Raw genomic sequence first — 144,179 nt, 5'->3', positions numbered from 1 at the left:
TTTTAATTATAATTGATTTTAAAAAATTTATTATAAATATATCTTAAGTTAATACATTGAATAAGCCGTTAAAACAGACAAATAATGAAAACAAACTTGTATATTTTAAAAATCGCAACCCAATAATTATGATTAATAAATAGGGATGGCAACTGTTTAAAATAATTTTGGTTTAAAAAATATCATTTAAATAATCATATATAAATATAAACTATTAATTTACTATATACATTTCAAAAATTAAATTATATGCAGTAATAATTATATAACGCTACATTATTCCATAAATATTCTTGTAAATTATATGAATAAATAATAAAGAAATATCGAAAAATTTTGAAAGTTGAACAAGAAAAATGTGAATAATTGAGATATAAATTAATTACCCCATAATTTACAAGTGTGATAGAATAATTTCAAGGAATATAATTATATCTCATAAAGAATAATTTAAATATTCCAACTTTCATATGTGTAAATCCTATTTCTGATTTAGTAATATCAAAAACTATTTATTTCCAAAAATCTTTATCGTGTTTCTGTTTTTATAATATTGTTTTGCATATTTTTAATAGATTTAAAAAAAATTTTTTTTATCATGTTAGAAGAAACAATCTGTCTTAAGAATAAATTTTATTAGTATTTTTATTAATGTAAGGCATGTATCGAGGCAAAAATTAAATTAAATGGAAACTAAATTACATTAAATTTATTTAGTTATGTAGAATTAAATTAAAATTTGAAAGATCGATTGCTAATTATTTTATTAGCTTTAATAAGGATCTTGTTAAATTTACGACATTTTTTTTTTAAATCTAAAATCTGTTAATTCGAGATTAAAAAATGTAATCAGGTTAAGATAATTAGAAACAAAGAAAATACCCTGCATATTTATTTATTCTAAATCGATATATATATCGAAAATAAAGTTAGTTATCATGACAACGTTCAAGATCAAGACTGTAATGTAATCAAATACACACATTAATTCCATAATTGCCGCTGTCAATGCTGTTAATTTTATCATTTAATAAAATAATTCAATGTTTTATTTGTGCAAAATCATTTTGTTGCAGATTTCAGAACAAAGATAAATATACTTAATTAAAATATTATTTATTAAGTAGTTCATATAATACTCATCATCATTAAAATAATCATCATTAAAAATAAGTACTTAATTGTAAAAATCAATGTGTTTGGCCATCTCTGAGTATGTTGACAGGAAAGGAAAAATCAATTTGAACGTATTCTTAGATATAAATATTATATTCTATTCATTTGTTTAATGAGACTGTTACACTGTGAGTCATGCTTCCTACAACAGAGGAGGAGAGGGCACGTGTCAGGAAAGGAAAGAAATCCACAATTCTCATGTACAGCTCTACTATGAGTAATAATATTTTATAAAATTATAATATAAATCTCTCTAATTTTTAAATTTGCATTATTGTTTAAAGAGCTTAATATTTATTATCATCACGTTGCTATTACTGTATTCAATCATTCGACAGATGATGAGAATATATTCAAATAAGTTGTTATAGTCGAAAATAATAATAATAACAATAATAATATAAATAACGTTAATTAAATATCATTCTGATTAAAATGTAATACCACTTTATCATAATTAATATACTGAATCATGCCTTATGGAAAGAATATTAGAATTAAGTACAAAAAAACAAACACATAAATTGTGCTTTATTACTAAGTTCTTTCTAGTGTTTTAATTATAACATTAAAATATGTTTTCGTTATAAAAATAATAACAGAATCCAATAAAAATATTACGAGAAAATAATATTGTATACTTATTTCCTTTTGAAATAAGCGACATTTGAGAAGTAAGAAAGTCATTCTAACAATAAAGCAGTGTTTAATTTCTAATAGTTACACAAAGATAAACAAAAGCAATTCAATAATCGCAAACAAAAATTACTTTTTGTTATGATTTTTCGACATTAATTTTAAATCTTTAAACAAAATTGATACATTACTACTATTTTCGGCGAGGATAATATTTTCACGAGAAGTTATGCGATACAGCAACTGTTGTGTCTACAACATATCTCCTAATAAAATTAGTGGCGTGTTATCCTATGGTCAAAAAGGAAAATTTCCTGGGGCCCCACCATCAGGTGCCCCTGCTGGTGAAAATTTCTACATATATCCGAATAAAATAAATTATTATGAATTAAGTATGTACAATACATGTGTGCGTGTAAGCGTGTCTGTGTGTGGTGCATATATACTTATTAAAATTAATTATACATACATAATTACTGAAGTTTCACTTTTATATTCATTTGATTTAATACATACTACACTGAGATTTAACATATATAGTATGAACTCGTCACAGAATATTATTATAACTAAACACATTTTTTTTATTTAAGTACAAAATATATAGAGTAGAAATTATATATATATATATACAGAACGTAGAAGTATAACATTGATCTTAACGCTACGAGCAATCTTTTTTAGATTTGTTTGGATAACAAATAAGGGCAAGAACCAATTCTTAATGTAGTAAAATAATTATATAGAAAAAAGGAAACTATTATAAATACCATATGCACCGGTAAGTTTAATATAATAGTAAAAAGTAAACAATTTTTCCATTTAATTCAATTTTTATGTCTATAGAAATGAAGAAAGATTTAATATTTTATTATACAAGCCAAAAAAAAAAAAAACATGACTTTATAGTAAAACACTATTTATTTATACATTCAAATCGGAATTTGTTTACGAAATGAAAGTTCATATATTAAATTATTTAATTAAATTTGCATTTTGTAACAATTTGAAAATTTATTTACGAGTTAACGTGACGATCGTAAAATAAATAATAATACATATAAATATAAATAAATAATGTATATGTATATTAGACCTTGAAAAACACTTTCAAGGTCAAAAAAGGTTCCATCCGATTCTTAAAGCATGAATTCCTGTGTAACTGCATTAAAATAATTAAAGATATCTTCAATACTTTTGGAATGGAAAGGGTGAAGGGACTTTTGACTCACCCTATATACGTATATAGCGTTAATTAAATAAAAAATAACTTTAAAAAAACCAAAATATTTTCCTTGATGAAATCTTTTCTCTGTTTTGTTTGTCTCAGAAAGGTTCAATAACATTTAAGTAACAAGAAAATTCAATAGTGTGTTCGAATGAACGAGAATAAAAGGAAATTGCATTATCTGATCTATTACAAATTGTTTTTATTTAAAATTAAATAAAATTTTGTTTTATTTGCATTTGTTTATATAAATCTATATTTATAATACTATGTAACAAATACTAAAAAATGCAAATTATTTAAATATTTGTTATATAACCAGTTACATTTTATAAAATCTTATTTTTAATTTTGAAAGTTACTATTAATTTGATTTAATATATTAACTTATATATATTATTAGGCTTCAATTTTTAAATTGAAGCTCTATAGATTTCCACTGTTGTTCTACTGTCTGTAGGTCCATTTATCCTTCGTTAATTTCGAGAATGAAGTTAGATAGAAAAAAATCGAGATTAAAAAGAATTATATATTCTTTAAGATAAAAGAGAATAATTAATGTTATAATTTTAATTAATATTGTGATGCATCTCTGAATTAAAATTAAACAGTTTATACAATATTTTCACATCTCAAACTGAAAATAATATTAATAAAAGAATGTAAGTAACTGTTTATGTAATTCTATTTCTCATATCAAAAAATCTATTCAACTTAATCGAATTTTCTTACTTTCCTCCAAGTTTGATAAACAAAGCCGCATACATATTACATTCTCAAAAGTGGATCCATTATGGGCTTGTCATACATTTATTAATATTCTGTTAGGTTCAATAAGAAATTTCTTTGATTTTTATTTATTTATAGTTTTGTTTTTCCTTTCTGAATATGATGAAGCTGTACTTTATTTATTTTTAGTAGTAGCATGCACTAAAAAAACTTTAAAGTTATTAATACTTCAGTTGAGAAAATAAAATTTTTATTGACCCAAGACGACGATAATTTAGTGAAATCAGAGTGTAATTTGCACATAATACTATAAACCAACAGTGCTCAACCAGTGCTCAATCACATGTACCACTAGGGGTACGCAAGAAGGATCAAAACAGAAGGTGACACGCGAGTGGAAAAAAGGTTGAGAACCGCTGCTATAAACAGTAAATCATAAACGCTGTTCATAAATCATTACAGATATTTCGACACATATTTTATGCGTATTACAGAAGAATAATACTTTTTGTAGTCATATATTATATATATTTTATATATATATATATATCTATATGACTACAATATATATGATTGTATGTATGATTGATATAATATGACTACATTACATTGTAGTCATATATTATATATGATTGTAATCATTATATATGACTACAAAAAGTATTATGTAATATATTTATATATATTACATAATTTTTTTATATACACTGGACGACAAAAAAAATAACGCACCAGGAAGGACTTGTTGGATTTGAATAAAAATTGGTATGTGACATTGTCATAGCTAGACAGGTATATGATTGCAATTATAAAGCAAAAACATACTTTATTGTGCAGTAATGTTCAATACAGTGCAGGCACTAATATCCTGTTGGGCCGCCTCTAGTGCGGATATAAACTGTGATACGCCTCGGCATAGAGGCATAAAGGTTCCATATAATGTTCTGTGGCATATCTGTCCACGCGTGATGCAACTGGGACTCAAGATGCGTCAGATCCCGCGGCTGTCACAGCTGGCGTCCCAGGTAGTCCCACACATGTTCAATTAATGATAAATCTGGAGATCGTGCAGGCCAAGGAAGTGTGGCAATGTTACGTAGGCATGCTTGGGAGACCGCTGCAGTGTGTGGCTGGGCATTATTCTGCTGGAATATGCCTGTCGAAAGCCCTGCCATGTGGCCGGAGGATGTATTGCACATATCATTAGGCTGTGAGGGTAGTACGCATGACAACTAGAGGTGTCCTACTGTCGTATGTTACGGCTCCCCACACCATAACACCAGGGGTTGGGCCCGTGTGCTGCCCCACAGTATAGGCTGAGTTGACGCCTTGATCAGCGGGCCACCATACCCTCACACAGCCATCGTGAGCTCCGAAACAAAAGCGGGATTCGTCGCTGAAGACAATATGCTGCCAGTCGGTAGCTGTCCATGATCTTGCAAAGCAAGATGCGAAGCAAGGTCATGAATAAAGTTGGAGTACCAACCTCCTGACGAACTGTCAGGAAGGATGGACTGCTCCATTTAAGAAGTCAAGAAGCTGTCCATGATTGTCGTGCAAGACATCACTGCAGATGGAGGCGTTGGTGGGTGGCTGTTAATTAATGGTAGAACACATACTGGCCGTCGGGAGACCAATCCGCCTTCTACTAAGCGTCTGGAAATGGTGCGGCTGGATACACGGTTTTGTAATGCAGGTACCATTGCCGCATGAATGGTAGACGACGAAGCTGTAGGCGCTATCCGTGCTTGACGTACAATGAGATAATCCTCCCGCCTGATGGTCTGTCGATAGCGTCCGGAGCTTGTTTGCCGTTCATGCGTTTCCCTACATACCCACTGCTCATAACACATCCTAACAGTTCCATCAGAATGGTTCAGATGGCAGCCAATCCGGCGATATGACCATTCTCCTTCTCTCAATCCAACGATGCTATCTCTCTCAAACTTACTTAACTGAGTGTAAGGCCATCGAATGTGTCATAGACGCATGTCTGTCACTCAACGAAGTCACAACCATCAACACAAGCGCAGGACATATGCACAAGTCGTCACAGCGTAAACCTTTATACCAGACAGAGGAAGCACTTTTCTACCCGCTGGTGGCGATACAACACAAGAACCTGATCCCAAAAGCTAATCATTTACATATCTAGCTATGATGATGCAACATACCAATTTTTATTCAAATTCAACAAGTCCTTCATGGTGCGTTACTTTTTTTTTGTCGTCCAGTGTATTTACTTACACGGACAATCTGTACACTAGAGCAGAGTAGTTGAAAGATATGGTATACGCCATTTTATCTGTCATGTATAAAAATAATATACAAGCATATTGGACTTCAATTTTCAAATTACCAACCTACTGTCGTCTGCCTGTCTGTCCGTTTGTGTCAAGAACGGGGTTAGATAGATGGAAATCGAGACCAGATATGAAAAGCTTGGCACCCGGAGCCCCGATTAACTATATACGAAGTTTCGGGCTGAACCGGAAGTCAGGTAATTTTTATTAAAATTAAAAGATGATTAAAAATTGTAACCAGGCATTGTAACGATGTCACAATAAATAATTGCTCGTTTCAATTATTCTTTCATTTAATTTTCAGTATATTCAATGAGCGATTTTTAAATGCAAATTTAGATTTAATGATTGATTAATTCCAGTTTATAGACTGAAATTAAGAAATTTAGTAATTCAGTTTCCAATTTATATTTATTTTTTAAAGAGGAAAACGTATTTAGGTATAACATTTATAATTAAATTCGTAAACTTTAATAAAAAAAAACAATAAATATACCGGTAATTTCGGTAAAAATAAATAAAAATGTAATAATTTTTTAAAGCCAAATATTTATTTATATACACTTTCGCGTATATTTATATTTTTATATTTTAAAGATAGAAGTGTCGAACGTTTTTATTTAAACACTAAAAGTAGTTTACATAATTTATTTTTTAAATAATTATTTTGCATCTCTTTACAATTTTTTAAGTTTCGTATTATAGCCGGACAGTTTGGCAATTTGTTTCTTTACTCACCTAGAACTCAATAGCGATTTTGTAGATATTGTTTAGTTGCTGACTCACCGATAATATGGTAACTACACAATTAATAGTGCACAAATTTTTACATTTGGAATCAAAAATTAAATTTATAACTTTTAAAAATTCATTGTAATAAAAAATTCGGTAAATTTACAACCCCTAGAAATAAAAAAACATAACAATTTTTAGTAAGAAATTGTCTTTAATATTTGTTTTTCAATATATATTCGAAAAAATTAGGAAAAGTTTTATTTATAGAGTATAATAAATACTTTTATTGTATTCAGATTTTTTTTTTATAATTCTTAATTTAAATTACTTCTTATAAATTTCTTATTATTTATTTATTATTCGATAAAGGCTTTTTCATAACCAATAAAAATAATAAGGATATAAACTCAAAGAAAATGCTCAAATTTAAGTGTCTGTTTTAAATCCAAGAGCTATTCATAGTACTTTGGCATTAAGATATTTACATAGTTTACATGTTAATTAAGTGCTTACAGTTAATTTATAACGTCGATTTATTTATTTAAATTAATATTTCCTATTATAAATTCGTTCTGTAAACAGAAATTACAGAATGAATTTCTGTATTTAGACTCCAATTCCTTGTATCTTGATGAAACTTCTGAACAAAATTAATCCATTCACTTCTACAATAAGGATAAAATTTTATTATATTTTACGTAAATTGATAGATTATTTATAACTCTATATAAATGAATGATGTAAGATAGATTCTCCATCTCTACTTATATAAAATACCAAGTTCAACTTTATTTTTCTCGTCAGAGGAAGAAAGTTGAATATGTGATGAAAGAGCTTCTGAGAAAATAACAATTGATTATAGATCATGTTTACATTATAAATTATATGCAATAAGATTCCAGAAATATATGAAGGATGTTTAGATTGTGGATATTGCTTAAAGAGATAATGTCATAGAAAGAAACATGAATTACGAAGACAATCGATATTAATTCTTTAGGAATATTAGTAATTTCTATAATATAAATGAGTAAAATCATAAAATAAAATAAATTATTAATTAAACTCTAATTTAAATTTGCAGAAGTTACGTTAAAAACAACAGAAAGTAATATGTAAAAATGTATCCAATTAATAAAGGATTTAAGAGGAATTCTACAGGCTAATTACAAATTACAATCAATTTCGTTGTAATTTAAATATGTACAGTACATCAACTATTATAATTCAAAGTAAAATATATACATAAAAAGATAGTTTATTTACTTTTGGATATTCAAATTAATGAATATTTAATTTTTCAGCAAACCCCTAAAGCTGTTTACCTCTTATCTTGAAATTAAATTATACTATTCTACTTTTACATACAAACAGAAAATGAGAGGATTTATTAAAAAATCGGTAAAATATATTTACTAATTTAGAAATAGATAATATGCTATATAATTTGAATTCACAAATATGATTATAATTTTTTTATCTCTAATTTTAGTTATAAAATCTAAATTTTCATGTCTAGAAAGACCTGAGTTAGGTGTATAAAAATTAATATGCAAAAAAGATATATAGAAGTAATATTTCTGTATATTTTTAGTAGGACAGATTTATTTCATCCTATTTTAAAATTATTAATATCATTACAAACCATATTTTATTGAACTTGGAGTAAAAACATTACCATGTTAGTATCTACTGCATCTTAAGAAACCGAAAATATTGAATTAATGAACATGATTGAATAGTTCTTCTGAAAATGTAAATTAATTATCTTTAAATTATACATTAAAGATATTATTTTTATAACGAAAGTTAACATTAATTGCATTAATGTTGACTTGACTGAATACTGTAAAATTTACATAAATGCTGCGAGTATTTTGAGTTTGATATAAAATATTATTTAAGTATTAAAATTTTAATACAAAATTATTTTAATTTATTCAATTTATGATATAAAAAAGCATAAAATATTTAAGAAATCTGATAAAACAGTGGACAATTTTATACAAGAATTTAAAAAAATTACCTTATTTGAGTATTATTCATAATAAATTATTATGTATAAATCCCGTTATAAATTTATAAATAATTTACATAAACAATCAAAATTTTAAATTTATCACATAACATTTATTTTAAAAACCAATTCTAAATATTCAAATTAATGGGAATTAATTATATATTTATAAATTTTATTCAACAGGATAATATACGAAGTGAAATTATTATGATTAAATATAAACATGTTTCAAATGTCTAAGATTTTTGAAGATTGTCATTCTCTGAAATTATTGAATTAACTAATTGATGGTTAAATATATTATTTAAATTCCTGTATGCTATAATCTTTATAAATTACGCTTATATTTTATAAGTTAAATATTGAATTCGTTACACTTTATTAAGTATAGCGTACTTAATAAATTATAATGAAGTGAGAATTTAATAAATTTATTAATAAAATATTTAACATGCACTTCAGTAACTATTTTCTTCAGTAAAACCTCTCTAAGACGGACACTCGTAAATCTACAAAAAATGTATCCGATTTAAACAAATGTTCCAGAGGAAGAGGGAAAGGAAAACTATAAATAAAACATTAAATCGACTTCTAAAGATCATTTTAATTCTGTATTAATGACAAATATACTTTTAAAATACTTTATGATGGTTTAGTTACTGCACGAAAATCTAAATGTCTCTCCAAATTGGGCTTCAACTATTCAAGTTAGTAGTGCTACTGTATGTAAATAGTATACGTCTGACACACTTCGTACTATATTTTTACGTATAAGAAATATTAATTTAAATAAGAAAAATGACTATAAACGTGGAGAAAGAGTATAATTTCTATGCATTTCATAAGTAATACATTAAGAAAAAAATCCATGATACAGTACCAGATCTATGTACAGTACATCTCCTTGATTGAAGTTAAATAAAATAAATTCTGTTTAAAATCTGAATATATATTAAACAATAATGCAAATTAAAATATTATTAATTTGTGATGTTAATTAAAAAATATATACTTATCAATAAGAAATATAATATAATCATATTCGGTTGTATTCTTAACATGGCAGCTTAGAAAAATGTTTGATTAATAAATAGTTTTGCTGGTTTAATTTAATATCGAATACCAGCATATTAATTAACTAATTAATAAATTTACATTTGCAACTGTACTTTGATACTTTTATTACATGCTAATTTCTTCTCTGTTGATAAACAACAGTAATTTAAACTGTTTATCATGTTTCTATTCAATATCCCATATAAATATGGGGTATAAAATTGATAAAACAAGCCAAAAATGCATATTACTTATTGTGACGGGCTGAAATATTTAATCGCAATTTAATTTAAATAAAAAGTTTGAATTGAAATCACATAACTTCAGGTCCAGATTGGAAGTTCATATATAGTTAATCGGAACTTCCTCACCTAAGCTTTACACATCTGGTCTCGATTTTCATCTATCTAACTCTGTTTTCGAGATTAGGGAAGGAAAGCTGGATAGACGGTCTATAAATTTGGAAATTGCAACTCAATTATTTTATAGAAAATCGTTTTTGAATATTACAAAATAATTTTGGGTTTACTTCACTCTCATACTTTCAGATAACATCTAAACACAGCTTAAATTCATATAAACACAAGAAAATGATTTAATATTAAGTAATTAGCGAAACATTTTAATTTATGGAAATACTTTAAAAGATTTAATGTTTTAATTAAATTAATGACGAAAAAACTTCAAACTATGATTACGAAAAATTCAATAAACATTGCAATGTTTTGGCGACAAAATATATAATTCTACTCATTTGGTTGTGAAGGAACACTTAAGAGCAAGTTATACTTTAACATGTAGTGATTATCAAATATAACTAAGCATTAATTATCTTAATAAAGGATGCGATGCATTTTAATTGGAAGTGTTTAACCATTAAATGGAACAGTTGATAATCTCACATTTCTCATCTTGATGAACAGAAATGATTAGATATTACATAAAATGAATAGGTAAAACATCAAATGTTAGAAAACAAAAGTTCTACTATTTCATTAAAAGTGAATAAATTTACTTTCTGAAACAATTAGCGAGTTTGCACTTTCGCCATCTCTTAAAATAAATACGTACAGTACGTATATTTTATTTCATGTTAAAAGTTAGTGAATTTATGAAATATAATAACATTTTCTACTTGTTTTTATTTAAAACTAGATAAAAACTTATTAAAAGAAACGAGCAAAAATTATTCTGACATCACCACAATGCTGCAATTTTTAATCATATTCTTAATTTATTTAATCTAAAATATATGCTCTCGATCTCAAATTTGTAATATCTTGCCCCTGTACATCATACTTTTCCTCACAACAACAGAGTTATGCCGGTCAGCTATGTAATTCCATTCTGGGGAAAAGTTTTGAATTGAAATAACATGAAATAATATATAGTTAATCGGGTCTCCTCCTCCTAATCTTTCCATATCTGGTTTCGACATTAATCTAACCCCGTTCTTCGAGATTAACGAAGGACAGACAGACGGACGCCACTGGGTATTTATAAATCTAGAATTTTTCAAATTGCAGCTCAATAAATTTCTATCCTAGAAAATAAAAATAAAGTCTATATTAGCTAATCTAAGAATAGATTGTGTAAACAAAATCTATGTAATTAATAATTAATTATTTATTGATTTCTTGCAGATATTTCTGAAAAGAATAGTAGAAATTGTTTATGTATTTTTTTGAATTATTAATTGGGAATTTATTTTTAATACTTTGCCCTAATTTTATATTTTTAAGATTAAATAATTTTAGTTATTATAGAAAACAATATATATTTTTCTTTAAAAATCAGCACGATTCTGTCAAGTAATTATAAAATAAAGTCAGTTTGATATTCATTGGGCTGAAATTTGAAAAAAAAAACTGTAGATCTATAAATTCCCACTGTCTGTCTGTTCTTCCTCAATCTCGAGAACAGTCGCAGATAGATGAAAGTCAAGACGAGGAGTGGAAAGTTCACGGGCAACAGGCCCGAATATATGAACTTCCGGTATAAATCAGAAGTCATGTGATTTCAATTCAAAAAGTTCTCCTGAATAGATAGATACATAGAATACATAGATAACAGGCACGACTCTGATGTTATTATGAAAAGTATGATGTACAGGAGCACGATATTACAAATTTGAGATTGAGAGCATATATTTTAGATTAAATAAATTAAGAATCTGATAAAAAAATTGCAGCATTGTGATGATGTCAGAATAATTTTTGCTGGTTTTTCTTATATTCTTTGAAGTTAAAAATATGAAATATTAGTTACTTCTTTTGATTTATATATGCAGGAGGAATATCTCAACTTTTATTTAATTTATTCATATTAAGTTGATTTTTAATAATTATTAATAACTATAACTGTTAAGTGTTGCTGTTACTCAAATATAGATACAAAAAATTTACATTTATTTTTATGCTGTCATTTAATAATGCATATTTACCTCCTAATTTGTACAGTTGTAACTTATACTTAATTTTTTCAATAATGATAACTAACGACTGAATAAACTCTTTTTAAAATATAAAAATAATTTTTATTTTAACTTAAAGAATATAAATGAATAATGATTTCGATAATTTATATATTTAATATAAATTAAATCAGATAAAATCTTTATATTTGATTTATATTATTTAACTGCTTAAATTCAGTGTTTTAAAATTCGTTTTAATAAGTAAATTTCATTACTAATTTACAGCATGAATGAGTTAGTTAAATCGTTATCTTAAGCTATAAATAATTAATACATAACATACACGATAATTGCTAAATCTTTATTATATTAACAATTGATTAGCAATGTGCGATTAAATGTTAATTATGACTAGAGGAAGGACAATTATGCACTAAAATCATACCAATTATATAATTTTGTAACTATTTATATGATTTTTAATGCCTGACATCAGCGAAGAAGCTTAATCTTAAAAATAGTTTTTTAATTGCAATTTTTAGGTAAGAAAATAATAATGCTTTTTATAATCATTATATTTTACATCCAAATTAAAAATTTACATCTTTAATTAAATAATTATTGTAAAAAAAATAATTTTAATCGAATTTTACTTGTTAAGTTATTACATACTTTATACAAAAATTTCTATAAGCAAGGATTAAACAATAAATTAGTTCTGTTTATATTTTTATTCTAATATTTAATAAATTAAATTATGTAAAGAATTTTATAAGAAATATTCAATTATGTTGTTTAATATATATGTTATGGACAAAGTGATTAATCGGGCATTATTCATAATGCCCATATTAATCACTTTGTCCATAACATATATATTGAATTAAAATTTTCTACATGCTCCTTCTCTGAAATTAAAATATTATAGTATAAATCATGGATTTGTTACCTATGATACATTTGATCTCTGATTTTAAAGTTAGTCATTTTCAACAAATTTATGTATCCTGTGGGTACCAAGTTGTCTTCGATGAATTGAAAATTTCCAGGCCCATCAGTTAAAATCACAGTGGAAACAGCTAGTTCTATATATTTGCTCAATCTCAATGAAAACTTACATTCGAATCCAGGTCTTCTAAAGTGGCAGACAGGTTATCTTGCCATTATAAGAATGTAATTGATTTCAATAATATTGTCGAATGTACAAAAGGAGAAAAAGACAGATGTAATTCGACCTAAAAGTTCTACAGTACACCTTACAAGAAATGCGTTCTGGTTTCTAATCTAAAGGAAATTAATTTAGAAGCAACAGTTCTCTAAAAGAAAGCTGGCAGACATCAACAAAGCTGGAAAAAAAAACCTTAAAAGGAAAAGTTTGCCCTAGCAAAGATCTTTACATCCATAAATGAGATGCAGAGAAGTCTTTTTAAGCAGAGTCTGGACTTTTCTAGTACAGTATTTAACAGCTCTATAAAAGTATGAAAAGAAATACTAAGAGTTGGTTCGGGTCCAATAAAATGGAAACCCATCTTGCTCGACCATTTTGGAAGTTTTTGCACCAATCCAAAAACTTCCACAAACAGCCACAGTTCTGTAGAAAAGTGTCCATGACATCCACTGCGGTCCCAGCCGTAGCGGACCTTCCACAGAACTGTGGCCTTTTCTAACTACGTTAAGAACGGTGGCCGTTTTTGCAACCTTAGAACTTTACTCGTGTCCTTGTGTGCAACTCACGTAGTCGTCTCCTTGCTGTACCTGTATGTGCCAATGGATGTCGATTGGTTTTTGTCAAAAATCGAACAACACTACACCTCTCTTGTTTCGTGCACAGCTGGAAAGGCGCATTCATTTTATGGGTCTTGTATTATCGAGCATCAACAGTGTTGCCAGTCGCAGTTACTGTCTCTAACGTGGAAGCTTTTTCTTTTGAAAAATTATTATGCTATGCTCATCCTGCCAACTATTAGTGGCACTTTTCCGATTTTCTATTGAACGTGCCTTGTACATTTTACTCAGAAGAGGAATTCAAAAAAGCTTCTCCAAGCTCTTCTGTAAGTAAATAACAGTTTTATAGGACTGAAGTCTAACCTATTACACCTAAATCAGCTCTAAATACAGGAAGCTTTTTTGAAGAAGATCTAACAAAGTGCTGAGAAATTTTCCAACACAGATAAAAACAATATTTCGCATAATTATGAGCATACAATTCAGAACCATTGCCATCTTAATGCCTACAGGGCAGAAAAAGCAGTACCATTGAGATCCCTCAGAAGCCCATTCACACAATACATGTTCTCAAAAATTCCACTATAACTACAACATAATGGAGAAGAATTATAGCCCAGTAAACAAAAACAGATTAATTAAATAATCTATACTTGAGCGTAGTGTTAATGTCTTCTAAAGGAATACTAATAAAAGAAACTTACAAAAGATTTTTATTTGTTAATTCGTTAATTCTTTTCCAGTGTGTAGCCAAAAAATCACTTATACCAGTTTAAGAAATTATTAATTTTTGAATAATTTGTAATAATATTATAACGTTGTACTCCGATACAAACTTTTGGGTTGCTGGTAAAACACTCGTATTAAGTTAATAATTAAGATCTTCCTTTGATACTTCAAGCATTTTATTAATTTGAATTAACAAAATTGCATTATTCTAGCATTTAAGAAAGTCTTTCAGCAATCAGAAAGTAATTTAATATGTTTCTTAATGAAAAAGCAAATATTGAGTTAATTTCGTTGTTAACATTATTTTCTTCGAATGAAATGTGTCAGTTCTTGTAAAATAATTTCATTAAAACAAAAAACAGGAACTTTATGACAAATTTTTAACGTTTAAATTTCTTAATAAATTGTGTTCTGCAGCAATTAAAAAAATCATAATTAAATTAAGAAATTTAAAAATTTTATTGCTATATTTATTTGCAAAATTTAAATTCCACATTAACGCTTAAACATTTATGAAAATTATATTGGTATAATTTACCACTGAATATGTTGTTTAATATATTTAATGCTTAAATATATAATAAATTATTTATTATTTATTTTTAATTTCATGTAATTAGATAAAAATATGATTTTTAGTTAAATTACTTTTTATAATAAATTAAATTACATTAAATATAATTAGAGATGAATATGCTATGAAATGAAATCATTAGTATTAAATAAGTAATTTGTAATAATAATTTATTATAAAAGAATAAAAAGGAAGAATGAGTATACTTCTCCATGAGTACCTCTAGTCAATTTTGAGCAACACCAAAGTTAAATTTTTACAAATATAGTTATTGCATTGTTGGCCAAACAATAAATTAAATTAAAATTTACATTTTTTTTAAATTAGAAGAAGAATATAACGTTTATTCTTAAAATTAGCGTTTAGTTTTGTAAACTCCACAAAGTATCTACAGTTTTTTTAGGCCAAGTAGTAAATAATGTTAACCTGATAAATAAATACTCAATTTTTATGTAAATTCATGCAAATTATTGTGCTACAATTTGAAAAAATTGAACACCTATAAATTCTCACTTTCTCTTTTTCCTTATTCTCGAGAACGGTGTTAGATAAACGAAATTCAAAGCCAGATATAGAAAGCTTAGAGGCCCGATTAACTATATATGAACTTCTGTTGCTAACCGGAAGTCACGTTATTTCAATTGAAAAATTTTTCCCTGAAAGGTGTTAGATAGATGATCGGCACGGCTCTGTTGCTAACTGGAAACAATGATGTACTGTACAGGGGCAAACACTATTAATTTGAGATGGAGAGCATATATTAAAAATTAAATAAATTAAAAACATGATTAAAAATAGCAGCCCGATTTTTTCGATTTTATTATTTAAATTTAAATAATTTTAATAAATCTCGACGAATTAAAATGTTGGGAAATAATGAATAATCGCTAACTTTATTACATTTTATATATTAATTTTAAATCGTTATTTAAATTACCAAATGTATTTTCAATTTTTTATATTATTTTGATGAGATTCTTAATAGCACTTTTCTAATTTATTGAAAACTACTAACTGCATTCTGTTAATTATAGGCTTTTTAACATTCAAAGCGCAATTCTTGGCTAAACGTTACGCAAGAAGAGAGATCATTATTCCTTATTTTTGTTTATACTCGAATAATTACTATTTTCATTAGGAATTTAATGAAAATGGTAAATTGTTCTCCTATAAAATACTACATTTTCAACTTTCACAACACTAAACTGTCATGAAATTGGACGTTTCTGTTTTAATAATTTAACTCGTGTTTAATCCCTTAAATCTTAGGGACTCATGAAGGTTAAAAAATACATAAAGTGAGTTTTTTCAAAGCTGCAATTTTCAAACTGTAGACCTATGCTTGTCCACTGTCTTCTTTCTATCTGTCTATCTTCTGTTAATCTCAAGAACGAAGTTAGATACATGAAAATCGAGATCATATATGAGGATTAGATCTTATATGAACATATATAGGAGCTTAGGAACTGGAGGCTCCAATCAACTATATACGAACTTCTGGTCTGCACGGAAAGTCAAATAATTTTTTAAATTAAAAGATGGTTAAAAATTTCAGCCCAGCATTGTGAAGATGTCACAAAAATAATTGCTCGCTTTTTTCACTTTTTGTAAATCGAACTCGAAATTAATATTGGTTGTGTAGGTGTGTTACTAACAATGCTTACGTACACAGTATAAACGTTGTTAGTAACTTGTTTATTTATTTATTATATAAAAGCTAGGTACTATATTTTAATTTCTTTTGCCGATAAAGATGGTAATGATCTATATATATATATATAATATGACCTTAAACAATTTTATTTGCTTGACAAATTTTGACAAACAATTAGGACCTATAGATGACGCAAGAAAAAGTTTCATCTTTACAAGTAACTTTCTCGATGTTTTTGAAAAAATTAATATTTTCGTTTTTCATCTCAATCTACAGGGAATACAACAGATCTTTACTTTACGATTCTTGTTTTTTAATGGATATAAAGTTTCGTTAATTATATACAGTATTAAAAGGCTTTTTTGTGTCATTTCTTTCATTTGTGTCAAGGCCATGCGCAGAATTTTTAAATAGGTTGAGGTTTAAAAATGTACAGTATATATATAACAAATACATTAATTTTTTATAACTATTTTATGAATTTTCACAATAATCAATACAAAGTAACATAATACAATAAAACTAAGGAGGAAGTGAAGAAGTACAAAATAAATACCGTATTTTACGGACTATAAGACGCACTTTTTTCTTCGGGTGCGTCTTATAGTCCGTAGCGTCTTATAGTCCGTAAAATACGGTAAGTACTGTACAATATACAATTTAATTTTAAATATGTACATTTTTTCAAATTAACCCTCCAAAACCGATGTGCGGCCTTGCATAGTATCATGTACAGTAGTTAAAACATTTCCACTATTGTAATAATTTTAATGTATGATATTGAACTGACAGAAAAAAACAATGACTTTTTCCAAGAACTAGTTATAATCGTAAAAACAGAGCTAGGTCCACTGTATATTTGAAATATTGAAGTACACGGTGATTATAATTAAAATACCACTATTAAACTCTGTTTAGAGGTACTGTATTTGCACGGTCCAAACGCAACTGAATTTTGTATTCTGACTGCTTTACAAAAACAATGCAAATTCTGCGAGTTATGATCGTAACTAACTTTTCATATGCCCATGCAAAATTTTATTTTTGCCTTCTTCTTTTTTGGAAAAAAGAAGGGCATTCAATAAAAATAAACCCTATAAAAATGGTCGGTTACTTTTTTAACTTTAAAAGTGTTATGGATTGGACTGGATTGATGGTATAAAGCAATGCATGGGCGATATGTCAAGGGAAAGTGTTTTCTGGGAGGACTTTTATGGAAAACTAACCTCTATTTAGGTGTTAGACATGTGAAAATTTCACATATCCATGCAAACCCACAACAATGTTCAATGATAATATAATGCTGATCAATTTTGATACTCCATTTTAGAGTTTTTCTTTGTCCTAGGCTCTGCGCTTGTGCACCCATTGCTTCTGTCTAGTAACGACACTGGTTATGACACTTGAGGAAATTGCATCTAGACTTTTTGTTATAAGCCCAGTCTAACAATTGTCCTCAAAGGAAGAATACAACATTTCAGGGAGGTTACAGAAAAAATGTGAAAGAAGAAGCCACAAGAACTGACAGGCGGGCCATCGGATCAATACTAATTTACAAATAAAATAAAATAAAAATAAATTTTCTATTTTGTACAAATTAATTGCTACATTACAGAATTCCTAACTGAAAATCCAATAACAAGAAAATTATATTACATATTCTGAAACCGTGTCTTCTTTTCTTTGAATAATTTGTTATCACTACTAGGTGCTTATACAGAATTGCCAAGCACCTAGTAGTGATAACAAATTATTCAAGGAAAATATAGTTGGAAATAGGAAATTTATATGATGAAATGAAACTAAAGTTCAGAGATTTACTAAAATTGGAAGTCTCAGAATAGGAGGTAGATCAATATGCAATATACTTTGGCTAATGTACAAATTTATCCAAAAGTAACAGAAACTGAAAAATCAATCACTCGCTAAATATTTATAGTAGCATTGTACGGTTTTCACAGGAATGCACAGAATGAAATGGGATTTTTGTCTATAACAAGAAAAATTTGATACTACATTAGTTACATTTTCGAAAATTTTCAGATTGCTGTTTGTGTAACATCAAAGAAATTAGTGCAAATTTTTAATGTTGTGCCTTCATTCATAATCACTGCGTTTACACAAACACCTCCGCATATTGCTTCTTCTGTTATCTCCTAAAGTCAGCATTTGGAGAGAACCGTGTCGCTCCTACTCTCATGGATAGCCTGCAAGGTCTTCGGACCTTTTACTTTGCGACTTTTGGCTATGGGGTTACTTGAAGTCAAAGGTATATATAGAGTTCATTCAACTTCATTGGCAGAGTTGAAGAACTCTATCCACCATCTTAATAAGAACATCTACCCACCTGCTTAATAAAATCAAATAATAGAAGCTATTGAACCTGTAACATTGAGCTCTTATTTATTTTTTATTTCAATTTTAATGCTTGAAAACTATTTATCAATGTAAAAAAATTATAATTTTGTGAAATTTAATTTAATTTTTATATTAAAAATATTGAATTTTGTGATACGGACTTTACAATTATACATTAATATTTAATATAACTTGAATTGTTAAGAATCGCAGGTTGAAAACATAAGTTTTACGATATTAAATTATAAGAATTAGATTAATGGAGTTGACTCAAGTGAATTATTTGCTATAATCGTACCCGAGATGAAGACATTATTTCGTGTTGTTTATTTTAGGATGAGATGTGTAGAAAAGTTATAAGTGCAATTGATAATTTTTATCTTTCTCCACTTGTCTTTAATACAAATTCGATAGAAAAGATTACTTGGTCTTACCAATTTACCAATTAAACTTTTCATTTTTAGTAATAATAGCAGTATCAGTAAACAAACACTTCAGAAAGTGTAGATGGGAAAGTTCACTTATGTGCTATTAATTGTTTTGTACTTCTTACTAAATGAAAACTTTAACAGTTGAACGAAAATAGAGACACGTGTACATTGTTCCACTTTGAAAATAGTAGAAAACTTCATATTAGAAGATTTTTAAAAGAAAAATATGTTTGAAAAATACATTAAACTGTAAGAAATGAATAGGACAGATTTGTTTTCCAACACCGTAATTAATTTCTGTATAAAGAAACATACATTCGTTTTATTCTCATAATTTGTTCTTTATTTTTCTTAGTTACTATTATTGGACTGTAATTATAATATTCATCCTTCGTTAATCGCAAGAACGGAGTATGAAAGATGAAAATCGAAACTAGATGTAGAAAGCTCAGAAATCGATGGTCCCGATTAACTATATACGAACTCCTAGTAATGACCGGAAATTTCAATGTAAATCCTTCTCAAGAACGGAATTACACAGGTGACTGGCATGACTAGATTGTTATCAGGAGAAGTATGATGTACAGGGACACGATAGTACTAAAATCGAGATCCGATATGAAAAGGTTAGTTTTAATTATAAAATATAATTAAAAATTGCAGTCTGCCATTGTTATAGTGTCACAATAATTTTGTTGATTTTTAAATTTTCATTTTACATATTCTTTCTTTACCGTCCTTCAAATCTATTAATTCCTATAAACATTATAATTAATTATAAATTATATATTCGTTTACATTGTATAGATTTTTGACGCCTATCTCAATTGTAATATTTTTAAAATGAAGATTTTAGCATTAAAAATGCACATTTTTGTTTTTGAGAATTTTTTAAAATATATTTTTTCTATAGATTTTTTTTATAAATCAAATTTAATATGGTATTTATAATAAAATTTTTTAAAAATATTATTGTATTAAAAGTTATTAACAACTCAACCCCAGTGATAATATGTGAATGTTCACAATGATAAAATCTCAAATTTTATGAATTTGATATTTATGTTCTTAATAAAACAAGAATAATTAAAAATAAAATTAAAGAAATTATAATCATGTAAAAATATATTAAAATCTTAGAATATATTTATTGAATTGAATTTCTGTGTTAGTTTTGCTAATTCGTAACTACATCAGTATAATAAGTCCTATTTATAAACAAAGTCAACTTGGATAATATATAAACAAAAATTAAATTGGTTAAAGACAAAAGTATTAATTCTTTGTGTCTCTATAAGTTTCTTTTATTAAATTTTATTTCTAAAGTCATCTCATTTTTTATTCAGAAATATAGTAAAAATAAGGAAACAAATGTTTACAGTCGACAAGCAGACAATAGAAACAAGTATATTAAATTAATAAAAATGCTCGAAACGCGTAAATATTCAATACATGGTTTCTATCTACTGAAAATAAATAATGATAATTAAATATACATCTATTACTTCTGGCAATCATGACTTCATTAATGAATTACATGGATTGCATACGTATAAGTTTTGTTTTGTTTTTTTTTTGAAATATATACGCTATGCCGAATTTACGTCAAAGCTAGTTTATTATCAAATATTCTACTATAAAAGGAAAAAAATAGAAAAAAATATATATACTGTATATATACATTGAAATAAAAAAAAATCCAGAATAAAATTATTTCATTCAATTTACATATTTGTAAGCAGAGAAGAGCCCCAAAGGAAAAGTTGACTCTTCTCATGTTAATTGTGTTTCTGTGGTTGTGAAGGATGTGTGAAGACATTAAAATTTTTATTTATATGTAGTTTTCAATGTAAAAAATACGTACATAAGTCAAAATACGTATGTATGTTTATTAGGTATAGTGTTGTACTGTACATTGTTAAACCCATCCGCACCAAATTTGGAACAAAGGATTGTCCTCAACCATCCTCAGAACTTATGCACGAGCAAGCGTTAACATGACATTGCAGTTTTAGGTTAATAAATGTATATTTTAGTTACTACCATTGCTTTTTATCACCATCTCACAACCCAACCTCATCAATTCTGCACCCATTTAAATCTGGAACCAGAATTGTCAACACCAGGCACATGCAACTATTCTTCAATTCCTTAAAAAGTACTGTACAAAGTACAACCGATTCTTACTCACCTAAACCCACCCTCTCAAAAGCTCGAGGAACACCGTGCACACACTGCCAGATTAACTGACTTTTGGTCCAGTCAGCATCTTTCTAATACCACACTTTAATAATTTTTTTTGCTATTTTTATTGAACATTACATTATTTTTATTGAACATTAGAAACGAAATCTGACATGGTGGTTTGTGTATGAGGGGCATTAATGCCATTATATTTTGGTAGTTAAAGGTCGAGGAAGGTGAGGAGATAGAAGGGTGTCATGTCTCATATCTGGAGAAGGGTAGGATTTGATAAAGATTTTATTCGTTATTAACATTTATATTTTTTCTTTATATAAAACTCACCCCTTATCCTCAAAATTTAGCCTTTTGCCATTGTATAGTAACTAAAAACATTAAAAATTTTATAAGAAAAACACATAACAGATGGCGTCATACACAATTGTGTTTATTTTGTTTAATAATATATGTTATTTTTTTAAATTATAAGCTCATAACAGCCAGAAAAATTACGCAACTCGTTGCTAGATTTTTTAAATATATTAAAAAGTTTTATTGAAAAAAATGCTATCTTAATTTTATATTTATTTAATTTTCACACTAATATTAGATGTTTGTTTAAAGATAAATTAATAACAAGCAAAGTTGATATAAGTTTATTGTCATTTAATATTTTAATAATGAAGATGCGGTTGATTATACTGTGTATTTCTTTATTTATGTATCGAATACGTTGTAAGAGAAGAGCTAATTAGTATCGTTTACTCAAACAATTAATTACATTTATAAAAGTTATTTAGACAGAAACACTCGTTAATTAAATATATAATTTTGAATGTATTAATTAATAAATCAATAATCCTCATAAATGGAAATAATACAAAACTAATTATTTTCTGAAGTATAAACTATAAACTTGATTAAACTTTTTAGACATTAAAAGAGTACCTGAACCATGGACATCCTAAGTGAAAGATCAGGTAATAAATTTTTGTTTTCTTTATAATGTAAATCTACACATTATGTATGGATTTTTGTATTGATGCAATAATGAACTGATCGTGAAATAAAAATAGATAAGTTCTGTGTAGGTTTAAGAGATTGCCTTCTCCTTTCTAATGTCGTTTTTATGCACAGTAACATCTCTCTATGTCGAACTACATTAACACAAAGCTGTCTAGCGGTTCCTGGCACAGAATAGGATTTTCATATAATGTGGTCTCATTAGGTTAAATCTGTGAGATAAGCAGAGGGTCAGGGGTTTATCCTCTCTGACCACTTACACTGCACGGGTTGGCAAAACCCGATCTCGTTGTCGTTTCGGATGACTAGGAGGGCAAAAAAGTAAGTGGGGAGGTGCGTGGGTATGTCGACAGGAAACAGGTTAACAAATAAAACATTTATTGATTAACTAGATTACTACAATATTGATTACAAGGCTATTCTACTATATAATATGAGAGTAAATGCGGTTAACCTGAATGCCTGAATGCAACTATATGCAAGTTTACAGATTCTATCCAAGACGGCTATGCGTTAGTTCTAACCAAACAGGTAGCTATCAGCTAAGCCTATTGCCGTTGCGGGAGAGAGAGTTTACAAAGGTCCTAACAAAATATCTCTTGGTGTGAGATTGGACGATATAATTCGATGTATGGAGGTCGCGGGCGATATGGAAGAGTTACTCGTAGGTCCTCTCCGACGGGACTTCGTTCCTGGGCATGGAGACAGACACAAGTACAATAATAACTTCCCATACGAGCGCGCAAAGTTCCGGTTGCGCGAGCTTTTATAGAGTTAGTGTGGGAAGCTGTCGGTTGTTGACGATGACTTGCGAATTCTTGACAGCCAAGTGTCAACTTTCCCACCTAACTGTTGATAGTTACAGGAGACCTCTGCTCCATTTCCCTGCGAGGAATTGTTTCTCTCGGGGATTGGTTACACTAATTTGTGAGAAAAAAATGAGTTTTCTTTCATTTATTTTCCCGCTAAAATCCGCGGTCTCACAAATCTATAGCTTTGTGATCTTCACTTTCCCTTATATTCGTGTCAATACAGACGACTAAGATAAACAAAAGCTACAGCCTTATATCTAACACAATACTACACCGTTACAACCTTGCATCGCCGTTTCTTTCTGAATAAACTACTCATACAACCTTCTAAACCGCAGCTGTTTTTATTACTATTTAAATGTTTTCGGTCATCTTTAATGACCTTTTTCAAGAAAAAACAAAAATCGAACGCTGACAGATTTGTATTAACGATAAAATTTGCTTTTGGGACGCTTTTAAAAATTTTTTCCAGTGCACATACTCATAAAAATGTATATACAATATAAGTGATAATTGATGGAAAAACATAATAAAAATGATTATATAAATACAAACATAAATAAATAAAATATAAAGATAACTAAAATACGTATGTAAATTAAGAAACCAAATGCACCCGTAACTGGCTGCCATATCGCCTTTCTGTAAGAGCGCGCACACACTGCAGCACAATACAGGATAGAAATGAAGAGATACAGTATATTAAAAAGTGAGCAAGGCAATTTGGGGTCAACATTGGGGCGTTTACCGACAAAAGAAAAACAGGCAGTAACGAGTGTAATGAAAGAAGAAAAATAGAAGATTACACAGTGATGGAATATAGGGCCCAGTTAAGCAATATCTACAAACGAATAGGAACAGCAACTAGCAAAAGAATAGTTTTCAAAAGAAACCCCTGAACCCTCCTTTTCCTTTTTGAATAATATCGTTCTTTTTATTAACTTTTTAACTTTATGGAAGAATTTGAAGTAGGAATTTTAAAGAGGCCTTCCAAGGTTAACGAAGGCAACGATCTTTACGAAATAGTTGTTAAAAAATATATATATCAACAAAAAGGAGAAAATCGTTTGTATTACAGTAACTCGATAGACGATAGATTCAACAAGACGGGATTAAGCGATGTTTTCATCCCCCCTTTGTTGCACGTGATACGTGGCCGCAGCAATAAATCACATAGATCGTCGTCGAACCTGACATTGGACATAAACAATATCGAAATTGTAGACAAAATTGAAATAGTTATTGTCAGCTACACGCTAATTGATGGATGAGAACTGTCATGTCTATAGAAATTTATATTTTAAGTTTACCTCTGCGAAGCACTTAAGTCTGTAATTTAAACAAACATCTCAATTCCCGGCGTCCGTACTAGCCAGATCCAGTCATGAACACAACAGGTGTGCGTATAAATCCAGACTATATGACAATTCACATCCCTTGAATTTGGTATAAAAAGGGCTCACACCCCTTTAAAAAGAGTGACGTCAAGGATACTAGAATAGGACTAATCAACAGCCTTCCTTCGTGCCTTCGACTCTAATTGATGCCGTCGACAACAGATAGCGAGGTAATTTTTGACTTATTATATGGAAATCGCTCTCTTCCCTCAGTTGGTCGAGGTTTAGTTAAGAATAGATAGAGAAAAGAGTTTAAAAGCCTCTCTCCAAACGCGAGTACGAGCGCCAAACCCCTACTAACCGCCTCATTAACGATTCCGTGAAGGATTATTGTCATGTCTAATACTATCATCATTATTATTACCATTATTGTCATTATTATTAATATATGTATCTTTTATATAATATCCTTATTAAATATGTTTAGAATCTTAAATATGTGTGATTACTCGAACATGGCCAACACCTTATCGACTTATCCGCGACCTCCCACTCGATTTTTGCCCTCCTAAACTGCCATCCACTGACCACGTGAATGGGACTCACCTCCTCGTTGTCGGATAACGGGTTAAGCCTCGTCGCTTAACCCCCAATTCTCACAATAGTTTTCAAAAGGAACCCTACAGTTTATCAAATGTTAAGAATAGGCAAAGACGCGTTGGACCGGAGATGTATTCTTGGAGTCTATAGAATCCTAGTAACAGAAAGAAGGCGGCAGAAGGAGCTTCATTACATTGGAGCCACAGGAAAATCGCTTTGAAAAAGGTTGACGGAGCATAAAAGAAACATAAGGAATGAACAGCCAAGCACAGCACTAGCGACATATATTTTAGCAGACCCTACGGAAGTTAAAGCGAAATGGGAAAAGCAAATATGGTACAAAAATTCATGATAGAAAACACTTCAAATATGCAGAGGCTTGGCATATATTCAAAACCAGCCATAAAGGTCAGGCGATCAAGTTCAGAGAGGCAAGTAAGATATCAGCAGCATGGAGAGCCAGAGTTATGTAAAGTTGTTTCAAGAAAGAAGTTAGCTGTATACTAAAGAAAAGATGTGGCAGTAAATAATGAGACGATTTACAGAAAGGCAGCCAGTTACGGGTGCACTCTTGTGTTAATTTACATACGTATTTTAGTTATCTTTATATAAATACAAACATAAATAAATAAAATATAATCATTTTTTTATTATGTTTTTCCATTTATTATCACTTATATTGTAATATATTTTTATGAGTATGCGCATTGGAAAAAATTTTTAAAAGCGTTCCAAAAGCAAATTTTATCATTAATACAAATCTGTCAGCGTTCGATTTTTGTTTCTTCTTGAAAAAGGTCATTAAAGATGACCAAAAACGTTTGAATAGTAATAAAAACGGCTGCAGTTTAAAAGCTTGTATGAGTAGTTTATTTTTATATAATGCAGTCAACGAATAGTTTCTTTCTGATACAGTATGTTACTTGCAGTCTGATTGGAACAAACAGTGAGACCTTTACAATTCTCTCCTATATATTCAGATTATAAATCGTAATTAATAATATATAAACTATTAATTACGATTTATACTCATTTATACCTTCCAGGTTGTTACATAACAGAGGGAAAATATGGCAATCAATCAAAAATGGTTGTAAAATTTTTGGATTCAATGAACCTTGAAACCTCGAGAAATGCAAACCTGTTGGGTTTGTTTATTCTGTATGTAGGGATGTTAGTGTGAGTAGGATACGAGTTTTTTTTTTATCCAGTTTGAAGCTTAACTCCTGTTCCTTTGTCCACATATCCTGAAATTTTGCAGGGATATTTTAACATGAAACTCGAACCCTTAGTGACAGAAGGCCCAAATTAACTATATAAAAACTTCCGAAAATCACGTTATGTTAATTCAAAAATTTTCTTTTTAAAGCTGTTAGATAGATGACTGGCACGACTATATTGTTAATAGAAGACTATGATGTACAAGGGCAAGCCACTACTAATTTGAGGAGGAGATTACATTAAATAATTAAAAATTGCAACCCGGCATTGTGGCGATGTCACAATAAATAATTGCTCATTAAATTTTAAGTATTTAGATTGATTGTTAATTTACGGCAACGCAACACTTGGGCGAACTACCTAGGGGATGCCTTTCTGGAGGTCCTTTTATGGATAACTGGCCTCTATTTAGGCGTTACAGACGTGGAGGAAACCCGGAAAGTTCCACGTGGCCAGTCCGTCCTGGCGAAGCGTGAACCCACGACCAAACTCCCAGTGTTCAGGGAACGAACCGCTTAGCCACTGGTGGACCCAAGTATTTAGAAGTAATTATAATCTTTTTTTGTTAGTTGGGACGAATTAAACTTGACAAGTGATGTTATTTACGTATGGAGTTGAACTGTTTCTACTTCTCTGTGGAACTCTGTTGCAATTACGGATACGTGGTGAGTTCTTGGTTGTTATTCGTCTCCAAATGGAGAAGGGCAAGAGAAGTGTAACGCGTTTTCGTTCAATTTATTATATAAGAAAAGACGAAAAACAAGTCAACACAAGTTAGAAATAAAAAAAACCTAATAAAACAAATTAAAGCTAAAACAAGTAAATATTGTAACTTTTTAAAGAACCGTTATTTTCTTTTTTTTGGCTCTTTTTGTGATATGGACGGTAATAGAGTCTTCTAATACTACGCAGAGTTTTGCTCTGTTCTGGAGAATAATGTCCCAACTCGCGATTCAATTCGGCTGACTCCACTAATATGGCATGAGTCATAATGCGAGAAATTATGATCGACTTTACATTTATAATATACTGATGACTCAAGTTATTAGTTTCATATTTCACATACTGCAACGTTTCTCAATCTGGGAGTCGCGATGATATTAAAGGGGGTCGCGAAACAATAATGAAATCATTTTGAGAAAAAATCATTTATTATAAACTTATAAACATTTTACTTAAAATAAGTACACATGTAAAGAAAAGAAATTAATGTAATGGTTGCACTTGTTTTTCATTTAAAATTTTCTCCATACGTGGATCTACGTTAGAAACACACAAAAGCAAATTGTTTTCGAGTGATAAAAGACGATTCCTGTATTCACACTTTAGCGCAACCATAGACGAAAAACCCTTTTCACAGAGATAAGACGTGGCGAAAGGGATTAATATTTCAATGCTTCTGTGACTAAATTTCCATATTCGTGTCGACCTGCAAGCCAAAACGTATTTAAATCTTCAGATGTAAATTACAGTTGTAGCGTTTTGTTGGCAGACATTTCGATGAGCCGGTCGTGAATCTTAACTGGTAACTTAGCAGCAGAAAGAACATTTTCACTAAACGGATTCAGTACTCATCTCTTCGAGAAATCATTTTATCTTCCGGGAAATACTCTGTCAACTGAGTTCTTAGCACGAAAATGCATCTTCACGCAATCCAAACTGTGGTGAATAATAGTGTCTTGTTCATTCAAATTTTTCTCAATATAATCCGGAGTGAGAACATATCCACATTTTTGCTTTGAAGGCGAATAATCCAGATATCAAGCTTCTTAATGAACGCATAAACTTTGTCATTAATAAAATGTTTTTATCACGTTCTTGTACATTCACATTCGAGTCGTTTAAATGCGAAAATACATCAGCTAAGTAAGCCAACAACATCATACACTCATTGTTCTGTAAAAACAATGACAATGGCGTTTGTTTATCCTGGAAAAACATTATTAATTCATCTCGGAATTCCAATACCCGGGTTAACACTTTCCCTCGCAATAACTTCTGTATGGAAAAGAAGAAATTTTTTTATTTTCGCCCATTTCATCGCATAGTTTAGCAAACAGCCTGTTCTGTAACGGTCGGCTTTTAATAAAATTAACGAACTTTACAGCTTCACAAAGAATTTGATTGAGATTTTCCGGCATATTTTTTGTGACAAGAGCGTGTCTGTGAAGGAAACAGTGTGTCCATTCTGCCCTTGGTATAAGACATCTCTTAATATTTTCATTAATCCACTGTTCTTTCTTGTTATTGCCTTTGCATCATCACTACATACTGCAATACATTTTGTCCAATCTATGTTAGTATAGTTAATCGTAGCTTCATAAAAAACATCAAAAAGACATTGTCCTGTTGCATGACCCGGTACTGTTTTGCAAAACAACATATTTTATTTGATTGATGTGTCCCTATCGCATTCATACCTCACAAAACATAAGAACTGAAACATGTTTACTATATCTGTTGATTATATCAAATTGAACACTAAAAAATTCACTTGAACTCGCTGAATTATCTGATTGCAAACATCGGCAGCCATGTCATCGATTCGCCTTGATATTGTGTCGTTAGAAAGCGGAATGTTTTTCTTTTTTTTTTTTGCTTCTTCCACACCTATTAAAACACTGACTATATCAATTGCAGCAGGCAATATGAGGTTTTCGGCGATTGTATGGGATTTCGACATCTTAGCTACTCTTAATGCTACGAGATAAAAGCGTACTTGAAGCATCTTATCAGTATGGCTTAACTTACAAATAGAAGTTTGTTGATTTCTCAAGGTATGTAATTTTCTTTCAAAAAATTCCAAGGGTTTGTTTTTATGAGCCAGATATTTAGTTTCCAAGTGTCGAACTAATTTTGATGGCTTCGTGCTTTCATTGGAAAGAACTTGAGAGCAAACAACGCACTGTGGCTTTCCATCCAATGACGTGAAATCATAATTTAATTAAATAACTGTCATTGTACAACCTTGTCTTTTTACCAGCCGATTCACTGGATGTAGATGGCTCACTTCGTTTTTTTCACAAATTTATCCATTTCGCATTAGAAATTTAAAAAAAAATTCAGTTTCAGGGTTGACCGCGCACTAACATAAAAGCACAGGACGCACGCTTCGCATTCGAAACTTAGCTGAAGTGGTGCAATCGCCAGCGCCTCTTTTATACAGTACTAGTGACAGCACGACTTGTTCAAACGCATCCATATGCATGTTCAAACATGTTATCACAGCGAGTATTATAGAAGGAGATCAAATTACAAAGAGCACGTACACATCAAGTTGGAACTTGTAAATTGCTCATGTATGTACTGTACACGTCATACATGCATGTTCATATCCGTCGCTATAAACGCAGCGACATAAAATAATAGGAATAGTTATATTACATTTTTTTATACTGTCGGTATTTTCTTAATACTGTATATAAAATTAGTGCAATGTGATTATACAATATTTAAAAAAAATTACATTTATAATTACAGTCAAAATTCAATTAGTAATAGTAAGGCTTATTGTTTTTATTCTTTGGGTGAGGGGTCGCGAAATATTAATTTATTTATATTTACTATTTGGGGGGTCGCGGAGCTACGAAGGTTGAGAATCGCTGACATACTGTATTACTTTGTGGTTTGGGCTAGGCCCACAATGGGGTGACCAGGTGGTGAGCGATGGACCCAACGTATTCGAGACAGACCATCCATGGAAAATTCTTGAGGAGTTGTCAGGATTAGGGTACGTCCTACGTGGCAGCGTTCAGCGACCGCCGGCGCAAACGCGCTTCCAAGCGGAGCGGACAAACCGGTTCAAGTAAATATGTGCGTGCTGAGTAACTGCGTTTAGCGTGTAGCGACCACCAGATGACGCTTCTACACGCGCGTCCGGGGAGCAGCTACCAAGCTAGTTTGATCGTCACTTCCATTGCCCGCGCTTCCAAACAAGAAAATGGCCGACTTTTTGACTCGTTAATATCGGAGATATTCCAAAGACAAATTTTATGGAATTCAAAACTTAAGGAGTATCACAATAGAGACTTCGTTGATAAGGAGTGGGATAATGTTGCGACAAGACTTAATATAAGCAGCAAGTAATTTTTTTTATTACTTTTTCATACGAATCATGTACAAACCACGTGGTCGGATTTAATGGGGTTGACATGTAGAACATTATATGTATAAAATACTGAAATAATATACTTAAAAGGTAGAAATTTCAATATACATAAACTGTTACAATAAAATAATTTGTGATAACTAGATCATAATTACATAGAAAGAGAACATGTAGCCAATGTCATACACAAACTAAAAATGCAATTTATTCTGTATAAATATGAAATTACATTATATCATAACTGAACAATGTCCAGATTTTTTGATGCTTAATGTAATATATATACTGTATATTTTAGTAATATATGGTATGTAATATCAATGGCACATCCAAAATTCAAAGAACTCTGTTTAAATTACATTACAACATGTTAACAGCTTGCTCTTGCCATGGAACAAAACCATTTGGGCTGTTAAAATATTGGCAAAACTTATCTCTTATAACTTTTGCTGAAAAAGATGCTGCATTATTTGCTTTTGTCAAACTGTTCCATTTATTTTTGCTAAAATCTGTCTCTATGGCATGAGATTCCCTACAACGTTCAATATCTATTATCACATTGTGCAGCAGAGTTAGCCTTTACAATATTTATAGCATTTTCTACGCTAGTTTCAATAGATTTATTTAAAATTCTCCATTTTCCAGTGCAGATGCCAAAAGCACATTCATCTACTCTTCTTGCTCTTGATAGTCTGTAATTAAATATTCTTTTACTTTTATCCAGGGATCTTCTACTGTAGGGCTTCAATAAGTATGGAGTAAGAGGATAAGCCTCATCACCAATTAAAACATATGGGGCTTTTATGTTAGAATGGGGCAATGTTGTATCTGATGGCAGTTCCATTTTACTTGATTCTAAATTTTGATAGAGAGCAGAATACTTAAATACTCCACCATCACTCTGCTTTCCATATGCTCCTACATCAATTGTTAAAAATTTCACATCAGCATCAACCACAGCCTGGAGTACTATAGAAAAAAATTGTTTGTGATTATAATATTGACTTCCAGAATTTGGTAGATATTTAATCCTTATGTGCTTTCCATCTATGGAACCCACACAGTTAGGAAAGTTCCATTTTTTGTAAAATTGTTCAGCCTTTTCTGTCATATGTTCCTTTGTCGGTGTTGGCATGTGCTTTGATTGAAGACTTGACCAAAGAGCTTCACACATTTCCTTGACAATACTTGCTGTTAAGTTCGATATTCAATTTAACAAAATTGTAACACGTGTGTTTATGTTACGTAGTGTTGATGTACTGTACAGTCCACAGCTCTGTCACACGTGTCAGGTGTGTTGTGTAACTATAGACTTGGGAATGCGGGGAGAGATCTTCCTGCTTAGAGTGTGAAAAATTGTGCTTTTCCCTTTGGTATGGCCGGGCAGTGCTGACCGGAGTCTGTAGCTGTGCGTACCAGAGTGTATGGCTGTGTGGCTGGCAAAGAACCAGTGTTGTGCCTTTATTAATTAATTGTCGGGTGCCTGAGTGTTACTCGCTTGTGGAGTGCCAGAGTGTTACTCACTAGTGTTGAAAATAAATTGTAAATAGTGTTGTTGTGTTATAAATAATTTGAGTACTGTGTTTAGAACATGTAAACAGCAACATGTTAAAACATTTTACACTTGCAATACTTGATTTACCAATTCTCGTGGAAAATGCCAGCTGTCTAAAAGAAATTCCTGTTGAAAGACAATCTGGAAAAAGAAAGAAGAGTAATTATGTAAAATAGTGTTCTAGAGTTTAGTATGTGTATTTTTATTTAGTATTCTTTCATTTATTTACATACACATACACAGAGATATATAAATTGTCAGTTAGTAAACAAAGTTTAACAACAAGTCTTACACTGCACGTGTAATCACATCAATCAGCTTTTAATCATCAATTTCATTATTTTCCTGTGCAGTTAATGTAATGTTTTCTAAATATATACATTTTACTGTTTGAAGTGCGGTAATTATTACTATAGTAAAGTTCTTATAATTTAATAATAATTTCATGTTCCCTTTCAATTTCAGAGGAGCTGGCAAAATCAAAATGGAAAAGCCTTCCCGACAATTTCCGAAAGGAGTTAAGAAAAATTCAAAACACGAGATCAGGAGATGCAGCTCCAGCAAAACGAACAAAGTGGATACATTTTAGTTCGCTTGAATTTTTGAAAGACGTCATGGAACCCAGATCTACTAGCACTAATCTGCTAGTTGATCTGGCTCCCTCAACAAGTGATCCAGAAACAGTAGTTTCTGGATCACTTGTTGTTGATAATGAAATTACAAATTATATTGAAGAACCTACAATTTGGCACATAGAAAATGATGAGACAGACAGATGTATTATAGATATAAATGACAAACCGACTTTGTCATCTGGATCCTGCCCACCTATAACAAACGAAAAAGAAAGATGGATAACTTAGATTTACAAAAACAAATGCTGGAGATAGAAAATCAGAAAATTGAATGGTTGAGAAAAGCAGACGATGATGATGATGATGATGATTTGAACTTTTAAAAATCTTTAATACCTTATGTAAAGTTATTACCACCAATTAAAAAACTTACTGTCAGATCAAAAATTCAAAATTTTGTACTTGACCAATTAAGAGACATTGATAAAATTATTAATTAACTTGTGTATATATATTGTATAAAATTTATCTTGCTTTAATCATTTATATTTAATTCAATATGACATTTTGAAAATAAAAAAATTTTTAAAACTTATTCTATGAAGATTCTTTTTCTTTACTGTGTATCTAGTTAGTAATATCATTACCTTCAAATGAAACAATTGCAACACTATATTTTCAATAACAGTCTTTTTATAGCATTTTTTAAAAAACTGTACTAGCAAAATGGTCGTGAAACTGCCAATTGAAGGAAAATCAGCAGTTTTTGTGTCACATTACAGTACCTTCAATTTGATAACTTTTTCTAGGGCTCAAGTGATACTCGAAATCACGAAAACGAGACCAAAGACAAAGAGGTTAATTAAATTAAGAGAAATTCAGTACTTTATCTTAGCGTAACAAAAAGCCTTTCTTCAAATGATATAGGTTTCTGGAAATTCGTAGTAGTCTTCACAAAGTAGGGACGAATACTTTGTAGGACGTAATCGAAAGTTGCAGCCTAGCATTCTGCAATATTCAAAAAACTTCGCTCGATCGTCTTTTATTTCACGATACAAACGATGAAATTTACCGAATTCGCGACGTTTCTTATAAATATCGTCTGTATTTTGCCTACAAGACATTTCGGAAAAGATGTACAATAAGAAAGTGTAGAAGAGTATCGTAGCAAACTGTTTTCCATGGCAATTATTCGACGAAATCGTCTCGCCGCCATCTTGTAAACAACACGCGCCTAGCTGGACAGAGGTTGCTCGCTAGTTGAAAGCGCGTACAAAGGTTCTTTCCTCCCGCAGTCGCTGGACGCTGCCACGTAGGACGTAGCCTTAGATAGGCTCGGAAGCGATAAGCCAGAGGTATACATTAGGGTTTCTCATTTCTCGGTCTTTTGCTTGTCCCGGGATTCCGGGATAAAAGTGAACTGTTTCCGAGAACCCCGGGAAATCCCGGGACAAAATTAATTATTTTTAAGATATACAAATTATCATGAAATCAAATGATATAATTATTTTTTGTCTTTTAAAGTAATTTAATACGTTCCGCAACCTCCAAAATCATACTAATAACGCTGTGTAAGATATATATTAAAAATTTCCTTTGAATTACGTAGAAATTTTCACAAATGAAAAAATTTATTAGTTTGCTGGAAACTGCATACAACAACAACAAAATGCTTTGAATTCAGTTTTAAAAAATGAACTTAGATCAAACTTCTAACATAGAAGGTAATTTTCGTTTTTTTAAAATAAAATATAATACAAAATATTGTAAATTTTTATAAGATTTTAAAAAGCAAAGATGGTCAATACTCCGATCACTCAAACTAATTCTTATTTTAGTAATGAAAAGTCTTGCTACCGAAAATGCCTTTTCCGATTTAATTGATGTGATTGGAATCGTGTTTAATGCATTTAAGAGAAGACAAATATTATGTTTCTCACCTGTGTCCTGAAAGATTTCTAGTTCGTTTTCGAGATTGTTGTACTTCTTTTGTTCTGTAGTATTTTTGATTTGTTTACCTCTACTGCTTTAATAGAAACATCATAGCCCAATAATTCGGCAGTTCGTTTGTCTTTAATAATCAGGTTATGAAGAAAAACTTCATACTTGCAGACTTCGTACTCGTTTGTATCCTGGCCCAATTTGCACAACTTGGCGTTATTAAAGCTACTAGGCATGGTTAAAAATTAAGACAACATAAGCACAATTATTACAGATATTACAGGTAAAGAATTTTGAGAGTCCTGCTACAAATAAGCTACGTATTGATTATTGACCATTTGTGACGTGCCATAACAAGTAAAAATTTAAAAAAAACTAATAAGTAGGTTTAAAATTAATAAATACAAATGTATTCTGACAGTTTATGAGTTAACTATACTTTCTATTTGCAAAATTTCCTCAACCTGAACACAAAATAAGAAAAATGTGAATTTTTAAGAAATTTTCGGGAATTCCCGGGATAAGAAAAATTTCCCGGGTTATAAAACAACCGGGATCCCGTTTGAGAAACCCTAGTAGACATGTACCAGCTTTTAGCGGCAATTGCCGAAAATTAAGCCACGCCTATTTTATTGCCAGCGGGCAATGTAGCGGCCTCCTAAATACAAAATGCATATTCTGTTATTATTTATAATAGAGGCCATATTTTTTTTTCTTCTGGGCAAGGAGCAGTTAGGGTTAAAACTCTCTTTATTTCAATTTTATAACACGACAGTGCTGGAAAACACTCGAAAATTCAAGTATCAATTTCCCAATAATTAAAATTAAGTTTTAAAATATGTTTCAGAGTGTACATAAAAAAAAATAATGGCCAGATGGTCGAGCGACTCAGGTAGCAGCCGACCGCTTTCTGAGACCAGAAATAAATCCGATATAGGAATTTTTTTTTATAAAAATTGGACCTTTCCATATAGGAATAGTAAAGGACCAGCGCTCAGTATTGAGATCTTTCTTCACTAATTTTCAATCTTTGGCATGTCTGTATCACTTCTCGACAAGATATCTAAAGTACTACTTCATAAGATGTATCTTTTCCTCAGCAAGTTACGTCATTTACCTTATAGTGAATCAAGTGAAGTGGCACGAATAAGGTTCGAATTCCCTAAATTCTCTGCAAAGCATTAATTAATTTAATATGTTATCATTTATTCTCTCCATTTAAAACTTTTATTCGTGTTCCTCCTCCTAGATAAATTTGAGATTTACCTTGTTTGCTACTTTTTAAGTTTTGTCTTTCTTTACTTAGACGGTCGTTTTGTTATCACGCTGTTACAGCAATCTAAACTTAAATTACAGCCTGCAATTTTTAATCATATTTTTAATTTAAAAACTCACGTGATTTCCGGTCCATCCTGTAAGTTCTTATATAGTTAATTGGAGTCTTCAGCTCTAAACTTTCCATATCTGGTTTCGATTTTAGTAGTGTCTTGCCCCTGTACATCGTACTTCTCCTGTACATCGCAGACCACAGTTTGAGTTGCCTGGGTTTAGAGTGTAATAAAACTTCTTTCGATTTATTAACATCTGAAGTGTGATTCTTCTGACTCTACTTTTAATCTCCTTTAAAAAATGACATACGTTAAAACTGGCCTGCAGTAGTAATGAAATTCTTATAACAACCAAGTCCTGCCAGTCATCTATTTTACTCCGTTCCAGAGAAAATTTGGAACTGAAATTACGTCACTTCCGATGCAAACAAAGTTCGTATATAGTTAATCGGTGTCTCCTACTCCTTAGCATTCTACATCAGTCTGCAGTTTTAGAAATTGAATCCCATAAATAAGCACAAATTTCCATTCATCTGGGGTGATATTCTGGTAGAGTGACGCAAACAGAAATCTTCTAATTTAAAAATTCATAAAAAATTAACGAATTCGATTTTCAAAATTCCGAACCGTAAGTTAATAGAAGAATGAAACAGGATTCTAAAGCAAAAAACTGTTTGGTTCTATCTACTTCCGTTTTCGAGAATTCTTAGAAATGGTTTTTCCCATAGGAAAAGCATTAATTTTTTTTACGCCATCTGCTGGAAATTGCGTGCATAACCAAAGAATTTAAAATTAGCCTGAATTTATTTTTAAAAACGAACTAGTTTATCAGTAATTCATTTTTGTTGAATTACAATAAGTATTAAATTTTGAAATTTAATACTTATTGTATAACCTCTTCCTTTTTTTTATATAACTTTAAAAATATATATTTAAATTGAATATTGAATTTACTTTTCTATTTAATTTAGTCAATTGTGAGTAATTGAAATATAATTCTACAACAATAATTTTATTATAAATATAACTTCTCAATTATATTTAAGAGTTAACTTTTTAATAAAAATTTTCATCGGCAGATGGCGGCACAATTTGTGTGTGTAATTTTGTTCCATTTATTATATTTTGTATACTTTACATGTTATTTCAGTACATTAATTATTATTAATATTTTTTTTTTTGGATAAAATATTCTAAAATTTTTAAAATAAAAATTTAATACAGGTACTGTAATGACAAAATTACGAGAGCATTGTTTAAATATTCACCTTTCAGCTTCACAAAATTAAATGCAATTAATAATTGGTTGCCGTTAAAAAACTGGAAGAAAATAAACTGAATATATTTATTACTATAGAAGGAAAGTAAATAAGTCTTTACATTGGAAGCTTTTGTTTTGAACAGCGCTTCTCAAAATTCTGTGTTCAAGGACAGTTTTCATTCATTCCAGTTTCTGGTAAACCATTAATTTTGTGAAATTAAATAAAAAGAACGGAAAAAATAGAGTTCAAACGATTTTTGTACGTGAATTTTTAGACTGAATTAGTCAGAAAAATGCAAAAACGAAATTTGGCTTCATTCATTTTGAAAGAATGGGTTTGTGGGTTAATGTTACCCTAGGTAGCCAAGATGGCGGACCTTCCGGTAATCTCGATCCAGGTTACTTAGTGACGTCAAGATGGCGGCCATCTTGACTGCGATTTACGATGGAGCAGATGTGATCACGTGATATGCTCCGCGATTTATTAAATACTAAATCCCGATTTTAGAATTTAAGGATTTTGTTAAAATAATTACTATTTCGAAATATTAAAAAATAAATAAAAATAAACGATAATTATATAATGTTATTACTTACGTCATTGTGCATGCTGCTGTTTTTTTTCCGACGCTTGGTTTGGACAGGAATTGATACCGTTTGACTACTTGTCTTTCTGCTGTTCTTTTTTCCGCCCTCGTTCCTACTTTTATCGTTATCATCATCAGTAATATTGCATTCCTCTCTTTTCTTCACCTTTTCTTCGACCACATTTTTTACTTTTTTCTTAATATTAGAAACTGGGGCTGCAGGGACTGTCTCGGGTTCTTTCCACAAAGGAATTCGACCTGAACCGGGATATATCTTACTTAAATGGTTCACAAATGTGTAGAACTTTTTCCCGGGTTTTTTGAAGGCCAACCACAAAACTTTTTATACATAAAGGAATACATGTACGAGTCTGACAGATCCTCGGTGTAATGCTTTGGTAGATTTTTTTTGTTTTTTAAATACCCCCATAGCCTTTCTATATTTTGCGTATGGTCTCCTGTTCTGGGGTTAACGAAATTCTCGGAGTGATTGACTGTCCTGTGCTCTATTTCGACGCCTTCTAAATCGTCTATGTTGTTGTAACCTTTCCATTCGTCAGTTAAGACCAAGCTTCCTGAATTGACAAATTTTGATATAATCCAATTTAGCGTGATTTCGGAACGATCGTTTACTTGACAGCTCGTCTTCTCGACATATTCCCCCTACAACCCATTTCGTACTTTTTAGTTTGCGGCCTTTTTCATATTTTCGTTTACATATGACAGTCTCGTCGATTTCGACGGTTTTCTTCGGACCTCCAATTTTAAACGACGTCATATTGTGCAGAGCAACTAGCTTAATAAAACGTATATGGTTGGACCAGTCGACAGCAGCCTTATTCGAAATGCCTACAGCAATACCCGAGGTGGTCGAAGATCATTCCAATGCAATATAATGCCATGTAAAAGAAAAGATTCTACTCCATGATATTTTTCCACATTTACCTTTAAAGGTTCCTTCGAATGCAGAACTATTTCTTCGACATTTTTTGCATCTCATCACACACGAATCTCGGTCATGTCGATAAAAAATTTTGCACGAATTCGAACAATTCTTACACACTTCCTCAATATGCTGTAATCCTAGACTCACCGCAAATTAAAAATCTTTATCCATTCTGGGGTCCATAGCTAATTCGGAAAATTCCGATTCGAGCACTTGATAGAAATTATGAATGGTGCACGCTGCCCAAAACTCTTGGGAAGAAATATCGAAAGAACTCATAACTAACCAATTAATATTAAACGAAAAACTTCGAAAAGAAAAGAAAAGAAAAAATAAATAAATTACTTCTAAAGTCAAAAATCACTCAAATCAACACAATTATCACACCTGTTACTACTTTCCGCCGATAACTCTACACGAAATGCGTCGTTACTATTAATTTGCATAACACAACGCGATAGTTCGCAGCTCCCTCCATCTTGACGTCACTAAGTAACCTGGATTGAGATTACCGGAAGGTCCGCCATCTTGGCTACCTAAGGTAACATTAACCGTGGATTGATTTCGATCGCCAGTCCACCCTTGACACTAAGTATTTAAATAATAAAGAAATACGAAAATAATAATAAAATGAGTTTGTTATTCGTTTTATTAAAATTATATATATGTATATATATAATTTAAAGTGAAATCGCTTCGCAGTAATAACTGTTGGAGAACAGCACTGTCCTGCAAACCACAGTTTCGGTTGCACGGGTTTAGAGCGTAATAAAATCTCTTTCGATTTATTAACATCTGAAGTGTGATTCCTCGACTCTACTCTTAATCTCCTTTAAAAAATGACATACGTTAAAGCTGGCCTGCAGTAGTAATGAAATTCTGCACGTAGAAGGAATGAAAAATAAAAAAGCCGCATTACAGTATCACAGCACAAGGATACATTACTAATAAAAAGTTTCGTGACAGATGAAACTGTTTTTAGTGATGTATCCTTGTGCTAATTGCCAGAGCTAAAGAATATGTAGGTAAATAGAGAAATTAACGCAATTAAAAATTGATTTAGCTTAAGATATAGTAACTTTTCGAATTATGCAATGTAAATCAACTTATTCTTTTTAAAGACATAGTACAGGAAAATTTCTTCGGACAGAAAATTATAGAATATACTAAATTGTACAAAAAGTGCCATATATACTCTTATAGTTATAGTATACTTGTAAATTACAATTGTTTATTGAATAACAGATAATGATAAATAGCTTATTTCATTTTCAGTCTTGAAGCTATAACACGATAAACTATATTTGTGGGGTCCAAACAATAGTTCAGCAAAATAATCACAGTCGACGGGTAAATTCAGGTATTCAAATGAAACATGTTTCACGGAAGTTTATAGTTTATTTTAATTTTTAAGCAATAACATTGCATAGTTTTACATGATTAGCATTTGAAAATTTTATTTTCAAAATCTATTTATTAAATACTGTACTTATAATTCCAGCGTTTACAACATGGAAACACTGACATCTTTTGGGAGGGAATAACACGTTACACAAGCATATTTGCAAATCTTGGATAATAATTACTTCATAAACATTAATAAAATGCAATAATAAAATATTAATTTTACTGAATTCAAATTGGTTAGCCATCTGATATTTAAAAATCGGTTAACCGATTTCGAAAATTTCCTGTTTTTGCCAACACTAATCAGGACATACCAATTATTAGTAATAACTTATTGTTAATACTGTATGCGATTTGTAGCCTCATTAACTCAGTAACAATGGCAATACCAACGAGCTTGAATATACTACATAGAGTGGTTGTGACCGGTTACAGCGCGCTCTTGGTGGCAATGACGGGTACTAGCGACGAGTTAGAATATTTTAGCTCGTTGCCAATACATAACACAAATGCCACGTCCCTTTCACTAAAAGGAAAATGGCAGACTGTATTCAATTTTCCTCAAACATGACTTCGCTTCAATCACTCTATGTAGTATATTCTAGTTCATTAGGCAATACGAAAACGTATAACTTGACGCCATTTTGAATTAAACTGACTTGCTTCAACTTGGCGGAAACTTTTGAACAAACTGATTTCGATGAAACTATAGATCTGATTGCAGAATAAACAGTATTTATTTTTCTTAGAAGGCTCCAGGCGGTAATAATTGAATAGTATAATTACAGTATTTACTAATTTTACAAGAAAATGTAAAAATACACCTAATAGTACATAAATTGTTTGTCAATGGGTGTAATAGCACCTATAAAATTATTATAATTAATTTATAAATATCTATATTTATTTATTAAATTTCGTTGCATTTGCTTGATATTATTTTTAAAAAATATTTCACTTTCTCACTGACTTAGTGTTTTTTTTTATTTTTTAATTTTAACTCTTTCCGCACAATAAGAGGGCCCTTTTTCCATACCCATCGTGGGTTCGGCCAGGCTTATAATAGGGGCAAGGAGTGGTGAAGGATGGGGCCCGGATTAGATTCTGAGCTCCACAGAACGGAAACTTCATGTCACTGCCATTTAGTGGTCTTTACATTTAGTATTAATTACGATAGGTTATACTGTATATTAATAAATTTTAACGAATTATTTGGTATGAATATTTAAACACGTGAGAAGAATAAGTATAAGAATTACAAGAGTTTTAGAATAGATTTTAATCGAAATTTGCATACAGAGAACATTATACATTATAGAATTCTTTATATGGAAAATATTTTTGTAGAAATTTATAATTTTGACAAAATATTAATCAGTATTAACAGCTGCTGAAATTCTCAACAAATCTAAAATAAAATAATTAAATATTTGATTAATTAACAGGAGGCATCTATTAAATTGAAACACGATATTTGTTTAATCTTTCAATATTAATAAACTACTTGTGAATATACTAGTTACATCTAATACACCTTATTGCTGAGAATATACATTTATTACGTATAACTAACGTTTTCGGCCCACTTTATGGGCCATCCTCAGGTTACAGTTCGACTCTAATACAAAATCGAACACGTTCAAAATTAAATTAAATTAGAACATACATTTTAAATTTAAACAAATAGAACAAGTATAACACCAAATAATAAATAAGAAAATCCAAATAAAACACAAATGTAAATGAAAATAAAATACGGTGACTGGCCGTAAACATTAAGGAAAATTCTTTATCCTTTAACGCATATATCTATTGAGCCTCTGTATAAGCATTATTATGTGTGTTACTTTTTACCATGTACTTCCATGATGACGGTAACCCCGTCGCATCTTTATAATTTAAACATCTGCCAGACAAACCCGCTCTGTAAATTTCGCATTTCTCCGTAATGGATGATAACGTTGGCGAGTGTACTTTTGCAAGAATTTTGGCATCCTCCCATTGCACAACAGAACCATCGGCTTGCGCAATCCTGGATAACGCTGTTGAACACTTGTTTTTTGCGACATCATACTGGTGCTCTTTAATCCTCACTCTAAGATTTCTATTGGTGACCCCTACGTAGTCCTTATCAATTCCCAATTGCTCATTTTTGTATGGAATCGCATAAACTCCTGCCTGCTCTCTATCGCCAATTCTTTCTTTGTCATTTCTAATCAACTTATATACTGTGGGGGCCCTTTTACATAATATACTGGCGTTTTTGTGTCTCGATATTTGCTTCATAATAGGGAAGAGACATTTATTATAGGTAAACTTTGTGAAGTTACCCCCAGCTTGAGGTTTCTTCTTAGAGTTGCTCTTAGGCTTTACGTATGCTGTTATTAAACGCTCTATAGACCTTGTTTCAAACCCTAACTCCTTTGCCACCATTTTTATTCTACCTAGCTCATCCATCGTGTCCATTATATTCGAGCAATACAAAAATGCTCTTCTGATTAGGGCCCTAAATGCGGATAATTTATAAACGGTTGGGTCATTAGAATTTGCCGGAATATACATCGGATCATGTGTGGGTTTGATGTACACCTTCGTGTACAAAGTTCCATTCCTAAACTCAATGCCAACATCCAAGAAGTGTAGTTGCTTGCTACTAATTTGCTCAAGGTTAAGTTTTAAGCCATGCTGGTTAGAGTTCATTTGGTCTAAGAATCGTTGAATCATTGCATCATTATTCCAAATAATTAGAACGTCGTCTACATATCTTTTGTACATGATTATGTATTCATTATAGTTGAAAATCGTCATGCGTTCCATTCTTCTTACTACCAACTCACAGAGCAGGCCAGACATCGGGCTGCCCATAGGGACCCCTCTTAACTGCTTGTAAACTTTACCTTGGAAACTGAAAAATGACTGAAAGCATATCAGATCGACCATTGTCTCTAAATCTTTTTTGTGTTCGTATGCTTTTGGGTGCAACTCACATAACAGGTTCATTAACTCTTCAAAACATGAGGTAAGATTTATTGATGGAAACATACTCTCGAAATCCATAACAGTCCCAATTTCTTTGTCCATTAACGATATATCATGCAGGTTTTTAACTAAACTAAAAGCGTCTTTTGTGACGAATTGGTAGTCTTCAATTAATGGTGTTAAATGCCTATGCATACGTTTCTCCAGAATGTAGGTTGGTCCTTTACATTTCTCTACTACCGGTCTGACCTCTTTACCGCTTTTATGTATCTTTGCGAACCCAAACAACCTAGGTACGCCTGGGCAGGTGATGTGGGCCCCTTTTAGGAAAGGGAACAACGATGCGATGGGCGATTTTTCTAATCTTCTTAATTTTCTGTCAATTCTTTCAACAACAGTTCGGTCCACCTCTTCACACTCAGTTTTCCTTATATATTCATCTAGGGCTTCATTGTACCTTTGTTTCTTCATTAAGACTAAATGTTTACTCTTATCAGCCCTAGTGACCCATGTCTGGCCTGCTCTGTGAGTTGGTAGTAAGAAGAATGGAACGCATGACGATTTTCAACTATAATGAATACATAATCATGTACAAAAGATATGTAGACGACGTTCTAATTATTTGGAATAATGATGCAATGATTCAACGATTCTTAGACCAAATGAACTCTAACCAGCATGGCTTAAAACTTAACCTTGAGCAAATTAGTAGCAAGCAACTACACTTCTTGGATGTTGGCATTGAGTTTAGGAATGGAACTTTGTACACGAAGGTGTACATCAAACCCACACATGATCCGATGTATATTCCGGCAAATTCTAATGACCCAACCGTTTATAAATTATCCGCATTTAGGGCCCTAATCAGAAGAGCATTTTTGTATTGCTCGAATATAATGGACACGATGGATGAGCTAGGTAGAATAAAAATGGTGGCAAAGGAGTTAGGGTTTGAAACAAGGTCTATAGAGCGTTTAATAACAGCATACGTAAAGCCTAAGAGCAACTCTAAGAAGAAACCTCAAGCTGGGGGTAACTTCACAAAGTTTACCTATAATAAATGTCTCTTCCCTATTATGAAGCAAATATCGAGACACAAAAACGCCAGTATATTATGTAAAAGGGCCCCCACAGTATATAAGTTGATTAGAAATGACAAAGAAAGAATTGGCGATAGAGAGCAGGCAGGAGTTTATGCGATTCCATACAAAAATGAGCAATTGGGAATTGATAAGGACTACGTAGGGGTCACCAATAGAAATCTTAGAGTGAGGATTAAAGAGCACCAGTATGATGTCGCAAAAAACAAGTGTTCAACAGCGTTATCCAGGATTGCGCAAGCCGATGGTTCTGTTGTGCAATGGGAGGATGCCAAAATTCTTGCAAAAGTACACTCGCCAACGTTATCATCCATTACGGAGAAATGCGAAATTTACAGAGCGGGTTTGTCTGGCAGATGTTTAAATTATAAAGATGCGACGGGGTTACCGTCATCATGGAAGTACATGGTAAAAAGTAACACACATAATAATGCTTATACAGAGGCTCAATAGATATATGCGTTAAAGGATAAAGAATTTTCCTTAATGTTTACGGCCAGTCACCGTATTTTATTTTCATTTACATTTGTGTTTTATTTGGATTTTCTTATTTATTATTTGGTGTTATACTTGTTCTATTTGTTTAAATTTAAAATGTATGTTCTAATTTAATTTAATTTTGAACGTGTTCGATTTTGTATTAGAGTCGAACTGTAACCTGAGGATGGCCCATAAAGTGGGCCGAAAACGTTAGTTATACGTAATAAATGTATATTCTCAGCAATAAGGTGTATTAGATGTAACTAGTATATTTAGTAAGAAGGCTGAGTTTGAGTTAGTGATTAATAAACTACTTGTGTATTGATGAAATTAAATATTAAAATTTTCATTGCTTAGACGGTTAGAGGCGTAGGAGGGAGAGGCAAAGAGAATCTTATGCATTAGGCCCTGAATAAGAAACAGTGCTATGAATTCTCATAGATTGTAAGTACTGTAATTGCAAAAATAAAAAAAAAATTGTCAACGAAAGTTAAATTTGATCTCCTAAGGCACTAAGACATTCGCTATTCTCAAAAAGTAGTATGGATTTCAATTTAAAGGATTAAATCTGTAGTGTATTGTAACTTCAAACGAAAAGAGGTATAGTTAATCGTTTCTCTGTATTGATTATAATGATCGTAATGCAATGATTTCCAGTTGTCTACATGATACGCAGGAAGCTATCAGTTCATAACTGTGAGTATTTGATTCGGATCCAATTCAGATTCTGTATAATTCTAAATGGAGAGTTTTGCTCTGTTCTGGAGAATAATGTCCCAACTCGCGATTCAATCCGGCTGACTCCACTAACGATCAGACATGTCATAATGCAAGAAATTATAGTTGACCTTACATTTATAAATATACTGATGACTCAAGTTATTAGTTTCATTTTTCACATACTGTATTACATCTCTTCCAAATAAATAATTTTATGGTTAAAAATACTTGTGTTATTTCTAACATTATTAATGACTGTTTTAAGTGATAAGTGATAAAGTGAATTGTTTTAATTCAACTATACACATATATTGATACGATTGGAATTGACATTCTCCAGAACAAAAATGTGATGTCTAATTGTGTTACCATTTGAATAATTTTAGTTACGATGACGCGAATATTCTGCATTACTAAGCGTGCAGACTCGAATGACATTTAATTTTTAAAACACAACGTTATGAAACTACAGTGAAACCTCGCTTTACGAGCATAATTCGTTCCAGACTTTTACTCGTAACGCGAACATTCGTTAAACGAAACTATTTTCTCATAAATTAATGTAAAATACGATAATGTGTTCCATGCCGAAAAATACTCAAATATTTTATGTATAACGTTTATTCAAAGAAAATTATACAATATACACTGTTAAGGAGCGTGAATCATCATCATCATCTTTTCTTCTAGCGCGGAATGAACCAACCTGAAATGCGAATTCGATTTGCAAAAAACAAAAAAAAAAGAAAAAAAAGATAGAAATAATTAGTTTATTATTTATGATACAGTACATACCTACTTTTCTTTACTAGAAAGCTGTCTAGAGACATTTGTTTTTGCCGACACTTCAAAATTTGGTGAAAATGCGACACAGCATTATCATTAAATAACATTGTATCGTCATAACCACTGCCTTATTAGGGTGATGCTTCTTAATGCACGGTGCAATAGTTTCTCATGCTTTCAGCATTTCTCTTACTGCGTCAGAAGATTGTTGCTTTGCTGTTACCTCCTCCTCTGACAGTCTCCACAACTTGCTGTGAAACAAAATACAACTTCATAAGCTCTTCGGTGGTCAGCTCTTGGCTGTGATTTCCCACAAGCTATCGATATCATTGTTAGCCACCTCCAGTCCCATGATCTTGGCTAAAGACATAATATCGTTGACTACAGGCTCCACAAATACGGTCTCAAACCCCTCAAAGTCACATTCGACAACGCTCTCCGGCTAAAGCTTCTTCCAGGCAGAAGTGAGGGTTCTCTTGGTAACACCTTCCCATGCCTTTTCGATCATCTTGAGGCAGGCAACGATGTGGGTGTGATATTTCCAAAACTCTCTGAGTGTGAGTTGGGTCCTTTTACTCACCTCAAAACAACGCTCGAAAAGCGCTTTAGTGTAGAGCTTTTTAAAGTTATAAATAACCTGCTGGTCCACAGGCTAGAGAAACGGAGTGCTGTTGGGCGGCAGAAAATGGATTTTGATAAATTTAAATTTTTCAAGGAGGTCATCTTGTAGGCCTGGAGGGAAAAAAGCGTTGGAGATGTTCGGTATAGGAGGCCGTGGCAATCTGAGCTCCTGTTTTGGATCGTAATTTCAGCGGATATTTTGGATATCGGTTCAAGTGCGGTACACCGTTAGAAAGGACTTTGTTTGCTGGTTCGTAGGACACCTTAATTGTTTTGATAGGTTAATTAGGGGAGGAGTTAGAGGGGTTTTAATTTTGTAACTTTGGTAGGTTAAAGAGGGTGGGGACTTAAGGTTAGGGGGCAGGAATTGGGAGCACAAATAGGGGGTCCTTTTCTAGGACGGGAGTGATTTTGGTAAAGTTCTGTTAAGTTTCCTACGTGTTACACTAGTTTAAATTATACTTAGTTCATGTATATTTTTAAATATAACGAGCTTTGTAACGGCCTTTCCCGCTGTAGTAACGGTCTTTTCTAACTGTTTTTTTTTTTTTTTTTGAAATGGGTTTTCAGTACTTAAGCTTTATTTGGGGTTAAATTTTTGTTGTTTTAGGTTAAATAAGGTTAAATAGTTAATAGTTAATCTCTTCTAAATAGAAATTGCATTGTCCCAGTATTTATCACTTGATTTATGCAATAAGCTCATTTCTGCAACAATAAATTTACGCACATTATACAAATAGAATAACCCAAACTGAACAGTTCCAGTGTTAATTTTGTATTCTTGATCCTAAGATATTCAGTGATTTGCTTAAATCACATTTTCAATAAACAATTTTCTACTAAAATGAAAGTTGTTATAGCAAGTTATAACGGTTCATTATTTACGTACTTGAAAGGAATTTTCTGGTAGCAAATATGCCGACATAAAAATAAATACTTTTTACAATATTCATTACACTAATGAGCAGTGGCGTGCCCTCCTCCACGGAAGCGGTGGAAAGAGCGGTGGTGTCCGAGCGGATACACCATATAGTTGGTGTTCAAGTTGCAAAATAAGTACCTGCACGGTTTCATAAATACTAAAACTGTGGTATCTCTGTAGGTCCACTCCTGGAAAAATCCAAAATTACTTAAATCTCAATTGATTCAAAATTCTTTGGAAATTTGATTGTCACAAGATATTAAAGAAATATACAATCGGAAAAGACCCGAGTGGTATAGTATTATCTTGGAATACCATTTATTAATAATTATATGTTCACAAGTATCCCTTTTGTAATCAAAAAATTTTTCATCCAACTTAGACTGAATAAGGAGATGATTATGGTCAATAATAAGATTTATGATTTTTTAAATACGTCTTGTCCAAGATGTAAAGAAATATTGACCAAATTTTATATGTTTTGTGAGTGTAAGAGGGGGACAAGAATTAAAAAATTAAAGACTGCTTAAGTTATTTAAATAATCTTGTGGAAGAAAATAAAATGTATCTGTTTTTCCATTCAGCAAATACTTTTACCATATACAAACTGTATAATTTTGCAAAAATTTTCTTTGGTAATTAATTTAATTAATTATCAATTAATTAATTAAATTAACTAATGTAAACTAATTGATATATAAACCAGATATACATAAAAAATGTATACTCAAGATAATGAAATCTTAATTAAATATTGCTGTATAGTATACAGTGTATACTATACTGATAAGGTTTGATAAGGTTTGTGATTATGCTATTATAACACCCTGATGTAACAGGCCAACGGCCCAATACAAATAAATAAATATTTTGATTTGATTTGATTTGATATTAGAATTTAATAAATGCCAAAAGGTCTAACTACCAATAAAAACTGTTAGTTGGTCGCGAGTTTGGGCCTGACCCAAGGCAGGTTAGGTGGAATTTTCCAGAATTTCGTCACGTGTCTATCTCCTAAATATGGGCCAGTTTCTGTAGAAAGTCATTCTGGTATGGGCTCACATGTGTGGTCATATCTTATCGAACTAAATTAAATTAAAAATATAAATATCAAACACCCGATAAACTGCAGAAGTGGAAAGTAATTGTAAGTGATGATGCGTTTTTCAGTGTCCATTTCCAAAATATTTGCATGGCTGTCAAGTGAGTCTAAAGTTGTTGGGTTGCAATTTGAAAAAATCGTAGACCTATAAATTCCTACTTTCGTCCATCCTTCTGTCTTTCCATAATCTTGAGAAGGCAGAGATAGAGACCAGATATGGAAATCTTAAGAGCAAAAAGCCCCGAGTAACTATATAACAACTTTCGTTCCGAATCGGAAGTCACGCTATTTCAATTCAAAACCTCCCATGAAAGATATTAGATAGATGACTGGCATGACGCTACTGTTGACAGAAAAGTGTGATGTACAGGGGCAAGCCACTACTTAGTTGAGATGCAGAGCATATATTTTAAATGAAATAAATTAAAAATATAATTAAAAATTTCAGACCGTCATTGTGACGATGTCACAATAAATAATTGCCCATTCTTTATAGTTTCAAAACGTATTTATTAATTGATTTATTACAAAAGAACTAAATAACTAAATGCTTAATCATAAATCTTTAGTTAAATGGCGTATTGGCTTACAAATAAATGTCTGAACTCATGAACTTAAAAAATATTTGAGTGTTTCGTGCTGGAGAATGGAAATCTTCCAGAATTAATAAATTATCTAGATTCTAAAAAAAATTAATTTTTCCCGAAATTTACATGATCAACTTTTTTGGTATTTTCGTTTCTTTCCATCTAATGGGCATTAAGACTTCATCCACGTTTAAAGTATGTGTCTGTTTTGCACACAATAGCGATCAGCAAATGTAGGAAACGCACTCTGCATTTTGTGGATATATCACCCATTAAAACATCTAAGATTGCTACCTGGATTCGATCCCAGATCCACCTGGATTACCTGGAAACTTCTGAAATTCCAGATTTTCATTAGTGGTCAATTCTAAATATATTGCGCCCACTCATCAACACTCTAGTATCTTTGTAGGCCTTGCAAATTCACAACAGGATCAAAAGGCTATGTTAGTGCCACAAGAAGAAAAGTATTTTTAAAAAGATTATTGTATCAGCTACCTAAAATTGTTCAAATGTTTTCATTGGAAATATACAACGATGAAACCTGTTCTGTTTGTACTTTGATATATCGTGATAAAACGATATAAGTATATAAATACCTGAAATTTTTATTCAGAAAGTAAAGTGGCAATAAATATTCGTGCTGCAGTGTATAATGGCAAAAACATATTTCCAGGTTGGTTATAATTCCTAATATCTAATTTAGGATTTTTGAAATTCAGTTTCTGCTTTCTGAAAATCTTTATAATTTCGTTATTATAATACGGTTAATGGAGAATTGTTACCTTCAAATATTTACAGATGATAATTATTTGCTTAATTATTGCCGAAAATATTTCACTTTGTTTTCATTTTGAAAAGCAATGGAGAAACTTTAAGGTAATTAAACATTTATGTAATTTGTAATTTTAAGAATTGTCAAGGACAAATTTATATTTTACAGATGAAATTTAATAAAAAGTACGGAGAAGACGAAACAATCATAAGGCACGATATCTGGTTACAAAATTTGGATTTCATTTTACAGCATAACATAGATTATGACTTGGGTTTGAAGTCTTACAGGCTCGGACTTAACGAATATAGCGACTTGGTAAGTAGCACTTCGAATAATTAATGAAACATGTAATTTAATACAGTACAAGCTGTAATAATGGTTTACATCTAGATAGCGGCCATTTTGAAAACAAAGCTTTCAAACAGCGGCCGTTTTTTGTTATTATCACCGGACATTATTTAAAGGTTTTTCTGTAATATAGAACTATTTTGTAGAACCATACGGAATTCATGCAGAAGATGTGCGCTTCGATGGTAGCAGTTGATAGAACAACGACGTCAGTATTTACTTTTAATAGTGTTGCAAATATAGTTCTTCGAGATTATGTCGATTGGAATAAAAAAGGATACGTTACTAAAGTCAAAAATCAGGTACAAATATAATAATTTTAAGATTTAATTCTGTAAATTGACGTAAAAGTTTGATGCTAGGGAAAATGTGGTGCTGCTTGGGCTTTTGCTGCCATTGGAGCATTAGAAGGACAATAGAAAAGGAAAACAAATAGATTGGTTACGTTAAGTGAGCAGAATTTAATCGATTGTTCTAAATCACAAGGTAAGAATTTTTTAACTAACTTCATATAATAATACTAAGGAATTGAAAATACATAAACTTGATTACAATTATTCCTACATATACTGTCACGTTCATAAATTAGAATAATCGTCCAATCTACAGATAAAGTAAAAATAAAGAAAAGCCACTGAGACCCACTTTTTGCAAAGAGTTCAATTATTGCAAGAACTACAGAGACGATGTTTAGAAATCACATGTCAAATTTTTCCGAGGTGCTGCGAGTGCATATTTTATTTTCGTGCAGGACAATGCACATGTACTGTACATAAGGCTGCACTCGTTAATACATTGTTTGCAGTGAAAATATTGTCGCACATAATGCCAGAAAATCACATTGATCACATGTGGTGTGCTTTAGAAAAACGTTTTGCTTTCCACCAGCCTTCATCAAGAAAACTCTAGTAGCTTCAAGATTGGACTTTGCTGCGGACAGAGCTGAAAAATCGATGAGCAGCAATGTACGCGCAGGAGACAACGACATGGCACATTAATCATTATCTCTGAAACATTTATGATAATGTTTGGTACGTTTAGTTGTATTTGGTTTCAGGTAGCTTATATTAAATGTTTTCTTTCCAATTGATTTTCTGTATACAGAATACAACGCTCTGGTTTACGTGCCAATTTCCTGACTTATAGGCGAAAGTAATGATGCTTAGATTCTGGATACCCGTGTATTATATTCGATTTCAAAACAACTTTATGGAAATAATGTTAGAATTTATCTTAGGTAACAAAGGATGTGGAAAAGGTTCAGCAGATCAAGCGTTTGAATATGTAAAACTCAACGGAGGCGTCGATACTGAAGAATCATATTCTTACGAAGGAAAAGTAAGAAATTAGAAGTTAAATAATAATAATTATATGTTTAACATACAAATTGGCCTTGTGTATACTTTCTTTAGGAGGGCTCTTGCAAGTTTAACAGTAAATCTGTTGGAGCTACGTGTTACGGATTCGTGGATCTTCCAAGTGGGGACGAAAAATCACTGCAGCATGCAATTGCCACTATTGGTCCAATTTCTGTTGTGATCGATGCAAGTTCTCGATTCTTTCAATTCTACAGGTTGGTAAATTTATAATACTATTGACATATCTTTGATACGTAATACTATACATGCACGCCACTTATAACACTGCAATCAGGGATGGAGTTTACGATAATGAAAATTGCAGCAGTGATTTATTAAATATACCTGTTCTTGTTGTTGGATATGGAAGCGTTAAGGACGGTGCTAAATATTGGCTTATTAAAAATAGGTAAACTCAAATCGTTTTTAATTTATACGAGAATTTAATAATTATAATTTAGCTTTGATTTTTTCTGGAAGCTGGGGAACAAGCTGGGGTGCAGATGGTTATATCAAAATGTCAAGAAACAAAAAGAATCAATGTGGAGTTGCCACCTTGGCCAGTTATCCTCAAGTATAATTAAAATGTTTTGCTTTTTATATATACATATGTGTATATATAGTGTATCATAAGTTTAAAACCATAGAGTACATGTTGATCTTTCTTCATTCTTAATCAGATTAAGGGCGCCGAATAAAAAGAAATGAATTTAATATTTCGTTGAGGTGACACGCAATCAGCATGAATGCGTTTAATGTTTGATTGTTTAATGTTTGATGAAGTTGCCAAAAAGTATAAATGCATCTTGTAAAACACTTCGGCAATTTCACGCTGATTGCGAGTCTCTACCCTCAAAATAACTCGAATTCAGTTTCATCTCATTCAACGTCATATACATTACCTGTAAAAGACAAAGATTAACGTAACAGTTATGGCTTTAGACTTAGAGGAATCTCTGCAAATGTATAAGTGTAATGATCCGAACGAAAAATAAATAATTTACAAATACATGAAAGAGAAAATACATGTTATGCTGATGTATTGATAAATTAAGTTAAGGAATAAAACTTGTTAATGATTTGGAGTTTTATGTTTCACTAGACATTTTGTGATACTTTATGATGGATGCAATTTACAAAAGTGTATAAGAACAAGGGGAGAATGTAAGACATACTACATAAGTTTTTTAAATATATTTATTAATTATTTAACACAAACTTAAATATCTCGAGAATTATATAAAGTCGAATCTCCAATAACAATAACCTCCCATAACGAGCATTTCTAAATTGCGACGATTTTTCAGAAATGTTCGTTGCTACTTTATCATTTTTGGGATTTCTAAATTAAATTTTAATGTTTGATTGTTTCTAAAAGTATTAATTCGTCCGAAGAAAGTATTAACAGATCAAACCTGTTTTTATGCGCTCTTTTTATGTGCGATTTTTATTTGTGCGATTTTTTTAATGCGAATTTTTAATTTGTGCGGTATAGTTGGCGACTAGTCTCGTGCGATTCGTTATGTCTTACGTTGGCTTATTATAGCTAAATAAACTTATTATAGCATAAATGCACTTATTATAGTAATATTATTGCATGAATATGCGAAAAATGAAATAATTTACTTTTTAAGTCAACAAAACACGACCTGGACAAAAATATGTAAAACAGACGATAGACCAGACGATGCAGTCAAGTGCTGACATCTGTTGTCAATAAATTCTATTTCGTACGGTTTTGAGTTATTTTCTATGTGAGACTTTTTTTATGCGGCCCCTGTTGACCGCATAAAAAAATATTTTTTAATTGTGTCGCGAAAACTATTATTTACAGCCATTCGTGAAGTTTCGTGAGATTTTTTTTATGCGTTTTTTTTAATGCGGTCCCTATCCCCCGCATAAAAACAGGTTTGACTGTATTTAACTATATTCATATTTTAATAAATACTTACAAATATATGTTATTTGAAAACAAAAAAAAATTTGAGGTCATCTTAAGGTAGAGTACATTTTCTATACCTCAGATAAACAATTAAACCCAAGCGAAAATGGTCATTTATTTATGGTCATCCCAGATTAAAACCACACAACAGGATTTACATAAATCCATATACAGCAGGGGTGAGCAACCTTTACAAAAGTGCGTACCAAAATCTCCAAATGTATGATGGAAAATTTTATGACGTACCAGCCGTTACTGATCCGTTGACTATCGAAATTGCGGCCGATGGCCGCAATGCCAATAGTCAACGGATACCACATTGGATAAATACGTGAAAAAATTAGTAGAAGAACAGAACCGGGTCCGACCTTATCGGAATGATGCCGACACGCCGTCTATTCACAGATGCCATCCTACTACTGCACCACGCAGAAGCTTTTGCCTGCTACGTTTCCGTCCTGGGCCGGTTCGCTCCTCCTTAGGAACACGGTGATCCCGGGTTCGCCCTTGGATACCATATCGACGTGATACTCAGTGCGGACATCCGATCGACATAGCACCACGCGAAAGCCTTCTCTCCTCCACCAGCCGTCCTCCGGTTCCAGTCTCCGAGTAGCTGGATTACAGGAACGTCCCCCCACTCCCGGCCGGCAGCACCATCTTCGGACTAGCCATAATAGTCTACCTTTGACTCTTTCTGTTGGTTTCATTCACTTTCTACTCGAATATGAAAACTTTTGAAACTCCCTAACACATATTCTGTTGAGGAATCGTAACTCACAATTTCCAATTTTTCCGTTGTACGAAATTGGTGGGCATTCGTGATAGGAAATGGCGCTAATTGCTTCCATCCAACAAATCGATTTTAGCCTGGCACCAGTCTGGTGCCACGAATCGATCCTAGTCATCAGCAGCCTCATCGAAACTTCCTCTTCACATTAATTTCTATTGAATAATTTTGTATTCTGGAAGAAATGTTGTAAAGATGCTTCGTAACTTACAATTTCCGATCTTAGTATTCGTTAAATTCAGTTATTATCTGTGATCGGAGATGACTCTGATTACTTTCGTGCAATGGTTTTCGAGAGATCGATATCAACGAAAATTAAAACATTTTTTTTGCTCAACCGAGCTTAAGATTTAACTTTTTAACACATTAGGAAGTCCTTTTGCACGTTATTTTATTGCCGTTTTGCGTAATGATTCTTAATTTAATTAGATAATCCTTTATCAGCTTTTTTTACTGCTTACGATTTAGAGTGATATTCGATATTTATTATTATTTCTAACTTTTATATACAATTTCGGCACATTTCTGCTGCAAATAATTATTCTTGTATTTATTTGCTTATTTAGCTGCCACTCTATCACGATCTTCACAATATAAACAAATGTTTTGTGTATCTAATTTCGAAATAATTCAAATTTCAAATAGAAGACGTAATATCTTTGTTTTTAATTTGATATTCGATACATTAAATACCCAAAATTCTTGTCTGTAGGCGTATTGATAAAGAGTAAATGTAATCATATATTTTCACCTTAATTCAGTTTTCTGTAATCGTTTTGACAAGTAATTCAAGTTTTCAATGTATTATAAGTTAAATCCAAAATGCTTTCAGCCACACGCAATTTACTCCATTGCATATAATAAAACTATTTTTATATAATGATATAAATAAACTTTATTATTATTTCGGCTACAAGAAGTAATGAAATTAGTGATCATTCTGAACTGTCTGTTATGTCGTTAAATATAATTTATTTCCAAATTTCAGTTAAAATAGCAAAAAGGAAACTTAATCGACGTTTATCACACAAATTTTATCAGTCACTGTAAATTGTGATGAGATTATTATTCTTGCCACCATTAATGTGTTCGTCTACATACGGCAACGCGACTCGTGAGCGATCTGTCCGTTTAACGGGGCCAGCTAATCTTATAACAAAATTTCGACGGATACAAACGAAAACTTTGTATGAATATAATTTTATAATATCTCACGAATGATGCAAACTACATTTGTTTCATTAAGTAGTAATAATGACAAGTTTCATCACAGGAGGAATTGCACGTGGTCTACTATATCTTGTTTTATCATTATTTGTCTTTTATAAAAAGCTGGAAGAACTTTACGGTGAAATGTCTAATGATGCCTTCAATTGATTATGATACGTTATTTGTAATTATTTTTACTTTTCCGCTGTTACACATAACGGAGGGAAAGTACGGTGATCACTCCTTTCCCCAACATTTATACACTTTTGAAATTGGAGGAACTGTGAAACGTCGAGAAATGAAAAAAAAAGTCTGTGTGTTTTTTCTGTAAGCATAGAAGATAGCGTATGCGTACGGAATATGATTTGATTGACTCCTGTGCCTTTTGTCGAAAATTCCTCAATGCGTTCAGAGAGGATATACTAGAGGCATTATAGCTATCATATTTTAATGGTTAAAGGTCCAGGGTGTGGGAGATATACTAAGTGGAATAGTATTCCTTGCACAGTATGTAGATGACATAATTATTATATACAATAGTAAAGTAACATCCTCTGAGAAAATAATAGAAAAAGCCAATGAAATTAATGAATATATCAAGTTTACCTATGAGAGAGAAATATTTGGTAAAACTAATTATTTACATATAACAATAGTTAGGCCATATAACAACTAATGTAACTAAACACAAAATAAGATTTTTACCACTCATCTCAAAAATAATTCGTTTTCGACGCTTTCAGCTAATGCAGTTCCAAACTTGAATTCACGTTATTTCAATTCAAAAATTTTTTCAGAAAGGTGTTATATTGGCACGACGCTGTTGTTAAAGGAAAAGTATGATATACAGGGCAAGCCACTACTAATTTGAAGTGGAAAGCATATATTTTAAATTAAGTAAATTAAAAATATGATTAAAAATTGTAGCTTGGCATTGTGACGATGTCACAATAATTGCTCGTTATCAAAATTTAAATAAATAATAATAATATTTGTATTTGCAGGTATGCGGTGTATATGAACATTTTGCATTTTTCAGTAATATACAGTACGATAAAGAAATGCCGCTGAATTTCATTCACATTGCATATTTTTTACTGTAATTATTTCTCTATTTGATCCCTAAATAATAAGAATTGATATAGTAAGTAAGTAAGTAAGTAAAGTTTATTGTAATAGGGTATACCTGTTACAAGGGGGAGAATCAGTTGATACCAACATAGTTGATTTTGTTATTTAATAATTATAAAATATTGACGTCTTATAATAATATCTAATTTGTTCAACATTGATATATATTTGCAATACTGCAAACATACAGTATGTATTTGATATATTATATCACATTACATAACTACAAAAAATTTTAAAATATATACAAATTATCATCAAATTATAATTTTTTCCACGTACAAAATGCTTAGAATTTGAATTTTTAGAACGAGAGACACATGAAACCAACTGCCGATACAGACCACTAATCTGTCCTTTTACGCACCTCAACTGCAGCTGGGAAGGCAAGCGCGTTGACTTAACGCCCCATATCCTCCAAACCCATCCCCAAGTATCCAAACTCTGTCAGTCTTCCCTAACCTTTTTGGGTGTCCCTGCCGGCGACACCCTACCTCAAGCCTGGGCCGTTATATTAGAGTGCCACTTCCAACAATTCCTTCTTTTGGTTACTAAACAACATTCTAATCACCCAACGTTTCTTATTAATGTCTATCGCCTTACGGACCGCGTTCTCAACTCTTCCCCCTTTTCCTATCTAATAGCTTTTAAAAAGGGGCCACACACCCTCCATTGGAGATCTACCCACATTCACGTGTGGGGGTCTGACGACCCCCAACCCTCTTGCAAACCTCTGGAATTGCCAGCGGATCTGGTGCATTCCTTCTGCGGCCATAACAATTTTAAATTCTTCTTTAATATTGCCACTAACTAATCCCCTCTCCCTTATTGCAGAATGGCTGACGCCAATGGCTGGTGGGAACCCGATCTCCCGTCCCCAACTCCACCCCCGCCTCGAGAAGAAATACCGACCGCGTCTCTGCGAGCCGCCCTACATTTCGCCCGCTCGCAGCGGCAAAAAGGAAACACGCCAGTCCATATATTCCTTCCCATCGGCAGTGAGTGCCCAGCTCCCTTCGACGAGGCCATTCGGGAGGCCAATCAACACAGTGAAATGGCCTATCAACAAAGAAACCATGTCACTCCCCACGCCGCCCGCACTCCGCTTTTTGATCCACCACCGTCCCGAAGAGCCTCCCGATCAACTCTCCCTTCGGGCAACCGCCGCCACGCTTCTCGCCCGTAAACACTGGTATCATTCCTTCCTACATCTGTAAGGGAATATATACAATGGACCATCTTATTATACCAATCACCTGATTATCCACATGTATAATAATCGTTATATTCTTATATATATACTAAGTACCTCAATATGTATAAATCCATAATAAAAACAGAGAGAAAAAAAATATAAAGGGTTTTTGTCCTTCATTGATTTCGGTAACCATCTTCCTACGGACCGCCTCTTGCCGCGCCCGACGTAACTTACCGTAACAATATCGGTTACCCTAAAATAGACTATTTTGTAGAACTATGAGAGACCCACCCTATTAACAAACCAATATTTCCCCCTGTTCTAGAGAACGACACCCTAGCTCAAGAAGTGAAGCTTGAACCCAACGGCTTTAGCAAGACGTGCGCCCTACCCACTACTCAGGATGAAGTATCCTCAGTTTTTTTTCCTTCTCCTCCTCATCGAGTTCACACCAACGGAAACCTCCATGGAACTCACGAAAGGCGTTATCTTCCTTCATCAAGGAAATTTCCTAATGACCGCCAGTCACTGGACCTTGGTCACTGAACTCTCCTTCGAACATGTAGAGCGCCAAATTCAATTCATCTCACAATCCCTGAGCTATTTGGAGGCGAAGCTTCAACCACTTGAACATGTCCCTACAAAAGGCTTCGAGGTGATGCGAGCTTCATTTCTTAATTATCGTAGAGAATATCAGGAGCTCACTACGCTAATCACTTTACCCGTGCCACAGAAAGAAAAACGAGGTCTAATCGACGGCGGAGGAAAACTTCTTAAATTCCTTTTCGGAACAGCCACCTCTGATGACATCGAGACCTTAAATACCGAAATATCAAATCTCAATCAGCAAAATGCGGGAATTATCCATTTATTACGCTCGCAGGCTACCTTGTTAAACGATACTCTCAATATAAGCAAAACCAACCGACATCAGATTTATGTGTTATTCAAACGTCAAGAATCTTTTGAAGAATTAATGAAGCTATATAGCTACGAATTAGCTTTTGAAATAATACTCCGAATACTCGAATTCTCTATCCAAGAATTCCACCTCCAGTTAGTAGCATTGCGAGCAGCGATTGATGTTTTGGAACATAGCCAATTAAGCTCCTATTTTATCTCCCGAGAGATTATGTTACAAACTCTCCGGGATATTCAACTTCAGCTGCCTGAAGGCTACTCCATGATCGAACCTATTAAACCGGATACCCTGTTTAAGTACTATCAATGGATTACCACCATTGCCGTAGCTCTGCCCGGCAAATTAAGAATATTTGCCAAAATTCCTTTGATCACCCCAAGTGGATACTTTGATATGTATGAGATTATAAAATTTCCTACATATATATCTCCCCTCAAAACCTTCTTCCAGTTTCAAACTGTTTATCCTATCATTGCTCTATCTATGGATAGACAATCCTACATGTTATTGCAACGACATGAATTACTATTGTGCCAAATGGCCCATTTACCCATTTGTTCCCTAGACGTTCCTATACAACGATTCCCTCAACAAAGTTGCGAATATGCTCTGTTTAGCGGAAATGAAAACAAGGTCAAAGACTTCTGCACTCGCCAGATAGTAACAAAATATGCACCCATTTTAAGAGAGTGGATCAGCAAGGAATATGGATCTATTCCACTTCTGACCCTCTCACTTTAACTATCCGTTGTCCTACTAGACATCAGAAATCACCCTTTTCATCTACCGCGCACAAAATAAACAATACAGGATAATCAAGCTGCAAAACGCATGTACAGGCTACCTGCCTGGAATTATCCTCACCTCGCACTTCCAAATGCAAACAACCCTACAACTCGAAATTGCGCAACACTTAGTGGTTCCCCAAATCGAGCAAATCTTGAACCGAACAGAAATTCAGCTACTCCAGAAACGACTCGTCGAACCACAAACACCCGAACGCGTGAATTTGAACGCGAATTCCGATATTAGACTCGCCGATCGATCGTTATCAGCCGTCACCTATGACCTCGATCACCTGTTACGAATAACACCGAAATCAACTCCCTCATCCTTCCCTTTTTCGATAATAACCATAATCGCCAGCTGCCTTGGGATCATTGTTATTGGACTCTGCCTCATCTGCATCTTTCGATATTACCGACGATGCAAAATAAGTCGTTCAACGAACCAACAACGTCCACCGGAAATAAGACCGGAAGAAATTCCCCTCAACGAAAATCTAGGTCAACCTCGAGCCGAGACCCTGCCTAGCCCTTCCCAGGAAGTGACACCCCGAGGCGATCTAACTCTACGAAAACAACAACCCGTTGTTCAAACCTATTAAGGGTACCTTAACTAAACATCCAACCGCCCTATTGTAAGCCATTTATATTTTTACTTTATATTATCCTAAACATTATTTTATACCTTCGTATCCGCGTTATAATCCATATTATTTTAATTTTTAGTTAACCCCATTGAGAAATTTTTATATTTAGCTAGTTTTGAGCTTAGACAAAATTATCGAGAGAGAGAGTAAATCGACAATTATTGTAAATCTTCCTACCTCTGTACCGAACTCCGTGAGAACGCCGAACACCTTTTCATTGATCTAAACTTTTTCCTAACTGTGAACAGTCCAATTTCAGCACCTCAACCCGTAGAATACGGACTCACGAACCTGTTACGACCAGACATCCAAATTAAGTGCCAGAACTCCATCCATGTGGACGCACGACAAAGGAAAACCTTTCCCAACTTACCTGCGATTTTATCAGTATCCGACACCGTTTATATCCGTACATTCAAATAGTAACGATCACCAACCAACCATCTAGCTTCTTCACACAAAGAAAATTCCAACGAACAGTCTCAACTCACTGTGAACTTTGAACTGCACTCTCGACCCGAACTCAACAATGACGTCATCCAGCCAACCGACCACTTCCAAGCCACCCAGGACTTACGTCTCCTACCCTCCAGCTATAAAGATTGTCACGCGTCGAACACGCGTCAAGATTTATTTGTATATACTTGATATAGAATTTCTGTTTAACGCGACTAAGTCGCCGCTCGTTGTAAACTTTGTTACCGATTATTTATCATCAAGAGAGAGAAAAAAAAACCCACATCAATTTCATGTAACCATACCTCTTGCCCCTCCGAACAATAACAGAACAAATCATTTTAAAATCACACTAATTAAGTATGATTTTAAAGAAAGCGTAAAGTGAATGTGAGATCTGGAAATCCCCTGGAACGAACGTTGTAATATATTATATTCGAATTAATAATTACCCCTTTCCTCTATCCGGTTATAATCCGAATATAAAACGAATTATAATAAAATGAATCCCTATATCGAATCGAAAAATTCTCCTATTATAAACATCCCGTCTAAAAACTGACTTGGATGTAAACATCCTGCCTAAAAACGGTCCCGGACGAGAAAATATGCGTCCCCGGCCGTATAACTGTCAACTATCCATTGTTCTTATGCTGCGTACAGATCATCTTGCAACTTAAGTTTGTAGTTAGCGTCCGAATTCGCCGTATTGTTTCCAATCCCGGGCACACCTATGGCCTAAGCACCTGCACGTGACAAAAATTCCCAGCAGAAAAAGATATATAAGAGGCTCCCTTCCTCCCTCTGGGTGGAGAGTCTTTCATCGATTAAGATCGAGTCGCGAGAATATATTTGACTATTGTGCCGCAAGTGCCATCGAACCTGCTCTAGAAAGGAATATTCGATCATCGTGACGAACAGCATATTTGAATTACTGATTGTCCCAGAGGTATGAAACCCACTTATGTGAACTCTCTCTCTCCCGTCGCGTGATAGGGATATATAGAGCTATATATATATATATAGGTCACCCCTTTTAAATGTCAGATTTTTGTACGTATAGAGAGGTTTCATGTCGACATCACGAGTGACGTCATGAGCATGCACAATTGTCCAGCGCCATCTTTGTGACTGTTTGTGACTTGTTTACGTTTTGTGTGTGTTCACGTGCGTTTTAACTGGAGTTCTTGTGTTGTTTTTTTCGTCGCGAATATCACTATGGTGATTTGTTGTGTAATTGGGTGTAATGCTAGTTCACTCAAGAACAAAGGAACATCATTTTTTAAAATTCCCGGCATTATTTGTCATCAAGGATCTCAAACTGAGGAGCTTTCACGACGAAGGCAAACTGCATGGCTCTCGAGAATTAACCGGAAAAATTTCGTTACGAATAAAGTGAATATCAATACAAGAGTTTGTCAGAAACATTTCATTTCAATATTTACGTTAATAAACACTAAGTTATATTTTAAAACCTAAAAGAGTTTACTGATTTGCTTATATTAATTTAGTTAGGTATAATGCATTTATAAACGAATAACTAACGTAATTTCAGGCTTTAGCTAGTGCAAACTTATAAACATTACACGTTAAAACTAAAAGCAAGTAGGCTTATTATATGCTAGTTTCAACTAGAAAATAAAGGTACTGAACAATTTGAATTAAAAAAATTTCCACAGCTGTTTTTAAATAGACTTTTACTTTCAGACAAAAATTCTTACTTAAGAAATACGTAAAAACACGAGTTTAAACAAACAAAACATATCTTTCCAAGCAATATTACTTCGCTGTTATTAATTACTTTTACTTTTATATCAGGAGAAACCCAGCCACTTGTTAAATAGTTATGGGCCTCTAAAGATTTATAAGCTTTCATTTGTGACAGGGTGTAGAAATTTGTTGTAAAAACCAAATAGTTTATAATGTCACCAAATTCTACTTTCGGCCACAACTCTTGATATACGACGAAGTCTGATAAACTGGCTTCGTATGGATCGCCTTGACATAACAAAATTTTCTCTTCGTACAGAGCTGCATCTCGTCCTGTTAGACTGCTAGAATAACTTGCAAGAAAAGAATCTTTTTTAACTTAATCCATGATAATAGAACTGCAGTATTTTTGTACGTTTAAACTAAAAAAAAGACGTCGAATAACAGACTACGTGCAAGCTAAGCGAGCGAAAACTACCACAAAAATGGCGAATGGGCGGAGCAAACGTGTGTTTTATCACGTGACATGCGACCTTGAAACCTCTCTATACTTTGTTTTCCATTAAATCGTTGTTAACCTGTTAAATGGTGTCTTGTTTGCTCGAATATTCGCTTATCGTCTTACCACGACTCCACTTTCCCTCCTACACTCGACCCGATAAAAAGCAGTCCCGTCCCTACGGGATCCCTACCGATAAATAAGCCATCTCTGACACGTGGGCAAGTCCCTCCGACTTGTTGCCGAAATTAAACAGAGGTCTGACCTCGTCGACCCGCCTCGGTACCCACATTAGTATTTCATTGTTGATCTTGTTCGTCGCACGGAGGTTATATCTATTTCGTAACACTAGTGCCTCGCTATAAAACGACACTTATAATTTTTGGGGGATAAAAACCCCTACATCTAGGATAGCACCAACTGCAAGATAATAATTATTATTATTGAATTATCTTCTTATTATTAAATATTAGCCAGGTGGAGAAATTTAATGGTAGAAAATTCTGAAACATATCAGTTGCTATATAAGGTTCTGAAATTATATTATACCACACAAGATTTCGACAGATTAGAACAATCTTAAGATAGGCAGAATTCAGGAGAAATATATCAATTATGTACTTGATATAATGACTTCGGTGGAATAGTTGATATTTTTTCGATCCCCTAACTTAGAAAAAACTTTAATAATGATTATCATAAGGAATAAGTGTAGGCCAAATCTGTTTCAATTTTTCTATTACCATAGTTTTAGCATTTAAACATTCAAACTAACTATTATTTCTTCTATCTAGCCATAATCAGAACTAAGATGACGATCAATTCCTTCTCGAAAAATCATTCAATTGCACTACTTTATCTAGATTAATATCATATGTATATTTTATGTTGTCTTTAATATAATAATCATCTTTTATAATAATTCTATTCCCATTGTGTTTTTCTTCTTTAATTATTGCCAATAATTTTTTTCTTCTCATTCTAGATCTCGTGCATAAATCCGAAGTAACTATTATCTTTTCCTTCACTTTATTATTGAAGTCGCCTTTCTTTTTCCAGAATTCTTTAATAATCAGATTTCTATCATATACGGACCCCAATAATATTTTCACTATGGGTTTGATTTCACTGTTGGTTAATCTAACCACTCCTTCTATGTGACTATTAATTATTCCCAAGTCCTCTTTTATAAACTGATTAATTTCTTTTACATGATCGGTCGAGTTGAACGGAAAGTTTATAACTGTAATGTTATTATTATTTCTCACGTTAGCTAGCTGGTCTATTTCAAATTCTAACATACCTTTCAATTGGCAATTATTATTAGATATTTCCTCTAATTCTTCTACTTTTTGGGATAATTTTGACAATTCTCCATTCAAATATTTATTTTCTTCTTTCAAAGCAATGACTTCTGCTCTAATTCCTTGTAGTTCCGTATGAAGAAGAGAGAACTTATCTTGAATTAGCTCGTATATTGCTTTCAATGTAAATTGTGACTCTTCCTGAACTTTTGGCCCTAAATCTCTTGAAGTTTCGAAGTAGTCGTAAATTTTCGTAGCTCTCGAGGTCCCAGGACTATTTTTATTAAAAACATCTCTCTAACTGATAATAATCTTCACTAGTTGTATCGCTCAACTGCCTTTCTTTTTCTTTAAGCTTATTCTTGCAAGGTCTGCCGCGTCCCCTTCTTTGCATATCTTCTTGACGTATTTGTTGTGGAGATCGAGGGAAAGGGCCTGGATTGGACTCAATCCCAGAAATTATTAATAAACACACAATTAAAATCAAGGAAAGTCTATTCACAAATAACCACTTTAAAATTGTCATATTTCGGCTTCTTATGGGTTTTCAATTCACTCAAAACAGAATTATCAAGCTTCACTAATAGTTCACCCGTACCTCCAGCGGCTAGTACACGCTCCCCAAGAATTGATATATAAATTTTTCAATTTAATAAATTTATTTTTTTACATAAAAATTATCATGTATAAGTGTAAGATTTGGTTATTTCTCTTGTCCAATGACCACATTATCCAATATAAACTTCCAATTCTGGATTTAAACACAACAATTTACACACAGTTTCTGCTTTATTTGAGCTCCAATTCTACAATTTATACTGCGTGTAAATTGTAGAATTGTGTAAATTCGCAATAAACACGCAGTGTAAACTGTAGAATTTACACTGCGTGTATTTGTAAATGTTACTTATTATAAATTGATTTGTACCGAAAATTTCATAATGAAAAGATAAAAACATCTATTTTATTGAAAATTAAATTAAATCTCTGATATTTTAAATTATGACAAATGAAGGATAAAAACCACTTGGTCTTTATAAACTGTTTTTTTATTAATTCATATTTATTGCAAATACAATAACGTGTCACTCTCCCCGGCTGTTATATATAACAGAAGGGAAGTATAGCGATTAGTCGAATAGTTACCCCGAAGATTTTTGGACTCAGTATATCATCAAAGGTCGAGAAATGCGAAAAAATCGAATTTTTATTTTTTATTTTTGTGCGTATGGATGTGTATGGAGGTGCATGAGTTTCACGCTCTTTAAAGCTTCCGTTATAGCTGACGTTATGAAGGTGACAACGTATACATTCCTTCCAATCGAATGATCCTTATCAATATCAGGTAGCGGCAATCCGGGCACTCATCAGAAAGAGCTTTTTTATACTGTGGGAGTGTAATATACAGAATGAAAAAGCTAAACAAAATTAAATAAACAGCCACCAAACTAGGATATAGAAAGTCTGATTAGACAATTTGAAGATAACAAATCTAAAATAAAGATTTTTGCCATTTTATAATACAGTCAAACCTGTTTTTATGCGGGGGATAGGGACCGCATTAAAAAATAACAGATGACACCATCAAAATTTTAAATGTTGCCGGGAAAGTTAAGCAACTTGTTGGATTTTTTTAAGCAGGACTTATTACACTTGTAGTATAGAAGGAAAAACCTTCTAGGCTGTTTCCATTTTCCTCTCTATTACTCTCAAATGCATTTTGAACACTTTTCATTCTTCTACAGAGGATACAAACGTAAAATTTTCTGGCACAAAATTCACAAACAAATAAAGGGAAGAGGAATGAAAAATATTCAAATGCATTTAGGAGTAATAAAAAGGAAAATGAAAACATCCTAGAAGGTTTTCTTCCTTCCATACTACAAGTGTAATAAAACACTTGCTGTTAGTTTTATCAATAAAATTAGATAATTAATGTTTCTTGCATTGATAATGAAATTAGAGTAAAAGAATACTTTAGAATTTAGTTTAATTAACCAAAAGTATTTTTGTTGAATGAAAAAAATTTACATTTTTGTTGTGTCTGTTTAGTTAAAATTTGAATTTCGTCACTCATTGTATCACTCTGTGCACTTTGTCATTCTCGAATTGCTGATTAGTATTCGAAATCATTTATACTATGGCAGATAATGTAACTGCATTTTTGAGAAGCGAGATAGTTTTTGTATAATTTATAGCTTATGGCTGCATTATAAATTTTACAAAGAGAAAAATGCAACACACACGCTAAACATAATATGTTATGCTTTTCAGAAATATTTACCAACAAAGAAGAAAACAACATGCAAAAGTTGATAAATGTAATTAAGCCAGAAGAAATCGTGGATAATAATGAGAGTATTTTGCCAGAAGAAGAATTCACACTAAAATCTGAAAAAGAGGTTAGAAAATATTTTTCTGTTTAACCTTTGTTTAGGTTAAACTAAACACGTGTTATCATTTCATGTTAAACTCTCATTCACAACCACATTTTCACTTTTTTATTATTATTTTATTCTGAATTAATTATTATGAATTTAGTGACTAAAGTTATTTAATTAGTCCTTTTGTAATGTTGCAATTTTAATTAAATTATTACATTTCTTTCTCATGATATTTATTGAAAGTCGGTTATTATATTATTATTCATTCGTGTTTATTTATACACTGTCCAGTTACATTAATGTGACCACCTGTCAAAAGCCGGAATAACCACCTTTCGCAGCACGGACCGCTGCCAGACGTGCAGGAAGAGAGTCGATGAGGTTCTGGAAGGTACTCGCAGGGAGCCCCAGACTATTCCCGAGACCATAATGCTTTTTCCTCCAGCTTGAACCCTTGCGGCAATCATTGCGGGGTGTTTGCTTTCAGACGCCTCATGCCGTATACGCCAACGTCCATCTGTCCGATGGAGCATAAAACGTGATTCATCGGAAAAAGTCATCTGTCAGCACTCAGTGGACGTCCAGTTGCTGTACTGGCATGCAAATTCCAGTCTTTGTCGCCAACGAACAGGACTCAGCATAGGTGCTTTAACGAGGCGTCTGCTGTGAAGGCCCATACGCAGCAACGTGCGCTGAATCGTCGTTGAGGAGACACTTTTGGTAGCTCCTTCGTTTATCTGGGCGGTCAGTTGGTTAAAAGTTATTTGCAATCATTAACTGTGCTATGCATCACTATAAAATATCACTGTAAAGAGTAATATAATGTTAAAGTCACTCTATATAACAATAATTCATGTTTATTCGTGTTTAAGTTTGTGCTAATCATTATAATTTTAATATTATATTGATGTTAAAGTGATTAAATAATAAATTATCCATTACTGTATCAGCTGTATTATAAATTTAACTTTTCTCTGGTGTGACTTTATACTGTACCTCTATTATTAATTCACAGTTATAACAAAAAACTATGATTTGTAACAAGATTTATATTGAATTCTTGATAATTTCTAAAAATTCACTTACTTATTAATACACTTAACAAAATAAATCTTATCGCCATCTAGTGACAGGAAATGTAATAAAACAAAAGAGCGATTATTATTATTATTTAATTATCATTTTTATTAAAAATGAAGTTTGCCTAATTGCGTAAGCGTAAAACATTTTAAAATTCCAATAAAGAAGAAAAGAGTCAAACAAAAATGTCCAACAAAAATGTCCATCCTCAGTACAATTATTAGTTACTAGATGGAGACACATGAATTAATTATCACATTATGTAATTCTATTGATACAATAATGTTTATTTATTTTTTATAAATATTTTTGTATCTTTAATTCTTATTTTAATTTTTTTATAATTAATCAGTTGAAATAATTGTTTATCAGTCATCAGGAATCAGTCTTCTAATATCTTACGATTTTGATTTTTTTTTTTATAATGCTCCATACAGGATATTTTGCTGAGAATTTTTATTAAAGTTATTCACAAAAAAATGATAATTATATTTTTTGCCTTTCTCTATGCGAATAAAATAATATTAATGTAATTATTAACACTACAACGCAACATTTTTATATACTTACCGTAAATTGCAGAAGTTTTATTGAATTATATGTCATTCTGTACTAGTCATTGTTTTTCAAGTTATAAGCGGCTCACATTATATATATCTATAATAAATCATCTTTATTTTCACCTAATTCTATCGAAGTACAGTATAAGATAATAAAATACATCCAATTGATATATGAGAAACTACCATATTTAAGGCTCTACAGTACACTCTAAGTAGTACTTCCTATAAACATAATATAAAATGTACAGAATTCTATACGAGCAACTAAGTATAAATATAATAATAGCAATAATAAAGATAATGATAATAATAATAATAATAATAGAGCTGCAATTTGCATCTGTTTTCTGTCCTAATTCCAGCAATCAGTGTATCAGAAGTGTTGACTTTAGGAGAGATATACAATATCTAATCGTCTTGGGTGCTATATATAATAAATAAATCGCTAGAAAATTAATTTCTATGAAGAATTTCATATTTTCTAAAGGAAAAATCTTTTAAACGTGACTTAAGTTCAGCACTAATTGCAAAAAATAATAATTTTTATTAATAATGTATAAAATTTAAGAATTGCATTTTTCGACGTTTTTTTCAAGTTAGAAATTTGCTTGAATAGATAAAATTCACGCAGGAAGATCATCTAAAATATTATTTTTATAATTACGGAATGTTTGTTAGTTGCAATTACATTGTTTTAAATATTAATAATTAAATTTTAAATCAAAATTTTCGCAATCAACGCATGACTTGCACGCTTTCATTTGTTAAAAATTCAAAAATACTTGGCACTATGTCAATAAACACAATGCATTTTGTACAGACATTCTTCTTCTTCAGTTGTAAGTTTAATTTAGATGTAATTCTGTATAAAAAATTATGTAGAAAATATTTTTAAGTGTATTCTTATTTTAAATAACAGATCTAGAAGCAAAAAAATAAAAGTTTGCATATATAAAAATCAAATGCCAAAATAAATAAACTTAGTCATATTTTTGTATATAATTAATTAATTTTTCTAGATTAAAAGTTAATTAATTTAGTTTAGTTTAATTATTATAAATTGTTATTAATTAGGCTGCAATTTTAAGATTGCAGACCACTACATTCCCATTGTCTGTCCTTCGTTATTCTCAAGAACGGAATTAGATAGAAGAAAATCGAGACCAGATATGGAAAGCTAAGGGAAAGGAGGCTCTAACTACATACGAATTTCCGTCACGTGATATCAATTCAAAATTTTCTGGAGTACGTAGCTAACTTCGTACTCCAGAAAATGGATAATAATGGATAATACAATTAATAGATAGATGACCGGTATGACTCGAGTGTTATCAGGAAAAGTATGATGTACTGGGGCAATTCACTATTAATTTGAGGCGGAGAGCATATATTTTAAATTAAATAAGTTATAAATATGATGAAAAATTGCAGAATAATTGAAACTTTTAATTAATTCTCTGTAATTTACAACATCTTAAACAGTTTGGCATCGATTTGAACAATGCCAAAAGATTTTTGGGACTGAATTTTAAAAATTTCCATGCCTAAACAATTGATTAAACAGAAATAATTAAAATAACAAGTTTTTAAAGTAACATTTGTTAAATGATGTCTCCTAAGTAAACATTATTGAAATAAATATACTAAAATAACATTTATTTTATTTTTTAAAATATTTTATAATAAATACATAATATTTAAGTGTTATTCATATCATTAAAATCTAATTATGTACTGCATAAAGCTAGTTATTCTTAATTTAATAAATTAATTAACATTTCAATTATTTTTTAAGTTTTTTTTATTTGTGTAGGGTCTTATATAGAGCACGATCTCCTAATACTTTTTAAAACTTATTCTAATTATTATAAGTTGAATAACATCTAAAGTTTGATTCGCCCTGAATATATTTAATATTATTTAAATTAAAAATATATTATATGAAATTTCTAAATCATAACACTGTATGTAAAATCTAATTAATACATTATAAATATATTTATATCTCTCTCCTCATTGTCATCTTCTTACTCTCTTCCTTTTTTCAGCATAGACCCATGATTTAGATTTATTCATTAATAATAATAATGGATAATACAATTAATTTTTTATTCATAAATTTTCAAGGAAAATAAATAACTTTAAAACAAACTTTAAATATTTTAATATATTTTCTGTAATTTTTAAATTAAATAAAACTGATAATTTAAAACTATACAAAAAGTGAATAGAGGGATATTTGGATAATATAAGTTTTATGAATAAAAGAAAATAAATAGAAAAGTATAAAAATATATCAGTTTATACTTCATCTTTAAAAAATGAAATTACTAATGACTAGCTTTACCAAAATCTTTGACAAAATCCCATTACATCTGCAATATTTTTATAACTATTTCATGCTCTGAACTATGGGGCACGATTTTGTTCACACTTTTGAAACTTAATAATTCCTATGCTTTTTGTCGAAAATTTATGAAATATTGCAGGGAGATTTGTTTATTAGGGGGGTTGATGGGTATAAAGTTTGGTGGTTAAAGATCGAGAGGGTGGTGAGATAATGGAGGTCGTATAGTTCAGTAGGGTCGGACTTAATGATGATTTTACTGGTTATTAGAATTTATTTATTTTTTTTAAAATAAAATTTATATCTACCCTCAAATTAAGCCTTATGCCATTTTATAATAGTTAAAAGTATAAAAACTGTATTTAATAAATTATGATAACAGATGGCGCGCCACAAAAATTATAAATGTTGCCGGGAAAGTTGAGCAACTCGTTGCAGGTTTATTTTTATGTTTTTATCAGAAACTCTTACTCCTGTTTTATGAAATTTAATTTAATTCAATCTTGTAATTACTACGATATATAATGTAATAATATGACATTTTTTCCTTACAAATTTTCATAATTAACAGGAATAATATTAACATACACTATTTACAATTAATTTCTTTAACCCAATAAATTTTTATTGGGTTAAAGAAAATTATCGAAATAAAAATATCGAAAATTTAGATAGATAATAATACTTTCTTAACATAATTTTAAGATTTAAAAAATATAAATTAATTTAGTAGCATTATAGAATAAAGTATATGATATATGATGCTTTATATTATCTTTCAATATGTTTTATACATAAGATCGATTTTACGCTATATTTAACAAATTGATATGATCAATACTTGAGTAATTTATGTCAAAAATACAATTGAACTTGACAATGTCCATGTGTCATGATAGATTTCTCTGGAGACTAGTAGCGATTTTGACAAATAATGAAGAGAAATATTAAAGTATGACATATATAACTTACTATAAAACTTTTATTTAAAATTTTCACTTAAATAAATAAAAATAACGTAAATAATTACAGTAAATACTCGATCATCCGGCTCAAATTTGAATAGCGATGAGCCAGGTAGATTAAATAAATAAATAAATAAATCCGGATAACGTAAGATATTCGGAAATACGGTATACACTTTCATTTATTTATTTTTAATCCTATGAGGAAAGAAACTGGAGAATATTTGGAGGGGCGAATCACTACTTTGATGCTTAAACGTGTTAATCAATTGATAATAATATACAATTTAGACACAGTACATATTAAAAATCACGTGAATTACGATCCAAAATCCAAACATCATGTATAGTTAATCGGGGTTTCCGCCCTTAAGCTTTCTGGACTTTAGTAATGCTTTGCCCTGTAAATCATACTTCTCCTGTTAACAAACGAGTCATGCCGGTTATTTATCTAACTCGTTTTCGAGAGAATTTTAAATTGAATTCACGTGATTTCCAGTCTGAACCGGAAGTTCGTGTATCTCCGGTTCCTAAGCTTTTCCTATGTGTTCTCGATTTGCATCTGTCTAACTCAGTTTCTCGAGATTAATGGACAGACTTTGGGAACGTGTAGGTCTTCAATATGAAAATTACAGTCCAATATTATATACGTTAATTTTTCTACTATGTATGTAAAAAGAGCATGCATTTGTTTATATATATTTGCTCTATATTAATTCAATTTAATTTAAGGGGAAAAACTTAATTTAGTAACCATTATCCGAATTTATTTTCTTTACATAATACAATATTTTTCTTAGCAGTTAGACTTAATTATAAATCCTAACATCTCATAAATGTTTTCTTTTAATATCTGAGAAATTTAATTCGTTAATTAATTAAAGAAACATTTCATTAAAAAAGGTAATTTTAGAAAATTTATTATTAATAATTTAATTTATAAATGAGTAATCCTTTCCTTCATTAATTTGAAAAAATAAGAATTAAATATTTTTATCATAATTATTGACACTAAAGTTGGGAATTGAGTTGCAAAAGTTTTATTATTAATAGCTTAACTATAATTTTAATCATAATTAAATCTGTAAATTGTAATTAATTCCGATATAAATTGTAATTGTAATAACGTAAAAAATTAAAGATTTAATTATGATTTAATTTTATAGCACATAATTTAAGAATTTAACTTATTTTTTGATACGTTAATTCATTAGCAAAAAACTTATTTTATTTATATTATTAATGCATATTTAGTTCTTTATTAATATTAATTCATCATTTAAAAAAGTCAATAACCAAAGATTTACAAAGTTAATAGAAAAATAAACTATTTTTATCCTTTGCTTTTATCATTATGATAAAAAGATTTTCAGAGGCGTATTGTTTAGAAAAAATTCTCATGGAAAAAGTCATCCATCTCTTTAAAAGTCACGAATCCTAAATTATATGGACACTTATCCTATTATGATCTAAAGACTATAATCTCTTTATAATGTTAATGGATTGAAAATTCTTTTGTATAATAAGCATGAGAGACGAGTGACAATAACGTCATAATCTATTCTATATTTCGATGTTTTCAATCTCACCTGTCTTGGCCTATTAGAAATCTGTTGGATTTTCCTGAATTGAAAATACATCCTTGGATAATTGTCTTCGAAAGTATGCACTTTTAAGGTCAAATTTTATGATATCCGTTCCATGATTAGACTTTAAAAGTTTTTTTTTAATTATTATTATAAAGGAGAGAAGCGAAAGAAGCGATAATATTTAATTTAGAATTTGTAAAAGTTTGTAAAAGTTTAAAGAAAACTTGCACGTTGTTTATTAATTAATAAACAAAGTCCATGTAGACAATATATACACAGAAATGTAAAAAGTAAGAACAAAGAGAAAAAAGAATTTAAAGAAAACGTTTAGATGGTAATTGTGTTCTTAACTGCATTAGTAACTTCAAATTTTAAAGTGGTTAATTGTGCTTTAGTAACTGTGTTTAGTAACTGCTTAGTAATAAACTGCATTAGTAACTTCGCCTTTAATAATTGCTTATTTAGAAGCTGATTTAGTAATTGCTTATTTAGAATTGTATCAGTAACTGTTTAGTTAGTAACTGTGCATTAGTATTTAGTTAGTAACCGTATAGATAAAAGATTATACGATTTATTTATGTAGATTATTTTTAAAATAAATTATATTTTAGTTTTCTACGTTATAAAGAAGAAAAGTGGTAAACTCTATCAAGTTGCAATGTAACAAGTCACGCTTTCTCTTGAGAAGTCATAAGACAAGCTATCTTCAGTTGCTAAGCTGAGCGTGAGAATCCATCATATGGAGTTTGGAATTAAATTTCTTCAGTCTGAAGTACCGTGAGATATATTCCACGTGGGACAAACTACAAAGAAATATGAGAGGAAGATAGAAATATTTGAACATATTATAAGATACCTGTAACTTTTTCTTGATTTACTTGAAGAGCTGTCATCTTGTAAGTGTTAGCCTTGTTTTACAGTAAATTTTATTGATAAAATTATTTTAAAATTTCTTTATCTTTAAAATAAAAATAATATCAAATTTCCAGAATTATTCGCATGAAATTTATAACATAATATTTAGTTTTTTTTCCTGTCTTTTAGCCGAAGAAATCAATAGAAACTTGCGAAAATTTTAAAATATTTCAGAAAGTAATTATATTTTTAAGATTCATTATTAAAAATTGGAAGTAAAAGTATGAATTAAAACATATTTCATACATCAGTAAGCTCATTATATTTCAGAAAAAAATATGTTTTTTCAGAAGTTTCTAGGCGATATTTCCCAAATAATTAAAGCCAAACTGATAGGGTTTTAGATATTTTGAGGATTAATATAACAAACTATAGCGTTAGAAGGTTTCATTTCAAAAGTGAATCATCTGGAAGATAGTAAGATATGTGAATCACAATCGGTGAAGCGTAACATTAGTTTCAAATCAAATTTAATTTTAATCGATAAAAATTTAATAGGGACTTCGTATATTTGCAGTGAGAATACAAAGATTAAAAAGTGTGTTTCAATCATAAAGAATAAAACGTAATTTTTTTGTATAAATTATGCTTAAAATATTGTTTATGTTTCTTAAAATGTAAAAACTTAAGATAAAGTTTTTTTTGAATCATGCAACATTTTTTATTATCAATTAATTTAGATTTATTTGTGACAAAAAAAAACTTTTCTGCAAGTTAAAGACGATATATTTATTTGAAAATCCTATTCACTAATTAATCTAATTATTGATTTATTACATTAAAAAAATCTTCACAGAATCGCAAATTTTAATTAAATGAAGCAATTCACGTTACTGTAATGCAAAATATATATTTTTTTTCTTTTGTTTTTTTTTCTTTTAAATTAATAAATTCAACTCATTTTTCATTTTTTAATAGACCTGTTATTAAACTTTAAAAAATCTTAATACAATTAGACCATAAGCAATATTTAAAACAATAAAATTATTATTATTTTTTTGATAAATTTGCACAAGATAAAGCGTTAATATGAACTGTACAATAAATTTATCTACTAAGTTTTTTTCTCTTGCTCTAAATCATCAAGCAAAGCAGAATATTTTACTTATGTAATTAAGAAAACATATTTATATTTAATTAATTAAAGAATAATTTCACTAGTCATAATCAGACAGCTAATAGTTATTTTTTCTCTGTTAATTTAATACATATCTGACATAAATCTACTTTAAAGTTTTATTAAAACTTAAATATTATGAAGATATTTAAGAGATGAATTCGATACATATACAGGTCATTAAAATAATAATAATAATATATATATATATATATATTATTTATCATTTATAGATCGATTTAATTTTGTCCGGAAACTTCTCTGCGACGTCTTCCTGGTCCATTAGCAAAGCTTGCTGCTGCCAAACCCATCAAATGCTTCGCTGCTTGACTCCCAGAAAATCCTCGAGATAAACCAAGATCCAAACCTCTTTTCTCGTTGCTAAAATAAAATTAAAATAAATAGATATATAAAAATATAATTCATTTACTCATTTCTATGTTAAACTATGAGTCAAGTGATCAAATTTAAGCGATAGAAATTCAAATATCCTTGCCAATTTATAAAGGGAGAGCATTTATTACTAATTTTATTTGTTTTGAAATGCCCTTTAAAATTAGTTTAAGTTACGGTTTATATACAGGGTGTTCCATAAGTCAGGTAGCACACAGGTAAAGCTTTGAGCTGAATTTAAGTTATTTTAAATTATTAAGAAATGAATTTGGTTGGAGCCTGTTAAACTCTTGGGCAAGTTCTCATTTACTTTGGCTCCCCACCACCAAAATAATTTAAATTCTCTCCTCTTAACTCGCCATGTTTACCTGTAAAAAAACAAACAGGTATCAACGTATGGTTCCTGATTTATGGAACATTCTTCATAAAAGAGATAATATAAGTTAGAAGAGGTTTACTAGCAGGGCCGGATTAACCCACTTTGGGGCTTAAGACATTTTTTCCTACCGGGCCCCCTCCCTCTCCCACAAGAAATAATGCAGACAAAAAATATAAAACAAAACTAAATACAGTAATACCTCTACATACGAACGCTTCAGCATACGAAATTTTCAGTATACGACATGAAATTCGAACATATTTTTGCTCTACGGTACGAACAAAAGCTCACCATACGACGTTACATTAGTTCGCAGCGCCACTGTCATGATCACGTGTTCTTTCTGATTGTGAATGTGACTGATTTTATTGAAAAGAAACATCCCGAAAAGTTCCACACTGGTCGCATTGCCGCTCAGTTTAATGACATTTGCCTAAGTAATTTTAGAAACATTTTAAAAAGTAGGCAAAGCCAAACCTCTTTGGATAGATATTTTACCAAGCGACCTCTATGCAGTGAAAAAGAGAAAGCAAAAAGAGGTGAATAAAAAATTTTAAAAATATATAAAACAGAAAAGATTGAAAAAAATTAGTGTTAAGTTATTTTTAGTTATTGATACATTATGTTATGTAAGTTAAGTTTTAGTATCATTTCCATTCTCCGTCTTTTCCGCCACCAGTTTACACCTCCGTCGTCTATCCTCAAAGGTAAAGTGCAAATAAAGCTACATTTTTTTTTATCAATTGTTATTCCATTATGGTTATTTATACATTTATAACTATAAAACGCATTTTTCAGTGTTTTCCTTACTAAAGTTATCTTTTTGAATGTATTACTTAGCATTAATTTGAGTGTTTTTTTCGTGTTGGAACGGATTATTTGGTTTTACATGTAATTATATGAGGAAAAATGATTCACCTTACGACATTTTCATGATAGTTTAAGAACGGATTAATTTTGTATTCTGAGGTACTACTGTAATGTGAAAAACTAAAACAAATCTTAAATTTTTATTGATAAAAAATATTTAATATACAACAAGAATTTTAGTTTTTCTAGAAAAGTTTGAACAGTTTGTTTATAAATTTAAAAAAATTGAAATTTATTTTATTAAATGTCTAACAAAAGTTATCTTTATGCTAATTAGTCTTTTATATTAATTTCTTATTGCTTTTAGTATTTAACGCTATATTAATTCTCTATAAAATGTGTTTTTGGTATGTATTTTGGAGTGTCTAGAACGAATTAATTGTATTTACATTGATTCATATGGAAATAATTGGCCTCGGTTTTCATTGGTTTCGAATTTCGCCGAATGTTTTCGGACGGATTATCGACGAAAACCGAGGTATCACTGTATTTATATACTTACTTTTTTAAACTATCTTGGCTTTTATTTAAATTATTTTTTTCATTATTCAATTTACCTCTCATGAGTAAAATATTATATTATTTAAATATTAACAAAAAAGGTTAAATTAAACAATTGATATTTTAAGGTAATATTGTTATTGTATAAAAGCATTAAGAGTAGAGATAAGATAATTAGCATAAAGATAAAAGCAATGGAATTGTTCGGCTAGACACGCGGGGTCTTATCTTGTAGAAGCTAGTTGGACACGAGCTTCTAGCCTACATCGCCCTATGGTAAAGTGTGACCTAATTGTCATGTAATAATAGTTGTATGCGCTTATGATGATCTTATCGAGGGAATAATGCTTTCCGGGAATTCCGTTTAAGGGTTACTGGCTTCTATTCAGACGTTACAGACGTGGAGAAAACCCGGAAAACTTCATGTGGACAGCCCGCCCTGGCAAAGCGCGAACCCATGACTGAACTCCCAGTGTTCAGGAGACGGAACCGTTGGCCAATGGTGGGCCGTCGCGGGGTAATATTCACACAACGAGAAATAACGCCACACTGCGCCGGAAAACGCGTGGGTCGCCCTTTGTTTTCGCAAAATCAGCAGCGAGGTCACTTGAGAACGCTGACGAAATCCGAGGCAATCGACGAAAACAGACAAATTTTTCGCGAAAAAATCGACGATAACCGAAGTCAACAAAAACCGAGGTATTACTGTTTAAATAAACTTTATTTAAAAATTCAGTTTTCTAGTCTTTAATTTAGCAATTATTTCATCATAATTAATATTATCCAAAGCATTTTGTTTAATGTATAAAACAGCTAAAGAATTTAATTTTGATTCATTCAGTGAGTTTCGTAAATAATTTTTTACACGTTTTAATACTGAGAATGACCTTTCACCAGATGCATTTGATATAGGCAAAGTTAAATATATTCGTAATAATATCTCTGTATTTGGAAATGTTGACACTATTTTTGTGCTATTTATAAATTGCAGCATATCAGATGGCAACGTTAAATTTTGGCTTTTGCAAATTAATTTAAATTGCAACAATTCCTCGTCCAATTCTTCAGTATTAATGTCGCCACTGTACCATGTTTTTTAGCAATGCGGTATTAATTGATACGTCCTCGTCGTCAGCTATGTTTGTATGAAGAGTTTTAAAAATTTCATCAATAACTTTGTAACTTTTGCTTCTAACTTTTAATTCAAGAGATATTTTATCACAAATTACGTAGAAACAATTTCGCTTAAACATTTCTTGGTTCTGACAAAAACTTACATTTCCCTCATCATTATTAGCATCATCAAAGAAACGTTTTCTTTTTTGGGACCTTTTTCCAAAATCACAATACACTTTTATTTCTGACGTGCTTAATGCCTCTGCTTCTATTTCCAGAAATGAACTTCTTAAACTATTAACGTAATCATATAAATTGTCAAAAATATTTAATGCAAAAGATAGTGGCAAAGTAGGATTTTGTAAGGATTGACTGCTTGCATTTATTCTGGGAAGAATTTTATCCCAAATAACTGTTAACAAAATGAATTATAAAGTATTCATTTTGTTTGCTATTTTTCGTGATTCTTCTTTAACAGAACATTTCTGAGATTCGTCTAAAGGTATTTCCAGAAGAGCACTTTTTATTTGGTCGAACCCAAAGCGAATTGCCTTAACTGCATCAGCTCTACAAGACCATCTCGTAATACATAACTTTTTTACTGTAAAATGTTTATTATTTGCGGCAAAAGCTTTTTCTAAAATGTTCCACCTATACGTAGAAGCCGAAAAAAGGTATAAATGATTTCCAGTAAATTAAAATATGTTATTGCCTGCAAGCATGATTCACTAGCACTATTTATTACTAGATTTAATGAATGCGAAGCACAAGGAACGTAATGGGCTGTTTCACTGTCTTTTAATGCGGTTTTGGAGCCCATTATATTTGCCGGACATATTTGCTGCATTATCGTAGCTTTGTCCTTTACAATTACTAATATAAAGTCCTAATTTTGCAATATTCTGTAAAAGTTCATTTTCTAATGATTCCCCCGAGTGAGAATAAATGGGAATAAATCCAAAAAATCTCTGGATTGGGGTTCTATCCTCTGATAAATAGCGCAATATAAAAGTTAATTGGTCTACATGTGTTATATCAGGAGTAGAGTCAATTATTATAAAAAAATATTTGGCAGCTTTAACTTCTGACACAAATGTTTCTAACATTTTCTCGTTCAATATTTCAATAAATTCATAACAAATAGTCGAAAAAAGATAACTCACGTTGCCTCTTCCAGCTGATCCATATTGTTTTATATGCGATGCTAAAAACTCATCAAATTCTGCCAAATATTCTAGAGCTCCAATGTAATTCCCGCTTTGACATTCAGAAAAGAGATCATTAGAGCCAAGAAATGCCAGAGAATTTTTAGCTAAAACTTTTATTGTTGCTACTACCCGCAGCAGTACTTTTCTCTAGTATTTTTTTTCTAAATACTTTTTTTCAACTATAGTATCTACACGTCCCTCAACTGAATTTCTTCCTATTAAAATTTCAATAGAATGCCTATGATCAGTAGAACGTTCATGTTTTTTTACTCTTACATTTACATTTTTCCAGTCCGAGAAGCCTTCTGTAAAAGCGGTTCTTCTGCTTATTATCTGTCAAATTAGTCTAGAATCGATTAATTTTATGGAAGAAAACCTTTCAAACAGCCGTACCCACTAAACTGCACGAGTGCCCGGCTCATATATTTGTAAAATCTAATATCGCAAATATCTTGCAACATAGCAGTAAACTGCTTTAATTCTTGGGCTCACTAACCATTTTCGCTCAATTTTTTCACCGTTTGCCTTGTTACGAGTAAAAATATTTTTCTTTAATGTCCGAGTTACAGTTTTTCCACCTTCTGTCACTACTTTTTTAGCGGTGTGTACAAGAGAAATATATGACGATGGTTTATTTTTAAGCAAATAATGTTGCGTGTCTGTTGTTAAATTTAAAGGCCATAATGAAATGTCCAAATTGTCAAAAACTAAAATATCATTAACGATATTGGATCTACCTTCTATATTTTGTATTTCTACTTCATTAATTGCATTTTCGTTTTTCTTTTCAACCTCTGGTATGTTTTTGGCTTCTATATTTTTCATTTTAACTACTTCAATTATATTTTCATCGTTTTCTGTCTTTTCTATTTGTACTTCTTGATTTTCACTGTTTCCAGAATATTCACCAACGTCCTTTTCTTCAGGCTCAACTTCCACATTGATATTGTCTACTTTTGTATGGATAAAATATTTTAGCAGAGCGTTTCTATGTTTATTTGCTTTTTCCTCCAACTTCTTCTTACACTTTCTTTTCTCAGAACCCGAAGCGTGATGATAATTCATTTTCTCTAATATATTGAAATTTATAATTTAACAAGCTCAAATAATAAAAATTATAAAATTAGAGTAGACCCCGCTATATCACGGGTTCATATAAGACGGATTCGTATAACACGCTAAAAGAGGCTCGTACCAGATAACACGGTAAAAGAATGAGTCAGATTGTCATGGCCGACTCCTGTCTCAACAGGATTGGTCGAATCTGGACCAATAGTGGATATTGTACAAACCGTTAAGTTTAAACAAGCAGCGTACCTACTAAAAAACATTTATTATTCATCAGCCATAAAAATTATATTTCTATTAATGACGTCTCCAAAGTTCAGTGAATTTTTCGCAGAATAACTTATCGGAAAACACGCGTCCGCCGTTGGATGAGCCGCTCCGCGACGAAAACAATCTTAAGCATGGGCGTGTTCGAACGGTGCGCACTCGGTAAGTATTCCTACAATTTTTTGTTTATAGCATAGTTTATATGGATTATTTCCAAAAAATTATACGTGTTTTGGAAATGTTCGAGTCAAATTAGTCTAGAATCGATTAATTTTATGGAAGAAAACCTTTCAAACAGCCGTACCCACTAAACTGCACGAGTGCCCGGCTCATATATTTGTAAAATCTAAGTGACTCGTACAACACGGAATTCATATAACACGGAACGTATCTACCGTGTTATACGGTTGTCTACTGTATTATAATAATGGTAAATGACCTACCTCTGAACCTCAACACGCTTTACAGTAGAAAAGTAAAGAATTCAAAATTCACACTTGCAGCGAACTTCACACTATTCAACAAAATTCACACTGTTAAACACTAGGGGCGCCCCTAGCTACTATTTAAATTAATAATATAAATATTATTGTTACAGAATAACTCTGCTGCTACTAGATTTACAGACATTGCCAAAATCGTTTACAAGGTTACCCCAGCTATGATTTTCAGCTTTTATTCAGTATAATTGAGTATATTATTATTTTTATTTGCAATAACAATTTATTATTTATAAATTCCCATTAGGGGGCGTCCCGGGCGGCTAGTTTAATAATATTTCGCAGGATGTTAGAATACGTATAGTTAATATTATTCTTATCGCTATAAAAAAATTCGAAATTATCGGAAGAATTACTTTTAATAAGAAGAAACATAAGAACATATTTTCTTTAGATTTTAGAATTCATAATAACGATATAAAAAGCAATATGTTTTTATTTATTTGTTTATTATATACAGTTGTCCAACAGAAAAGTAAACTATCTTATTTACAAATCTTTTCAAAATACAGTAGACAGTTCGACCGGGCCCTTCAAAACACCGGGCCCTAGACATTTGCCTCATTTGTCTATTCGATGATCCGGCCCTGTTTACTAGTATATTTTTTTACTACATTCTAATGTTAAATCTATTTATCTTAAAGTTAATTAAAAATTTAACCAGAAAAAACGATAAATATGTCTGATTTACACAGTTTAAAATAATCATGTTTTACTAAGCGCAAATTTAAAATTGCACTAATATTTTATTTTACATTCATTGAAGGTAATTCCTATGTTAACAGCGACCATTTATAGATTTATTTTACTAGTTTAATTTAGAATTAAAAAAATATATAAATACAGTAATTGTGAAATTGCGTGACGTTTTAAAACAAGTGGCACATAATTTTCACTGTATAAATTATTCATTAAATATTGATATTTATTTCAAAATATTTCATCTTTAATTAATTATGATGAAATTACTTTTATAATTGTTAATTTATTAAGGATTGTAAAGAGGGTAGCATCTCAATTTGTTCTTATAATTCTTGATAAATTAAGGATTTCACAGAAGAAATCTTGAATTTTCTGATATTTGTTTATTATTTTACGTACTAATTTTCGTTGAGAAGTATTACGTTTAATATTACACTATAATTTATTACTTATTATTATTATTTATTTTTTAAAAGATTGTTAATAAAATTTAATGCTAGTGTTATCAATATATGTACAACGTATGAACCATCTAGGTTAACTTAACAGTACAAAGTAACAGTGTTAAAATAGTAATATTATCTTGAAAAAATTAAATTAAAATGGTCATTTCTATTGTAAAACTGTGTTACAACATACAATGTTCGTATTATACGTTAAAGAACTGTTTGTACAATAACATTGATAAGATGTTTTCAAACGAAATTATGTGGACTATTATGTTATGTAATCAAACCACGTCCTTTGTAACAGGCGAAAGCCTTACACGCTCAATAAGCTTTGATGATGATGATAATTTAATTACAATATATACAATACTTAACGATAATAAAGATAATGTAATGTAATCACGAAAGTTTACAAAAATTATTTTTAAAGTGAAATTAAATTTAAATATTTTTATTTTATTTGATAAAATACAGATAATATTTTATCATAAATTTAATCCGAATATATAAAATTTTGGATATCCTCAATAAAATAAAAATGATTTTAAAATGTTTTTATAATTTATCCCAATTAGTAAAATTTGAAATTCGAATTACTTTTTATTTGTCTTCGTTTTAAAATTTAACATTCAAAGTTTATTATTTTAGAGTAAAATGAGATTTAAAATTAGATTTAGATGATATTTTACATTAAAAATGATTCAAAATAATATATTTTAATAAATTTACTTGAGTAAAACAAAAATAAAACTAGTTATATACTATTGTTCGTCTATATATATATTAGTATATATCGTCACAATGCATGGTTGCAATTTTTAATCTTATTTTAAATTTTAAAAAATCACGTGACTTTCGGAAGTTTGTATAATCGGGAGCTTTCAACACTCGGTCTTGATTTTAGTAGTGCATTACTCCCGTACATCATACTTCTCCTGATAACAATGATTCATACAAATCACCTAACTCTGTTTTGGATAAAATTTTGAATTGAAATCATATGACTTCCGGTCAAGATAGGAAATTTGTATAAAATTAATAGTGTGGTCTGGTTCTTAAGCTTTCCATATCTGATCTCGATTTTCATCAATTTAAATTGTTCTCAAGATTAAGAAAGAACGGACAGACAGATAGACGACAGCGGAAATCTGGATAAAATTAATATAAACGTGTTACGTAAATTTAAAAATTAAAATAATTTTTATTCGTTTCATACTTAAGGATGAAATAATCATCAGTCTGCAATTTGCAGACATATACATAGTAATGTTCAAAATAACCACTCAGTCGGTTTGACGAAACACAAATTTTATATTTACAATATAAATGTACAAAATACTACAAATTAGAGTCACAATTAAATATGCACAAACACTAATCCAACGACAACCGACTATTCTCGTACAAATTCGTCGAAAGAACTCCTTACGATCAAACAGACTTGTAATTAACAAAACCTCCGAGTCAGGAACAAGTTCGTACTAAACCACTGGAGATTACTTTCCCCAGATTTCCGTAACGTCCAACGAGAGAGACAGTTAGAACTTCGGTAACAACGATCCTAATCCGATCCGATACGAACTCAGCCGATCCCGATACGAACTTCCGTTCCCGCCGAAACTACTGCTTAAATAGTGTCCGGCGTTTGAATCGTCCGCCAATCAAATTTGAAAGTTTCCACAACGGCCGACAACGGTCACTTCCCGCCGGCCAATCGTCCGTCTGTCGTCGATTTGAAACACAACGGATCTTTCCAACGGACGTTTCTAACGGCCGTTGCTAACGGTTTTTCCGTTATGAAAGTTCGTTATAGTAAAACAGGGCGGAAATCGCTTCCCTAGGCGATTCCAAACCCTACATACATTCTCACTGTCGTTCATCTGTTTGTCTGTTTGTACTTCATTAATCTCGAGAATAGAGTTAGATAGATGGAAGTCGAGATCAGATATGGAAAGAGTAAGGAAAGAAGCTCTGACTATATACGAATTTCCGATCTGACCGGGAGTCATGTAATTTTTTAAATTAAAAAATGATTAAAAATTGCAGCTAATTTTACAGTAATTTCAATAAATTACTGTAAAATCTTACAGACAGACACACAGACAGGTAAAGAAGCAAATATAAAATTCACACCTTATAAGTTTTAGTTTCTGAAAACGTAAAATTTTTCTGTTAAGGATGGACCGGAGCGCTTATAATTATGCGAGGATGTCTGTCCTTAACCTAACCCTTTAAAAATTCTATAGTTTCTTAATTTTCTGAGAAACCTTACGGACAGACACACATACGTTTAAAAAATAGCAGTTCATATTATGAATAGTTTGGGAGTATTTCAGGTAAGGATAAATTAATTTTATCTATTTTTGCTAAATTTTCAAACTTTTACCGTAAAGATACGATCATTTTCTAACAAAAAATAATTTAAATTAATAATTCAAAAGCCTGATAAGCAGTTAATTTTTCAATTTTTATATATATAAAAAATAATAATAAAAATTAACCTGGTTAAACTTTCCATCTCTTCTGCATGAAGTATTCTTTCTGCAAGGTCTCCCAGAACTTGAAGGGTCTTTTCAGGTTCGTCCACTTCTACCAGAGCTCTTCTCGACCTTGTAAATATTAAAATTTCATACATTATACACCGTATTTTATATATTTTACGAGACTATTACTTTACTTTCGCTTGAAAAATTTTTATTCTTAAATTAATTATCGACATCATCAATTTTAAGCAGCAATCCAAAGCCAACATTTAACTAATTTATAACCTTCAACACATAATTAAAATGTCAAGCAATAAAACATAACTTTGTCTTACATATTTACGGTGTTTTATAATGTCAACAATCGCCAGAAACAATTAAATATATATATATATATAAAATAATATAAAATATAATATATATATTATATTTTATATTATTTTATTTAAGATAGAATTAATTTACAACCATTAAAGTTTGAACTTCTTAATTGGACTTGATTTATTTCTAAATTAAGAAAATGAATTGCATTTAAAGTACTTAATCACTTTTTTTATAATTAAACTTATGATATCAATAATTAAGTTTAAAATAAATTAATCGTTATAGAGAATTTAATTCATATTTTATTTTTAAAATGTGGAGGATAGAAGTGATTTAAAATATTATAAATAAAAAGTGATGTTTTCAAGGTAGCTGTTAATGTATTTGTCTGTCCGTTTTCTTAAATAAAATTAATTTAAAATGTAAATTCTTAATATGAGAAGTTAATCGGGGCAACACTTATATATATATATATATATATATGACACTTTTCCTATTATATATAACAGCCGAAAAAGTAAAAACATAACACAACAAAGCTTCACGCTAGTAAACTAACTATTGTGTCACCCCGAATATACAGTGAACTCTCAGTATAACGAATTCTCAAATCTCTCATTCACTATACCAAGAATTCACCGTGAAAATTGTTCACTATATCGAGTGATCAGTATTTTAATTGATATAATTGAAAATTTTTAAAATAAAGTAATGTTTACAGTGAAAATATCGAAGAAGTATTCACAGTTTCTTACTTTATATATATTAAAAAATTGAACAGACCTCTCGTTAAGATGATTTATTCGAATGTAAGTGAAATGAAAATTTTTAATGAAGCGTTAATGCATAACGAGGTGTTGAAAAAAAACGAAATTAAAATATTTATTAAAAATAGAAAGTAAAATTTCGTTGACAAAGTTGATCATTAATTTTAAAACTTGTTCTTGGCTCATTGAAATTAAAATTTGATAGGAATTTTTCCGCTACTAAAGCGTAACCAAGACTCTAGAGAACATCTTGAACACTCGAAACGATGAATTTAATAACTAATAAAATAATTTCTAAATTTACAATAAAATATTCATTTAATGTATAAGTTAAAGTATATAAATAATGAGTAAAACTATGTTTTTTAATCTAAAGTTTTAATAAAAGTTTATTTTTTTAAAAAATATGAAATTAATGAAGAATTTAATCAAGTGAACAGCTCGAGCTGTGTAGATCCTAAGACCTAAATTAGAATTGTTCATACTAATGGTTTGGATGAATTTTAGTATTAAAATAAAAAAATAAATAGAAAAATAACTGTTTATTCCCGTTAAATATTTATTTTTATAGTAGAAATTATTAAAAATATATTTGCGGTTATTCAAACACAGTTGATATGTTTGAGGAAAAGTAAAAACTACAGAGATCAAAGCAGAAATATACTATTTTTGTTCTTAATTTCACTAATGATAATCTATCTTGCTGTTTAGCATATAAAATAAATTACAAAAATAATTAAATAGTATTATTGCGTATATTTTTTAAAAATTAGTAAGAAATGACAAAAATTTTTTAAAAAATTTAGAAATTGTTTTAAAACAAATTAATTAGTCTTTTTTGACGTGCGATTCATATTAAGGGAACCATTTCACTTTATCTTTGACATCAAATAACTTAATATAATTAACTTATATTAATTTAAATTTGACAAATTCATTTGACTTATTACTGGAAAAATGTAACTTACAGTTATAGAGGAGCTGTATTAATTATAACTGCATAAAATATGCTAAGAAAATTTAATATAATATATAAATGTTTAACAGCATTATCATCGAATTATTTATTTTTTTATAAGATTTTTGGACTGCAACTTTCAAATTACAAACCTATACATTCCCATTACCATCCGCTGTCTATCTGTCTTTTGTTAATCTCGAGTCAGATAAAAATTGAGACCAGATATGGAAAGCCCAGGGGAGGAGGCTCTAACTATATACGAACGTCCGGTTTTGGACCGGAAGTCAGGCGATTTCAATTTAAAATGTTCTCGAAAACAGAGATAAATGACTGGTATGATCTGATTGTCATCAGAAGTATGATGTACAGGGGCAAGACATCACTAAAATTCAGACCAGGTATAGAAAGCTTAGGGGCAGGAGATCTTACGCTAGCAAATGATTAGACAAGAAGTCACGTGATTTTTTTAATTAAAAGATGATTAAATATTGCAGCCTGGCGTTGTGACGATGTCACATTAATAATTGCTCGTATTATATGAATGATAGAAGCAACAATATATGAGAATAAATATACATTTACTCGTAAACTCTTCAACAAAATTTATTATTGTTCAATAATTTTATTGTTGATATTCTCAATTACTAACAAAAGACAGATAGAGAAATGGAGTTTTATTTAGGATTTCTTTTTTTTTTTTTTTCATTTGTGTATGTTCAATGATTCTTTGTGAATTTATTAAGAAAAAGCATATAAAAATGTTTTTCTCAATACTATTCACTTTATAGCTATTTATTTGCTGTTTCTTATATAATATTTAATTATTTTTGTTGAGTTTTAATGGAATCTTATGGTAAAAATAAATGTATTCTCATAATCAACGATAAAAATTCTGACAAATTTCCGAATATTTTAAAAATCTATCTTTAAAATTCTACTCAAGCATATGCTATGTAATTATAATGGAAGTCATCACAGTTGCTATTAAAATGTAATTTAAAGTCAATAAAGATTAATGTAAAAGTTAAGAGAAAATTACATAAGTTGTTTTCATTGAAAATGTTTTTATCTTTAAAAAATAAAATAGATAATTTAATAATATTTTATAAAATGATTATTAAAAAGTCAATTTTAAATTTATAATTTAATTTAAAAAATTTATAAATGGAGCAAAGAGTTTGGTTAGTGTTTACAAATTTATTTACTTAAAAAATTAGACATTCAAATTTTATTTATTAGCTAATTAATCGGGTAAATTTTTAATACTTTATCTATATTTTTCTTAATTTGAATAGGAATTAGTTTATCTAAATTATATTTTGAATTGAAGAGTCAGCAATACTTGCACGACGTCAGTAGGAATGAAAAGTTTAATGATGGATAACAAATTACTTATCTATAAAATAAAATGTAACTTTAAGATAAAATTAGACGTAAAAATTTCAAATTTTTATCTTAAAATTTAAAATTTGAACGTGACATTTTAATCTACGTATGATGGAATCAATGTACTCATTTAGACGTTCATTTTATATCAGATCAGTCAAGAAAAGACCAAGATTTTTATATTTTTGAATTTAGGGGTCCTTGAACCGTCAAGAAATTCAAAAAAGTTAGAAGATTTTTTTAATATGTATAATGCTAGTGTGTGTTTGGGAGGGCAAGATTTTGTTCACCCAATTTGAAGCTTAATAACTCCTGTGTCATTTGTCAAAATTTTCTGAAATTTTGCAGTAATGGTCATGTAATAGGAGGATTAATGGTATTAAATTTAGTGGTTAAAGGTGAAGGGGATAGAAGATATTCGATAATTATGTGTCATATCTCGAGTGGGATAGGATTTAAGATTTTACTCGTTATTAACTTAGCATTTACAATTTTTAAAGTTTTTTTTAAAAATAAAAATCATCAAAATTAAGCTTTTTGACATTTTATAATAATTAATAATATGAACAGTGTTTAAATAAAATCCCATAACAGATAACGCTACACACTATTTTACTTTTTTGCCGGGAAAGTCACGAAACTCGTTGCTGAAAGTTTGTAATTTTTTAGCTAAAAATAAATACGAAACCCTGTTTTATTTTAAAATTTCTGAATTAAAATTATATAGGTATATATATATATATTACAATTATTATTCTGGTCACGATAATTTAAAGTTATAGTATTAGTATATAAACGCATTACCATTGAAAAATATTTTTAAAAATAATGTAAAATGTTTAAAGACATTTTATTTTAAAGTAAATTTAATTTTAAGAGAATTTTTTTCTTATTTTATATTACAATTTACTTTATTTAAAATAAAAGTTTTGTAATTTAGAAAAATTCATGTGTGTAAGAGCTTCCAAATTGGCTAATTTTAGGAATAAATCTAAAAATTTATTTTGTAAGATAAGAAAATATAATCTTATAATGTTTAAATTTGCATTATACTTATTTACTTTTTATTTTTAATTCTTTTATTACTATTTAAAAATATAAAAGAATAAAGAATACTTTAATCAAAAAAATTCAAAAAAATCTATTTATTTTTAAGTTAATTTAAAAAAAACGTTGGTGGAGTCGTGGACGGTGTTGGTGACTTTTCAAGTGAGGCTAGAAGTGACGTTTTACGGTAGCAGTGTGGAAAGTAATTGAATATGGTGTATCAGAAAGTTCACGAATACACAAATATTCTAAGAATAAGTTTAATAAGGTGTTTATTGCAAATGGCGGGGATAGAGTCTAACCCCGGGCCTTTGGCTAGATCTCCTCAGGAGATTGATCGTGCAGATATGCAAAGTAAGAGGCGTGGAAGACCCCGGAAAGGTAGCGCGAAAGTCTTAGAGAGAGGAGATGAGTTATCAAATCTGAAGAATGGTGAACAAGAACAAATTGTAGAAACCCCTTCTAAAACTAAAAGTGGGATAGTGAGAGACTCAAATATTCAAGACTACTTTGTATCGGCAGCGGAAAAAGAAGAATGTGAAACGGAAGAGACTCAATACACTTTAAAAGGAATATACGAGTTGATTCAGGAAAAGTTTGTACAGCTAAAATCAGATTTAAGTACGATAAAAGCAGAAGTAACATCACTAAAGAAAGAGAATAGAGAATTGAGAGAGGATTTGGATAAAGCCGTCCAGAGAGTGATCGACCTCGACCAGATAGTTAAGTCTGGCAAACAACTGCAAGGTAAGCTGGAGTTTCAAATTGATTCTTTGAGAAACGAGAAGGTAAAGAACAATATTATAGTCCTGAACTTTCCGTTCAAGACAAGCGATCTCACGGATGAAATTAATTATTATATTAAGAACGACTTAGGATTACCTGACTGTTTGCCTGATGGTGTGGTCAGTGTGTCAGATGGAGAAGATAAATCTATTGTGAAAATTTTATTAAGTTCTAGCTATGAGAGAAACTCGATTTTGCGAGAGTTTTGGAAAAAGAGGTCAAAGTTATCCGGTACAGGAAAGAGAAAGTTTCTATTTATAGCAGATCTATGCAAGAGATCCAGGATCAGAAGGAAAAAATTAACTTTAATGATAAGTCAAGAAAAAGCTAAGGGTCATAAAATAAAGGTTAGAGACGATTATTTCATAAAAGATGGTAATATTTTTACGTATGATTTAAATCTGGAAGAAGTAATTCAGATTAAATATTTTTTATGAGTCGCCAGACTGTTGATATAGAGAGGTGGAGCAGGAGAGGTTGGAATTTGATGTTAATATAGTTCACTCCATTGTTTATGCAGACGATATTGTGATAATCGCCCCCACTGCTGCCGCTCTACGGAGGAAAATTCAGCAAACAACTTTATATTTTAATAAATTAAAATTGAATATTAATCCGAAGAAATCGGCTATCATGGTGTTTAGAAATGGTTCTAGGATTTCAAAGAAGAACATATTATTTTATATTAATAAAGAGGAATTAAAAATAGTCAATGATATAAAGTTTTTAGGGTTAATTTTGACCCCTATGCTGTCCTTTGAAAAACAAGTCAGGGTCTCACTGGTCAAGGCAAATAAGTTGATATGAAGTTTAGTAATGCTATTTTCAAAAATTAAATTGAAAAACATTCAAACTTAATTTAAATTGTTTTCAGTAATTGTTAACGCAACAAGCTATGCAGCCCCAATTTGGTGTTTGCCAAAATATCAGAAGTTAGAGACGATTCAACTAAGTTCATACGGAGAGTATTTTTACTGGACTATAAATTCCCTGGAAGCATTCTGAGATTGGAATTGCATAGATTTAGAATGACGTCAATGTTGGCTAAGTGATGCGTAAAAATTTTTAATGAAGGTAAGAGAGCGGACAGCTGTTATTTAGCCTTTTGAACCAATTATACTGGAAATCATTACGTTCAGAATCGAGAAAGAACTGGGTAAGTCAACTGACTAGAATAATCAATAATTTTGGATTCTCGATGGGGCCGATTATACACCTTTCGGAGATTAGTGAAGAATTATGTAGACAGCTTACTAGATGCGTAATGGAGAATTCATTGGTACTGGACGCGGAGGATATCCGGTCACGAAAGATGCCGAATTCATATAATATAATACTGGACTACCCAAATATCAATAATTATAAGTTACTTAATCTCCCCTTTGGTGTTAGGAGGTTCTTCGCCCAGCTTCGCCTTAATAATGATGTAATAATGATTGAAAACAAGATTTATATCTATTCTAAAAGTGAATGGCCGAGGTGTCGTGAAAATTTCTCTAAATTTCTCTAAATTTCATCTGGTCTGTGGATGCGGAAAAGCAATAGTCCTAAGACAAAGTTTCGATTTAAAATTTTTTAAATGAGTGCTCCTCGGAAAAAGAAATGTATTTTTTCTTTCCATGTGGCTAAGTTAAAATCTATTTATAATTTGTATAATTTTGTTAAAAATTTGTAAGATAAGAAAATATAATCTTATAATGTTTAAATTTGCATTATACTTATTTACTTTTTATTTTTAATTCTTTTATTACTATTTAAAAATATAAAAGAATAAAGAATACTTTAATCAAAAAAATTCAAAAAAATCTATTTATTTTTAAGTGTAATTTGAAAAAAAACAGTTATTATTAGATTTATAAAGGAAACTTAAAATAATGTTTTTGTTCTTATGTAAAGAGGAAATAGAACGAGAATATTAGTGTTATAACATCGAAATATAACGTCAAAATTATATTAAAAATATAGTTTGAAATGCTCAGAATGTAAAATATACAATGAAAGATGGGAAAATATTTGATATTTTATCAGGCGGCACGAGTAACCAAGCTTGAAATATAAAGTAAGGTATGTCGGGGTAGCATGCCAATTTGAAAATGATGCCACTATTTGTAACTCAACAGAGAACTGTACAATTGTAACTGTCTACATGTACAATATAATCGTCAATCATTCGAAGATCATTTGCGGATTTATGCCCACTGTTATAATATTCCTCTTCCTGATAGTAGACGGTTGATCCTGTGTTTGATGTAAGCAGGAATTTTAATATATTATAGGCAACTAAGTGGCTTGGTTAATAAAAGATAGGTAGGGCCGTGTTTCTAAAGTATCAGTTCGAGTTGTGGACCGCAGTGGCATCTTTTTTCATACATTTGGGGGTAAGATGACACATTTTTATGGCATCTTACCCTACTTTTTGCGCAGTTAACAGTGTTTTAAATTTAAAATATTGCTTGTTTATAGTTTTAGAATGTATTTTAATTTAGTGGTGTCGCAGAGTGTTTGATTAAAATGTTTATTCTTTGATAGACCATGAAATAAGTAATTGTGCCGCTTGGTCTGAATCGGATCTTCTCTTGGATTCGAAAGACAGAGAAGAACTTTTTGAGAAACATCTATTATCTACTCTATTTCTTACAGAATTTTAAAATGAAGTCTTCATAATCAGAACTAATTCCTGAAGTTTACGGATAATTTAATAAATGTAATGCTAAAGGTTTAATAAAATATACTTACAATAATTCCGTGAAGTTGGTGGACTCGAAATTAATTAATGTACAACATGTAACACTGTAAACAAGACTCTTTAGTGTTCTTTACTTTATATTCCTTAAAACTGGCATCTTACCCATTTGTCCGAGAAAGATGCCACTTACGAAACGTAGGTTGCTTCAGTTGCTTACTATCTTACCAGTAAATATTTGGTGTTTTTAAATGAAAGACAGCTAAACAAATGTCTCATAATTATGCTGTGAAATTTTCAAAGCTTAGTGTCGGGGGTAGATTACCTGTATATCACGAGATATACTTTAGCTATGGCATCTTCCCCGAATTACTAAGTCAAATTTGACTTTGCTGTCACGAATTTCGAGTTACGAAACTGTGTTTTCTGTTCTGTTTTTTAGTGAAGACATCTATTTAAACATAATATATGTATATATTTATGTATATCTGCTGGATGATTATTGTGAAGCCTGCAATATAACACGCGACCTTACAATCTTTTAAATGAAAAATGGCCTTCTGATTAAAAACTTTTATCATCTTTGATTTAAATATAACTATTTTCTTTCTATATTATTTATTCTTTTATGAAAATATTAAATTCAAACACTAAACCTCCATTTTATAAACTATATCGCCTTGCTGACTCTTCAGATTGATGCTGCAATATATTACGATATAAATAAATTTATATAGATACTAAGTCATCAAAACTGTCAAAACAGCATTATACACCTCATACATCAATAAATGGTTATGGGATTATAGTAATAAGTTTCATTATTATAGCTATAAAACAATTACATACAATAGGCGGATTATATACTACTGTTATTTTGATTGCTGATTATATTTAACTCCGTTTGATATATTTTATAATATTAATACAAAAATTTATCCATTATTATTAATATAAAATATAGAAAAATTTATTTGAAGTCCTTACCTGGCAGACTGTCTTACAGCAGCAGTAGAAGTCAATGGTGTCATAGTAGCCAAAATCAGGACTAGACACAATGCAAGTGCGATACAGTTTCGAGACATTTTGTTTTTGTTCTGTTTCAAAAATATAATTAATTCACTTAGAATATTTTATAAATAAATTTAATTAATATTTTATGTAAAGTTTTTTCATTAAATTGCTTACTTACTTGCATATTTGAATGAATTATTTCTCATACTTACACTTGTATTACACTTTATATAATAATTACTTATTTATTGCTTTTAGTCTCAATAAATAAATATGAATTTATTTAATAAGATTTATTTATCTAATTGCAATTAAAACAAAGTTTAATATAGATTAGAAGCAATGTCAATCAACGTTTTCTCTGGTGTAGTTTATGGTTCTATTGTTAGAACTAAGCACTTTTTCACATGTCTTCATTTACGAAAGAGTATAAAAATATATATATATATATTTATATGTATATTACACCAATATCAAACAGATATGCAAATTATCATCTCAGTAGTAACTGAAATTAATAATAATAATAGTACTAAAAGAAGATTCTTAATAGTAGTAATTCTGCCTGAGAGTAAATTACACAAAGTGGAAACATTTATCAATATCGTAATTAATTATTCAATAGAAAAATATATAAGAAAATACGTTTTTTTTCCATCAGAAAATTCATGAATTTTGAACAAACTAATTATTAATTCATCAGTATTTACGGTCTAAACGAAGTATAATAATACAATTGATTCCCAAGGAGGAGAGCGATCAGAAATAACAAAAGTATATAAAATATTTAATGAATAAGCGAATGAAAAACTTAATTTAGTTTATCATTTAATTATGTTTTATCTACGACAGTCAGATTTATTCTAAAGTAATTAAATTAAAAGTAATTATTTGCAAAAGAACACACTCCGAAAATAGAAAAATAGAATGAATATACTTTCGGAAATAGCTAGAAAACTTTGCAGATTGTTTTAATAAATATGAAAAATGTAATGTAAAATAATTTCGACTTGGAAAATAAATCAATACTTAAATTAAGTAGAAAAGTTGAAAACTTTTTAATAATAAATATTAGAATTTACGATTTGTTGTTGATGATTTTATAAGTCTAAGATGAATTAAGTCGATAACTGTATTTGTATAGAGCAGTCGAAGTTCAGGAAGTATCCAGAATTTCTTTATTTTTCCTTATTTAAAAACTCCGAATTTTAAGTTTTAAAACTTTTAATTTTTCTCAAAGATTATTAACCTTTATCACTTAAAATTTTAATAAAAATTTCATCTCTAACGCCAAAGTTCCTTAAGAGATTTCATAACTTCGTTATTGCGTAGGCTTATTTTTTTCCCCACGTTTCGCGCTATATATTACTTTTTTATCGATAAATTTGCAAATTAATTTCTTAATTTTGTACACACAACTTTTTTGCAACTTTAATTTAATTATATTTCACACTAAAATAATTTGTTTTTTTTTTAATTTTTCATAAATTAGCTTAACGTAAATAACATTCAAGCGTCGTTTTAAATATTAAAAGCTGCTTGATTAAAATTTTTATTAATTACTTTATTAAAGATTTATTGTATTTTTAATCAGAACAGTAGTCAGATTCATAAAAATAAAATCTAATTACGAAAAATATAATTTTTAAGTGAAAAAAATCTGGAATTGTACAAGTAATCTTACATTATAGGAATGATATTTTTCCTTAATTTTGATTTATAATAAAATGGAAATTGTTATGCTTGGAGCCCTGCACTGAAAGGAGCCTCTTTATTTATTTAATTTTTGTTAAATTTTCTCGTTGAGTTACGAAGATAACGCAGAACAAGTAATTGTTGGAAAGCATCGTGCATAGTCGTTTTAACATTATCAATAACGAGGTTGAGGCCGAAGTTTTAAACATGAAAACGTGTACGTCGGACATTCGGCGTCGCTTTCCTGTAAGCCTAGAAGTTTGACAATGGTGTTTGGAAAGTCAGTAGAATCATGCTCGACATTCCAAACGCCATTGTCAAACTTCTAGGCTTACAGGAAAGCGGGGCTGAACGTCCAACGTACACGTTTGCTCGTTTAAAACTTCGGCCTCAATCTCGCTAATAACAAACTGTTCAAGTGAAAAGTCTTTCAGCACACTGAAGCGTGTAAAAAATGATTTGCATACAACATTAAAGCAAAAGAAACTGTCAGATTTAAGCTTTATGTTTATTGAGAATGATAAATTGCAGAAATTGTCTTTTGATGATGCGATTGAGCAGTTTACGGGTGAGAAGAGTCGTAAAAAATTGTAGCATGCACGATAAACTACGTAATGAACTCTATATTAATTGTAAATGAGTTTAATTCTACCTTCAATTTCTGCCTTTCTTCTTTTTTTAGTTGGAAAGGATCCCGACAATTGAAATTGCTTGGGGTCCTTCGAAGGTATTATAAATCGTACTGTTCACGCCTTACTAACGTGAAATTTCCCAGATTTTTTTTTTTCGTGTCTAGCACCTAAACAGGAGGCAGTTACTCATAGAAAGTTCTCCCAGGAGGCACCACCTCTTGAAAGATGTCAATGTATTGTGTTGCCATATAATTTATCAAACTAATAAGATAAATTATAATAAAGTGATTATTTACGATAATATTTGCATAAATTCAATAAAGATTAAGACAACTTCCTACTCTTGAAACTAGTAATCATGTTCCATAGCATTAAATATTAATTTATAAAAATAATTTAAATATTTCCAAAAATTAAAAATGTTTAACTCTGAAAACATTATAAAATTCGTTAATAGAATAAATCCAAATATTAAAATCTATTGTATACGTTAATATAACAATGTTTTATTATTATATTTGATATTTAAATATTTATTACCGATTTTAAAATCTATAAATGCATTTATTATAATAAAAAATTAAAAGTTAATTGTCTTAACTTAACAATTATTTAACATGATTAAATTAATGAAACTAATTAGAAAATTTTCTACCTTAATTAAATACTTTTCCAGTTCGAATTTTGAAAGAATTTGTTTTATTCTGTACCATCAAAGATTTACAGAATGAAGAATAAAAACCAATAACTAAAATGTAAACTTCTTAAAATATAATTATTTCCAGAATAAAATATTTGAATGTTATGAATTAACCCTCGCTCAGGCAACCCTATTCCTCGATCCTTTTGTATATAAGACCTACCATCAATGGTAACTTTCCATACTGCTTACAATGGATTGGTGCTTCGATTCGATAAAACCATCCTGGAAATATTTGGACTAATAATATTAAAACAAGCTTCAGTTAGATGTTGAGTACCCAATCCTTATCACGCGTGTTTAAATGTATAAGCTCATAGGCTGAAGGTCCTGATATATTATAGCTGAGGACCATAACGTGTCTAAATCCAGCCCTTTTATTACTGTTTTTTTACTAAGAGTAACTTAGTAAAAAACAGTAATAAAAGAAAATATACTGTTTTATTACGTTTTTCTAAACTTAAAGTGAATTCAGTTGACTCTTCAAACAAACTCATGTCGAACTGATGGTCAATACTTGTCTTTCAAATACATCTTACAAGGATTAACTATTAGTTTTGTTGTTACAAATAAGTGAAGCTTAATTAAAATACACAATAAAATTGTAAACTCTCGAATAAAAATATCTTTCGTTAATTAACAGATTTACTCGGATTATTTTGATTTTCAATGAGTTCAATATTATAAACACATTAACTTTACATTATTACTTTTATTATTCGACGGCCGGATAACTGAGTGGTTAAACAGGAAGCTTAGCGCTCTGGGGATCCGGGTTCGAATCTGGACGGGTCGGAAATACCCAAGAAATTTTTCAAAAGGGTAGTCCGTGCGATTATACTCACCTCCAGGCCCCACCAGTAGTCGAGTGAATAAAAGAAATATACGCTGTTAATTGATCGTGGGTTCGCGCCTCTCCAACGGGCTGGCCATGTAAAATTTTTCGGGTTTTCTTCACGTTGGTAACACTTAAATAGGAGCCAGTTACCCGTAGATGGTCTTCCTGGGGGACATCCCATCAGCAGATCGCTCAAACAAACAAACTATCACTGTTGTGGGCTTGGCTGACCCCATAATGGACTTGCTAAAAAGGCCATCTTAATGGCGGAAATATTTTTAAAAGATTACTTTCAATGATCTAGAATGTTTTTAAATATTTTTCTGGAATTTTTTATGATAAATTATTCCAAATTTTAAAAAGTTTTTGAACGAATTCTAAAATATAAATTTATGATTTATTTAAGTCCCACGGTATACTGAACGAATTTCAAAGTTGTTTACCATGTATCACACTTATCTTTAAAACATTTGTTTTCCTTTCATAAAACCAGCGAAACTCAAACTTTCTTATGATAAAAATCTGTTTGATGTATTTAAAAATTTAGTTATTTTAATAAATTTATAATATTTAAATAAATAATTTTTAAAATGTTTTAATTTATGTAAAGTACTGCTCATTTTTGTGGTGGCGTAAATAAAAAATAAAGTTTAAATATCATTTATTGTTAACTGTTAGTAATGATTATTAAATTACACTTATATTTTAGTGTGTAAATTATATTGAACTTTGCATATAACGTTACAAATAACGAACAAAAATTATTTTGACATTGTCACAATGTCGGGCTGCAATTTTATTCATATTTCAAATTTATTTAATTTAAAATATATGCTCTCAACCTCAAATTAGTAGTGTCGTGCCCCTGTACATCATACTTTTCCTGTTAGAAAAGAGCAAATCGGTTATGTATCTGACTGCATTTTCAGAGAAAATGTTTGAATTAAAATAACGTGACTTTTGGTGGAAACCAGAAGTTCTTATATGGGCCTCTTGACTCTATGCTTTCCACATCTAGATTCGAATTTTATCTATCTAGCACTATTCTCGAGATTAAGAAAAGACAGACGAGACAGTAGGAATGTACAGGTCAGCAATTAAAAAATTGCAACCCAAAAATTACAATTTTAAAGCATTAATTTAATATCTTTAAAGTATATCTTATTAATATAATAAATAAATTATTATATAATTTACAAAGCAAATATTCTTACTGCTGAAAGTTCAAACCTAATAAAGAAGTATAAATCGATGTTAAATAAATTAGCAAATACGAAAAATCAATAAGAGTTATCAATAATAATTCATCATAATTCTACTGAACGGTAATGACAATTAATTACTAAAATGATTAATATTAGTTCTTTAATGAAAACATTTAATGCATTAAATTTAAAAGTTAGTTAATTGAATAACAATATACGAATTAAGTTTTCTAAAAATCTCTTTAAAAATTAACGTTTAAATAATTATAAAAAGTAACTAAAAATTAAAATGCAGTCTCTACTAAATAATGATAAATGTGAATTTTAATTGGTTATCATTATCATTATTTCACTCTAGGATCATTTTTTCTTTTAAAATTTAAATAATTGATGAATCTTAAAGATAAACTTACACAATTGACGAACAGAACACAAGATTTCTTGTATTCTGTGTTCTTTTCTGCGTGTGTAGTACAAAGAATCTTTTGTATAAAAACAGACATGAATAAATTTCAGAATTTTATTTATATTATTTATTAATTAAAAGTAAAATTGTTCAACCACTTCTACACTTTGTTAATAATTAATGTCTTTTTTACTGATTAATTAATAAAATTCAAATAATAACTGTAATAAATATAATTTTAATTACAATAATAAATTATTAAACCTCGTCAAATAATTATAAACTGAATTTTAAGTTTACTTTATAAAATTAATTTAATATTTTTTTCCCTTTCACGTTTACTGACAAGTAAAGAATATTAGGTTAATTAATTTTATTATTTTTACGTTTGATTTATTTAAAAAAGTTTGAATTATTAAATTTAATATTTGTAATTTCATTTTAATAATTAAATACATAATAAGAACGTAAAGTAAAAAGAGTACTTGAAGATAATTAAGAAAGATTATCAAAGAACCGGAAAAACAGAAACTACACTACAACTGACTTTTTTTTTAGTACAGTGATATTATAGATATGGTATAGTTACCACTCTACAGTACACGTGATTATAGGACAACATATTTTATCTTAATTTTGTAACTCTCGCCTACAGGGACGTATTCAGGAATTTTAGAATATGGGTGCTTCTCGAGGCAGATTTAGAGGGTGCCAAGGCTCGTGCCCCGTCACTTTCCGAAGAATTACCTTAGAAGTACTTGATTAACAAACTTTTTAACATTAACTTTTTAAAATTGTTAAATCGAAGATGAGAAATGGATAACTGATCAGTTTGAATTGACAAATTGATTATAAATTATACAAATTACAGTATTTACACTTAGTGTAATTTCAAAAGGAAGAATAGGAAAGGTATAAAATCATTACATTTCTTATTTTCATTAGAAATGACTGAAAATACGGTTATTTTGAATTTATACATAGTTAACCTTAGTTTGTGCTCCACACTTTTCGATATACACTTGTGAGAAATATCAATTTACATTTTTCGTATAAGATGACTTTCTACAATTTAACTTGTGCATTTTGGTTTAAAAGGGGTGTTGCAGCACCGCAATCATTCCCTGATACGTCCCTGCTGGCCTTTATTAAGATTATTAAAATACAATGACATTCTTCAAACAATTATAGTAAAACACATATTATAATGTGTATTAAGATTATTTTATTATAATAAATCATTTCTTTAAAATATTTTCTTTGATAAATTAAGAAAAAAGTTAAAAATTAATAATTTAGATTTTATCTTACTAATATATAAAAATAACTTGCATTAGTCAGCGTGCCTATTGATTATCGATGTAGATAATTTATACGAGTATAGCACTGATATAGAATTAGAAACTTTTAAATAATTTATGTATATTTATAAATTAATTTAAAATATAATGTAAAAAAGTATATTTAACTTATTACATCTTACGTGTAAAATATTAAAAATATTTGATTTTTGTATAATGACGTCGAGTTGAATTTATATTATATGTATGGCTTTCAAATAATTTGTATTTAGAATTTATTCATTTTTGTGTAAATATAGGCCTATATTTGACAACTTTTCTAAAAAATTTTTGAAGTGAAAACTGGATTACATAAAATTTGTTCTTTGTTAAACCATAATATTCAAGTAATCTCATTGAATTTTCAAAATTTAAAAAATACTTTTTGGGTAACACGAAAAGTGAATAACTACAATTCTGGCCCAGGTTTACTAATTCTCTGCATAACTAGAGAAATAATACATTCATTAGTGTAAGGGAGAAAAAATTTAAAAAGAACGACGAGGATGGGATTCGAACCTACGCGGGAGGAACCCAATGGATTAGCAGTCCATCGCCTTAACCACTCGGCCACCCCGTCACTTGTTATATATAGTATATTAAAGATATTTTTAAACGTATTTTTTTAAAACTTTAATAATTTTATAAAAATATAATAATATAATATATACAAACGAGCAATCATTTATTGTGACATAGTTACAATGCCTAGCTGCAATTTTTAATCATATTCTAAATTTATTTAATTAAAAAATATGCTCTCCACCTCGAATTAGTGTCGTGCCCCTGTACATCATACTTTTCCTAATAACAACAGAGTGATATTTATCTAACCCCATTCTGGGTAAAATTTTCGAATTGAATTCACGTGACTTTCGGTATAAACAGGAAGTATATGTATAGCTAATCTTGGTATTCTGTCTCTACGATTACCATACTTTGTCTTGACTTTTATCTATCTAATACTGTTCTCGTGATTTTGGAAAGACAGCCAGACGGACGACGGTGGGAATTTATAGGTCTAAATTTTTTCAAATTTTAGCCCAATTACATTATACACTATATTATACTACTATATACTATACAATTATTATGAAATAATACATATAAATTACTGAAATTAATTAATACATATGTTTTCCTTTCCTTTAGATATTAGCATAAATACGTTATAACTAAACCAATCTTATTATTTTTTTTTTGCTTGTAAAGTTTGCGCCGTTACAGTAAGCCTGCCACATGTTTTCACAACTTTGAAATTTTATTTTGTAGCTGAAATTTCTCTCATTTTTTTCACTTCATTTTATAGTCTGTCGTCACATTTTTTAAAAATCTCTCTAGTTTGTGAAATTTGTCCTTTACAATTGAAAAAAGACTGAAATTCTATAAATATCTTTATAATTGATTTTCTTCTAGAAATTTTTATATAATTATAAATAATAAATTCCATAAATTAATAGTTTTATTTTAATTTATATAAAATGTAACTTAGTAAAATAATTATATTAAATTGAAGGACATTTATGATTGAAACATAATTAAAATTAAAGTTGTCTGCAGACTGTTTTAGAATTAACTATTTTAAATGCGTTAAAATATATTAAAAATTAAACAATTAAATAAATTAAATAAAATTTTACGTCAATGTGACGTCATTCCTACTGTTTGTAACAGAAAAAGTGTTGAAATGACGTCAAATTGACGTAAAAATCCACACTATTGTAAGAAAATAAATGAACGTTTGGTATTGTAACTTACGTAAATAATTATTTATGATTTTATTTGTTACATATTTATGAACTGATTTCTAAAAACTAAATAAGCTTTTGTAGCATATTATGAACGTTATAAATAAAGTTTTTTATACGTTATTAAACAATTATTACCGTTTATCTTATCTCCAACATTTCTAAAATTATTGTTTAAAGATTGTAAAACGTAACCATAAATAAATCTTATTCATTCAAGTAAACCTAAATGGACTTTACTACAAAGAGATGATAAGTTTCGCTTGTTTATGATTACAGATTAGATTATTTTATGTTGTGTCTAGTTATTGTTTAAGTGACTAAGAAATATGCCTGAAGCTATTCAATAAAAAAATTTCATAAAAAATACAAAAGATCATTAAAGATAACATAATATAAAAAGTTAAATTATTTGTTAAATAATTCATTTAAATTAGCAATTAAATTTTATCTTCTTTTATCTAGTGACAGTACGACCGAATGTATTCGTTTCACTTTTTTATGTTACTTGTTTTATCTGCAGTTTAAGGTCTCATTTTGTTTTATGTCCTTTGATGTTTTATGTCTGTCCTATGATTTCGCGTTATAAGATTTTAAAATCGGTTTATACAAAGTTAAACTATAAATTAAAGGCCTCGCATTGTGAAGGTCCTGCTCATTACTTTCTTGTACATACACCAAAGAAGTCTTTGTAATATAAAACCATTTCGTCCTAATTTCCTATCCATTCAGAAATTTAAAAAAAAAGACGAAATAAATAATACAATTTTATTTTTCCATCGCTAAAATTTTTAAAATTTAACAACTTTTTAAAAAGTTATAATAAGTTTTCCATGTTAAAGACACGTCAAAGGTTTGTTTTGTTAATAAATACTTCTTCCTGTATTTTGTCTTTTGAAGAATTCCGAATTTTATATTAAAAGAAGGTCCTGTAACATATTAATAACATAATTAAGAACGTTTCATAAACTTAATCAAATAGGTGAAAGAAAAAACAATATGTTTACCTTATAAATGTAATTTGAAAGCTTAAAAACCTTACTTTTATTGTTTATTGATGCTAAAAATATATGCCGGTCTCATTAAATATATTCCATAAATTCTTATTAAAATTTTTGATTTAAAAAATGTAGAATGCAGTCATAAGTTATATTGTAAATTGTCTCAAATAATTTACACGACACTACGATAATTTGCCATGACATAAATTTCGTAAATGACGTGACAGCTATAAATATACTAATTTAATATGTATGTTTATATACATTTTTTCCTTGTATAAAAATTCTGAAATTATAACCGACTTAACGATGTCATTGAGAAAAGTGCAATTGTCAATGATTTGTCATTTTATGTATAAACAGAATTACTTTGCATTGTCAATGCTCGTAAAAAGTAACTGTAAAAAATAAAATAAAAATAAAATTAGTAAATTTATTACTTCTTCCTGATTCACCAATTTGCAATAATATAAAGTTACAAATAATTTTGCCATTTTACTCGTTTATATAAGTTAATACTTATAAATAATTTTGTATAATAATTTATAATTAATTTTTATTTTTAAATTAAGTGAATTAATAAAATGTTTTCTTATTTTATGGTTTGAGTATAATGATGGGTTCAGCAATTTTCATCTTCAATTTATGAATTATAAACTTTAATTTTTAAAATATAAAACAGATGTTAAAACTTTTTATTTTGTTTTATTTGTAAACTTATAAAATTATAATTTATTAATGTTACAATGTGGTGTATACTGTATTTGAATATTTGTTACTATTGTTTTTATGGGGAGAACTACTTGTTTTGTTGAGGTAGTCATCACATGATTGTGTATACAGCATTACTTTGCGGATGTAAATAAATAAATAAATTTGCTTCTTTACAAACTACAAAAAACCGGAAAAAAATTGCATTTAGTCTAATAATTTCATAAAAATTAAAATACATAAAAATAGATTAAGTTTGAAATGGGGTGTAGTATCAATAAAAGAAACTTTTACTTAATCTTTATTTATTTTATTATTAATATCTAAATTGAAGAATATTCAAGAAAAAATATAAGAATATATATATTAATAAAAATTAAAATAAAGTAAATAGAGAAAAAACAGAACAGGAAATTTGTAATATGCAATATTGGTCATCTCATTGCATATCATGAACCGACTATTCTAATAAATTTACAGATATTCAATTGAAGAGATAAATATGTATTAAATTTATGTTGGCCGGATAAAAATTATTTGGAATTTGAGAAATCTGAGTTTGAATTTCATAAATAATTTGATTGGCGATTTCATCTCTGTTGGTATATCTTGTTGAGAGTTTGGTTTTAAGAGTAATGAGAAAAAGTTTAGCCATATATTAGTTATGAGCTTGTATAATAGTAAACATTCCAATAAATGTTTTTACGGAACTTTTTTCCTTCCGAAGTTCTTCATTGAATTCCAATAGTTGAATTCAAAACGAAAAGATCAATACAGACAAATTCTCAAAAAGTCGTTGCAGTGAAAGCATATTCCCATGAAATCCACTAACCATAAAAAAGTTAAACTGTAAATCGGATCGGAAATTCTAAAAGTTGGATCAAAGTATACAAAAAACCCCCGAAGAAAAGTAAAAAAAAAAAACACCTAAATATAAAATCTAATCTATACTTCTATGTAATTTTTTATATAAATCCTTGCACGTAAGCATTAAAATATATATAGAATAATGTTATTGCTCACGTAGGAAATCGAATTCGATAATATACAGCTTAAAATTGACAATAATTTCAGTATAAAACCACAGAAGAAACAATAAACGAAGCTCGGATTTAGGTGTTCGTGGTATTTCATAGTACCTTAATGCCATTATGACTAATTGGCTCCTACTTCTGCACAGAAATTCTGGTTAAAGTGTTCATTAATTGTAAATAAAATAGTAAGAAAACTGCGAATAAAAAGTAAAAGTATAAAATAAAATACGAGAACAAAGTAGATGAAATTATTTCTACACCAAAAAACTTAAGTGAAGATATCGTTTGAAATATTATCACCCAAAACACATTGCAGTTATCATGATAAGAGAACGTAATAAAATGAAATCTCACTACTTAATCACGAATTAAATGTTGAAGAATTAAATACACTTTCTGAATCTCACGGAGCGAATAATTTCAAAGAAATTCACCGAGTTTTAAAATATTTGCATAGTTTTAAAATTTAACTATGCTTGGCAGGCACTTGACACACAGATTTTATATTAATTATTATAAATTTTTAATGAATTTAAGTTAATTTGTATATTTTCTTACGTTTCTGATATTATTTTCTTTGTTTACTTTTATATAATATAATTTTGTTGTAAATTTATCCATAATTTAAACATTAAACTTATAAAAATAAATATTAACATTGATTTTTTACAGAAAACTTTTAATTTATCTGTTTAAATACTATTTAGATATAAGTTTAATTAAGAAAATTGTAATTTAGAAGATTTTAAAAAGTAAAAAAACAATGAAATTCGTATTGTAAACACAATAAAACCTGCGTAAACCGGAATGGCACCAAACTGAATATTTTTTCGGTTTGGCAGGTTTCCGTTTTGAACAGGTTTTTGCTTTTTAACAAAGATAATCGCTCCGTTCTGAAGAATTTTTGCTATTTAGGCAAGTTTTCCTCTTGGACAGGTTATACTGCAATTTAAAATAATTATAAAGATTTTAATTGATTTTCTTTAAGAGGGCACACTTTTCATCGATTGTTTTAATAGTATTTTTTAAATAATTACTCAATAATTATCATTCATATAGCGTGTAATTTACGTTCTGATATAATTTAATAAAATACATAATTAAAACTTATAGAAAAGTAAGCAACTAGAAGAAAATTTTTGTTTAGATCAATACAAATTTACAGAATTTTTATAAAAAAATATAACTGATAAGTATTAATTACGTGTCACTTAACACTTATTGTATGCATAAAAAACTAAAGATAATTTATTTTATTATAATTAAATAATGTAAATCAAAACCTGTTCTGATTAATTACTGGAAGAGTTAACTCTTCATTTATTCAAAATTGTCACATATGAATTTAATTTCATTTATTTATATATTTTTTGTTAATCAGTTTAAATTAACAGATAAATAAGAGGATAAGTAAATAAAATTTTAACATTACAACAGTTAATATTTATTAAATTACTAATTTGTCACTTAATTGAATTAAACGAGTAACTTGATCTGTAAATCAAACAACGGAAACAATTGAAGTCGTTAATATAAATTTTACACGTATTTAAATTTTATAAGGTGAATAAATACAAATTTAATTAGTTTAAAATATTGAGAAACGAATAAAAATTGTTTGGACCCTCCTAGATTTTGGAAAGGAACAAAATAAAATCATTTTTAATGCATTATTACACGCTAACTTCTAGGTAAAATGATAAATTCCTCGCGCATAATAATAATTTATGCAATTATATATCAAAGAAAATAAACAGAAAGTTCTTAAACGTAATTAATATTGAGATATTTATTACTTTAATACATATACACAACTACATTTAATGTCTAATTTTCTTAATCTAAGAACCAAATAACTTCAAATGCTTAAATTAAACAGACAAAACCATAAGTTATACATAAAATTATACACCGAAAGTTGTTTCCAAAGTTATTAGAAAAATTCGACATCTCATAATAATATTTTATAAAATTATTGAAGAAATTAAATATTAATATAAATAAAGTTTTAAAAATATTCGTGTATATTCATCTGAGAATCAACAGAAAACTAATTACGTATACTTGTACATAGGAATTGCTTGATAGTAATTTTAAAAAATATGTATAAATATTACCAATAAACCAATTTCGAATTAAGATTAGTTTCTTAATTTATATGACAAAGCTTACGTTTTTTTTAATTGGGATTTTTTAGTATGAAGAGGAAGTTTATTAATGATGCTGGGATCATGGGATAAATAACATAATTTTAAATATTTGAAGAAAAGAAAAAGTTTATAATTACCAAAACCCGAAGGAGAAAAATATATATCTTTCTGATTTAATAAATATGTTATTAGACAAATGTGGAATAAAATCTACTCAATAACATGTGATTTACAATTATTTCACAATATTACTATCAAACAGCTGGTTGTAAATGCTTTCAGGTTGACGAATCATATTATTACATGATTTAAAAGATTTTTTACATTATTTATATAATATAGCATCATTTAATAACCGTTAAAACATATTTATTACCTCTTATTCTAAATTTTTTGTATATTTTTCAACCATTTCATTTACAACTATAAAGTTTTTATGTATTAAAAGTGTACAAGTTGTAAGGTGTTTTTATAACAAATTGTGTGCTCATAAACAATTTTCTGAAAATACTTCATAGTTTCAAGTGTTGAATAACAAAAAATAAAGTGAATTTTCCCCCAAAAATTGTAGTAAATATTGTAAATTTTAATGTATAGATGCACGGAACCAAAGTACGATATTCAAAAACACGTAACACGAAGGCTACTTGGACGTTTCTAATTTTTTAAATTATTATTTTGTATTGTTAAAAGATAGATTTATACGAATTTATAGAGAGGAAGTAATTATTATTAAATTACTGCTTATGGTTTCCTGTAAACATGTTTATATGCATATAAGAAAGTATACCCATAAAGGAAGCATACATATCGCTAATGTAGCTCTTAACACTATTCAGCTAATGTTGTCAAAGTAAGTGCTTCAGCACAGATTGAATACGTCCTTTAGGAACTGCGATTAATTTCGTAGTAGAAAAACGCCTGATGGCAGTTCCTGGTCAAGGTTAATATTGTAGTTTCGTCTATTACATACTTTGTAGATAAAACTAAATCAAGATAAACATTAGTGTGAAGTCTTAAAGGGACATTAAATACCACCCTTAATTGTTTTAATATAACATAGATGTTATTATTAACATTTATATATGAATACATTCGACTTCTTTTATAAAGAGCTCTTCTTATTTATTTAAATATAAATAAATGCGTTATAATTAAATTAAAATATTAATTTATATGAAAAATCCAAAGTTGGTTTATCCGGATAATTTGTAATTTCTTTTATAGAAAACTCAATAAAGCCTTTTCATTTATTGTATAATTCACTTATATGAAAAAGTTTTTGATGTTGTAGATTATTCGATCAGTACGTATAGAGTGTTAAGATCTGTAAACATTTACTGTAATTTTAGATCGGTGCCATTCAAGGGATGCTTTCTGCTTTTCTACAGTTCTTCTGTAGCGACTGCATTCATCCCTTTTTTTTATCTTCACAAGAACTTACACGATCAATCAATTCTCGTATTACAAAAAAATTCTTTGTGAAATTGTTTCTCTTTAGTAATTTGCAAATATTGAGCTTATATTTTAAGTTTCTAAGAGTAAAAATTCCTCTATTTTTTCGGTAACTAAGCTTTTTGTAGAAAGTAAATGTTTACAGACGTGTTAAAAATCTTTAATTTAACACAAGTTTAAATTAAAACTTGAACACTTTTAAAATGTAATTAAGAAGGAAATTCAAATAAACATTCAAATTAAGATAAGTCTATAAGAATTTTGTTTCAATTATTTACAATTATCTTAAATATTTATAGTCATGTCTTAAGTATATAATTAAATAAAAAAATTATTAAAATATTTTGTTTGATGAGGTAAATCGACGATATTTATATAACGAATGAATAAGCGTTATACTCGAAGTAACGTTACAATTTAGACACTAAGAGACGTGTTACGTATCATACGAATTGTTTACTTCTAGATAAAATATAGATTTAATTAAATAATTATTAAAAATTGTATTTTTAAGTTTATTCAGTATACATTAAAAATAAATATTATAATTAATCACTAGTAACAACTTTAGGGTCAAAAACACAAATAGGTTTAAGTTGCCATCTAGAAATCCTTTCTAATTTTAATATAATTAAGTATTTACTAAATAGGGTCTGAGAAAGAAGAGGAAGAGCATGAGCAAGTCGCAAGTATACAAGTCCACTCTTCTCCGAAACTAATACAATATGAATGAATCAATCAATGATAAAACTATTAACATTTGTTTTATTGATTTTTAATCAACAAAAATCAATTAAACTAATAAAAACAGATTAATTTATAAAGTAATGAACAAAGTTTCTTGTAAGAAAGTTTTTACATAACGAATGGCCTTACTTGACCCTCTATTTCGGCCTTTTATCAAGTGTTTTTCTTTTTTAGAGTACGACAGATTAAAATTTCCATTTTATAAATTGCAATATTAATAATTTTTTTTAATATTTAATTTTTATAATTTTTAATTAAATTAAGAAATATATTTATTCTCTTATATTCTATTTGTTCTGCAAAAAGTTTATAGTAAATTATTTTCTATGGGCACAAAACTTGAATGAAATGAACAGATAATATAACGTTTTGCAGCTGGAAAATATTTGTTATAAAATTTAACTTATTAAATGTGAGTAATAGCAAATCTATTTGTGGACTGTTTGACTCGAAAGATCGATAATGTTGGAAGCAGATGTCCAATCGGGCAGAAATACAGTGTGACGGTGACAATGGTTCAATAGAAATTATTACTTCATATTGGAAGCATTACACCAGAAAATTATACTTTGATCTCTTTGGCGTGTGTTACGTTTATAAACGTAAATTGTACTCCTAAAATATCAACAATAAGTAGTATATCAGTTAATAAACACGTTTATTGAGTAGTTGGATCTTATAATAAAACGTATATAAATTATATACAAGTAATTCGATATTTCAACTTACGATAGATAATGAATAAAAGTTTATTGTTGAATATATATTTGATTAAATCAAGCTGGTCCAAAAATCAGCTGACCGTTGAAGCAAATAAATTAAATGTAACTATTCGAAATTGTCTTTATTCGTTCTGAAAACTTGCTTAAAATATATCTCCGGGGCCACCCTGTATACAAAGTCTTATAACTAATGAATTTAGGGTAGGGTGAGACAAAATGAAACACTTTAAGCTTATTCAGAAATCATTAATACGATAAGTTTTGGAATCCATCAACACGTGGAAGCACTTTTGTCTGGTTAAAAGTTGAATTCATCCACCCTTTTCTAGAACGTGGAAAAATTGGTTTTTATGATTTCTATTTTAGACAATACAACAGTATTTACTGTTGTATTGTCACATTTTTAACTAGCCATTATTACGAAGCTTCTATTAATGCAATTTTTCCATCCTTCGACTCTACGTTTCTTGAAGATTTCTGAAGATCCTCTTTCCACAAATGGGCCATTACGGAACGAAGTATAAGGGGCCTTGTGGAGCATAGGAATTTTACGCAGATCCGGGATCATTTATATTTTAACTAATAAAGACACACAAACAGTTGGTATCATTCTTAAATTCAGTGAGGTACCGATAGCAAACGACTCGAAGATAAAATACCAAAATCTCCTTCAGAAAAGGACCGACAATACATCATTAAATAGAATACATTCACGTACTAAAACTGTACATAGACGTCGATCTTCTATTGTGGGATCCGGCCTCTACTAAACAGATTAAATCTGTTAAAACATATCGACAATGGCGTTGTTAAATTTGATACTAGAAGTGGGTGTCTACAGAAAATTTACATAATAATAAATAAAAGTTTACCTTTAATAATAGATGAAAGTTTTTATTATACTTTGTTGTTTACTGTGGTTTCATGTAGCAGTTTACTTTTCTTTCCATGCACTACCTTACATATGAGACACAATAGAACACATAGACAGTATTTATAATACGGATAATTGTTTTAAGAATAAGTTTATTGTTTTAATTAATTTAATTTAGTTGTCATGTTAAGTTAGAAAAATGCGTGTATCTAGTTAATTTTTTCAAGGAGAAAACCCTTAAATGTTTCATGTTACCCCACCCTATACCTTATATTTATATAGTAACGAAATTTTAATAAATTAATAAAAGTATTATTCACTTTAGAATCTTTTAAAGAATTTATCAATTAGAAGATTTTCGAGTAAAATAGCAACCGATTTTAATAAAAACAACATACTTCTTATTGATTCTATATATATTTTTATCTATACTTAATCGCTAAATCGATTATTTTTAAAATAAAAAAAAATAGAAGCTACACTCTTTAAACTTACATTAGAAATTATTAGTACAGGATAATTGATGATAAATTTCAATTAATTAATTAAATTTATTATAAGTAGGTATAATGCAATTAAACATATTATAACAACTGAATAAATAAATGAAATATTACGAGGGCTTCTAACAATCGTAAGATTTAAATATACGAAAGTTATGTCAATGGTTATATGAATTCAACACAATATTATTGCAAATAAGACTTAAATAGAACGTGTGTTTGTCTGCGTAGTCTCTTTAGTACAAGTTTATTTGAAGTTCTAACAAAAATATTGAAGAATTGCTTTATCTTATCCAAGATTACGTTGCTATTCTCAATAATAAAACTACTTGATTTATTGCTTAAAAGTTTAAAAATTAATTAAATATTTTAAAATAGTTTATTATTTATAAACCAGGAAGAATTTTTACAATTTTAAACAATAATTTTCTTCGGAAATCGTGTGAAATCTAATTTAAATAAAATAATTTGGAGATAAATTCTTGAAAGGATTTTAAACTTTAAAAGCCTCTAAAATGAGAATTTTATTTGATTATAACATTTTAAAAAACTGAATTTTTATTTATAATTTTAATGGAATTTTATTTATTTGAAATTACGAGTTAAATCATTGAAATGTAAGACCACGTTTTCTTGAATGGGATTGACGTGGAAAATGGAGATTTTCTATTCTTTATTGACAAATTAGAATACCATTTTTGAATGTTTAAAATCTTTAGATGAAATGAAATTTCTTTATGTAAAAGTATTCTAACAATTGAGAGAGAATTCTTTCCTATTTGCTGTGACAGGAAGGGAATTGTTGAATGGATAGCGTTTCAATTTATTACAAGAAAATATTTCGTTTGAAAATTTTGCCATTTAAATATCTGGAAAATGTTGTTACTCTTGAATTTGAAATACACGGAGACGTGTAAAAATATTATCAGAAAAGAATGAAGTAAATTCATGAATATTTAGTATTTACGAATAAAAACTTAGATAAATGTATTCATAAAACGCTCTCTCCTGTCTCTCTCTATACACACACACACACATACATATATATATATATATATATATGTATATCTGCATTATATAATTATTGTCAAAACATTTGAGTTTAAATGACACTGTTTAACAATATTTACCAATTGATATCACATGTACAATACTTTTAAATTTTTCAAGTTTTAAAGTAAATTTAGAAGCTTTATATCACTTATATGATATTTAAATTTGTTGATAAATTTTTAAAAAGTGTCAAAAACTTAATATTTAACAGTATTTACAGTTATTAAAATACTTTATAACGTTAAAATTATTTTATTTAAAGGGTCTCCTTAATGAAAAAAGTGGTTTAATGTTATTTAATGTTTTTAAAATATAATAAAACATTCGAGAAAACTATTTTGCAGGATATAAAAAGATTTTTCTACTTTTAAATTTGACTTTTTTTATAAATATTCAATTCAATGCTGCTTTACTCAATCTTGGCTTAAAGACATCACAATACAAGCGTTATATGAGTTCAGAAGAAATATTTTTACAGTAAAATTTTAAATTTTGTATAAATAATAAAATTTTAAGAATATTTTTATAATTTTTCTAGCAGTTGGATTATTTTATAGTTTATTTGTTCATAAAATAAATTCCAAGTTATCTAATATAATAGCGAAACGTATTAAACTATTTTATTTATTATAATAAAGAATTAATTAGGTAAATCTTAAAAGTTTTTACGGTTTAAAAATATTATTTTACTTTTAAATATAGAAACAATAGTTATAATTTAATATTTTATAAATATATTGAGAAATATTTAGTTCTTTGTTGTGTATATAATATAGGGCATCAATATATAACCTATATCATATATTTATCAACGTATCAATATTTAATATTAAGATATATATATTTATAATACAATCTAGTTATATGTATATAATAAATATAAACGAACTTTAGCGATATAAATAAATATTAAAATGGATTTAATATCCGGAAGAGTTAGAAAATCTGATATGCAAATTAGTGATAGTTTTAATTATTTTATATAATCGAATTCCTCCATGCTTTATTGAATATGCTAAATTAAAATATTTTAAGTTTTTATTGAAATTCGTAGCTTTAGTATTAGTCTTTTACTTCTCGTGTTAATTAGCTTTCAATAGTATTGTGACGTTAAGAAGTGATGTTAGTTAACTGGTTTGTACTGCAGCATTGGCATGACACTTTATTGCGTTATAAGTGTAAAAAAGTTCTCTTATTAAAGTTAATAGAAATTAAATATCAATACTTTTAAATAAAATTTTCTAACAATTTTCATTAATTGTTAACAATATCATACATTTTATTTAATTAATCATAAAGAAAAATGCTATTACAAATATAAAATATTTGTTTAAATCGTAATTACTGGAACTATCTCGTATTGTACATTGCTTTAATGGACTTTCGGCAATAGAAAACATTCCCCTCCCCCAATTAATCCGTTAAATCAAGGGTTTACTGTGTATACAGTATACAATATGACACAGAATCACAGTAAAAAAGCATAATAATACAAAGAAATAGATTTTAATTAGCTTTTACGTAGCATTCAAATAATGTTTTAGTATAATCTTTTGAAGTGTCTTTCTGCAAATAATTTTTATTCAATGTTCAGAACTTTGTTAATTGATGAGGAAAAAAGATAACATTAAAGAAAGAAATTAAATATAATTACATTAGTTAGAAAAGACGATTAAGATTTTTATATAGAAGAACAAATATAACAGAATTAAATTAAAGAATATTCGATTAATAATTGATAAGAACAAGTTACAATCTGAATCTTTGATCAGTTAACGAAGCTGACATTTAAAGTAAACTCAGCAAAGCAGAATTACATTTTATAAAAAATCTATTTAAAGTACTAAAAAAACTGTTTTGAAAGTTTTATTTTATTTATTTATTTGTAAATTTTGGCATTAAGCTAGAAAAATATACTTGAAGGTCGTTGAAAAATCATTATTTGAAACATTATTTGGTTGATTATTAAACAATTTACATATTGAGCGTTAAATTAAACAAAGGGTAATTCTGAAATTAAAACCTCTAAACAACGGTCACTGACGGAAACAAAAGAATGTCCGCTTTTAGGAGGTGAGGCTTTAAAAACCTGTATTGGAGGTAAAAGTTACAAAACCTCAGTTTATTTTAATATTTTATTATTATTATTATTAAAGTATAATTATGATATTTTATTCGACGATTGACAAGTTCTGAGATATTTTCAACCATAAAATATTTACGATTCTTTGCCAAGAAACCAAATCAATGATAAAGGAATGTCGAATTGTTACGACTTTCAGCTATACAATAACTGTCAAATTCTCTAAAAATATGTTTAGTCCTTGACATTTAAAAATTTACGAAATTTCCAGTTTATTGATAAATGTTAAATATTATTTTAACTTCAAAAAGGACAAAAAAATTCAGGAAATTTAGCGCGAATACCCAATTAAGAAGTTAAAAATCGATACATAAAAACAGAAAAGAGAGGAAGCCATTTGTTACGTATAAAAATTTAACATCAGTATGAAGGCGTGTGTTAAAAACACGCAAGAGAATACGTGAAATTCTTATTTATATAAAGTATTTTAGTTAATTTTTCATAGGCGCATAACTTCTATTTATCGATAGAAATGATATATTATGGATTCACGAACTCACTTACAAGGATGATAAAACGATAATCACAATAATAAATGCTTGGTTCTAATTAATAAAGAAGTCATTTATCAATAAAGCAGACGTCATTGAGACACGATTACCATTTAAACTGACCATCGTTAATGCAATCTTCTCAACACTTGAAGATTTAATGACATTTTGGCCATACGAAACCAAACACTTTCAATATTATTTAATGCAAGATCATTAAAACTTCATAAAAGTATTAATAATATTACAACGACCGTATCAAATTTTTAGGTTTTATATTTTAATTAAATGAATATTTACATAAATTCATTTATCAAAAATTTCCTGTTGATGGTATCTTTTATGTTAAATTTCATACAGTGAGGGATAATTATTGATTTATATTTTAAAAAATTAGTAAAAATTTCTATTTCAAAGCTATTAATTTATGTGTTTAAAATTTTTATCGATAATTTTTGCTCGTTTATATTATTTTAACATATTTCAACTTGAGATTTTTAATTTAAACAGAAGAATTTATGCATTTTTTTTATATGTTTATACTTATTTATTCAGAAAATTTGTAAAATAAACAAGAAAGAATTGTAAAAATTTACTTAAAGTAGCCGTACGGGTATATTATACGAGGAATAAAAATATGATATAGTTGAATAAAAGTTAATAACTAAAGAAAAAATAAATTTCTCAGGAGGCATACTTTAAAAATAACCGAAGAATTAATTAAGAAATTATTTTAACACATTCTAGCCTAGGGATAATAACCGTTTACGTCAGAGTATCAAGTAAAATTTCGTAAAAAAATTTAGTTATTGAATATACTTTAAAACTTCAAAAAGAAAAATATATATATATATATAAGTCTATAACTGAAATTCCCCAACTTTATCAATCCGATTTATAAAATTTTTAAAAGTGAAAATTGAATAACTTTTGGTTAGTCTCTTCAATGTTACCACTTAAGAATGAAAACATTTCTTTGCCTGCGGATATCTTTCTTTTTAGGAAATGCTTTAAAAAAGAATTTTATGGAAAACAACATTTAAAAAGAAAAAACGAAAAATATTCTACTTTAAAACAGATTTTTTTTTCTCTATTAAAGTCTTGTTATAGAATCTACGATAAATCTAAATAATAAAATTGAATCGTTTGTAGGTACTAATATAACTTTCCTAAAGTACAAAGAGTGCAGACGGATAAGGGAATAAATCAGAAGAAAGCTTGAAATTATCATAGGAGGGATGAAAATATTTTGATGAAAGTTTAAGGGATGATAACTTTATCATCTCATTAGTTTTATAGGCAATTTTGTTTGCTTTCACGGAGGAGAAAAACAAGTTTTTGTGAGGTGGAAAAAATATGTGTGATATTTTTTCAGTGATTATTTTTACTTTACGATGCGACTAAAAGACATAAAAAAAGTTATTATAGATCCTAACTTTTCTAAAGTCTTTAAAAGGTACGTAGATGAAAAGATTTATTAAAATAAAAACTGATTTATCGTCGATATTTAAAAAAAATTATTTTTATTAATGATATAAATTACGAAATAATCTCCTTGGATTTTTGTTTGTTACAAATTTATTTAAGTTGTTGGTTCCTTTCTTATTTTTCCTTCTTAAAAATCATTCAAAGTATACGAAGAATAAAATAATTTTGGAGTTAAAAACATTGGCGGTTATTCTATGAATAAAAAGGGGAATTTTCTGGGGCCCTCACCAAGCAAATCTTTTATAAGAATATATCTTCCCAAAAATTAACTTTGAAGAAAAATTCTTAAAGTCAACACTATACCTAGGGCACCTAATTCAAATTTGCTGGGGCCTATGAAGCTGTAACGCTCCATTGGTTAGACTTAAACAATTCAATTGTTAAAAAATTCTTTAATCCTTTAAGATTTAACGGACTTTAAAAAGAAGAAAAGAATTATATATAATAATTATTATACACATTTCTTTAAAATTAATTAAAATAATTAATAGAAAAGTTCACCTGTTTTTCACTAAAGAGATGAATTAATATGTGATATTAATCATGTAACCCAACTATAGAGCCTATGAATAATCATCGAAGCATATTGTACTGTACTTAGATCTATCAAAATGCAATAATTTGTATCGTGAAATAGATTATTCATATATAATAACAGATGTATTCAATGAATAATGTGTTCTATATGCAGTGTTAGATAAAGACCTGGCATGTGAAATCTGATCGTGTTCCAATAATTCATTTATTAATTTCAAGAGAATTTGAATGGTAAATGAACACATTTTAATCTTGAAAATGGATCAAAAGTCCTAATAGAAATTGTAAAGGATGAAATGAAAATTTAATTTAGCTCAAATATGACAACATTTATCACTGAAGCGTTACAGATCATAGGTAAATGCATTAATAACTTATCGTGAATTAAATATATCCTCTATATTTTATGTATTATTTAGTTTTTAATTTATAAAACTTACGAATAAATTATTATAATTCTTTTTACAAGGGGAAAAAAAATTAAAAAATTAATTTTCTCGGAGAATAAACAAAAGACCACGTTTCAAGTTATAAAAAATGGTTTTATACAAAATTTTATTATATTAAATAACCTAAAATCAATTTTTAATATTATATTTTATTAACTTTTATATAAATTATTAAAATTTAAGTGAATATACATATGAAATATTGATTAAATTTAAAAGAGTATTAGAAAAAAATATGCTTTAACTTTGATTTAAATAAATGAAAATATTTAACAAAATTATAATTTAAACATTAAATAAAACTTGAAAAATATCTAATATTGTCTTATAATTTTATATAAAAAAAAACTTATATTTTCAAAATGTTTTCCATTCTTAACACCTGTTATTACTTAACCTTAAAGTAAACTTCTTTATTATTAAATAAAATTATTAATGCTAATAATCTGATAAATTAATAATTTATGAATTGCTAGGTTCTAATAGTTAATAAATTAAAATTTTATTAAATTTTTCTGAAGTATATTTAGAAATGAAAACATTTTTAGTTGCATAATTTATTAACAAGCAGAAACTTTTAAGGACTAATATAGCATCACCTGCATTAAATTTTCAGGATACCATGCTTCCCAATTTTCATGTTTTTAATGAATAATTTCTTCATTTTATTAAATTATTTAATTTTAAAATATATAAAAAAATTAATATAATATTAATTAAAGGCCAAAATGGTAAAATATTTAAAAATAAAATTGTTAGCCTGTTTTTTCGAATTTTACAGCTACTTTTTGACTTTTCAAAGGAATTTTAAGATAGAAAAATAGATGAAATTATAAATGAATACAATTTAAAACACGTGAAAAATAGAAGAAAACGTGTAAAAGTATCTTATGATGTTAAGAAGTTAAGCAACACGTCGTGTTTTAGAAGATCAGTACTTCAAGAATAAAATTTTCTTTAGCAGAAATAAATTATAATTAAGAATAAATATAGTTTAAAAGATTATTAAATAGTTCAAGTTAATCTATTTATGAGAAATTATAATTAAATATGAACCACGTGAAAACTTTCATTGCATGCAAACCTTTGAAAAATGATCAAGAATAAATCAAAATTTAAAGAGAATTTTGAATTTAAGATCGACCGCAATTGTAAATTCGAAAACATGTAAAGATTTCTTAAAATTTAATATTTATTGTTTATATTTTTTACTAGAAGGAGGAAACAATTTAAAAAACATAATTAAAATAATGTTATTAATGAGGTATACATGTAAATTTACGTAGAGGTTAAGGAGAAACTTGCGTTATGACAAAAATTACAAGTATTTAATACAGTTATAACTGTTTCAAATAATTTAAGATATAATAATAAAGGGCATTGTATTACAGTTAATGCGTATATTAATTAAGAGGATGCAATATGGATTAATAAACATTGTATAAATCAAGTAAATGAGAAAATTAGATGATAATATTGCATGACAAATCAAGCAAATCTTAACAACAAATGTAATTATATCAAAGGTTCTATAACCAAATAGTGCGGAATAGAGTAATAATTGAAATTCTATAGTGGAAAAATTCCAAAATCTGTAAAATATTAAGTTAAATCTTAGGAAATAAAGTTATCTTATATTCGTGTTAAAACTGGAAACGTGTTGCGTTACTTTACAGTGAAAAATTTAATAAAAATTCGAAAACTTTACTCTTCTTAATAAAATATGATAAATATAATAAGCTATAAAAGAATAGAGGAGAAATATTAAATCATAATGAAGAGCTTAGAGTTGGCGAAATCACGATACGAAAGTTCACACCCTGTTTTAAAATAGAATAAAATCTTAAAGAGAAAACGAAAAGCAGCATCATAAAAATAGATTCAGCTCACGCATATAAAATATGATCGTAAATTGAATATTTTACGACTTTCTATTTTCTTTATCATATGCTTTGATGAAGAGAATGAGAAAATTTCACTCTAACCTTATATTGAAGTGGCAAAAGTAATCCAATCAAGTCATCTCATTTACAGTTATTTAACTTTTTAAATAAGATGTAAGTGAATAAGTATCGTCTTGTCTTCAAATTCTTATACTTTAAGGGTTCTTCTTTAAACCACTTAATCTTAAATTAGAACTTTGAAATTGTAGAAATGATGATAAAATATTTAAAGATACGATAGTTAATAAGAGGATAATGTATTAAAATGTTAAATAAATCATCTGAACAATGGAAGAAAGGAACGTTAATTAAACGTTCTCAGTTAATTAAAACGATACATTTCTGCAGTCCAATATAATTGTCGTTCTTAAGAAATTCTGAGCATTCGACTCAGATTTTCTTAAGAATTACTATCTCGAAAATAATGTAATGAAATTTTGGATCCATGATGGCAACTAAGAGATCTGCAATAGCAATTAATTAAGAGATCTATAACAGCAAGTAACTAAGATGGTTTATTATGGTATCAGAATCATCTCTTCAATGGGGGAACCATATCATTGAAATCAGAATAAAATCTTTAATGTTCTTGAACTGCGATCAAAATCAAACATAATATAACTCTATTCAAGTGTTAAATAATTATTTTATTTTACAAATTACACTAAAAACATTTTGTATTCCTTACAATACGATTACTGAACTCAACATACATTATCCTTAAGTAAATTCATCATTCTCATTAAACTAATACTATTTATAATTAAGAGAATTTCATGAATATATATTATTCGAATGTGTTATGTATAAATTATTAATTTGAACTTCTAAAATCTTACATAATATAATAATTTATAGCAATATGTTCAAGCTGAATCAAATGAAACAATGTTGATGGAATGTCATGCGAAATATTAAATTAAAATTTAATTAACATTTCATAATTAAATTTAGATTTACAAATCAAAATATTGTTAAACAGAAAATTGGTAATTTAAATAGGAAAGATGTAAATTGAGAATCAGATAGCATGAATGCTGACATGTAAATCCTACTCGCTTATGGAACTCTTTAAATAGGATAAATAAATAATTTGGAAGCCAACAGAACATAATAAATACATGAATATATATTTAGAGAATCTATCTGAAAGACCTATATGATTCAGAAATATTCATGGATTTTATTATAGATCTATAGAATCGATGGAATATGGCAACGCGACACATGGGCGATCTGCCAATAGAGGATACCTCCCCGGAAGACTTTCTATGGGTAACTGGCCCCCTACTTAGTGTTAGACACGTGAAGAAAACGCAGGAAACCCCACGTGGCCAGCCTGTTGGTAAAGCGCGAACCCGCGACAAGATGTTTAGTCGTTTTATACATTATGGACCAGAAATTGCAGATTTGTAAAATCTACCCCAGAATAGATACATTTTTTTAAATAAGATAGTATTAAATAGCACAAAGCTATAATATTTTTTTAAAATATCGAGTAAAACGTATATTATATTATTATATTAGTCTAATAATTTACTATTAAGATTAAAATTACAACTAGAATTTTAAAAATATTTAATTTAAGAATTGATATAAAAGTCTTAATTTTATTAATTCTCGTTTTCATTAAATAGCGTTATATAAAGTTATTATTCTGAATTATATACACATATACACGTATTCTCTAACTATATTGTAGCAGGGTATATATTTAAATAATTTATTTATTATAATAGATTTAATTATATTTATTATCTAAACATTTAGCTATATTTTATACAAGTTGGAAGAAAATAACACAAGAAAACATTTTTGTTTCCTTTGATAAATACTTGATTCTATAGACCTGTGTGAATCTAGATGATTTGTCACGATTCGACTCTACGACAAAGGATGATGATACTTATTAGATTTGTCTTTATATAAAGGTTTGAAAATAAATATTTTCTTGCACCTTTCTTACATTTTCTATTTGTCAAGAAACTAATCTTCGAAATACCATTAATCAAAATTTAAAAAATTTCATTAAACTCGCATTCTATTTAATATAAAATTTATTACAAAATATCACAGAAATAAACTTTGTTAATTAATAACTATTTTTATTCCTTAAAAAAATATCCTTAAAGTGTAAAAACAAAGTACTTAATTAATTTTCCATTCGACGTTAAGACTAAGACTATTTTTCTTTATGCATTAGACAAATTTAATCAGAAACGAAGCCACGTATTTTTTTTCTTTTTTTCCGTAAGTTTGTAGAGAAATTTGAAATTTATGACTGCTGAAAACCTGATTTTAATAAGAAAAACATTAGGATTTGATTTCTATAACTGTAGAAATTCTTGCTGATTAGTTAAAATTTTGAAGGGAGAAGAATTTTCAAAGTGTTCAGTAAATCAAGAAAGAGCTCTGAAATATTGTACTTTTGTTTGCAAAATAATCTTTCGCACCAAATCCTTTACAGAAATGTCACTCAAATTTATTCCTATCGACAGAAGATTAGTGGAATATAAGAAAACATACCACCAGTTGTTTGGATTTTGGTTAAATTGTTTTCTTCTTCTTCCTCTTCTTCTTCTTCCAACTTACAGAAACTTTCTTATTACTATTTATTTTGTATTTTTCATACATCTTTGTTTTGTTTTATTTCATTTCAAAAATTACTTTCAATAATTACATTAAATTGAAATTTATAAACAATATTTATACAAGAAAATTAATTATTTAAAATAAATAAGACTTAAAATAAGCTCAAAACATTATATATTTACACGAAATTTGGCTCGTAATTCTTGGTTTTATTCGCTTATTTTCATATAAAATGTTATTTATAATTTTAAAAAATATTGTTTTAAATTAATTTTAAATATATAAATTTTATTAATTATATTTTTATATTATGAAAATTATTATATTTTAGCGCGCAGTATCATCATTAATATCGTGTTAAGCGACATATCAGGATAATTTTTTTTTTAAATTTGGCCCTCAAAATAATCGTACGACGTGTATTACGAAGGTTAAGCTTGGGATTCGAGTATTCTTTATGTTTTAAAGTCCAAATAACTTCAAAATAAATATATATGAAGAATGTTACACAAATAATTTGGTGCGCGTTATATGCCGAAAAATAGATTTTTTAATATACAAATATATAAATAAATGTATATTTTAAAATAATTTTAACGTTTTTGGCTTTAAAATAAGCAAATTTGCGTAAATTAGAATCATTTTTATGTATAAACATTAATCAAATTATTAATCAAATTTTAAATCTTAGTAGAAGACATAAGCAAATGCGTGTCATTTGTAATTAGAAGATTGCTTATCTTAGAAATAATTTTACTTTAACTTCAAGCAAAATATTGTAGAGTTTTTTGGGAATAATTTATAATATTGATTTGAAAATTTGGAAAGGATTAGAAAAGATTTCTTGATAAAAATCGGTAACTAGATTATTCCAAAATTACTGTAACACGTATTTCCGAGTTAAAAAAAAAACATGTATTTCTCTAGAGAAATATCAGCTGAGAAGTTATAAAAAATTAATATTATTTCGTTTGTTTTGATATAAAACATTTTAAAATAATTAAATAACAATTTAAATTACATATTTTAGCTTTAAAAAGTAGCATTTATTACTTTTCTTTTATAGATAATGTTTGCGAATGTTATATTATTTAATTAAAAATAAAAATTTTTAATGATTTAAGTGTAAAATTATATATTACATTTAATAAAATTTTACGATTCGTCAATATTTTTAATATAAATTAAGTAATTATAATTAATTTTTTATAAAAATACGCGATTACATCATTAATTAACCTGTTTAATGATTATATTTGTATAATTGATAGTGATTACATCATTTTGTTGGAAGAAAAATTAAATTTTATGTCAAAAATAATATTTTATATTACATTTTTTAATAAAATAATGTAAATATTTTTTTGAATTATGCGATAAAAATTATTAAATTATCTAGCGATAGCGTATGACAATTTTATGTGATTTTTTAAAGAATTTATTAAACTATTCGATAATAAACGATCGAAAATATAAATTTGTATTATAAATTTATATGAAATATTTAAACAATTTTTTAAATTCTAAACCTTGTCTCGTATATTTACGTTTTAAATGAAAATAAATGGAGACATCGTTTGTCTCGACAATTTTTTTATTCAGCGTCATGTAAAAAATGTTAAGATTAAAGTGAAAAATATCGAAAAATAAGTTAAATTTCTCTAAAAACAAAAAGTAGGAGAGTAATTTCATTCTTTTAACTTTAATTTTCTGAAAGATAAATAATATCTTAATGTTATTTAATGACGTTCATTGCTGTAACATCATCAACTTATTAAGTGATTCATTCATCATTAATAAATGTCAAACTTTTTTAAGTTTAAATAATAATTTATAGATATATAATTACACAAATGTAGCGTCAAAATGTCTTTAAAAAAATTTAAAATAAACCAACGAAACCGATATCTTTGCCAAGTGATCCCCAGCATCTTTAGAAACCAGTAAGTAAATGAAAGGAAAATTGTTTAAGGATGATGGATAACACGTTTAAAACTCTTGAATTCTTCTTTCTATCGTGTTTTTTTTTGGATAAAAACAAGAAAAATTAATTTTGATGTCATTATATGTTTAATTTTCTATTTATATTATCGATTTTCGTAAAGTTAAACTGCCCTGATTCTTTGCAGAGTCTCATTCAAGATGTAAATGCATACAAAACGGATGTTTTAGAAAACAATAAACCCACAAACTGACCTTGTGGCATTTGAATTGGATAAACTAAGGAACGAGTAAATGAATACGATTGTTAAAATCATTGTTGTAGTTTTATACAAGTTACAATTTACAAAATTTATTTAAGTTTATATTAGGGTCACTAGCCACCTCTAGAAAAAATTTGATTTATCTGAGGGGTCGGGAAATTACTAGGGGGGGTCGTTGGGGTTCAATATGTAATTTACACTTATTCTGTGACGTGTAGAAAGGGGTCAATAAAGAGAGCACGACGAGATAGACGAGCAATAAAGATTGGAAAACCCCTGCTTTAAATTCATATATTTAAGTAATAAAAATGCGAAGAAAGCAATTTAATTATTATTTCGTTGTGTTTTCTCCTTGTAAAATTGAAATTTTTACCATTAAAAATATGAAAGCTTTTGAAAATTTTTACCAAAAATAACATTATGAAAGGATTTACTTGACTAGAAAGTTAAGAAATTATTATACTCTTTTCAATATTGACAAGTGCTTTCTTGTTAATAGAAAATCGAGTATTCATATTTTGAGTTAAAAACTTTTAAATTCAATTAGAGAATTTCACATTGAACAGTTAAATTAATTACATAGCAATTTCGTTAGAACAAAGAGCTTAACACTTTGGCAAAAACAAATTTTCTTTTAGAAGTATATAAGCGGAACAGTGTGCGAACATTATGTTATAATTCAATAAAAAAATAGTGAAAATTTTATTTATTTTTCGCTATATTTTATTGTCATTCGAATATTGTTTACTATATTAATAAGTGCCATTAAACGTCCATTGAATCGAAACACGGGGTGATCCAAAAGTTAGTTAACGATTATGAAGCATAAATTACGACCTTATTTAAATTTTTCTCGTGTTTTTGCCAGTTTAATACAACGAAAACACATTTTTCTAAACACAGTTTACAATTTATATTCGCAAACATAACAATAATACACGGTTTACTACTTTTTATCCACCCCGTATAAATAATAGTACTCTACAGAAAAAAAGAACAAATTCTTCAAAATAATCGAAATTAAGTCATTAATAAAAATATATGTTTTGTTTTTAAAAGTTATTTATAATTTTATTTATGTATGTATCTTATTAGATATAACTTTATTGATTAAACATAACTTACACATAAAAAAGATCGTTGTTTATAGTAAATCAACGAAAGAATTTTTTTTATTTCAATAAAGTTTTATTTATTTATTCATTATTTGTATAAACTAGAAAAATAATTAATCTTTATTTACATTTGAATACTCACAAAAATTAATTTTTACATTAATATAACGCCAGTTATTAGGTTCTAACTTAATGCCTTCTCTCATCGAATTTATCAATTTAACAGTAACTAAAGGAACATTAAACGATAATTTTAAATTGTAGATTAGAAAATACATATATATATATAATAAATTAATTTTGGAAGAAGGAATTTAAAGCAACATGCTGTTAAAACGTAAAAAGTAAAGTTGAGAAAAGTTGGTAAATTGTTTTCTACGTTTGAAAAGAAGAAAGAATTTACCTTTGTGAGATCGACAAGAAGAAAGAAGACTGTTTTAAGCTTCGAACAGACGAATGTTCGACGATCTATCTTCAATGTGACCGTCTCCATCCGACTGCCGGTATTTTATAGGAATAATCACGTGACGGCACCGAATGTATAGCGCCCCCTACATAATCTCGTGTACTAATGACATTTCGTTACACGTCGTCACCATTCCAGTTAACTGTTATTCATTTATATCCTAGCAAAATTTGTCAGCAAATGGATGAATTATCAACACAGTAAATAAAGCGAAAAACAATTATACTGAACTGGAATGGACTTAGAATCAAAGATTCCGAAGAGCAAAGATGCCAAAGAGTTACGTTAGCATAAATTTACATAAGTGATTACATAAATTATAAGTGGTAGAAAACCATTGACCCAAATGTTTGGTGGCTTTGAAGGACTTAATCAATTAGAGAAGTTTCGTGTTGAATTGTAGCCAGATACACTTATTGAACAGTACAAGTATTTGTTACTAGGCGTCTATTTGTCTTTAAAACGTTCTACATTCAACCAACGTATCAAAGTTTAAATCAAATTTACTAAAAACGTAATAGAAGAATTGTATGCAGTTTTACTTGTAACTATATCATTTGTATTAAAATAAATAGGATTTTCGATTTAATTTTAGTTTCTTCGCATATTTTTATGTAGGGAATTGGTTTAATTATGATAAAAGTATTCATCACAAGTCGAAAAGATAAAATATCACTTACATAAATATAACTGAATACTAAATCAAATCTTACAAAGAAAAAAAGTATTTTATTGTTATTATTATTATTTTTTAAATAGAAGAACCTTCTGTTAATGAGATATTCGTGCTTAAATCTAATTAAATAAGTTTACTAAATTGTGTTAAACATGATTTATTATTAAAATATGAAAATATAATATTTTTATTATTGTTTTCATGTGAATATAAAAAAATAATAATAATTATTCTGAAATTTTATTTTAATTAAAAGTAATATAAAATTAACCTCCAAACAACGGACATTTTTATATTCTTATCAGTAGCCGTTGTTCAGAGGTTTTATTTATTTTGTCTATGAAATTAATATTGATAAACGTTGATAAAATAAGGTAATTTTATATTAAAATAATAATAAATAAATATATAATTTATATATAAAAATAAAGATTAGAATAATATTTATAAATACTTTTTGCTTAAAATAAATTATGAATAATATATATATATATATAATATTAAACATAAATAAAAGAGCAACCATAAAGATGAGAATACCTAAAATAACAATAATGTAAGAGAAGCAACATTATTTTCTAAAAGACATTTGACCTATATTTTATTTTTTTCCTTATACTGATGCCCTTCAGTTTCCTTTTCATGATTTTCATTATTATACTTTTATTGCTGATATTATAAAATATTACCTTCTGGAATTTATCAATGTAATTTAAAAAATAAATATAAATCACTGTAAAAAATTACTATAAAATACTACACGATGTTAATTAATATTTAATTATAATTATAATTATAATTTAAAACACCTAATTTATTGTTAGGTGTTTAGTTATTCAGAAAACTGTTTAATTAATTATGTTTTGTCAAAATGTAATTAAAACTTATTTAATTACAATTAAAAGAAAAAATAATTAATTATAATAGATCTTTTTGAAAATAATATTTATATTGATATAATCTGCATGAATTTAATTGGTTAATTATAAAATAACAATTGATAATTTTATTTTAAAACTAAAAAATAAATTCTAGCATTCACTTCTCAACGTGATTTTTATTATTATTATTTTTTTTCGATTTACAAGATAAAATTTATTGATGTTTTACTTCTTTTGATAAGGAAACTTATAAAAATACAAAAATACAGAAGATACTTTGGCATTAGAAAGATTCTTTGCGTTTAATTTTTACTGTGTTTTTTTTAGTTTTATAAATTGAAAAAATAAAACAAAAGTAGAAGTATTTTCCTAAAAAATTCCTCATAAAATGAATGAAATTTTATGTTTATTATGGTTCTTAGAATTCTCTTATTTAATGAGTTAATAAAAAATATTTAATAGAATACGAGTTACAGATGCAAAGGAATAATTGATTTTATATATTGAATATATTAAAAAATAATGTAAAATTATACTTAGTGATATAAAAAAATTGAGAAAAATTTGAATTTTTATAAAGTATCATTCGTTTTCTAGACTTAATTATTAAATATTTATTCATGTTTAGAAGATTAGTAGTTCAATTTCCTATAATTATATTATGTCATAAATTATAATTTGATTTAGTTTTATTTGAATAAATTAGACATTATAGAGAAGTGAATATAATTATATATATAAATAGTAATTTTATTAGGTCATATAAATTGATAAATTGAAGAAATTTTAAACTATTTTTTATTCTATTTTTCTTCTATGTTTTTCTTTTTATTTTTGACTTTTTTAAAGGGTTCCTCGATATAAATTGTAGTTATTATGGTTTCTTTAAAAGTTCAAGTGGAAATAGAATTTTCTTCCTGTAAATATCTTTTATATATTTTAAAAATTTATCTATCTCATTTTATTTTTGATGAATTTTTACAGGTTTTTAACATTTATCAACTTTTTTTTTGGAATTTTCTTTAAAGTTTTTGGAAATTATTGATAGACTTAATGTATTTAAGTACTGAATGATTTATTTCTTAAATCTTGACTCGTAATGTTACTTGTTTTTTATTTATTTCGAAAATTTGATATTTATAGTTAATTTCTCTTAGGAATTATACAAAAAATACATTTAACCAGTAATTATTTTTTGTGAAATCGTCACAACGCCGGGCTGCAATTTTTCGTCACAATGCTCTCAATTTTAATACTGTCTTGCCCCTGTACATCATACATTTCCTGTTAACAATACAGTCATGCCGGTCATCTATCTAACGCCGTTCAGAAGAAAATTTTGGAATTAAAAATAACGCATATAGTTAATCGGTGCCTCCTGCTCCTAGACTAAAATTCAGTTGTGGATTTTGTAGTTTAAATTTTAATTATTTAACAGTGGCAATTCGTGAGAGTTAGTGCCAATTATTCAAAAGTAGCATTGCTACTGATAGTTTGCTTACCACTGGTATCAAAGATAATACACAATAGAAATTCGTTAATTCAGTACTTACGGGGTCTGGGGTAAAGCCAGATTATAGATAATACAAAATTATTGGATTTATTTTGTATTTTACGCAAATTGCTGTATATTTTCTATCATCCCACACTGTACAAAAACCATGATACTGTAACAAAAGGAGTTGCTTCAATCCCATGTTCGAGTTATTAACATGTACAGTAGAGGTGCATGGTCCCACCCTCTCACCTTCACCTGGATTTCTACTTGTAATCTTTAATGCAACAAGTGTTTAAACAAATTCTAATTCGCGGATTTATTGTCGAATAATTTCGGATTATCGGTTACTTTTCAGAGATTGCCACATCCGGATTTTCGGGTGCAGAAAAATATAGAGAAAAAGAATCTTACAATACTGTAAATTTACAATACAACAAAATTAATTTTAAATTAATAGAATAAGTATTTAAATCAATACAGTGTATATATTTTATTTTCAGAACAGATGTGTTTATTCTTGGACTGCACTTCATTGTAATTTAGTTAATTGTAGCATCCATGATACAGGTCAATTTCCTGATTAATTAAAGAAGAAACCTTTTAACGCAACATAATGACATGATGTTTTATGTAATCTCAGAATGATTACTATTATTATTATTAATTAAAAGTAAGACAATAATAACAACATTTAAGAAGAAATTTGCGAATTATAACATAAATATCATTGAAATTTTGAAACTGTATATAAAATTTTATATTAAACTTTGTATAAATAATTTTGAATTTTAAGAAAGTTTGAAATTATTTAAGAAATTATAGAACTGACTTAAAGACTCACTCTATCATGGTCAACATGCCTTTATTGATTTGCCATATTTTGTGCTATATGCAACCTATTGAGCACAGAATAACTGGAAAATTTACAATAACTCGAATATTTTGTATGAAGGTTTATGATGTTTTTATTGAAGATGGTAGATTTTGTTATATAAACATATAAAAATATTTTAAAACTTTCTTAAAATTAGAAATTCTTTATTGTTATTACTAATAAATTCAGTATCAAGTTATCAAATTATGTTTTATTTCAATTAAAATGTGATATAATTCGTACGAAATTCAGATACTTTTAAGGATTAATTCAAAATATTTTTATAAATTATAAAAATACTGATATACTAAGCAGTATTCTGTTATAAATAAATTGTTATATACGATATTATCGAGCAAGTTATTCTCAGAAATTTATCACACGAATCACTTGACTTTCATTTTTTAATAGATTGATTGCGGGTTTAAAATGTATGTAAGACAAGGATACAGATTCCTTCTCGATGTCTAGAATTTATAAATTTATATATACTTTTCAAACTGAATCAAATTCCCAATAGGATTGAATAAGAGTAATTTGATCTCTTCATCGAAATTACTGGTATTTGTTTCTAAAAATATATGATGCTTCGTGATCTTAGCAATTTGATTAACTGTTATTAAATAAAATTAAAGTTTTTAAGAATATGATTAGATTAACTATTTAATATTTTCATTACTTTTATTTTGTAATTAATTTTATTCCCTTGAAAGTTATTATTATTAATCCTCTCACTTAATAGACAGAGAAAGAGCTCTTTATGCTCTGGGAGCACCTATAGGCTATCTTATAACTGATTAAAATACATGAAATTATCATACCTTATGCAAAATGTAATTCTACGGACATATACTGAAGTTTTCAGAGAAATAAACAGAAATTTCTAAGATTCGCCAGCAGAAAATAATGTAAAATTTGACGTTACTCCTGAATTTTCGCTTTTGATAAGAGAAAAGAATTTATGTTTAATGTTTCTGAGTTAATGCCACTTAAAATATGAACATGGAAAGATACGGAAGAATTTTACAACCATTTTCAAACATTATTTCTATGTACAAGTTGGAAATGATGTCAGACATGTCTTGCTTTCTATGAAGGCAGCGTGCTGCGATGTCTCACACGGCTCTTTATTCGTTGTCACTCGACATAAAAATAAATTTCCAATGGAAAAATAAAACGTAAAATTTAGGTTTATCATCTGGTGAAGAATCGGCTTATAAAACGTGTGGTTGATACTGATCATATCTTAAATCATTTTACATAACTCTATTTCTATTAAGATCGTTTTCTAACTTCATCTCTTTCAATGATTCATTCACTTCTTTCATTACTATAATTTTTGTATTTTAAATTCTAATATTTTTTCTTATTATTTATGAAAAAGTCATGTTCATTTCGTAATTTCGGTGAAGGTTATTTTAATGGAAATGTTCATGGTTTATACAAGATTAAAATAGAAAATTGCTTTGTTAGTTTAACTAATCCTGATTAAATTTAAAGATTATCATAATTATCATTAAGTTAATCGTAATTAGAACTTTTTATGAATTATTTATGAAAGTTTATTGCGGAAATTAATAACGAAATTTTTGTAAAGCAAATTTTGAAGAGTTGAATATATAATTTGACTTAAACATTAAACTGTTGCTTATAATGTTTATCCGTGTTTGTAATAAAATAAATCTTAGAAAACATAATTAATGGTTTATATTATAACATTATCTATGAAATATTTTTGTTTTAAGGATATATAAGTAACTTCATACATGTTAAGTAAGTAAAAGTTTTTGATTATTCTTACTTTGTTCATGATTTCTTATAAGACAAACATAAGATTAAATAAACTTAAAATAACTTGTTTTCGATTGTTTCTTTTGTGTTTTAATTAATTTGAATTCTTTACTTTAATTGTAATTGATAACATCAGTAAAAATTTAATTCTAATTTAATTTCATACGGAAATTTTATATATATGTACGAAAAAACAACATCAGTTTTCTAACAATAAAATGATAACAAATGATTCACGAGATAATGTGACATTGATCCTGTTCTATAACAAAATATATGAAGATAGATTTTAGTTTAATATATAAATACTAAATGAATTATATTGTCAAATATTGTGCGATAAGTTTATTAGTTTGTGATATAAATATGTTCGTAATAACATCGATTCTCTCTTAAATTAAAAATTTTTAATTATAAAATTTACTAAAGTAGTTTATACAATTAAAATTGGCTTAATGCTTATTTTTATTTTATAAGATTATCGATAAACTGAACAATATGAAAAATTTGCAATTGAAAATTTGATATTCACAGTTCGAATTTGGTGTATAACCTGCAGTATCAAAGAGAATAAAATAATTTACATTTTTCTTAATTAATTAATTAATTAATTAACATTCATTATATTACTCAATTCTTTTAAATAAATATTACCTTACGGGATCGAATACAATTTACTAATGTAATTTTAAAAGTAAATGAATAAAAATTGCTTAAAATTCACATTAAAAATTGTTGTAAAATAATGTGATATTGTTAATTAATTTTTATTGTAATTATAATTTTAAAAAACTAATTTATTTTAATAGTTTTTTTCCCGAAAATTGTGCTTAATAAATTATTTTTTATTTTAATTGTAATCAAAAATTAATTATAATTATAATTAAACTATATAAGTTAAAAATTCTGGTGTTTTATAAAAAAGATTCGAATGTATATCCTATCATTAATAAAACTAGACGATACATAGTAAACCTGTCCAAATCGGAAGTTTAATAAAACGGAAACCTTCCTTAAAGGGGGGAAATTTTTAGAAAGGCGACGACTTTTGTCTTAAAACCTGTTAAAAACGGACACCTGTCAAGTCGTAAAAAATATTTCGTACCGTACGAGTCCGGTTTACACAGATGAATCTGGGTTAAAATAATGATTTTCTAGTGAAATACTTTATTTTAATAATAAATTAAGAATTATTTTAGGAATAATTAAAAATATGCTTTAAAACTATTTATAGTTTAATTTTTTAAAATTATTTTATTTATGACAGAAAATTATTTAAACCTTTTTTTCATAATCCAAATGAAATTTAAAAAAAAACATCTTTAAGAAATAAATAATGATTTGTTTATATACAAACAACGAAATTAAAATGTAAAATTAATTAAATAAATTGACTTTATGATATAAAAGTAATTAATTCTGACAAACATTTTGACAAATAATTAATTTGAAAGTTGTCTAATAATAATAATAATAATGATAATAATAATTCTTCAATTTATTCGTATGGTCTACTTCCAGTAAATATATGAGCAAATAAAATATATTTTCATAAAGAATGATATGAAATAAATAAAATAATAATAATAATAATTAATCGTTAAGTATTTATATTGATGCTACTTTAAAATGTATTTTGTAGAAATAAGAATTAAAAATATACATTTAAATTAATAAACATAAAAAATGTAAAATTTTAAAATTGCTTATCAATTAATATTTTAACGAATAAATATTTACACAAATATGAAAAAATTATATTTATTTTATTATATTATACAGTCGAACCTCTAAATGGCGGATATTTCTGTAACACGTTTCTAGATGTTAAAATTAAATTAATGTTTTTAACTAACTCATTTGAAATCAAAAGATTGACTGCCCCTGCAAATGTGGATTTTCTGCATCGCATACAAAATACCTCCAAACAACGGACATTTTTATGTTTCCTACAATGGCCGTTGTTCAGAGGTTTGACTATATTTTACAAATTATAAAATTTTAAATGTTTTATAAACTTTAAACATTTTTCTGAATATTTTAAAAACTTTTTAGTAGGAAGACATTAAGAAAATTTGAGAAAAATATTAAAGTAAAATTTAGATAAATATTTATTATGTTTTTTTGAGTTTTTATCCGTTAGAAAACGTAATAAATTTTAATTATATTTTTTCAACGCAATAAACTCGCGTTATACTCCCACAAAACAATAAAATACACACAAATTTCTAATAATAAAACTAATTTCGCGTTACGAAATCGAATTTCAAAAATAAATAAATCGATAAAGTTCCAAAAATGAGTATTGAATCCAAAGATAAAGTTAACAAAATGACCAAAGGAGTAAAATAATATTTATAAAAGCAATTTAATAATAATAAAAATGTATAATTATCAATTAATTATACATTTTAAAAAGTTATTTATCATAAGAACATTTTAATTAATTTTTTAAAAATATATATGTAAATAAATATTACATTTTTCAAGAATAAAAATTAATTATGTTCTATAATTAAATAAATTAAATTTCTTTCAATTTCAAACTATCATTTTGAATAATTATTCTTTATAAGTTAATTAAATAATTAATTAATTAATGTTAAAATATAAGATGAGATCTCAAAGGGCCATTGAATACTTCAATAATTTTACATAAAATTTAATCATTGGGGATATTTAATACGATAATATAAAAAATATAAGAAATTATTTAAAAGCATGGTTATAAAATCATATAAAATAAAATTAAGTAGTTATTAAATTTATTTTTAACTCCTAAAGGAAGTTACACTCAAAAGATTGCTTCATTGATTTAGTGAGATGTCAAATTTCTATTCTTAAATTTCATTCTTTACGCCGAATTTATCAAAGCAAAAACTAAAGAAATTATTAAAAAATAACTTGATTAAACATATAGAAATAATTTATAGAAAAAATTACAATATATAAAAATATTATACAATTGTTGAAAAAGGAAAAGTCAATATTGAATGAAACTGTTTTTCGTTCAAGTCCACTGATTTAAAATAAAACTAAAACTAAAAATCTTTTAAATTTAAATATTTTTTGTTTGTAATAAATATTCTCGAAGTTTATTTTGCTCTTAAGTATAAAATAATAAAACAAAATTTTAATAATTTTAGCATTTTAAGTATATTTATATGTTATAAATACAATGAGAAGCAAACAATTCCACTATGTTATTTGTTTGTGGGTTATATGTGTGGAGTTCACTCAGTAATGAAAAGGCTCATTGCGTCAATATATAGCTTAAAATAAAATTAATGAAATAATCGAAAAATACTTAGAAAATAAAAATTAAAGTGCATTTTCTTCATAAAATTTTCACATTAAGATCAAAGATAATTTTCACTCCAATTCACCTCTAAATAAGATCGAAAATGCTATTATGAATGAATCACATAGCGTATTTATTTTTTAGTTTTGTTATTTTCTTTAAATTAAAATTATATTTTTAAACTGTATTTTAAAGCAAAACGTTATTTGTAATTAATATGTACGAGATTCAAAACATCTAAGTTATATTAGAGATATGTTACAGATTTTTACGAAAATATATCGAATTTATTTAAAATAATTAAACCTTCAAATGCAAATTTTATTAACTAATTCTTTAAAATGGCTTAAATTGAATATTATAAATTGTTTTCTCGAATGGATATTTTTAGTAAAATAATTGAATCTGAGATTTTGAAATGTCTTATGTGGATATCCTTGAAATCTCATTAAATACTTTGGAATTTTTGTCTAGACTGTTCCTAAAAACAATTATTGTCAATTTTCTTACGTGATTAATGTTAATGTCAGAAACTTAGTTACGTCAATGTTTTCAAATAACTCATTTCGAATCGAAAGATTGACTGCCCCTGTAAATGTGGATTTTCCGCATTACACATGTAACTAAACAGGAAACATACAATATTTATTTTATATATTTTACATTTTACAAATATGATTCAAACAGATATTTTATACTTAGATTTTCATCTTATTTCCGTACAAAATCATTTTGCATTATTCAATGAAGTTAGAAAATCTTTGTGCAATTTTAAACTTTAAAATCTACACAGGTAGAAATATATTGTAAACAGAACATTGTAGATTAATTTCTAAAGTTATTATTTATTAGTGTTGTCCACGTTTATAACTTTATCAGATTTTTTAATCGATTAAAAATATTAATATTGTAATAATAAGATGTGTTTCAAAATTCACTACAACAATGATATACGGCAAAACTTTAATATAATATAAATAAATCTTGATAATTTAAAGAGTAGTCAGGATAATTGTAATATGCACCAAAAGCTTTATTTTAAACAAATACTATTAATAAAAAGTGGTTGCCGCTCTATACAAGTCCTATACAAGTGCTTACAAAAATAATCTTGGCCACAGACCTGAGCAGGAACTTATTCACCCGAATGAGTATAGTAAACAATGCTAAAAATCTTTTCACAACAACTGCAATTGCATGATGTACAGTAGATATATATATATATATATATACTATACATACATAAGTACATGTACAGTACACAGATATGTGTGTATAAGAAGTAAGAATCTCACGATCGTTGTAGCTAAAGGAATAATCTATAACTTGAGCTTCATACTTCTTACACACACACACACATATTTATTATGTACACACACACACACACACACACACACACACATATATATATATATATATATATATACTATATAATGATATATGCGCATACTGATATATATAATTTTCCGATATATTCATCAGCGTATATATTATATATATATATATATATATATATATATTTTAATAACCTTTTACGGTAGTGTATTTTACAACATCACATTTATCTACTTTCGAAAATATATAAAATTACTAAAATGGAATTTAATAATTTCTAACATTTAAAATAACTTATAACTATTTCGAGTCATATTATTTTGTAAAAAATGCATTTATTTTTCAAAATTTTTATTTCTGTAATTAAATGGATTAGAACACATGACAGCAATACACAGGTATGCGAAACCGGAATTTTATAACGAGGGTATCAGGAACAGAGAATCAACATTAAATTTTATATCAAACTAGTAAAATCTTTACCGAAAAATTTGCGAAATGCTATAAAGACTGGACCTTAGAAGATTGAAAGAGGATTTTATGGTCAGATGAATCAAAAATTAGAGTTGGTTTAGATGAGCTAAAATGGGTATGGACTACATCGATAAAATCTATAACTGAGCGACATTGAAATTTAGTGGTGGTCTTATGGTCTGGGGCTGTATTACCTATTTTGGGCTGGAATGCTTTGTTCTATACCTAATAGAATGGATAGCGTTATTTACACTGAGATACTTGAAAATTATTTGTTGCAATCTGTTAATTATTACCACGTTGATAGGAGCTCTTTCATTTATCAGAAAGATAATGATCCAAAACATATATCCAGGAGGGCAATATCATGGCTTCGGGATCAAAATACTAGTCCGATTGAGTGGATGCCTCAATTCTATGCCCGATCATATTAGGAAGGTTTTAAAGGTCAAAAGAAGCTATACTGATTATTAAAGTGTACTTTTTCCACAAATATAATATAGATTTTTATCTGCATCAAAATTTTCCTAATGCATTTGTTCTCTTGTTTGTTACTATTATTAATATAATAATTACGTTATTTGGATAATTACATTAAAATTATAATTATATACGTAAACATATAAGTATGCAAATAAATTAAGTATGCAAATAAATGTCAAAATTTTTTCGTACTAAATGCTTTGCAACATTTTCCAGTTCTTTAGAATAGTCTCCTGCGTTCTTTGGGAGGAATTTGACGCTTACTGTATATAATAAATTAATAATATATATATGTACATATATATATATAAACTTGTATATGTGTCACTGTTAAATTGAGGAACTAAGAATTGCTTGGTCATACGAGGAGAATGGAAAGATATAACTATAACTAACATAAAAAAATCTTATGGTAAACCAAAAGACAAATATAAGTCTACTGATAAATGACGTCAAAAGTTGAGAAGAAGACTGATCGAAAGTGGAAAGTGTGAAGAAATATAGGAACGAAAACGGTGAAGAACTTTTATTCGTCGATCCCACTAATAATGGAACGATAATATAATGCAATAAGATAGAATATATACAGTAAGACCCCGCTTAACGCGGGGGATACGTTCCAATAAGTAGGAGCGTTAAACGAAATCATTTTAACACGTAAATAATGGGGATAAGTGAAACAGAACAGAGAATAAAAAATTTATCAGTTTTTTTTATTTATTTTATTTTGTAACATTTATTGTTAAATACTCTTTATTACATTAGTTATAGACTTATTTATTACTAATATCGATATTTATAGTAATGTTCAAAATAACCACTCAGTCGGTTTAACGAAACACAAAGTTTATATTTACAGTAAAATGTACAAAATAATACAAATTAGAGTCACAATTAAATATGCACAAACACTAATCCAACGACAACCGACTATTCCCGTACACGTTCGTCGAAAGAAACTCCTTACGACCTCCCCAAACAGACTTGTAATTAACAGCACCTCCGAGTCAGGAACAAGTTCGTACTAAAACACTGGAGTTACTTTCCCCAGATTTCCATAGCGTCCAACAAACGAGACAGTTAGAACTTCGGTAACAACGATTCTAATCCGATCCGATCCGATCTTCCCGATACGAACCCAGCCGATCCCGATACGAACTCACCATCCGAGCTCCCGTTCCCGCCGAAACTACTGCTTAAATAGTCCCAACGTTCGAATCGTCCGCCAATCAAATTTGAATGTTTCCACAACGGCCGCCAACGGTCATTTCCCGCCAGCCAATCGTCGGTCTGTCGTCGACTTGAAACTCAACGGTTCTTCTAACGGTCGTTTCTAACGGCCGATCCTAACGGCTTTCCCGTTATGAAAATTCGTTATAATAAACCAGGGCGGAAATCGCTCGCCCAGCGATTCCAAACCCTACATTTATTCATAAAACATTTATGAAAATCAAAAAAAGTTCGCGTAAAAAAGTTATGTTTGTGATGAGGAAGGTTCTTTCTCATTTGACATCTTTTGTTTTTTTGTAAAGAAGTCATCTAACGTCGTTTTCCTTTTCCTGTTTCGTTCAGCAAGCAGTTGTCGATAGCAAGCCATCGCATCCATGGCACTTCGTCTTGCCTTTGAATATCTATCAAAATTGAAATCATTTAGTATAAACTGATCCATAATTTCTGTGATAGTGGCTAAAGTGGCTTTTGCTCCTCATCTTCAGAAATGCTAATTTCGTCATCTTTGTGCACCTGTTGTTTCTACTAATTCAAGATCGTCGCTGGAAAAACTTTCACCAATTGGAACTTGCAATAATTCTTCAATATCCTGCGCATTTATATTATACAACCCTTTTTCATTAGCTAGCTTGACAATTTCATTGACATTAACAATGGATTCTCTTGTGTGAACATCTTTGCTTAGCTTTGGCCATACATTCTTCCATACTCCTTTCAAACATTTCTCAGTCACCTCATTCCAGGAAAGGATGATGTTGTCTAAAGTATCCATGATATTGCAGTTTTTCCAAAAATTTCTAATGGATTGTTTATTTGCTCCATCGGTTTTATCAATCAGTTATCGGAATGTCCGCCGCAGATCATAGGCTTTAAAATTTGATATTACGCCTTGATCTATTGGTTGGATTAACGAAGTTGTATTCGGCGACAGGAAAACCACTTCTACAGAAATGGAAGTTGTTAAGTTGGACAAATGCGTTGGATAGCTTAGAGCATTATCAATCAAAAGTAAAGCTTTCGTTCTAGTTTTTTAAAATTCGCAATAGCGTTTAACAGACGGGCGAAAATGTTCGGTAAATCAATTCTGAAAAATTTTCATAGGGATCAAAGATCTTTTATTGGACTCCCATATTACGGGTAAAGATGATTATGAAATTCCCTTCATTACTCTTGGGGTTTTGGAATGATAAACAAGCAGTGGTTTTAATTTAAAGTCTCCATTAGCGTAGACCCAGTAGAAGTGTTAAACGATCTTTTGTAGTTTTAAATCCTGATGCTTGCTTTTCTTCACGGGATAAAAATGTACGTTTTGGCATTCTCTTCCAGAAAAGGCCCGTTTCATCAACATTGAAAACTAATTCAGGAGGATAATTCCCGTGTTCAATGATTGCTCTTAATGTTACTGGAAACGCAGCAGTTGCTTTTGTATCTCTACTTGTTGATTCTCCAGTAACCTGTATGTCATGAAAATTGTTTCTGTTTTTAAATCGATTAAACCACCCACGACTAGTTACAAAATTTTCACTCGTGTCGCCTTTTTCATTCTGAATATGGTTAAAAATTTTTCTCGCTTTTTCCATTACAATTGCTTGACTTAATGGCATATTGCATTCAACTTCATCGTCAATCCAGAGGGAAAGTCGTTTTTCCATTTCCTCAAACACATTGCTTCTGGTACGGGTAATTTTTGTTGCAGAATTCGTGGCGGTCGTAATTGCTGATGATACGACTTTTTCTTTATTTGTTAAAATTGTCCGTATTGTTGAAGTTGACAAATTTAATTCATGCCGATATCAGATTGTAGTTTACCTGCATCTAATCGTCTGAAAACCTGCATTTTAGTTTCCAGCGAAATGTTTTTTCTTATCGCTTTACTTTCATTTTCTTTGTAATCACCCATTGTAAAGACTATAAATTGCCGTATTTATCACAATAAAATAAAATATTATGTTTATATCTTTATATGCACAATAACGTTGATGACCGATCATAAATCAACTGTGATGCAGCAAACATGCGTTCGAACTGCTTTGATACGCGCCGCGAGTGTGCATGCGAGTATCAAAGCAAAAAAATCATGGGCGATTTTGAGGAATTCCAACACTGAGTGCGACTTCGGGGAATCCTAATATTACCGCGTAATACTGAAACACCATTAAGCAGAGCAGTGTTAAGCGTGATCTTACTGTAGTTCTAGTTTTTGATATTGGAAAATGAATGACGCATGTTTTATTTCCAGAAAAATCAAAAGTAGTTATACTGATAAATATAAATATAAAGGAAAGTAGTAATATTAGTCTATATACTTTAAAAATAGTTTAACTACTGATATAATATAAACAGAGATAAAAGTCTTGGCGTTATTTCTGAAGATTCATAAAATTCTATAATCGACTTTAAAGTTAAAGAAATAGTAAATTTGTAAACAGAAATTAAGAAAAGTTCCATTTATAAATTTCCTATTAAATTCGAACTTATAACCAATAAACATTTTATGATCCTGACTTACTATCAGACAAGATAGAAATACGATTCAAAAATAAATTTTATAGTTAGATTTTCAACTTATCTCGCATATAAATTCATTTCTAATTCTTTTATCTAGTCAAACTATACGTAATTTTATTTTCTCCAGATTTAATGTATAATATTTCTTATCTGATGTTCGAAAAATCATATTTAATAAAATTATAAAAATTAATTTTATATAAGTTTTGAGACTAAAAAAAATTATATATCGAATAGAATATAAATACATTAAATTATCAAAGTAATTAGTATATTTTATAAATAAATAAATAAATATATTATTGTTTATTAACTATTTTTTTAATTTGTATATAATGCTTAGCCCTTTATGATTATTCTTCTTAACAACTTTATAAATGTTCAAAAACTTTTTGTTATAATCAACGACTTTCTAATAATAATAATAAAGTTTGAAACAAATTTCGAATTTAATAATTAATCTATTTAAAATTTATAAGAGTTTATTAAATATTTATTTAAACAATATTCATAACTATAGAGATACCTGGGGCATTATAATACAAAAGGAAGAGGAGTCACATAGAAAATTTTAAATTAATGTAATTGGAACATTCTTTCTTAATAAATTTCAAATCACTTTTATTAAGAAAAACGTTACAATTAAAATTAATTAATTAAAAAATTTTAAACTTTATAAGTTCAGAAAAAATACAAAAATTAGAGTAAAAGTGTCTTCACAGTTGGTCCCTGCAACATCTCAGGATTGAATAATAGAGTTTGAGGTTGACTGTACAGGAATATATTTTTATTCTGAGGCTCTCGTCTATCTCAATATGTAAAAAAGCAGTCTTGAGGTATAAGAGAACAGGAATTGTAAAGATACTTTCACTCTAAGTGTTTCTTTTAATATCGTAAATTTTTTGTGTCAACTAACGTTATAGAAAATAAAACTATTTAAAGCATATTAATTACACTTTTATTAAAAATTTTTAATTTATTTATAATAAGCTGCATAATAATAATAATAATACCGATAATAATAATAATAATAATAATATTGTTAGGAAATTCCTGAACAAATAAAAATTTATTGGGAAAAGTGTTAAGTAATTTTATATATCTACGAATTTTCTGAAGACTGAAATAAGATTCTCTTACATGCCGTAAGTTTCAAATGTCGTCAAAATAATATCTTTATAAAAATTATTCTACTACATAAATTAAATAAAATATGGGGTAGAGTTACAGTTACTGGAATTACGAAAAGATAATATGAAAAGAACATTTGAATTTTTTAAAATACATGTAAAAGTATATCATGAAAATTTTATACAGATCTTATTTATTTCGTTATTTTAAATTAGAGATAATCCTTTTAACAATTGATTTAATTTCAAATAGTGTAAGAACAAATTACATAAAATTTAAGTAATTTGCTCTTTCAATATCATAAATATGAATATTTATGATTCTGAAAGAGTAATACAATATTTTTTCATCTTATATATCTTGCTATCTTATGGGAGGATCAGACCATAAGAGCTCAAAATGTGTAACATTGTTTAACAAGAGTCATTCTTATAGAGTTTCCATAATATACATTCCTTAATAATGGCTAAATTAGCTTTTAAAATTATTATATCCTTTGACGCTTCGTTAAATATATCTTTGTACATTTTACTACACATTTCTAATGTCTTGTTCTTGTTTGCTTAGCATCAAATATTTTAAACTAAATATTTAATGCTAAACAAAAATTTCGATTTAATGTTTAAGGTTCCTAAAAATATTTTTTTGAAAGTTCCAATTCAAATTTTATATTTCAGAATATTTTCAGTAAATTGTTCAACTCGTGAATTCATTTCATCGGTTCCAAAATTACTTTTGAATTGAAAATTAATTAGTGATATTGAATATTAATTATATTTAAATTATTCGTTTCGTATAGGCCTAATATATGTGATTTCTTTAAATGAAACACAGACTATAGTGGCAACATATAGTCTATGTTTCT

General features: G+C 28.8%; 4 protein-coding genes, 1 non-coding gene and 1 pseudogene across 6 annotated transcripts; 1 reads left to right on the top strand and 5 right to left on the bottom strand.

The window, feature by feature from the left end:
- Window positions 1-31,593: 31,593 nt before the first annotated feature.
- On the bottom strand, window positions 31,594-32,226 carry LOC136980083 (uncharacterized). Its single transcript, XM_067276154.1, has one exon. The coding sequence runs from the start codon at window positions 32,224-32,226 to the stop codon at window positions 31,594-31,596; it is 633 nt and encodes a 210-aa protein (XP_067132255.1).
- Window positions 32,227-42,461: 10,235 nt separating this feature from the next.
- LOC136980000 (uncharacterized) lies at window positions 42,462-44,102 on the bottom strand. The gene has a single exon (XM_067276065.1). The coding sequence runs from the start codon at window positions 44,100-44,102 to the stop codon at window positions 42,462-42,464; it is 1,641 nt and encodes a 546-aa protein (XP_067132166.1).
- Window positions 44,103-50,727: 6,625 nt separating this feature from the next.
- LOC136972880 (cathepsin L1-like) lies at window positions 50,728-53,190 on the top strand (annotated as a pseudogene).
- A 22,579-nt stretch (window positions 53,191-75,769) lies between these two features.
- On the bottom strand, window positions 75,770-127,209 carry Dh31 (diuretic hormone class 2). Of its 2 annotated transcripts, none has more exons than XM_067268179.1 (4): window positions 127,070-127,209; window positions 94,864-94,973; window positions 85,941-86,048; window positions 75,770-76,367 (listed from the first exon to the last, which is right to left on the bottom strand). In XM_067268179.1, exons 1-4 carry the CDS (start codon window positions 127,157-127,159, stop codon window positions 76,226-76,228), a joined length of 450 nt encoding a protein of 149 aa, XP_067124280.1. In that variant the 5' UTR covers window positions 127,160-127,209; the 3' UTR covers window positions 75,770-76,225. The 2 variants fall into 2 exon arrangements, with proteins under 2 accessions (XP_067124280.1, XP_067124346.1); XM_067268245.1 differs by lacking the exon at window positions 127,070-127,209 and adding an exon at window positions 108,488-108,509.
- Window positions 102,205-102,286, bottom strand: TRNAS-GCU (transfer RNA serine (anticodon GCU)). Its single transcript has one exon. It is a non-coding gene; the product is annotated as a tRNA-Ser (tRNA).
- Window positions 127,210-140,895: 13,686 nt separating the features above from the next.
- LOC136979906 (tigger transposable element-derived protein 1-like) lies at window positions 140,896-141,327 on the bottom strand. The gene has a single exon (XM_067275979.1). It carries the CDS (start codon window positions 141,325-141,327, stop codon window positions 140,896-140,898), a length of 432 nt encoding a protein of 143 aa, XP_067132080.1.
- Between the last annotated feature and the right edge of the window lie 2,852 nt (window positions 141,328-144,179).

Source organism: Centruroides vittatus, unplaced genomic scaffold (assembly GCF_030686945.1).
Source record: "Centruroides vittatus isolate TY-2023 unplaced genomic scaffold, ASM3068694v2 contig_10, whole genome shotgun sequence".
Lineage (NCBI taxonomy): Eukaryota > Metazoa > Arthropoda > Arachnida > Scorpiones > Buthidae > Centruroides > Centruroides vittatus.
This window is presented reverse-complemented; position numbering and strand designations above follow the sequence as displayed.

What these genes read in the sequence shown, in the direction of transcription:
- LOC136980083 (XM_067276154.1), bottom strand. Translation starts at nt 32,226, where the DNA reads ATGTGTGAAGCTCTTTGGTCAAGTCTTCAATCAAAGCACATGCCAACA.
- LOC136980000 (XM_067276065.1), bottom strand. Translation starts at nt 44,102, where the DNA reads ATGAAGAAACAAAGGTACAATGAAGCCCTAGATGAATATATAAGGAAA.
- Dh31 (XM_067268179.1), bottom strand. Translation starts at nt 127,159, where the DNA reads ATGGAGACGGTCACATTGAAGATAGATCGTCGAACATTCGTCTGTTCG. An exon ending in TTCTTGTCGATCTCACAAAG is followed by an intron (nt 94,974 to 127,069) that starts GTAAATTCTTTC and finishes TTTTTGAAACAG; the next exon opens with AACAAAAACAAAATGTCTCG. An exon ending in GAGATGGAAAGTTTAACCAG is followed by an intron (nt 76,368 to 85,940) that starts GTTAATTTTTAT and finishes ATTTTATTTTAG; the next exon opens with CAACGAGAAAAGAGGTTTGG.
- LOC136979906 (XM_067275979.1), bottom strand. Translation starts at nt 141,327, where the DNA reads ATGGAAAAACGACTTTCCCTCTGGATTGACGATGAAGTTGAATGCAAT.